The 139,888-nt window shown below is 51.5% G+C and overlaps 2 protein-coding genes and 1 long non-coding RNA gene across 15 annotated transcripts; 2 read left to right on the forward strand and 1 right to left on the reverse strand.

Annotated features, from left to right (window-relative positions):
• The first annotated feature begins 7,669 nt into the window (after positions 1 to 7,669).
• Positions 7,670 to 54,331, forward strand: PLEKHM1 (pleckstrin homology and RUN domain containing M1). 4 transcript variants are annotated; one of them, XM_070227134.1, is made up of 13 exons: positions 7,711 to 7,819; positions 13,997 to 14,144; positions 14,540 to 14,628; positions 16,635 to 16,882; positions 18,433 to 19,059; positions 26,113 to 26,509; positions 36,045 to 36,315; positions 39,227 to 40,147; positions 42,596 to 42,741; positions 45,812 to 46,005; positions 50,645 to 50,708; positions 51,235 to 51,392; positions 52,254 to 54,331. In XM_070227134.1, the coding sequence occupies exons 3-13, from the start codon at positions 14,581 to 14,583 to the stop codon at positions 52,363 to 52,365; spliced, it is 3,186 nt and encodes a 1,061-aa protein (XP_070083235.1). In that variant the 5' UTR covers positions 7,711 to 7,819; positions 13,997 to 14,144; positions 14,540 to 14,580; the 3' UTR covers positions 52,366 to 54,331. The 4 variants fall into 4 exon arrangements, 3 of the variants coding, with proteins under 3 accessions (XP_014595099.1, XP_070083235.1, XP_070083236.1); XM_070227135.1 differs by having other exon boundaries at positions 7,734 to 7,819; positions 14,088 to 14,144; XM_014739613.3 differs by lacking the exon at positions 13,997 to 14,144 and having other exon boundaries at positions 7,670 to 7,819.
• A 1,035-nt stretch (positions 54,332 to 55,366) lies between these two features.
• On the reverse strand, positions 55,367 to 56,714 carry LOC138916227 (uncharacterized). Its single transcript, XR_011423165.1, has 2 exons — positions 56,200 to 56,714; positions 55,367 to 55,876 (listed from the first exon to the last, which is right to left on the reverse strand). It is a non-coding gene; the product is annotated as an uncharacterized lncRNA (long non-coding RNA).
• On the forward strand, positions 55,791 to 87,255 carry ARHGAP27 (Rho GTPase activating protein 27). 10 transcript variants are annotated; one of them, XM_023652353.2, is made up of 18 exons: positions 55,818 to 55,921; positions 56,866 to 56,995; positions 58,313 to 58,990; positions 77,136 to 77,543; positions 77,718 to 77,900; positions 78,107 to 78,187; positions 78,260 to 78,343; positions 78,666 to 78,733; positions 79,065 to 79,155; positions 79,672 to 79,776; positions 82,877 to 82,975; positions 84,103 to 84,208; positions 84,354 to 84,476; positions 84,563 to 84,661; positions 84,836 to 84,913; positions 85,002 to 85,136; positions 85,299 to 85,404; positions 85,507 to 87,255. In XM_023652353.2, exons 3-18 carry the CDS (start codon positions 58,334 to 58,336, stop codon positions 85,682 to 85,684), a joined length of 2,601 nt encoding a protein of 866 aa, XP_023508121.1. In that variant the 5' UTR covers positions 55,818 to 55,921; positions 56,866 to 56,995; positions 58,313 to 58,333; the 3' UTR covers positions 85,685 to 87,255. The 10 variants fall into 10 exon arrangements, with proteins under 10 accessions (XP_023508122.1, XP_070083239.1, XP_023508121.1 ...); XM_070227137.1 differs by having other exon boundaries at positions 55,832 to 55,965; XM_023652354.2 differs by lacking the exon at positions 84,836 to 84,913 and having other exon boundaries at positions 55,791 to 55,921.
• The last annotated feature ends 52,633 nt before the right edge of the window (positions 87,256 to 139,888 follow it).

Consider the following 139,888-nt stretch of genomic DNA (forward strand, 5'->3'; position numbering starts at 1 on the left):
GTAGCTCTCTCCCACATGTGTTTATTCTGGGGCCCAGGTGAAGAAGCAACAGCTACCCAAGAGAAGCATAAACGGATAAGCAGAAACCCATCAGGCCTCTTCAAGCCTAGCGCAGAACTGGCACACTTTCATTTCTGCCCATTCCAAGGGCCAAAGCAAATCAACACGGTCAAGCCCCAAGCCAGGGGCTGGGAAAGTACAACCCACCACAGTGAGACACAGCAAGAGTGTGGATGCAGGGAGGGGTGAGGAATGGGGGCCAGTAATTCTGTCTATCCCAGGATGTGACTGAGCACTCGTTTGGAGATAACACACCCCAGCTCCACTCTTCTAGATGTCGCCTATGAGTGGAGCATAGTGAAAGACAGTGTCCATCAATGTGAAGACCCAACCACAGTTCTCTCTTAGGTCAGGAACCCTGACAAGGCAAGAATCACATCTTCTTCTCTCCAATGCCTAGTACCAGGCCCTGCCCTCAGTGATGACTCAGGAATATTACTGAGTAAATTTCACTGAGTGAAGACCATTTCTTCATTCTCCCCATATGATTTCTTATGAAACATAGACTGACCTCCTAAAGGTCAGCGCATAGTCTTATTTATTCATCCCATAAGCTGCAAAGGGACTGTGCCATTTGGAAGTAGGATTTGTACCCAGATCTGTGTGATACCGAATCCTGTACCTACTGCCTTCCATAGGGACCTCCAGAAGAAAGGGCTTAGACAAGGTAAACCTCAAAACAGGTTAGTGACATTTCTTTCTCTAGAGGCCATTTAAAACTGGAAAGAGTGTCATTGCTTGAAATATCTTAAGAGGAAGGCTGTCTAAAGGCACAGCCCTACCTAGTCAGGGGTCCACATGGACTTAAGGACAATTTTAAGGACAGTGAGACTCACTATCAGAGCCGCATGGCTCCACAAAGCCCCTTGGTCCCTGTCATCGTCTCTTCTGCCCCCTCGTCAGGGCAAAAGCAAAATCGGCCCCAGATGCTCTTAATTGCTGCATTTCCCAGCAGACTTTGCAGCCTAGAGGAGAGCCACTGAAAGAGAGCCATGATTAACCCTGAAGAATGCCACCATCACCACTGAATTCCAGGCACAGGGCACAGGGCGGAAAGTGTATCTTAGGGCAGTAACTCATGGTAAGTTGTTTCCTCCCGTCCCTAAAAGGGGCTATTCAATGTCAAGCTATCTCAGGCTCAGGCTGATAACAGTGGAGGGTTGGAGAAGCGAGCGTTGTTGCAAGGTGTGTTAGTTATGATATATGTATAAGATTTTAGAGCTTGTTATTAAAAGTGATAGGCCATGGCTGTCTGGGGTGCGTAAGGGATTGCCTTAGTGGATTACAAAAGGCTATTATGTAGCAGCTTTTAAAAATAAGGCAGACTGGAATAATCTATCTCCAAGATAAATAAGTGTTGTTAAGTGAACCAAGCAAGATGTGGTACACAGTGTATAGTATGCTACTATACACTGTACATTACATGTATAGAACTGCACATCCAGTCCAGCAGCCACTGGCTGCTATATTGGGCAGCACAGATAGACTGACTGTTTTCATCATTACGATTCTATCGGATGATGCTGGTATGGAATATCTCTGGAAGGACACACAAGAAACGGGTAGTGGTGGTTGCTTTCAGGGAAGAGAACTGGGAGGCTGCAGTGCCATATTCCCTTTTGTACCTTTTGAATTTTATATGATATATTTGTATTAGGTATTTAAAAGACAAATTGAGAGTTAGGAAACCCAAGTATAGGGTCACTGTACCAGGACAGTGATTACCAGGAGATTATTTTGCAATCTAGCTAAAACAAAATAAAGTAGTAGATCTTGTGATTTCACATTTAATTTTTTTCACAGCTTAAATTAACGTTAGCTCCTGCCACCATCTCTCTGCTCTCGTGAGCTTGCAGGCAACAAAGTGAAGTAATAAGTAGCAAGGGGACGTTAAAGGTAAAACTCAAGCTCCTGTCAAGCACTAGTTGACAGCTTTTTTTTTTTCTGAGAAATGTGAGCAGAATATTGTGATTTTATTCTGCATGAATAAACAGCAGCCATGGTACCTGTTGGTAAGGTTATTCCTAGTTCTGTAACAAAAATAAGTGTTCTGCAGAGTGCACAACTTCCAAGAGCTCTGCCTCCTGGGCAAGTTTGAGAATTGGTGTAATAGGGGATGGGGATCTTGCTTAAAATCTGTATCCAGACCAGGGGTAGGAGGAGCTATGAACACAGACCCAAAGGGCACAGGAGAATATTCATTGCTCTGCTCAAATGGCAACCCCTGGAGCAGTGGTTTCCAAGTGGTGGCCACAGGTCCTTGGAAGGCTAGTTACCGTGGGGGGGGGGGGGGGGGGGCTCTCAACACATGCATGCACCCAGCACTGTTTGCAGAGCAAACAAATGCTGTGTCTGCCACAAATATAGTTATTATATCACTAATAGAGATCATATATTAAGCGTGTATGCCTGTTATTTCCTTGGAATCTCCGGATCTACCTGAGGTAAATCTTATTCTCCCCGACTAACAGGTGAGGAAACAGACTTGGGGGCGGGGGTATAAATAACTTGCCCAAGTTCATAAAGATAATATATTAGTCATGGCTCTTTATGTTCCAAGTGAAAGAAATCCAACTGAAATATGCTTAAACCAAAAATGGCATACATTATATCCGCTCTTATAACCGGGAAGCCTAAGGGCTTAAAGCTGGCTGCATCCAGGGCTCCAACAAGTCATCCTCTCCCCGTCTGTCCGTCGGCTCTGCTTTCCTCTGTGACGCCTTCAGCCTCGGGAAGACTCATGTCCTCTGACGGTCCTTAGTAATTCCAACTCTACATCGCCGATGAGCCGAGATCTCAGAGAAAAGACCATCCTCTGATTGGCTTGCTTGGACCATGTGTCTGGGAGGAGGAGACCCTGATTGGCCAGCCATGGTCACGAGCACACGCTGGGTGGGACCTTAAGCCGGAAGTACTTCAGTCCCCTCTAAAGCACAAGAAGTAGCTCTCCTCCAAGTCAAGAGGGAGGTTCTATTATCAGAAGAAAGGGGTAGGTGGCCAATGAAGGATCAAAGATTGAAGCTAGATGGAACTAACCCTTAAGCCTAAACTCGTAACAGGTTTTCAAATGTTTATAGATGATGTTGTGGTAAGTAAAACACAAATTCACATAAAAGCAGTAGTGCCGTCATGGTAATTTTTAGTCCTTATGTATTTTTTCCCCAATCGCGGGATACTAAAAGTGTAACTAGTATCATGAGGAGGTCCAAAGACCATCCTGTTTTTTAATATTAGGTAGGGATCTTTAACTGAGGATGTGCTCCAGCAAAGACACAGTAAGGAAAGCAAGAAGAGAAGGGAGCCAGGAAAAGGCTCAACCCGGGGAAGAGGTGGGGGGAAGGTCCAGGGGGGCAGCCGGAGAGGTAAGTAGAACACACTGGAGGACAGACCCGGAGAGAGGGCTGTGAGGGAAACCGGCGCCAACTGCTACAGCAGAGCACTGGAGAAGTGAGGCTGTGATAGTGGCAGATAGTACAGAAAGGGAGAGGAAATTAAACACCTGGATCGGAGGAGGGGCAACGGCTGTAATCCGAGTATATTATTAAGCTCTGCGGTGAACAATATTTACATAGTCACAATTCTTTAAACTATTATTTGAAAATAGTGACATAACTAAAGCCCAAGAATGGAGTGGGGGTGGGGGTGTAAAAGAACGAACTCCTTGCCTATGTCACTAGGAAGTCAACAGACAGGGTCTAAAGTGGATAAATCAAGAACCAGAAGTCAAGAGACATGGAAATAAGCACCAGAAGATTCAGCTAAAACCTGCTCTCCAGAAGCAACCCAGCCCAGGGAGCCGGCTCGGGAGGGTGCAGATGGTCAGGGCAAGGAACTGCTGCGGGTCATTATGTTTAATGGCCATTTCATTTAGTGCTGTTTCAACTGTAAACTAGGTGTATAACAGAATCTTTTGCAATTTTTTTAGTTAATTATTTTGTGATTTTTCCAGCTTTATTGAGGCATAATTGACAAATAAATAATAAAAAATTTTAAATCCATTTTTTAAAACAGAGTTGGGGGGCCAGCCCAGTGGTACAGCGGTTAAGTTCACTCGTTCCACTTCAGCAGCCCAGGGTTCACCGGTTCGGATCCCAGGTGCAGACATGGCACCGTGTGGCAAGCCATGCTGTGGTAGGCGTCCCATGTATCAAGTAGAGGAAGATGGGCACAGATGTTAGCTCAGGGCCAGTCTTCCTCAGCAAAACGAGGAGGATTGGCAGATATTAGCTCAGGGCTAATCTTCCTCAGGGGGGGTGGGAAAAACAGTGGGAAGAACCAGCTTCCTACAACAGAACCCTTGTGAAGAGAGATGGTTGCTTTACTACTCATTTGATGGTTTCAATCAGATGCCAAGTAAGGATATATCTGGGGATCCAACAAGAAGGGCTCTCACTCCAGTGCTCAGAAGTGCAGTTAAAGGCAGGGACCCAACTGGATTGGGAAGGTGAGAATTAGCCTGAACCGTCATAATTATAGCTAGTCATCTTTGGGTGCTTACTACAGAACAGAAACTGTCCTAAGGATGTCGTCTTCCTTAATCCTCACATCAACTGATATTTTCTCCAATTTACAGATGAGGAACTGAGGCTCAGAGAGTTTGGGGAACTTCCCTGAAGTCACACACTCTGGCCTCTCTGTCTGAGGCTAAGGGGCCATAGGGTGTTGTAACTTACTTCTCTTTTCTGAACATCAATAAAATTCAATTTAGAACTTTCTATCTTCAATGCTATCTCAAGGGGCCTACAAAAAATACTGAATGTGTGGCAATTGCCTTGGACCCACACTTGTTGGGTTGCTCTAGGCCCTGCACTGTCTTGGGAGGGCCCAGCAAATGGTATGGGGCAGAGCTGGGACTCAAACCTAAGCATTCCTGACTCCAAAGCCCAGTTGCTCTGTCAGTGAACTGTGCTACCTCTCCAACTAGAATCAGAAAGAGCTGGGTGAGAATGCTGCTTCTATCATTTATTAGTTGTATGGCATTGGGCCCCCAGGTTACTTAACTTCTCTTAAACCTGTTATCTGTATCGTGGGGATAACAATGGCACCTACCTTCCCAGTGGGTGGTAAGGACAGATCACAGTTCCTACCTGGCAAACAGTAGGAGCTTCTACTTTCCACAAAGGTTAAATCCCTTATCCCTCATCTTCTAGGTTAGGGAAGAGATTCTCACATTTTATTATGCTTTAGATCCATCGGTGGTGAGAGCAGGGGACACAAGGGGTGGGCAGACCCAAATTCTTGGACCTCATCCTAGAGTGACGCTTTAGGGCTGGGGTGGGGTTCAGGAATCTGCATGTTGGACCTGTCCCCAAGGAATTTGGATCCTGCAGTTCTGCTGCCTGGCTTTTAAATTTTTTTTTTTTAATATTGGCACCTGAGCTAACAACTGTTGCCAATCTTTTAAAAAAAATTTTCTGCTTTTCCTCCCCAAATCCCCCCAGTACATAGTTGTATATATTTTAGTTGTGGGTCCTTCTAGTTGTGGCACATGGGACGCCGCCTCAATATGGCCTGACGAGTGGTGCCATGTCTGTGCCCAGGATCCAAACCAGCAAAACCCTGGGTTGCCAAAGTGGAGCGCGCGAACTTAACCACTCGACCACGGGGCTGGCCCCTGCTGTCTGGCTTTTAATAACTCTGGATAGTAATTGAAATCTAAGCTGATAGACCAGTGGGATGTGAAGTGCCTTTGCAAAAGTTCTGCATCCTTCCTGCACTGGCCTCCAACTGTGTCTATGCAAACCCCTTTGCCCCTTGCCCAATCTAACTTTATTTCCCCTTCCATTCTGACCCCTTCCCCATAGTCTTTCCTTTTCTTACTTCCTAGCTTCCTCTCTACCTCTTGGTGCACCCTCCCCTCAGCTCAGCCGGCATTCCTATGCACAGGCCATTTCTCTGCCAGTCCCTTTATCTGCAATGCCCTTTCCTCTAGTCATCTGGAAGCCTCAGATCAAAAGTTGCTTCCTCCAGGATACCTTTCAAGCTCTTAAGTTCCATAGCACTTTGCAGGTGCCTTTATTATTGTTCAAATCACAAGGTAATGTGAGATTTTTTTCTCTGGCTGGGGTCTACCTGGTGGATTCATGGTCCATATATGAAATCTTTTGTGGAAATGTGCACCATGTGTGTGCGTTTCCCTCTCCTTCACAGCACCCCCCACCCCCGACCCCAGCCCCAGATCCATAGCTTTATTTAGCCTCACAAAGGGATGTAGAGGAAGACAAGCCTGCAGACTTTGCAGAGAGGTGGAGAGGCCTGGGAAGTAAGAGAAGATCAGGATATGGGGGCTCCTGAAAAGGCAGACAAGAGATTACACTGCTGGATTCCCACAGCTTTTGCAGCCAGCAGCTGCCCCAAAACTCAGTGGAATAACTGAGGGATGTTGCATGCTTGTGCAATGTTTGAGGGTCACACTTGTGCCAAGTCACTGATACTCTTGCTGTGCCAATTATGACCAGAAACACTATCCTTTTGCAAGTAACCAGATTTCCCTAGTATATCCCTTACTTTCTACCTTGTTAAAAATGAGTTTAACAACCAAGAGAATATTTAGCCTCTATGTCCTTACTTCTAATCTTCCTGCTCAACCACTAACTGTAGTGAACACACTCAGCACTCAGACTCATCTAGCCTAACACCCAGGAGGGGCAGTTCTCACTCCTGGAGAGAGAATTACTGAAGGGGCAGCCCCCACACCGTGGGGGGCGACGCTCCCAACAGCCGGTTTTATCCATGGAGACAGGCACTGGGATCTCGACCTTCCCAGAGAAATGAGGGACACCTTCCTTCTCGGATGGGCTGTTGGAGCACAGGACCCCGGGCCGAGATCAGCGGAGCTTGCTTCTAAGAACTGGCCTATTCCCCAGCCAGCCCTGTAGCCATCCCCAAGGACCCCCAGACCTGAATGTAACCGCACCTCTCCGTGCGCCGCCAAAACCCAGGCACTGGGCTCCCAATTGACTCAAAGCCTGCATGTGTGAAGTGTCTGGAGCACCGCAGCGCACCCTCTGCTACTTTTGACTTTTTGTTCTGAGTCAATTTGAAAGAAAAACGTCACTTCTACGATGGAAAGCAAACTACATGGCTGGATGAGAATAAGCGGACCCTTGAGCTTCATGCTGCACGGAGCTGATGGGGGGGCTGAATGCCCAGGGGACCTCAGGCGATCCCTTGGTATAAGGTATGGTCAAAACATGTATGTTTTTCCTGAGAGCCGCCAGGCGGGAGGCTCCAACTTGGGCCTGCGCTCTGCTCGCTGGGCTGCGCTGACGCCCTCGGGGAGGCAAAAATAGGGTAGGCATTATTGGTCGCATTTTACAAGTGGGCAATCTTCGTGGAAGGCGGCCAAGTGACGGCCCCAATGATACGCAGATAATGCTGAGGCCAGGCGAGGTCAGGAACCCAGAAGCCAGGATCTTGCCCAACGCAAGCCCTGCTGGAAGCTGGCAGTGAGGGCGCGTTCCGCCTGGCAGCGGAGGCATCGCCTCTCCGTGCCGCGCTGGTCCGAGCCTCCCAAGACCCCGCACCCACGCTGAGGTTGGGAACCCTCGGGACTCCGAGAGCGCTGGCCCCGCCCCGCGGCTCCTCCGGGCCCCGCGATTGGTTCCGCGGCCGGGGGAGGGGCCGGAGCCTACGTGATGGCGTCAGGCGCCTCCGGCGTCGCTTCCTGTTGTCAGTGGCCGGGAGGCCGCAGCGTCGGGTCTGAGGCTTAGGGGCAGCCGCGGCCGGGAGTACCCCCGCCCCCTCCCCGCTCCCTTTGGTGAGTTCGGGGTCGGGGGCGAGGAGGGCCGCGGAGGGGCGGCGGGGCTGAGACGCGAACGGACGATGGGCCAGCAGTTCTCTCCGTGATCCCAAACCCCTGGTTGCCTCGCGACGGTCCTGCTTCAGAGCCCTCACCCTTCCCAGCCCGCGCCCCGCGCCCCACCCTACTCCGACCCTAGCCTTCGGCCCGCACTGCCCTTGCTGGCCTGTCCCCTCCATCTTCTCCCACCCGTGGCGTGACCCCATCCCTAACCCCGTCCCCTCACCACCGGTCTTACGTAAAGGCAGCCTCCTCCTTGACCCCAGTCTAGCCCAGTTCCAACCCCGATCTCCATCTCTCCGCCTCCCTCTAACACATCACGTCCTCACCCCTCAACCCCTTTGGCAATCCTAATGCTCCACGCAAACGTCCTAGAGACCCACCATTCTAGTTTGCCCTTTTCTGGCTCAGCTTTCTTATCCCAATCTCCCACAACCCTCTGCTCAGCTCCTCAAGGTCTCCTCAACCTAAACACTCTATCTTTGTCCCACTCTCATTTAAGACCCACCACCAAGGTAGATGCCGTTTTGACTCACCCCTTTCTTCGTGATAACTCTGATCACAGTCCTGTTCTAAGTCTTGTATGTATCTTCTTGTCCTCCCAGACTCAACCCGTAACTTCCTAGCCCATCGTATCCTTCCTTACTATCTCCAACCATCCTGAGGACACTTCATCTCTAAGTCTTTTCTAGACTGCCACCAACTCTTGCTGCCCCAGTTCTTACCACCCTCACCCCATCTTATTAACAATGAGGTCTCCATGTCCCTTCACCTCTGCTGTCCCCACCTCAACTCTTCACTCCCACTCTGCACCCATTCTTTCCTTGACCCAGACCCTTTCAGTATGAGAACTTAGTGCAGGGTCCCCTGCCAACCCCACCAGCTGCCACTCAACAACCAAATCTAGGTGCTTGCTCAGAGCTGGGCTGTTAAGAGACTGGGCAGCTTGATTGGTGCGTGGGCCCCAGAGGGTAAATAAGTGTGGAGGAGTAGAGATCCCCCTCTTGGGTTAGGGGTTTTTCCTGGGTGTCTGATTCCCTGTACCTGTTCTTAGGGACTGTGTTGTCAGCATTCACGTTAAATTACTTTGGCTGGCATCTGGAATGGTAGGTATCATCCAAATACCTGGAAGGTGAAGAATGGCCACACACCTAGCTCACTCATCCGGGGGCAGCAGCCATCACTTCCTTTTGGCTGGTGTTCTGGCCCTGGGGAAACTCAGCAAATACCACTGTGTAGGGTTGGCTGTGGTCACAGAACCACATCCCTGTGGATTGTCCTGGTACTTGTAAAGGAGCCTCACCTAGTGCTCCTCCTGGCTAGAGCTGATAGCGGATCAGTCCCAACACTGAACACAGGGAGCACAGTGGATGCGAGAGGTGATGTTATGTGTTGTGAAGAGTAGAGGTGTGTGGATTCTGGGGAGGCTGAGGCATAGATGGATACAGAGGCTGTTGAATCACTTCCTCTTTTTGCAGGTGCTGGATCATTGAGTTTTGGCCATTTTGATTACCCATGAACACAGGGAGCTGTGTTATCTCAGAGTAGCCAAGGCAGAGGGACATTCCTGAGTCACTCAGGCCCTGTGCTCAGCATTTATAATCTCCTGGGCTTTGTGGGTGCACATTCTCTCCAAATTCTGGTGACCTAGCTTCAGAGGGTTGGCTATTTGACAGCAATTTAAAGAGCTACAGACAGGACCCATTTTCTTTGCTTGCTGTTTACAGTCTTGTTCCTCTGAAAATTAAATGCCCTTCTACCTTCAATATTCCCCCCTTAAGGTGCGATATATCTGAATGGTTTTCAGCTTGGTTTAAAGGAAGGAGTTCCACAGTGACCCCCCACCCCCCCACTGGAGAGTCGTAGACCTCAGCTTCCCACAATCTGTGAAATGGAGATACCTGCCCTGAGCCTTATTTTATTTTGTTCATCAGTTGATTCAGCAAGTATTTTTTGGGTACCACTGGGTGCCCTGCACTGTTCTAGGTATTAGAAATGCAATGGTGAATGAATCGGGGGAAGTTCCTGTTTTTATTCATTCAAAGTTTGGTCCTTGCTAGAATCCTAAGAATACGGAGGAGATGGGTGTTATTGGAGGGAAGAAAGACAGATAGCCAGTGTCCACTGACTTCACATTTCTGGCCTCACCTTTAGTCCTTGGTCTAGGAATCACAAGCTCGAAGTTTCTCTCCCTCCAGCTGGTATTCATTGCTTCGAAGGCCTAGTTCCCCCAGCACACCCCCTCTGTCCCACCCCTCACAGGACACTTGTCCCGAAATCCAACTTTCTTCAGGTGGAAGGAGGTGCTATTTACTCATTCAGCACTCATGTGTCTGAAAGATCAGCTGCTTTTCTGAATCAGAAGATAACTTTGTCATTCTTTTCCAACTGATAACTTTGTCATTCTTTGCCATCTGAAAAACATGACTCATCAGTTGGTACAGCAGCTGGATGGCTTAAACGGCAGGCTGTTGTTCTGAACAGCCAGCTACAGGACTGGATTCAGGCCAGTGAGAGGAGGCTGTGGGGAATGGCTGAGAAGTCTCTAAGGGGAAGAGGTTGCTGTTTACTGATGGATGGAGTGTTTCAAAAGCAGTGACACCAAGTCATCCATTTCTTCTTTTAATGTAAGTTTCATTGAAGCCATTCTTCTCTTTTCTTTCTTGGCCTCTGGAGGAAGTGAAATTGGATGTTTATAGAAGGCCAGGCAGTATAATGAAGAAAAACAACCAGAACAACTCCTTTCTAACTGTATGTTGGAATTTTTAAGAGAAGACAGCTCTGAAACTTGAGTACCAGGGAGAGGACCTGGGCTCAGCTGGTTAGGGCGACAGATCTGATGGGCAAGATTGTTTCTTATTGATTTTAAGCCTTATTTGATAAAATAGAGCTTCTGAGCGCCTCTTAAGAGTCTATAAGTGGGTCGGCCCGGTGGTGCAGCGGTTAAGTTTGCACATTCTGCTTTGGCGGCCTGGTGTTCGGCGGTTCGGATCCCGGGTGCGGACATGGCACCGCTTGGCAAGCCATGCTGTGGTAGGCATCCCACGTATAAAGTAGAGGAAGATGGGCATGGATGTTAGCTCAGGGCCAGTCTTCCTCAGCAAAAAGAGGAGGATTGGCAGCAGGTGTCAGCTCAGGGCTAATCTTCCTCAAAAAAAAAAAAAGTCTATAAGTAATAAGTTTACCTGAAACTCTTCGAACCAAAGGCCTGATACAGTTTGATCTGGTGAAAGGCACAGGACTTGGAATGAGGAAACCAGAGAATTCTGTCCCTTGTCTGGGGCCCGTTTCTACTAAGCCTCCGTTTTCTCCTGTTAAACAGAATTAAATGAGATTAGAGTGAGATCAGAGAAGCTTCAAGCGCTGTGTCTGGGTGAATCAATGCTTAGGGGGAAAGGCAGACTTAACGTGGTTTGGAGTTTCCTAAAGGACAGACAGAAGTCAGCTTTTCTGCTAAATACCACCAGTGATGTTGGAAGAGCCGTTTGGGAGCGTTGCCCAAGTTCTCTCCTTACTTTCTTCAGCCTAGGTCTCCTTGAAGTCACCCCTTTCTTTGGTTTGGTTCTTGGTGTCAATGAAGAGTGTTCTGAGGACAGAAAGTGAAATCAGTCCCATAGGATGGTAGACTGGGGGTCTGGGCCATCCAGGAGAGTGATGGAGCGCCGACCCAGCAATCAGGAGACCCAAAACCCCGTTCTGGTTCCATCAGCGAGTTCTGGGGTCATAGGCTGTCAGATCCCTGCCTCTGCGCCGGTTTCCTGCCTCCCTGAGGCACCGTGGAACAGACACGCAGAGGTGGGGCGCCTTGGCTTCCTACAAAGAAAGCCATGGGCTCAACCCCGGAGTCTCAGTCCTATTTTGTAAGTTGTTAAGTGGCTGTTCTCCTGGATTCCTCTGCACTGTTGTCAGTTGTTTTGTGGCTTTTCTGACACTGTTTTTTGGGAGTCTTTTCTGTTTTTTCACCCCAAATCTTCCCAGTGCATAGTTGTATATTTTAGATGTGGGTCCTTCTAGTTGTGGCATGTGGGACACCACCTCAGCATGGCCTGACTGTGGTGCCATGTCCGCGCCCAGGATCTGAACCAGCGAAACCCCTGGCCGCTGAAGCAGAGCACGTGAACTTAACCACTCGGCCACGGGGCCGGCCCCTGACGCTTTGTTTTATCTGATAGTTATGGTCTCTTGTCTGGCCTTGCTCTGACCTCTCAGCATCGGTTTACTTTGGTCTTTTAGCAGACCGTTACTTGACACACACTTACTGATAACCTCCCTCCTTCCAAAGAATACGCTGTTATTTTCAGTTAATTAGTTAATGAGGCCTTGATGGACCCAGGCTATCCCTTTAGACTGTTGAGGTCTGAGCCCTTCCGGGCCTGGGCCTGGCCTTGTGACTGGCTGAAGGCAGGGCAATTTTGGGACTTGAGGCTCCAGCTAGCAGGGCAGGCCTGAGGGGAGGCCTTAGGCCTCTGGAATTGCTGAAAGGGATTGGACCCAGGGTCCTGGAGCCAGGGCACGTGGATTGGCCTGCTGGGCTGCTGAAGGTAGCCCTGAAGGAACGCAGCCCCCAGGATCACGCATGTTTCCGGGAGGGACTCATACACACTGTACACCCCTTTTCCTGTTGCCCTGGTGGCCAGAGTGTGGAGCTGGTAACCGGAGGAGGGCCGTGAGAATCCCGGGCGGGTGGGGAACATGGTGAAGGGTGAGGCCGTCAGCCAGTGGCTGTGGCCTGGGGCAGTGTCTTCCTGGCGGTCTATCACACCCTGCTCGAGCTGGCTCTGCAGAGGCCATCTTCCACACACACCTGCCTCCCTCTGCGTGTCCGCACTTAGGGAGGTTGGCTCTGGGTCCTTTTACCCTCTGCCAACACCAGAGGTCTGCGATGAATCAGAGCATCTTCCACCATTTAGGGCCACCCTGCTTCTCTCATTTCCAAACCTCATGCCCCACCATTCTCCCGTACACCTTTTGCACCAGACTGGTCCTAATGTTCCCTTGCATCACCTTGCCTGGGCCCAGCGGAAGAGTCCTCCTCCCAGCCCCCTCCCCAAACCCTCCCCCTACACCCTAGCCCTAGCTCACACCCCGTCTTCTGGAAGGGAGGTGAGTGCACTCATTCAGGAGACTGGGGCTGTACCTTGAGCTGGGGTTGCCATCGTCCTGGCCGCTGGTGGTGGAGTCGGCCACTTGTCAGCCCTGGGATCTTGGGGAGTTCCTTGACCTGGGGCAGCTTCTATTTCTTATCTGTCAGGTTGAGATAATAAACAGCACTCCTAAGGTGCTTGTGTGGGAGTTACGGAGGCAATATATGTAAAGGGTACAAAACCCATTTAGCATGCGTTGGGGTTTTTTTGTTGTTTTTTTTTTGTGAGGAAGATTGTCACTGAGCTAACATCTGTTGCCAATCTTTCTTTTTTTGCTTGAGAAAGATTGTTGCCAAGCTAACATCTGTGCCAATCTTCCTCTAGTTTTTTTTTATACGGGATACCGTCACAGCATGGCTTGACGAGCAGTGCTAGGTCTGTGCCCAGAATCTGAACCTGTGAACCCTGGGCCGCTGAAGCAGAGCACATGAACTTAACTACTGTGCCACTGGACTGGCCCCATGCCTTGGTTTTATTAATTTCTTTGAGCCATAAGTTTTTGAGAGCAGAGACACCAATAACCTTTTTGGGAGGGTCTCATGCTCAGCTGTGTGGTCACTAGAGATTTGTCTAGATGTGAATGTGCTTGCCTGGTCCCAGTCTGTCCAAGTTACTGGGGTGGGACCAGGCCAGCCAACAGCTGCCCTCGAGCTCAGGCTGAGGCCTGCACCCCCACTCCCTCCTCACCCTCAGACACCCCCAGGAGAAAGCCAGCTGCCCTGAGGGATTTACCTGTGTACTGACTTCAGCGACTTGTGCATATTCATTTAGGCAGTGGCATTCTTTGTCTGTAAATTTGGGTGGCCACCTCCCCTGGGGTTATAGATACCATTAATCCTTGAGACACATCAGGCCCTGTGCTAGGTGTTTTCCACATTCATAAGTTCCATTTGAGAGGTCTGGTACAGCACCCCAGTGTGCCGAGCTGGTTAGTGGCAAATTTGAGATTAAAATCTCTGCTGTTCCCCTTGAGACACAACCCTTTGCTCAGGCTAGGCCCTCGTAGCCCGAAGGAGAAGCAGATGTGCAGCGAGGGTGCCTTCCTCTCTGAAGCTGTTTCCTCTGTCCTTTCCATCACTGAGGTGGCAGACGCTGGACTGGGACAGGAGCAGGGCAGTTGCAGGGCCCAGGCCCTGAATGTGAGTGAGCCCTGCTTCCTGCTCCCTGTGGGTTCTTGGCACCTTCCACTGCAGCTTCCCTTGCATGCTCAGCTCTGTGTCTGAATGGGCCTCTCATTCCCTGCTTTCTGTGCCAGCGTTCAGTGTGGAGGAAAGAGCCTTTCCACGCACTCCTCGGGGCTGACCCACCCCCAGCACACAGGGCTCCTCAGCGACCAAGGTCCAGCCCTCAGACTCTGTTTCCTTCCTTATTTCCTTCCCTAAACTCCACTCTCAGTTTTTACTTTTGTATTCAAAGTCCTTTCGGTTGCAGTTTGAGTCGGATTGGCTGACCTCCTGTTGCCTGCTAGGGGTTGGGGGTGGCTGAGGGTGGTGACTTGGGAGCTTTCTCATCTGACTGCCATCTGTGTCTGCAGGTGTCATGTGATTCTCCGCAGGAGCTGCTGCATGAGTGGAAATGCTCTCAGTGGTGGAGAATGGACTGGACCCCCGGGCTGCCATCCCGGTAGGTGGCCAGGGAGGATCAAGGGTGGAGAAGTGGGGCACAGGACAGCCATGTCATCAGTTTTTCTCACTTTGAAATGAGCCACTGTCCAGAAAGAGAGCCCTCAGGTTGAGAAAAAGTTATAGCAGAAGCAGGCTCTGAGGAGATCCTACCCTTTCTAGATCATGTTATTGGTGACAAAATAAGGATTTACAGAAAACAATGGGGATTTAGTATAGGTTACCTGAAGACCAAGGATCTCTCCAAAGAAAATATACAAATGACCTATAAGTACATGAAAGGACGCTCAACATCATTAGACATTAGACAAATGCAAATCAAAACCACAGTGAGATACTCCTTCACACCCACTAGGATGGCTGTAATCTAAGTGGCAGACAAACTAAGTGTTGGTGGGGTTGTGGAGAAAGTAGAACCCTCGTACATTGCTGATGGGAATGTAAAATGGTGCAGCTGTTGTGGAAAACAGTCTGATAGTTGCTCAAAGAAGTTAAACATAGAGTTACATATGACCCAGCAGTTCCATTCCTAGGTATGTACCCAAGAGAATTGAAAACATATGTCTACACAAAAACTTGTGCATGAATATTCATAGCAACATTGTAGGGAAAAAGTGGGAACAACCCAAGTGTCCATTAGTTGATGAATGGATAAATAAAATGTGGTATATCCATGCCGTGGAGTATTATTTGGCAATAAAAAGGAATGAAGTACTGATAGGGACTGCAACATAGACGAACTTTGAAAATATGCTGAGAGAAGCCAGACACAAAAGGCTGCATATTGAATGATTCCATTTATGTGAAATGTCCAGAGTAGGCAAATCCATAGAGACAGAAAGTAGATTAGTGGCTGCCAAAAGTTGAGGGAGAGGGGAATAGGGAGTGACTGCTAATGGGTACACTTTATTTTGGGGGCAATCAAAATGCTCTAAAATTAGATAGTGGCAGTAGTTGCACAGTTCTGTGAATATACTAAAAACCACTGAACTGCGTACTTTAAATGAATGAATTTTATGCCGGGAAATTATGTCTCATTCAAGCTGTTATAAAAAAGAACATTTAACTTTTCAAAGAACATTAACACGAACAGCTTTGGCTAAAATAAAAATAAAACAGTAAAATATTTATCCATAATCACCTAACAATTCAAACCAATTTTTCTGCAATCCTTCTAGTCCTTTTCCCAACACTTAAGTAATTTTGACCTTCTTATATTATGATAGAACCATCTTTACTCTGTATTTCCAAAGAACTTTGTGTATATTTTATAATTTATTCGTTTAACAAACATTTATTGAGTACTTCTACGTGCCAGAACCATGCCAGGTGGTGAGGACACAAGGATGAATGAAAAACTAATCCTGCCCTCAAGGAGTGACCCCCCCGGTGCATAGATCAGGAAGTAATATTTCCGTTTAACAGGTGAGGGAATTGAGGCTCCGAGAGGGTGAGTGAAATGTCTGAGGTGACCCAGCTGGTGACTGACAGAGCTGAAACTGAACCTAGGCCTCTGACCGCCAGGTGTAGGATCCTTCTTGTTGTAGACCACCCTCTGTTTTCTTGGTGGTGTTATTGTTGTAAAGCAACACTTTTTGCCTCTTAGCTTATTGACTCTGTGGAGTCTTGGTCATGTAAATAAGGTGGAAGGCCTCACCCCTGTCCTAGAGGAACTCCTCAAGCTCCCATAGCTGTAACTGTGATGGAGCCAATATTTAAACGTAAGATTTACATGGCTCTCTGGTCACTGAAGTTTAGTATGAAAAACGAAAAAATAAATACCTTTGCCAAAAAATAAGAGCATCTCTGGGTGGTGTAAGTATGTGATTTTCTTTTCTTCTCTATGCTTTATTTTCTATAGTTAGCATGTGCTGGTTTTGCTGTGTAGACACATACATACGAGTGTGCACACACGTGGTTGAGCATGTATTTGGCGACGGCAGAGTTACGTTCCTGGGGTCGCCGTAGGATCTTCTACAGGCTAGTGTTATGTCTGGCCCTGCCTAGGTCATCAAGAAGAAGCTAGTGGGATCCGTGAAGGCGTTGCAGAAGCAGTACGTGTCCTCGGACACAGTGGTCACCAGTGAAGACGGAGATGCCAACACCATGTGCAGCGCCCTGGAGGCCGTATTTATCCACGGCCTGCACGCCAAGCACATCCGAGCCGAGGCGGGAGGAAAGAGGAAGAAGAGTCCCCACCAGAAGCCTCTGCCTCAGCCTGTCTTCTGGCCCCTCCTGAAAGCTGTCACCCACAAGTGAGATCAGCTGGGGAGGTTTTGCTTTGGGGAGGAGCTTCAGGGTGTGGGACCCTGGGCTCTTTGTCTCCAGCTCTGCTGGAAAGCAGGGGATGCTCTATGTTCTAGAGTAGAGACGGGTGAGGTGGACCAAGCTTGATGGAGCCCCTCAGCTCAGGCAATGGCCTAGGGCTGCCTTGAGCCCCTGGGCTGGTGGCCTTTAGCAGGAGGTGCCTTTGGACTACACCTGGCACGATTAGGTAGTTGCAACAGAGGTCGTGTGGCCTGCAAAGCCTAAAGTATTTGCTGTCTGGCTTTTTACAGAAGTTTGCTGGCTCTGCCTTAGAATATTTGAATATCTTTGTGCTAAATGTTATACTTATAACGAGGTGGGATTTTTTTAAAGAGTGGAATCCCAGTAGAGCATCTGAATGTGCACCTGAGACACTTGTCTCTGTGGCCCTGGCCCTAACTGCCTGGATTTTGGAGCAAGCAGCTGGTACTACGTCTCTAAGGGCGATTAAATGCCACATTCAGCCAAAGGTGCCTTGTCAGTCTCTAATCTTCCTTTCTGTGCCTACTGCCACTGCCCTATCTCAGGTTCTTACCTCACGCCTGGGTGACAGTGGCTTTCTAATTGTCCCTCTTATCTCATTCTGTCTTTCCTTAGGTCAGTCAGCTGGGCGGAGTTGGGGGGGTGTCTGATCTTATCCAGAACAGCCCCCCTGAATTCTGCATAGCTGTGGTCAGGTCACTTTCCTGTGCAAAACCTGTAGCCTGCGGCTTCCAAATGCCAGCCCGGAGTCTGATTTACTAGGTTGGGGCCTCAGAATCTGTATCCTGACCAAGTTCCTCAGGTGGTTCGGATGCACAGCCAGGGGTGGCGACCGTTGCCCCACTTTGCCTCGCTAGTTTGATACACAAGACCCTGCGTTACCTGGCTTTGCAACCAAATCACCCACTCTTCCACCCCATGTTGTAATTGGAGTGTCCCCGCTCTTGTTACAGGTCTGATGCTTTCCTACCCTTTATGCCTTTTTTCTGTCAGTCCCTTGTGCCTAGAAGGTTCTCCTTCCATCTTTGCCTCTTGAAATCCCGTAAGGCCTGGCTCAGATACTGCTCTTTCTGTGGCATTTTTCTACTCCAGTCTGGAAATGACTGCCCAGACCCCCACCCCAACTCTGCCAACAACAGGGCTCACCCCAGTGTGCCCTTGAAAGGCAGTTACCTGGACAGGTCAGGGCCCTTGTCTTTACCCTGGGTCTTCACAGCTCCAAGGACCTCGCACTTAGGGGCTCAGCAGACATGTCTTGCATGAGCAGATGATGTCAGGAGCCCAAGGGGTAGTTGTAACAAAAAATAGCAATTATCCTTCGTGACACCTACCTCAAAAAGTTGGGGGTTATAGCTTAGTATTTCTAAATTCCCCTTAGAACCCTATTATCCAAGAATTTTTCAGGCCTATATGTATTTGTGGTCGGTGTTATTGGCTCTTGCTAACCAGTGGATAAAACGACCTCTCAGTGATTTGAGGTCATTTTTTGAAACAAGTCTCTTCCCCGCCTTCTCAGACACATTATCTCGGAACTGGAGCACCTGATCTTTGTCAGCACGGATGTGGGCCGCTGCCGGGCCTGGCTGCGCCTGGCCCTCAACGACGGCCTGATGGAGTGCTACCTGAAACTGCTGCTCCAGGAGCAGGCCCGACTGTGCGAGTACTATCAGCCCACAGCCCTGCTTCGAGACGCCGAGGAGGGCGAGTTCCTGCTCAGCTTCCTGCAGGGACTAACGTCCTTATCCTTCGAACTCTCCTACAAGTCCGCCATCCTCAACGAGTGGACGCTTACCCCACTGGCCCTCTCTGGGCTGTGCCCACTCTCTGAGCTCGACCCTCTCACTACCTCCGGTACAGAACTACAGCGGAAGGAGTCTCTGGATTCCATTTCCCATTCCTCAGGCTCGGAGGACATCGAAGTCCAGCACTCGGGCCATAAGATCCGGCGGAACAGGAAGCTCACCGCCTCCTCCCTCAGCCTGGACACGGCCAGTTCATCCCAGCTGTCTTGCAGCCTGAACTCTGATAGCTGTCTACTCCAAGAGAATGGCTTCAAGAGTCCAGACCGTTCTGAGGAGCCCATGTCCTTCGACTCAGACCCGGGAACAGCAAATGCCGATGATTCAGACCCGTCTCTGCAAGAGTGAGTGCCCCTCTGCCACTCCTTCCTCCTCTCTTTGTCCTTCCTTCTTTCTTCTCTTCCTCTTTCCCTGCCTCCCTTCCTTCCTTTAGCACGTGATTGCCTGTCACTCAGCACGGAACTCTGTTAGGGCGTAAAGAAAGACACAGGGGACATCATCTCTCTTCCTCAGGGTCTGGAGTGGCTGGGAGCTGTAACCGGAGGCAGATGGGGGCCGTGAGGAGAAGGGGTGTAGACCAGGCTCAGACGGTTCAAGCTCTCACTGTCCTGGGCGACCTTACAAGTTATTTAATCTCTCTGAGACTCCATGTAAAATATTAGTGTCTTCATCTAGAGAGAGGGAAACTAATAGTTCAGAGCTGTATTTACAACTTCCAAAAAGCATAAGGCATAAGGGTGGTCTTCTGTGCCCTCAGAAGATCTCCTGGAGGACACGATCCTGAATGATCCCTGGAGGAGGTGTAGACAACGGGGGACAAGCAAGTGTGTGCAGGAGGACGAATGGGGTGACAAACTTGACTAAAGAAGGGAGCCTGGGCAGAGTCGTCTTCATTCAGGCTTTTTAACATTAATTTTTGAATAGATAATCTATTTTTATGCTTAAAAAAAATCTCAGATGTATACAGTGAAAAGTCTTTTCCACCCAGTAAGCATAATTATTAAGTTCTTGCAAATTCTTCCAATGTTTCTAAATGCATCTATAACAAATATGAATATACAGATTTAAAAATTTTTGTTTGTTATTTCTTATTCCCCCACCTCTTTCCACAAAAGTTAGTATAACTGCACTATTCTTCACCTTGTTTTGGAGAAGATCCTTTCATCATTTCTGTAAATAAGCTGGTGTACGTGGTCTTTTAGTTCTGTGCAAGTGTCTCTGTTCAGTAAGTTCCCAGAAGCAAAATTGCTGAGCCAAAGGGGAAGTGAATTTGTAATGTTCCCAGACATTGCCTGTTTATATTCCAGCAGGAATGTACCTGTGTCCTCTCAGCCTTGTCAACAGAGGGTGTTATCACACTTTTGGATATTTGCTCATCTAAGAGGTAAAAAACGACAGCCTTTGATTAAGCACCTCTTCCTTGGACCCATGTTTCGTCAGTCTGTGTTTAGGGCCTTCTTTTCCATTCCTGCTGCTCTCTGCCCCCCTTGGTTCAGGCCTTTACGGCGGGGGGTTGGGGGGTCCTGCCTGGTGTGGGGAGAACAGCGGGATTGGCTGCGATGGGCTGGACTGGGAGCAGATCTAGTTTCAAGCCCTGTTCCACCACTTACGCGTCTGGTGATGTCGGGCAAACTGCTGACTCTTTTTGAGGTTTTATTTCTTCATCTTTAAAATGGAGATTTCCTCATAGGGCTGTTTGAGAATTAAATCAGATGCCTCTTAGTGAGTTGCACACACGAGAACATCTGGCAGGCCCCAGAAATGGCTTCTGAGCACTGAGCACACTGGAGAGGATTTTCAAATGTCAAACAGAAGGATTTAGGTATAACGTGTTGGGGAGGAGCAGTCCCCACACGAGAGATGGCTGGGCCGTGGTATGACATAGGCTCATTCACCTGAGTCCCTCGTTGTCTCTTCCTCCTCCCACAGACCAGCCAGCCTTCCCTCTGTCATGTGTCCTGCCTTTATCTCTCATGAGTCTTGTGATTGGAAAATTCCAGCTTCAGGCCGTTGAATCAGCAACCATCCACCCTGTGTGGGAAGTGTTGTCCTGGGTGTTATTTGGGAACTCAAGGAAGAGGGTCAGGATGTACAGACCAACACTGGGCAGCGATGTGAGGAACCAGCAAGCACTGAACACACAGATGCGCGGACACATCCGGCACCATCATTCTGAGAGCTGGGCTTGAAGTTAGTCAAGAGCCAGAGACCAGCATCTCTTGGAGTGTGTGTTTTAATGGTAAAGATTCTCACCAACACTTCAGAGTTCACTTAAGTTACTTTTATTATATTACTTACATGTTTATAACTCAAAATTAGGCATAAATACCTTGTGCTTATAACTCTTAACAGCTATAAAATCAAAACATCTACAAATTAAACATAAAGAAAAGTACAAAACACTTAACATTCCAAATGAAGTGTATTAATTTAATGTTTTGTGGAAACCAAATTGCAGTTTGCTGTGTGAATAGAGGATTGACAACCCTGAATAGCTTCTTTTGTGTTCGTTGGGTGTGAATTATAATTATCCCTGAGAAGCGTAGGTGCAGTCTAGTGGTTAAGAATGTGGACTCAGGAGGCAGACTGCCCGAGTCTTCCATTAACCAGCTTTGTGACCTTAGGCAAGTTACTCAACCTTTCTGACCTTGATGTTCTCATCCGTGAAATAAAGGTGATAATGCTTCAAAGGAACGCTGGGAAGATTAAATGAGTTAAGAGACATAAAGTGTTTAGAGAGTGCCTGACACATGGTCAGTGCTCAAAAGGTGGTGGTGGTGTCATTTTACTGCTGGGTACCTGTAACATCACTTCTCTCACTGCTTATCTTTATGTACACTGCTGCAAAACCTTGGTGAGTAAGAATTGTCAGATGTCGTTGTCATGAGGCCTTCCCTTGGGGGAAGTGATTCTTAGCATGTGCAGCTCACCTCTAATTTTATTAGTGGCCTTGGACTGCCCAGTAGTACCAGGTACCACCAACATGATGGTCCGCATCTTCAGGAACGCCGCAGGCTCGGGGATACTTTACAAGGTGGCCACCCAGATTCTCCAGGGAAGGCTTTTCATTTATTTCACAAGTATACACGCATGTACCCATATGTACATGAGTATATAATACATATACTTTTTTCAGATTGTTTTCTAAGTGAAAGCACAAAGTTTTAAAATTTTGGAATAGAAAGTTTTTGAAAAACACTGCCCTGAGCCAGACAGACGTGGAAGGACTATAGCAATTTCGCTGTTTTATTTCTATGTTGCATTTTCTTCGGAATTTTGGAAAATTTTCTTTCTTCTGCCTTTCCTTCAAAATCTCATCTCTAGCACTTTTTCCCACTTGATGTCCGTGTCTCTCTTATTCTCACAGGGTCCTGAAGACTAGTGCTGACTCTGGTGAAGCTTGTGAACTTGGTTTCACCTTGACCTTTGGTTTGATTTGGTGGGAGCTCTAGTTTATCATACAAGCTTCTTGCTGTTTGGTGGCATTTCTTTAGCTGTTAAGTCATTCATGTATTCTGACTCCCAGTCTACTCTGTCATTAAAATCTTTCTTATGGATTAAGATTCATTTGTGACTGATAACCATTTTGGTAATGCTAGTATTTCCAGAATTCTCCTTTTCTTATATTTTTATATTTGTATATGTGGAGGCTAAGCAGTCTTATCACTGATGATAAAAACAGCTACAATAACAAATTGAGGTTAATGTTTGTTGAGTACTTATTTTGTGCTAGACACTCTACTAAGCGTTTTACCTATATTATCTCATTTAATCTGTGTTACAGTCATATGGCAGTGCTGTGACCATGCCTGTTTTACAGATAAGGGGAGGAAGTCCATGAACCCTGGAAGCCTGTTGTGGGGCACACAGTAGTGTGCTAACCAAGGCCAGCTGGACTCTGGAGCCCTGCTCTTAATCACTCACTACGCTCCCTCGCAGGAGCTCATGAGGAGCTGGGACCTCACAGGAGACATTTATCAAGAATCTGCCTCCCTAGTTCACTTCAGAAGGTGGCCCCATTCTGTCACAATGGTTTGGACACGTACAATTGGTTAGCAAATGTGTCTTCCTTCTTTGTCTGTGGAAACTACCCCTTCGTTTCCAGAACTCATCATGGCCTACTCCCTGCCAGTTGCACCCTTGGATTTTCATCCATTTGTTGTTAAAGATTGGCACCTGAGCTAACATCTGTTGCCAATCTTTGCCAATCTTTTTTGTTTCTTCTCCCCAAATCCCCCTAGTACATAGTTGTATATTTTAGTTGTGGATCCCTCTAGTTGTGACATGTGGGACGCTGCTTCAGCATGGCCTGATGAGTGATGCCAGGTCCATGCCCAGGATCCGAACTGGCGAAATCCTGGGCCGCCGAGGCAGAGTGCGCAAACTTAACCACTCGGCCACAGGGCCAGCCCACATCTGTTTGTTTTTAGAGTGAGGCCTTAGAGCAAGAACCAGTACCCACTTGCCTTCCTAGAACTGTTCCACGCACACATTACACCTTTTCTTGTTAGTCAGCCATTTGTTTATTGAGATATGATTCACATCCCACAAAATTCACCATTTTAAAGTGTACAGTTCGGTGGTTTTCAGTACACTCACAAGGTTGTACAACATCACTGCTATCTAATTCAAGAACGCTTTCATCACCCTGTAAGGAAACCTTTACCCATTAGCTATGGATCATCAATTCTGGACATTTAATATCAATGGAATCACACAATATGTGGCCTTTTGTGACTGGCTTCTTTCACTTACTATGTTTTCAAAGTTCATCCCTGTTGTAGCATGTACCATGGCTGAATCGTATTCCATTGTAGGATACAGCACAATTTGTTTATTCATCAGTTAATGGATGTATATTTTTTTCCTACTTTTTGGCTATTATGAATAATGTTGCTAGGAACATTCATGTACAAGTTTTTGTGTGAACATGTGTTAATTCTCTTTGGTATATACCCATGAGTAGAATTGCCGAGTCATATGATGACTCTGTGTTAAACTTTTTGAGGAACTATGAAACTGTTTCCCACAGTGGCTGCACCATTTTGCGTTCCCACCAGCAGTGTATGAGGATTCCAGTTTCTCCGCATCTTTGCTGACACTTGCTATTCTCTGTCTTTTTTATTCTAGCCATCCTAGGGGAGGAAGAGTAATATCTCATTGTGGTTTTGATTTATATTTCTCTGCTGTCTCATGATATTGAGCATCTTTTCATGACTTATTGGCCATTGTGTATCTTCTTTGGAGAAATGTCTTTTCCAATCCTTTATGCATTTTTATATTAGGTTGTCTTTTTATTATCAAGTTGTGAGAGCTCTATATATTCTGGATACTAGACCCTTATCAGATATATGATAATATTTGCATAAAAGATATGCGTATCTTTTTCCTGTTCTGTGGGTTATCTTTTCACTTTCTTGATAGTGTCCTTTTGAAGCACAAAAGTTTTAAATTTTGATAAAGTCCAACTTATCTATTTTTTATTGTTGCTTATACATTAGATGCCATATCTATGAAACCATTGCCTGATCCAAAGACGTGAAGATTTACACCTGTTTCCTTCTAAGAGTTGTATAGTTTTAGCTCTTACTTTTAGATCTTTGATCTACTTTGAGTTAGTGTTTTTGGATGGTGTGAGATAGGGGTCCAACCTCATTCTCATGCATGGGACTGTTCACTTATCCCAGCACCATTTGTTGAAAAGACTATTCTTTCCCCATTGAAATGTCTTGGTGCCCATGTTGAAAATCAGTTGCCTGTAAATGTATGGATTGGTCACCTCTTGTTGACTAGAATGTCTTGAAATGTTGTTTGGTGTAGATGAAATGATGGTGTAGATAAGAGCAGAGCTCAACCAGAAGACAATCAGGTAAAAACTTGAATTCTAAAATCCTTATTTCCGGGGCCAGCCTGGTGGCATAGTGGTTAAGTTCATGTGCTCTGCGTCAGTGGCCCGGGGTTCACAGGTTCAGATCTTGGGCGTGGACATACATACCGCTCATTAAGCCATGCTGTGGTAGTGTCCCACAGATGTTAGCTCAGGGCCAATCTTCCTCACCAGAAAAATAAATAAATAAAATAAAATCCTCATTTCCATAAGCCCACATTAAGGGGAGTTTGATGTGTCTTCTGGACCCAGTCTAAGCCGTCAGGGCAGATATGTGCAATCTCTTGGGCTCCAGACAGCTTTGTTGCCATGTGAACCTGCATTTGTCCCTGATGTACTCCATTGGGTTCATAAACAGAGGCGGAAACAGCAAATAGGTTTACTTCAGAAACAAACCTTGGATTCTCAGAAGCCTCAGGAGAGGGAGGAGCAGCCACTACCCAGTGCACATTCTGGAAGGCCCAGACATGTTTCATGCATTCTTGTCTGTGTGCATGTACACAAAGGCAGGAACACTGGCTCCTGTGGCCCCAGAAGCACCACTGAGTGGCAGGGAGAGCCCGTCCCATCCAGAGGAGTGAGTAGGTACATACCCCACGTATCCTTGTATACATACGTGCACACCTCTGTGCACAGTGGTCTCCAGCAGCAGTTTCAGGGAACATGAGGCTTCTCTGACTTCACCCCCAGTGCAGCTCTGAGGTGGACCAGCTTTTTTTTTTTGAGGAAGATGAGCCCTGAGCTAACTGCTGCCAATCCTCCTCTTTTTGCTGGGGAAGACTGGCCCTGAGCTAACATCCGTGCCCATCTTCCTCTAGTTTATATGTGGGACGCCTACCACAGCATGGCTTGCCAAGCGGTGCCATGTCTGCACCTGGGATCCGAACCGGCGAACCCCAGGCCGGTGAAGCAGAACGTGCGCACTTAACCGCTGCGCCCCCGGGCCGGCCCCTGGACCAGCTCTTGTACCTCACCCCAACCCTGCTGCCCAGTGACTGTTCCGGGAACAAAGTGGGTCCTCACTTCACCTAAGTGCATGTCGCAGGGAGCGAAGTCTTGGTGCCTCAGCTGCTTGTGCCGTTGGGGAGCCCAGCTCTGAGACACGGTTCACCGAGGCTCTCCATGGACAGCCGGCAGAAATGATTGCCCACATAACCGTTTGTTTGGCTAGCAAACTCTCCAGGCCCACAGTTAGCCTGTTCAGTAGGTCAAAGGCAATCAGTTCTCATTCACATCGAGTCCTTTTTCGCTGCTCTGTGAGCTTTTTCACCTGAGCTCCTGGGCTCCGTGACTCCCCTGCCCGCCCAGCCTGCCTGGGTCCCAGCTCGGGAGAAGCTTCCGTGAGGAGTGTCAGCAGAGGAGGGCCTGTGGGAGGAGGAGTGCGGTGGATGAGGAAGAGAGGTTTTTAAATCACAAAACACCATTTTTCCATTCTTACCACTGCCCCAGTAGCCTTGGGCATTCTGGCTGACAACTTGTCACACAGGTTTCTTTGTTTAAAAACTTCTAGGGTGTTGTCGGAATTCAGCAAAGCCCAGGTCAACTCTGCGCCAACCAACGGACTGAGCCGGGAAACGGAGATTCCCACGCTGCAGGCCTCACTCTCCCTCCACGGCCTCGACACCAGCGCACGCCTGCACTTTGATGTGCCTGCACAGCGCCGCCCTGCCCAAGCGTCCTCTGGGACTTGCGATGGTGGCCACAAGCAGGAGCCACTTTCCCAGGCACCCGGGACCCTGGGCTTGCCGCAGCTGGGCACTGCCCAAGCTGCCTCTTCAGGGAGCACTTCCAGCCAGCAGCCTCTTAGTCCTGTGAGAGAGAGGACCAGAGCAGGCAGTGGCCAGCAGAAGCCCCCGGAGGATGACGGAGCTGGACTGAGCCTTGCGGTTTCCTCACCCACCAGTCCGGTGAGTGGTACGAGTTGTTGGCGGGAGGTCTTGGTGAAATGTCCCAGAGCTGGTGTGGGGTTTCCCCAACTCGTGACACCGAGTGGTCTCTGCCTTCTCCCCCTCAGCCCCCTCTCCCTGCATGACGTTAGTGTTACTAGCATCGTGATGACAGAGCTGATGCTTCTTGGTGTGTGAGTAGTGGATATGAGCCAGGCACCATGCCCAGCACTTCCCATGCGTATCTCCTGTTGTCTTCACACCCACCCTGTGGAGAAGGTGATGCTCGTCTGACCACAGACTCTGCTCTTAGCCACTGTCGGTTGCTGGTGCTTAAGGCCTTGGGCAGGGCACATCGCCTCACGGAGCTTTGGTTTCCTCCTCAGTACTTGTTATTATTAAATTAATATTTTTATAAAATATCAGGTTTTAAAAATACTCATTCTGCAATGTGAACCGGATTTAGAATTGCACTGTCCAGCATGGCTGCTAATAGCCACACATAGCTATTGAGCACTTAAAATGTGGCCAGTCCAAGTTGAGATAAGCTGTGTAAAAAGAGCACTGGGTTTTGAAGGCTTAGTATGAAAAAAAAAGAAAAATATCTCATTAATAATTTTTTACTGATTGCATGTTAAAATGAAAATATTTTAGATATATTGGGTTAAACTATATTATTCAAATTAATTTTACCTATTTCTATTTACATTTTTTAAATGTGACTACTGGAACATTTAAAATGATATATGTGGCTTGCATTGTATTTCTGCTGGACAGCGCTGTTCTGGAATAAGATAATCCAGTTTGTTGATAACCCGAGAGGAGCCAGCACTGGGAATGTCCTGGAGAGAGCCATGGGTGGAGAGGCTTGAGGACAGTTGACCTGGGGAAGCAGCAGTCAAAGCTGAGAACCCACGCTCTTTTGCCCTTTCACATTTGTTCTTGGGTCATGAAAAGCAGAGGTAGGAATTTGCAGGCACCTGTGCACACACGAAGCCTGGAGTTTATCCCAGCTGAGGTCTGGGGCTGATATTGGGTTACAGTCTTGCTTTTTCAGCTCCATCCAAGCACATCTCTCCTTTGGCCTGTAGCTTCCAGATCCTATAACTCAAGATGAGGCCAGGGCCATGAAATAGACTAGAAGAGACACACACCCCCTCTTTTTCTTTAATAGCTTTATTGAGCTATAATGCACATACCTTGCAAGTCACCAAACTATGTAGTTCAATTTTTTTCATATTTTCAACCATCACCACAATCTAATTTTAAATCATTTTCATCCTCCATGAAAGAAACCACTTACCCATTAGCAGTCACTCCCCATCCCTCTCTCCTCCCCCTACCTTTCTCCTCTCAACCCCTGGAAACTACTACTTTATCTACAGATTTGTTATTTTGGACATTTCACATAAATGGAATCATAGTAACCTTTTGTGACTGGCTTATTTCAATTAACATGATATTTTTAAGATTCATCCATATTGGCACATGCATCTGTACTTCATTCCTTTTTATTGCAGAGTAATATTGCATTGTAGCTTCCGTCATATGGACGTATCACATTTTTTTTATCCTTTCATCAGTTGATAGACTCTAGGGCTTTTTTCCACTTTTTGGCAATTATGAACAATGCTGCTATGAATATTCATTTTCAAGTTTTTGTGTGGACATGCGTTCTTAATTCTCTTGGATGCATACCTAGGAGTAGAACTCTTGGATCATATCTCCACTCTATATTCAACCTTTTGAGGAGCTGCCAGACTGTTTCCAAAGCAGCTGCCCCACTGTATGTTCCTCCCAGCAGTGTATGCCCGTGCTCCTTTCCAACACTTCTTACTGTCTTTTTAAAAATCATTATTATTATTGCTGTCCTAGTGGGTGAGAAGTGGTATCTCATTATGGTTTTGATTTGCATTTCCCTGATGGCTAATGATGTTGAGCATCTTTTCATGTGCTTATTTGCCATTTGTGTTTCTTCTTTGGAGAAATGTCTATTCAGAACTTTCGCACTTTTTAAATTAGATTGGCTTTTTATTGTTGAGTTATAATAGTTCTTTATATATTCTGGATTCTAGACCCTTATTAGGTGTGTGATTCGTAAATATTTTATCCCATTCTATGAATTCTTTTCACTTTCTTTTTTTTTTTTTGAGGAAGATTAGCCCTGAGCTAACTACTGCCAGTCCTCCTCTTTTTCGCTGAGGAAGCCTGGCCCTGAGCTAACATCCATGCCCATCTTCCTCTACTTTATATGTGGGACGCCTACCACAGCATGATATGCCAAGCGGTGCCATGTCCGCACCTGGGATCCAAACCTGGGAACCCTGGGCCGCCAAGGAACATGCGCACTTACTGCTGTGCCACCAGGCCAGCCCCGTAAGAAGCTATCTTTTTTTTTTGTTTTTTTTGAGGAAGATTAGCCCTGAGCTAACATCTTCCGCCAATCCTCCTCTTTTTGCTGAGGAAGACTGGCCCTGAGCTAACATCCGTGCCCACCTTCCTCTACTTTATATGTGGGACGCCTGCCACAGCATGGCATGGTGCCATGTCCACACCCAGGATCCAAATCGGTGAACCCCAGGCCGCCGAGAAGCAGAACGTGTGCACCTAACCGCTGCGCAACTGGGCCAGCCCCTTCACTTTCTTGATGGTATCATTAGCAACATAAAAGTTAAATTTTGGTATCGTCTAACATATCTATTTTTTCTTTTGTCATTTGTGCTTTTGGTGTTGTGTCTAAGTATGCATTTCCTAATCCAAGGTCATGAAGATTTACTCCTGTGTGTTCTTCTAAAACTTTTATAGTTTTATTTCTTACATTTAGATCTATGATCGATTTTGAGTTAATTTTTATATATGGTATAAGGATGAGGTCCACCTTCATTCTTTTGCATATGGATATACAGTTGTACCAGCACTATTTATTGAAAAGACTATTTCCCTGTTTTAAAAATTTTTGAGGAATGCTGTATTTAAAGCACCCAGATCCTCAGTATACATCTCCGTGAGTAATTATATATGATGTACACTCAGTAACCACCATCCAGGTCAAAATATAGAACACTGCCAGCCGCAGAATCTCCCTCATGCCTTCTCCCAGTAATTATCCCCTCCAAAGGAAAGCACCATTCTGACCTCAGGTACCATAGATTCATTTGTGCTGTCATGGAACTTCATATAAATGTAATCATACAATATGTGCTCTTTTTGCTTCTTTCACTGAACGTTATGTCTGTGAGATTCATCTGTACGTACAACATGAGGCTATAGTTTGTTCTTTTCCATTGTTCTACAGTATTCCATTTTGAGAATATGTCACAATGTATTTGTCCATTCTCCTGCTAACAGACGTTTGAATTGTTTCCAGGTTTTGGCTAGTATGAAGAAAGCTGCTGTGAACATTCTCGTACTTGCCTTTGGTGACCCTGTGCACTCGTTTCTGTGGTGTACACCTAGGGATGGAGTTGCTGGGTCATTGTTAGGCATATGTTCAGTAGATACGGCCAAACAGTTTTCTAACGGTGCTTGTACTAGCTTATACTCACGTTAGCAGTATATGAGCATTTTCATTGCTCTTCATCCTAGCCAATGGTGTCATCGATCTTTTTAATTTTAGCTACTCTAGGAGATGTGTAGTGGTATCTCACTTTGGTTTTAATTTGCATTTCCCCGATGACTAATGATATTGATACCTTTTCATTTGCTTATTGGCCATTTGATCCTCTTTTGGAAGTGTCTTTTTTTTTTGAGGGAGATTAGCCCTGAGCTAACTACTGCCAATCCTCCTCTTTTTGCTGCGGAAGACTGGCCCTGAGCTAACATCCATGCCCATCTTCCTCTACTTTATATGTGGGACACCTACCACAGCATGGCTTTTTGCCAAGCGGTGCCATGTCCGTACCCGGGATCCAAACTGGTGAACCCTGGGCTGCCGAGAATCGGAACGTGTGGACATAACCACTGTGCCACCGGGCTGGCCCCCTGGAAGTGTCTAAGTCATTGTCTCATTCTTAAATTGAGTTTGTGCATATTTTCCTTACTGATTTGTAAGGGCTCTTTATATATTATGGATATGTCTTTTACTAGAGAAAAAATATGTGTATAGTTGTATATAGCAAGTGTCTTCTTCCAGTCTATGATGTGCCTTTTAAATCTCTTCATGGTGTCTTTTGTTGGACAGAAGTTCTTGATTTAAATGATCTTCAATTTATCAGTCTTTCTGTTTATGGCTAATGTGTTTTGTGTCTTAAAAATCTTTGTCTACCCTAAGGTTGTGAAGGCTATGAAAACCCCTGTATTTTCTTCTAGAAGCTTTAATATTTTACCTTTTGCAATTAGGTTTATCATCCATCTGGGATTAATTTTTGTATATAGTGTGAGGTAGGAGTCAAAGCTCGTGTTTTTCCATATGGATATCTGATGGACTAGAACCGTTTACTGAAGATGACTTCATGAATCACGTAGCTGTGTAAGTGAGGGTCAGACTCTCCGTTTTTGCTGTCTTGAAGAGTGCTTCAGAGCCCAGAATGTCATGGAACCCTGAAGGCTGTGACCAGGCAACTGCCAAGCACACTGAAGGTTGGAGAGGAAAGGCTCTGCCGCCCCCGGCTCGAGCTGGAGGAGGAGGGATGTCCCCCGAGGCACGGTGGCCATGCCCCAGCCAGGTTCCACAGAGTGGCAGTGACCATGTTGAGTTCACCCCCGCCTGGGGTCCAGCCTCTGCTTTGCAGGCTCAGACAGCCTGTCTTGCCCTGGCCCCAGAGCTGATGGGGCAGGCAGCTTCCCTCGTCAGCAAGGCTCCTCCTTTGCTCGCCAAGTTTTAACCCTCTGGCCTCTTTGCGGTCCCGACACAGTGAGCTTCTTCCAGCCCGGGCTTTTCCTCTACCCGGACCCTTTCCCAACTCTCTGCTTTTCCTCCCTGTTGTCTCAGCCATGCCTGACCACCTGTCTCAAGAGCACCATGCCCAGTGACTCTCTTTCCCATTTCCCTGCTCCGCTTTGCTTATAACATTCATCACTATGTGCAATTGTGTTATCTGCTTGTCTGCTTGCTTATTTTCTGTCTTCTGGACTAGAATATTAGCTCCATGATACGAAGGACCATGTCTGTTCACTTCTGTGTCAGCTGCAAGCCCTGTACCTGGGAGAGAGTAGGCATCAATTCACAGTCCTGGAGCTCTCCAGAGACTCAAGATGCTGACTTGTAATTTACAATGGAGAGAAGCGCTCTGTCAAGTGCATAGAGTGGGCAGGGCAGGGTGGTCTGACCAGGGCAGGCTCCACCTCCTTGCAGGCCTCACGGTAGTCTGGTTGCTTGGGGAACAGAGAGTCAAACCTGCTGCTGAGTCCACCGTGAGAGCCACAGATGCTCACCCCTTCCTGCATCTGTCTCCACAGCGGAGCTGTGGATCTGTTCATTCCTCCACTCAGTATAGTCGCCGGGCTCCACTGTGAGGCCTGCACACTTGCCCTGGTCTGGTGGGCTCCCTCCCTTTGCACGGAGTGGGGCTATGCCCTGCATGCCGCCTCTGTGGTTCTCATCTTTCTGTGCTTCTGTCGTCACTCAGCCACTGCTATTTATTTGACATTTTGGTGGCAGAGGGCGGGGATCACTGTCAAGTTTTATAACCCTGAGAGCCATTTAGCCTTTCTTTAAGAAAAATTTTTTTTTGATTCATTTAATACAAAGTCCCTGCTGTGGGCCAAGCACCGTGCTGGGTACAGTGCTGGGACAGCACAGACGAGGCCCTGCTCTTCGGGGACAGACACCAGATTAGACAAGTGATTATCTGCCTCGTAATTACACTTGTGATGCGTGCTGGGGAGGAAGGTACAGGGAGCGAGGGAGCTGGGGGGACTTTGTACTCGTGGCATCAGGGGGTGTGAACTGGGTTCTCAGTTTAACTCCCATAGGACAGTCTGAATTCTAAGACTTGGCCCTAATTGCTGCCCTCGTGGATCACCTGCCATGGCATGTGGTCCCCTCCCCCAGGAGGGGTACAGGCAGTCCCTTTGCCTGACATAGTGAGGACAGACTGGACGAAAAGTGCTTTTCTGAAAGTGTCTGGAAACCTGGTCTCTCCCTCGGCAGCCAGACTCCTCTCTGGATTTAGCAGTTGTATCCAGCGCCCGGACGCCTTAGTGACTCGAGGTGGCATTCCTCTGCCTTGGGTTCCTAGTGGCCGGTGCTGCTCTCGCTTAGATCCTTGGTCAGTGGTGATTTTCCCTCACTGTTAACAGGGCAGGTAACTGGCCAGATGTGGGGCCCTGGGTGAGCAGGAGTAGGAAGACGAGAGGAAAGGGGAGGGAAAAGGAAAACACTGGTGTGCCCTACCCCCTGCTTTCTGACTGGGGCCCCTGGTAGGGGGCACAGCCCACAGCCCAGTCCAGGACTATGCAGAAGCTCCAAGGACCCAGTATTCCCACTGTTTTTCTGTTACTTAAGAGAACAAAAGGTTTTCCCTAGAGTATCATTTCCTGGTGGCTGATCCGTGGGCAGTGGGCCGCGTCTGAACGTTTCGGAGTAGTCTCCCTCTCCTCCGTGGAGAGGGAAGCCCTCGCCAGTGAACATACATCGTCTCAAAATGCACATTTGTCTCCTTCCTTCCAGTTCCCTCGCCCCACCCTTGTCATTGTATGTTGAAGATGTTTGGATAGTCAAGGTTTACTCACTCATCTTTTATAACTGTGTGCCAAGCACAAATAAAAATGACCATTCCAAACAGCTTTGTGGATGCAAGGATGAGGGCAGGCACAGAATGCTGTGGGAGCCCAGGAGGGGTCCCAAACCCAGCTGAGGGGTGAGAGGGGTATAGGCTGGGGAATAGTAAGGCAGGCTTCCAGGAAGAGGTGAGGGATGACCCCTGACTGAATCTCAAGGGATAGTGGTCTTTCCAGTTGGGACCATTAGCAGGGGCTGGTGCCAAGTCGGGGCGGGGGGGTGGTCACAGGATCCCAGGTCTGTGTGCCAGGCTCCATGGGGCTGCCTGTACAGCCTTGGGGTACTCCTCCTGCCCATTTTCCTCAAGGAGTTCCCTGCGGTCTCAGTGACCTAGGCAGAAATTGTTCAGAATCCTGTGTTGAAATGGTCCCCAATAGCCCGCTGATGACACATTGTCCTGTCACTGGCAGAAGGAAGCACCTGCCAATTCTGAGGGCTTTCTGAGGAAGCCCTGGAGGCCCAGCTCTGTGAGAGCCGGACTCAGAACTCTCCACCCTTGGCTTAAGGAGTCTTAGAGCCTCTGCATGGACTAAACTGTGCAAATCAGCCCTTCGGGGGCAGCCTCAGCCTGCTCCACTCCCCTGTCTACAGCAGCAGGGAGGGCAGTCTCAATTTAGGGGTTGGAAACAGCAGCGTCAGGGTGAGGTTGGTGGCACTTAACAAAACAGCTGGGCTGGTCCCCCCCCACCCCCCACCGGTGTGACTCATTTCCTCTGTGTAGACAGCCACTTAAGGCAGCCCAACCTGCTTCCTTGCCTCCGCTCCTCCACACTTCGACACAGAAAGGCAGGGAGCGCTAGAAATAATGACAAAGAGGAGCTGGAATTCATTCCCACAAGCGCCCTCACCCCAGACCTGCCCCTCTTCTCCCAGCTAGTGAGCAGCTTCAGACTCAGAGAGACAGCCTCAGAAGAGAAGGGGCAGGGCCTGGCTGCCTGGGGCCTCAGGGACCTGCTCAGAAGTGGGGAGCCGAGGCAGACGCAGCCACTGAGGACTCTGGGTCCTGTCGCTCATGCTTCCCTCATCTCACCCTAGAAGCAGAGCTGAAAACTCTACATCCCTTCAAGAAATGGTGCCGGGACACCTGGATATCCACACACAAAAGAATATGGGTGGACCCCTTCCTCACTCCATACACAAAAATTAGCTCAAAATAGATCATAGACCTAAATGTAAGAGCTAAAACTATAAAGTTCTTAGCAGAAAACACAGGAGCAGACCTTTGTGACCTGGCCTTAGGCAATGGTTTCTTAGATACACCAAAAGCACAGAGACAAAAGAAAATGTAAATTGGACTGCGTCAAAATTGAAAGACTTTATGCCTCAAAGAGAACCATGAAGAAAGTGAAAAGACAACCCACAGAAATGGAGAAATTACTTGCAAATCATGTATCTGGTAAGGACCTGGTATCCAGAATGTATAAAGACCCCTTACAAATTTGTTTCCTAGGGTTTCTGTAACAAAGTACCGTAAACCGGATGACGTAAAACAATAGAAATGCATTCTCTGATAGTTCCGAAGGCTAGAAGTCCGAAGTCCAGATGTTGGCAGGGTTGATTCCTTCTGGAGTTTCTGAGGAAGAGTCTGTTCCCTGCCCTCCTCTTAGCTTCTGGTGTCGCCAGCAAGCCTTGGCGTTCATCGGTTTGTAGACGCATCACTCCAGTCCCTCCGTCATCGCATGGCGTTCTCCCTCTGTGTCTCTCTTCACTTGGCATTCTCCTCTCTGTATGTGTCTTTTCTCCTCTTATAAGGACACCAATCACTTTGGATGAAGGGCCCACCCTCCCCCAGTATGACCTCATCTTAACTAATTACATCTACAACGACCCTGTTTCCAAATAAGGTCTCATTCTGAGGTCGTGGGGGTTAGGATTTCAACATGTCTTTTAGGCAGACACAGTTCAACCCACAACACAACACAAGAACAAAAAGACAAATAAACCAGTTTAAAAATGGGCTAAGAATGTGAATAGACAGATGTCCAAAGAAGATAGACAAATGACCAATATGCACATGAAAAGATGCGCAGGGTCATTAGACATAAGAGAAATGCAAATCAAAACCACAAGATTGCGCTTCACACCCCTCAAGATGGCTATCATCAAAAAGACAGATAATGACAAATGTTGGAGAGGATGCGGAGAAGTTGGAACCCTCATGCATGGCTGGTGGGAATGTAAAATGGGGCAGCCACTTAGGAAAACAAGTTTGGAAGTTCCTCAGAAAGTCAGACATCTTTACCATATGACCATCAATTCCACTCCTAGGCCTACACCCAAGAGAATAGAAAACATATGTCCACACAGAAACTTGTATGTGAACGTTCACAGCAGCATTGTTCGTAATTACCAAAAAAGCGGAAACAACCCAATGTCCGTCACCTGATGATGGATAAATAAGGTGTGGGACATCCATCCACTGGAATGTTATTTGGTAATAAAGAGTAATGGAGTACCAACACGTGCTACAACGTGGATGAACCTTAGAAACATGCTAAGGGGAAGAAGCCAGTTGCAGAAGACCACATGTTGTAAGATTCCATTTATATAAACTGTCCAAAATGGGCAGATGTATGGAAACAGAAAGTCGATTATTGGTGCCTAGAACTGGAGGGCTTGAGAGGAAGTAGGGAGTGACCGCCAACGCTTACACAGTTTCTTCATGGAGTGATGGAGGTGTTCTAAACTTAGACTGTGGTGATGCTTGCACAACTCTTTGAGTATTGAATTGTACACTTTAAATGGGTTAATCTTATGGTATGTGAATCCTGTCTCCATAAAGATGTTTTTAAAGAAGTTAAAAAGCAACTTATGCCTTTTCTTCTTTCCCACTAGAAAAACAAGAGCTGGATCTCAGAAGATGACTTCTACCGGCCTCCCCCAGAACAAGCTGCCGAGGGTCCCTCAGATCGCTCTGCAGCCTCGTCCACGGGGTCTCCAGAGGCAAGGCCTGGTCTCCTAAGGCATTTTTCTCAAGGACCAAGAAAAAGCTACTCCACGGGGGCCTTAGACAAAGCTTGCGTGCCTTCCCCAGGAAGCAGAGAGAGCAAGGCGGCCGCGGCGCAGGAGCACAAGAACTTCAGGGTGGTGCACCGCCGGCAGATGGGTAGGTGGCTGCGGGCCCAGGGCCGCCTCACTGTGCAGAGACAGCGCCTTGCAGAAAGCAGCTCGAAAACCCTGCTTTCCATTACCAATTGGGTGGTGTCTTCTCACAAGAAAAACTTCATCCCAAAATGTCATAATAAGGAGCACCCTTGCTGAGTAATGCAGGAAAGCATTTCAGGAAAAGTACTGTGTTTTCTCATAAAATCTTCATAGAATAATGCTCAAAACTGCCTACACAGTGCAAAAATACTGTTTCCTATATTGAAATGGAAAATATTTTTCCTGAAACTACCCTATAACTCTTAAGATTATACAGAACTCTTGATTCAAGCGTAGCCCAGAGAGAACCCGTCTCTTGAAGGCCCAGGTGTTTCAACTGCTCCTTCCCAAGGCCTTTCTCTGAGATGGCTGATTTAACACTGCTGGTGGGGTTATCAGGTCTGCTGTTTGCTCAGCATCCTCTACGTGCTGTTCACAGTGAGGCCAGCTTGATCTCTACCCCTGGTGAAATTCCAGAAACCATAACCTGTACCCCTCATAAACGAGTTCCCTCTTTCAAGTAAACAAGCAAGCAGAGTGTGCCCTAGAGTCAGTCTTGTTCGCTCCTCATTTTCTGTTTGCAAAGACCCTGCAGAGAATTCTGGCCAGGGTCCTGCGGCCCTGGTTGGGGATTATGGGTGGCGCCCTAGTCTCTATGCTGGCTTCTTTTAGGTTTTTCTGTCTGTCACCCATGTGATGGTTATAACCATGCCAGAGAAAGGTGGGCTCCGTTCCTAGGCCATCAGGCTCCCTGAGGGGTAGGAAGATCCTAAACAGTGGTTTGAAATCTCTAAGGCTAGTCCAGGCTGGGAGAGAGAGAACTGTGTGTCCTCTGGAACCCCTGAGTGGTGGCAGACCCCCTGGGAGCAGGGAGCATTGAGGAGTGTGTGGTACATAGGCACACACTCACCCACTTATTCAGCAAATACTTACTGAGCCTCTGTGATGTGCCAGGCACCATTCTAGGTGCTAGGAACGCAGCAGGAAGCAAAGCAAAGTCCCTGTCTTCATGAGACTTATATTCTAGTGTGAGAGACAGGAAATAAGAAAATTAATCCGTAAACGTGTGGTATGAGCAGGTGACAGTAATTGCTATGGAGAACAATAAATCAGGACACGCCAGGGTGGGGAGTGTACTATTTCCTATAGGATCGCCAAGGAAGCCCTCATGAATAAGCTGACCTTGGAGGAGATGTGGCAGGAGGGAGGAAGGCACGAGGCAATCTTTGTGTGTCAAGCAGGGAGAACAAGTGCAGAGACCTGTGATGAAAACATACCTGAGGTGTCCGAGGAACCACAGAGACCAGAGTGACTAGAGCAGAGGAGATGGGGAAGGAGGTGGTTCGAGATGAGGTCAGAGTGGTGGAGGGCCTTGTGGGCTGCAGAAAGGACAGTGGCTTTTGCTCTGAGGGAGACAGCAGCCTTTGCAGGGTTTGGGGCAGAGGGACATGATCTGACTTATCTTTTAAATGGTAGTGTCATCCTGGCTTGTATGCTGAAGGACGGCCAGGGCAGAGAGACCAGTTAGCACACCATTGCCATGACCCAGGCGAGGGATGACGCTGGGCTGAACTTGTGAGGTAGTGGTGGAGGTGGTGAGACGTGGAAGATTCTGGATATGCCAACAGGATTTGCTGATGGATTGGATGCAGGGTGTGAACGAAAGAAAATCAGAGATAACTCTAAGGTTTTAGCCCAATCAACTGGAAGAATGAAGTTTGCCATTTTATGAGACAAAGAACATTAGGAGAGAGCAGGTTTGGAGTGGGAGAATCAAGAATTCATTTTAGGATGTGTCAAGTTTGAGAAACCTATTAGACATACATGGAGCAGATGGAGATCTGAATCTGAAGTTCAAGGGCAAGGTCCAGGCTGGAGATAAAAATTGGGGCATTGTTGGCATAAAGCCCTGAGTGTGTAAGATCAGCTAGGAAGTGGGTGTTGATAGAGAAGAGCAGAGGACCCAGGACTGAGCTCTGGGGCACTCCAACAGTGAGGGGTCAGCGGAGGAGGAGGAGTGAGTCTAGGTCTGAAGCATGGCCAGTCAGGATGGAGGAGAACCAAGGGCAGTGTCTCGGCAGCCAAGAGAGGGAAGTGCTTCAGGAGGGAAGGAGGGCTCAGCTGTGTCCAGTGATGCTATGGGTCAGGCCAGATGGGGACTGAGGATTGGCCTTTGGATCTGGTGACATGGGGAGGCCTGGTGGCCTTCCCAAGTGTAGTTTCTGTGGAATGAGGGGCCAAAAGCCTGATTGGAGCAGGTTCAAGAAGGCCTGGGAGCAGAGGAACTAGAGACAGTTCCAATACTCCTCGGGGGTTTTCTATAAAGGGGACAGAGAAACAGGGTGATAATTAGAGATGTGAGCGGAGTCACGAGAGGTATTTTTAAAGATGGGAGAAATAGCAGCATGTTGTGTGCTGTTGGGAAGGATCTGGGAAAGAAAGGAGAAAACAGCAGCACAGGAGAGGGAGGGAGGCTGCTGGAGAGCCATCCTTGTCCTTGAGTAGGCGGTGGGGGGGACCCCTGCACAAGTGGAGGCTTGGCCTCAGACAGCAGCACAGTCGGTTCAGCCCTGGCGACAGGAGGGAAGTCATGTGTGGGGACAGATGCCGGAAGCAGGGAGTGCAGTGAGGGGCATGTGGAGGTCATCTTTTGAGCGCTTTTATTTTCTCAGTGACATTCAGGAACAAGGTCAGCTGCTGAGGGTGAGGGTGGGATGGAGGCACTCAAAAGATGTTCCCATCCAGCCCACGGCTGGCTTGTATTCTCGTAGCAGTCACTCGTCCACACCCACTACAAGACCTCGGGCTCCGGAGGTTTTCTTGGGTGGTAAAGGGACAGGCCCCTTGTCTAAAGTGCTTCTTTTTGCCTCCAGGGCTGTCCAACCCATTCCGGGGTCTCATGAAACTGGGCACCGTGGAGCGGCGGGGGGCGATGGGCATCTGGAAGGAACTCTTCTGCGAGCTCTCCCCGCTGGAGTTCCGCCTCTACCTGAGCGACGAGGAGCGCACCTGCATGGAGAGCTGTTCCCTGCTGCGCTGTGAGTCTGTGGGGCCGGCCCACAGCGACGGCCGCTTCGAGCTGGTCTTCTCCGGCAAGAGGCTGACCCTGCGTGCCTCTTCCCAGGATGAAGCCGAGGACTGGCTCGACCGAGTGCGCGAGGCCCTGCAGAAGTACCGGCCCCAGCAGGAGGACGAGTGGGTGAACGTCCAGTACCCAGACGAGCCTGAGGACCCCGCAGAGGCCCCCCAGGGTGGCTTCCCTGCCCACTCGGACCTGCTCACAGAGCCTGAAACGCTCCAGAGCTCGCAGTTCAACTGGTCCTCTGCCCAAGTTCCCGAGCCAGACGCCATTAAAGAATCCCTTCTGTACCTCTACGCGGACAGGACCTGGGTGCCCTATATTTTTTCCCTGTCCTTGGAGGCTCTGAAATGCTTCCGCCTGAGAAACAACGAGAAGATGTTAACTGACAGCCATGGAATTGAGACCATCCGAGATATCCTGCCAGACACGAGCCTCGGGGGCCCATCCTTCTTCAAAATCATCACAGCCAAGGCCGTCCTGAAGCTGCAGGCCGGGAATGCTGAGGAGGCTGCCCTGTGGAGGGATCTGGTGCGCAAGGTCCTGGCGTCCTACCTGGAGACGGCCGAGGAGGCAGTGACACTTGGTGGCAGTCTGGATGAAAATTGTCAGGAGGTGCTGAAGTTCGCCACACGGGAGAATGGCTTCCTGCTGCAGTACCTGGTGGCCATCCCCACGGAGAAAGGCCTCGACTCCCAGGGCTGCTTCTGCGCAGGTGCTGACTTGCTGTCCTGCCACCCCCAGCCTGCCAGCCTCTCTCTGCCTCCAGTGGGGTTCCTGGTTTAGCCTTTGCACTCATCCTGGCCTTCCACCATTGCCCCATCCCACCCCTGGGATGTTGCAGCAAATACAGCTTTTCTGCACGTCTGCAGCTCCCCAGCACCCACTGGGGCCAGTGCCCCTGCTTGTGGGAGCCCCTGTCGCCTCCCCCTCCTGCCACCTCCTGCTGAGGGCTGTGGGTGGCAGCTCCGCTGTGTGCTGCTCTCTGCTCAGGGAGTTCCAGGGAGCTCAGCGCCCTACCTCCTTTATTGTCATATTCTTTTGGAGCAGGAGCATAGTACCCTTCCAAGTACGCTTGCATGCTTTTGCAGGTGCACTCAATTTTTTAAAATTACAAAAATTGGTTTGTACTACTCAGCACTGTCCAATAGAACTTTCTGTGTTAATGAAGATGTTCTAGATCTGTGCTTTCCATGGTAGCTACAAGCCACACGTGGCTACTAGGTACTTAAAGTGTAGCTATTGTGACTAAGGAACTGAATTTTCAGGGGTTTTTAAAATTTAAATGTATTTAAATGAGCACACATGGCTCATGCCACCATATTGGACAGCACAGCTATATATATTGTTCTGCAACTTGGGTTTTTTCTACTTAATAATACATTATGGGTATTACTGCAAGTCAGTACATTGCTAGATCATTATCATCAAATCTAATTCTTCTGTGCTGGGCACTGGGCCAGATGCTTGATTTGGATTATCTCATTTAATCCTCACAACAAGCCTGTAGGGATCTCTGTTTATAGCCAAGGAAACTGGGTCGCAGGGCTGGTGACTACCTTGTCGCAGGTTCACATAGCTAGTAAGTGGCAGAGCCAGGAGGAGGACCTTGAAGGTCCCAGACCTGTGCTCTCAGCCAGGTCCCCACAGGGCCTCTCCACTCCCCTGTTTTTCAAGGCTGCGTGATGTTCCACTGCTCATGTTCCACTTTTAGCCCTTCTCTCAGTCCAGACACACATCTGCATCACCCTGGGCCCTCTAGGTGAGCTGTGAGGAGGTTGCTCCGCTGCAGAGTGCCAAAGCAAGAGATGTGGCACAAGCTGAGCCGCACTTTAGGAGCTGTCCCTTCGAGGTGGAGCCTGTGGGACAGGTGGGGAAAGCCTGCTTCAGGCGTCTGGAAGGAAGTGGTCTGCGGTTGGTGCCCTGGGAGGATGGAGAAGCTAGGCAGTGCAGAGCTTCCTGCAGAAAACATCTTCAAGCCCCCATTCACCCTCACCCCCCACCAGCCCCTAACACTCACTTTGCCCTTCAGCCTATGGATGCTGGGCTCAGGGAGGAGGCCAGCCCCCAGGGCTTGTGGGGAGGGTCTCCCCGCCATGGGTGGGAATGCTGGTGGGGGCAGCTCTCATCGTGCCTGCCACCCGCCAGCCTGCCGGCTGAGCCTGAAACTGGGGAGCCCAGGCTTCCTTTCCGCCCGCAAGCACAGCTCAGTGGGCAGGCAGACGCCGACCACTGACATCTGGCTCGCATTCATAGTTTGCAGGGCCCTTTCAAAACCTTGTCTCATTTAAACTTTGTAATAACCCCACAAAATAGCAAGTGGTAGCTGAATTTTACAGATACTGAAATAGAACCTCGTAAAAATTTGGTGCAGGTCGGGATAGGCAGCCGGTAAGCAGAAGAGCCAGCCCTTCTGGTCCCGAGGCCAGAGGCACTCTTTCCCCTGGCCCTGTGGGAGGCAGGGCGTGTGCTCAGGATTTGAGCCAGGCCTTTGCTTTGCCCTGGGCACACCCCACTCCCACTGCCACTGCCCACAACTGTGGAGGGTGCACCAGCAGAGGCTCTGAAGCTGGGCCCTGCACCACTGTCCTGAGGTGTCAGGCAGCTCTGGCTTCGAGCTGGCACCGGGCAATAATGTCCCAACTTCCCTGGCTTCCCCCCAACTCCCGGTGGCCGGCCCCGTGTCCCTAGCACCTTCCTTGCTTGCTGAGGCCTAGACTTAGTTGCTTCCATTTCTGGGCCCCAGTGGAGGGGTGGGCCTAGAGGAGGCTGGCTTTGGTGAGCAACAGTGGGAACACTGAACAAAGGCAGCCGGGTGTAAGAGAATGCGGGCTCTAGAACCAAGCCAACCCTAACTGGAATCCCAGCTATGCTGCTTAATCACTGGGGGACCAGGCAGGTTTCCTGACCTCTCTGTGCATCAGTTTTTTCAGCTGTAAAATGGTGATGATAATTCTTGCAGTGTTTTGTGGTACAGATTAATCAATGGGCTTGTTTCCAAGTGGTGGACATATGAGTGATGGTTGTTTTGATCTTGTATCCTCCTTTTTTATCTTTATACTTTGCTTAAATAGCAGGCCATCACGTCTTAGTAGCTTCTCTGTTATTCAGGAGCTGACTGTGGCCCCACTGCTGCTCACTCTCCCTCCATCCTTCTCCCCAGGCTGCTCCCGGCAGATCGGCTTCTCATTTGTACGACCCAAGCTCTGTGCCTTCTCTGGCCTCTATTACTGTGACATCTGCCACCAAGACGATGCCTCAGTGATTCCCGCCAGGGTCATCCACAACTGGGACCTCACCAAGCGCCCGGTAAGTCTTGACCCCAGCCAGTGGTAGCCACATAGGACTGCTGAGTGACAGAGGAATGGCCACTCCTCTTTGTTGCTGCTCATCTGTTTGGAGGAGTTTGGCTCCAGGGAAGCCAGGTCACTGGTTCAGGTCCCATGATGTAGGGGAGCTGGCCAAGAAAAAACTGGGTGCTGATCTACTGCCCCTGGGCAGAGCTCTGTTAATGCCTGCCTTGGTCCTCAGGTGGGTTTCTGAGGATGGTTTTCTGCAGCTCCCCATGACTACAGACAAAACTGTTTAAGGCACCAGCATATAGATAGATAGGAAGGATAAATCACATATATAGATGGGTGGATGACTTGGGTGGGTAGATGCATGAGTAGGTGGATGTGCATGGCTGGATGGACGGATGGATGTGTATTGATGGATGGGTGGATGGGGGGTACGTGGATGGATAGATAGATGAATGACTGGATGGATAGATGGGTGGATGGATGGACGGATGGATGGGCTGCGTGGCTGGCTGCACTTCCCCTTGGAGCAGTCAGCTTTTTCTGTGCGTTTTTTTACATACACATCTACTTTTTAAAAATTGGTATCATACTGGACTCATATTGCTTTATCATGCTTTGTTCACTTAGTCTTATATCTTGGGTATTTTTTATGTTCACTAAATGTTTTTGAATAAGAATTATTCTAGGATCTTTTAGATTTTCCTCTTCTTCCACTGGGCTTAGCCACTTTTCTAGCTGAGTACCATGAGCAAATTACTTAACTCCCATTTCCTTGTTTCTAAAGGGGCGTTAACAACAGTACGAGTCTCAGGGTTGTGTGAGGACTGAATGAGACGGTACCGCAGTCCCTTCGATGGTCCTTACGTTAGTGCCCTTGCCCTTTCCTGAGGCCTGTCACCTTCTGCCCCTAATTCACTTGGTCAGGGTCTGCCTTAAAGGGCACAAACTTGGCTTTCTGCTAAGACAGACCCAGAAACACAAGGAAGAAGTTGTTTGCTTCTCTCAAGACCCAGGTCTGCCGGCCGTGCAGCCTTAACACGTGGACATGTCCTCATCAGAGCACAGAGGGTGTGATTCTCAGAATCTCTGCCACCCCAGCCTCCACCCCCTGGGGACAGGAACCCCAAAGATGGCAGCTGCACTTTGACTTTTTTGTTGGCTCCCTTGTCCCCACTCCTGCCCTCAGCGTTAAGTGTTTAACTAACTACGTAGAGAAAATTAGGTTTCAAGATCAGTACAAATGCAAAGAACCCTCTGCCCATAAAACACACTCATGATTTACAACACCCGGATACTTCTGTTGAGCCATCTCCTTGTTCATTACTGTCATCCTTGTGCCACTTCCTTTCTCCAACTAGGAAATTACAATACTTCTCTCGGCGTATTTGAGATCAGGAAATGTCCAGCTCTCTCTCAAAGATCCTGGCCTGGTAAAGACAGGGCATTCAGACTAGGAAGTGGCTGCCTCACAGGGTAGGGCCTTACTGCTCACTCTTACCACTCTGGCTAAGCCACTTGAGCGAGGCCTATCTGGCACTTGGCAGGGTGTCAGCCCAGGACTGGGCTTCTTTCTTTGTCCATCCGCTCCATGCCCACAGGGTAGGAGCAGTCCCTGGGGAGCAGGAATCCCCTGCCTGTCTGCAGTGTTTGGCAGTTTGACCCGAGTCACCGGGGCTTTGCCACTGTAGGCTGTAGGGCTGGTACCTCAGGGCTCTGAGAAATGGGAAAAGGGAGAGTTGTCCGTGGGGAGGCGGGAGATGACAGTGGAGCTGGGAGACAGGAGGCCAGAGGCCTCCCCACCCCCACAGTGTCACAGTCTCCCGAGGGCCCTGTTCTATTCCCAACCCTCTAGGGGACAGCTGGGCCACAACAGGCACTCACAGAGTCTGATGGCAACTCCCATTTACTGAGGATATGCTACATGCCAGGAGCTCACATGGATTATCTCTTTCAATCTAAACTCAAAATAATCCCATGAAGTAGGTGCTTTTATTCTCCCCATTTTACAGATGAGGAAACTGAGTCACAGAGAGGTTAAGTAAGTTTCACAAGGTCATACAGCTGGAAGTAGTGGAGCCAGGATTCAAATCCAGCTCTGACTTGAAAGCCTGGCTCCCAGCCACTGTGTGGTGATTGGTAGTGGAGAACATCTCGGCTCCTCCGTCCTTCTCACCTCAGCAAGGAGGAGACCATGAGGGAGAGGGCTTTCTCCTTGCCTAGTGAGGTGGCCAAGTGTGTGGAGACAGCACCTCAGTTTAGACCTGGGCTCTGCTTTCCACAGGTGGATTGGATAAGCCACTTTAGCTTCTCGGAGCCTCAGTTTCCTCATCTATAAAATGGGGTGATGACATCTTCCCCATTGGGTTGTACTGAGGATGAAGAATGGATGTGGTTGAGGTCCTTAGCCCAGTGTGTGGCAAACAGCAGGTGCTCAATAATTGGCTTTGGCCGTAGGGTCAGGACTGAGGGTAGCGCCTTCGACCCAAGCATCATTCTTGAGAGGCTGAGATTGCGCACTCACCTCCTCACGAGACTTGGGGAGCCACAGCTGGTGCTGCTGCAGAGCTCCCTCGGGAAAGCTCTCGTGGAGCTGTGTCTAGTCTGTAGCTTCCTGTGGTGGGAGCCTGACTCAGAGCAGTCACCTGGTTCCTGAGTCGCCGCGCCGCCGGGGCCCGGTGGGGGTAGGGCAGTGCCTGTTTCCTTTGGGCAGGAAAATGGGGGCTGGGAGGACAGGAAATAGTGGGGAGAGTTAGGCCAGGAGGAGAGGGGCGGTAACCAGAGCAGCCCCCCCTCCCTCCCAGCAGTCGCAGAGGGGCAGCAGCTGTGCCATGGAGGCAGCGTGGGTTTGGGAGTCAGATTAACTGGGTTCAGATCTTGACTTTTATGAGCTGTGGACCTAGGCCAAGTCACTCCATCTCTCTGAACCTCACTTTCCTCATCTATAAAACGAAGATGGCACCACTTCCCTTGGAGGGTGGTTGCAGGGTAAGGAATGAGTAAATAATACAGTGCCTGGCCCTGAGCTGCTCACCCAATGGCCACTCTGTCCCACCCCTGCTGCCTGGTGGTGTCCCCAGATCTGCCGGCAGGCCCTGAAGTTCCTGACGCAGATCCGGGCCCAGCCCCTCATCAACCTGCAGCTGGTGAACGCGTCCCTCTACGAGCACGTGGAGCGGATGCGCCTCATTGGAAGGAGCCGGGAGCAGCTGAAGCTTCTGGGGGATTACCTGGGCCTGTGCCGAAGTGGAGCCCTGAAGGAGCTAAGCAAGAGGTGAGCACCCTGGACGCAGACGCGCAGGCACACACACATGGGCCAGTGCCCACGCAAGGTGTCCTCTTGGGAGAAATGCCAGGACTGGACGGAGATCCTCCCATCTCGTTTAGAAAATTATCACATGCTTTCAGAGTGGCTTTTGTTTACATATTCATTCATTCATCTGACAAATAGTTATTAAGAACATACTGTGTGCCCAGCACTGGGCTAGGCGTGTGGGATACAACACTGAGCAAGGTAGACCCGGGCCCACCCTCTTGAAGGAAGGCAGGGGAGTAAGCCAGCACTACACCCTGGGGAGAGGCCGGGAGGGAGGTGGGATGGCTAACCTGGACTGGAGGAGGGCCGAGAGGGGAAGACCTCCCAGAGGAACTGACATCTAAAGTGAGGCCTGAAGGATGAGTAAGAGTGAGAAAGTGGAGGAGAAGCAGGAAAGAGTGTTCCAGATGGAAAGAAAGACACACACAGGCCATGAACAAAGACCCCAATCCTAGAAGGAACCGGGAGAACTTCGGGGGATGGGGGGGGAAGTGGACGGGAGAGCGGTGAGGGGAAGGCTGGAGAGGCAAGCGAGGGCTGTGTCGCCCTGGCTCCTCCCTTCCCTGGCCAGTCCTCCCTCCCATCGCTGCTTTGCTGCTGTCCATGGCAGCATCCCTCCCAAATCCTCGGAAGAGGGTGAGGTTGGGGTGGGACCCACAGGATGCCCTTCAAGAAGCTTCTCAGTACCCAGGCCAGGGGGTCTGCTCAGAGTTGGGAGATGACGCTGGACTTCAGCATGGACTTAGAGGGTCTTTCTGTGCCGTCATAAACCCCTCCAAGCCCCAGGTCGTGGCCCAGGCTGCCGCCTTCTACGGGGCTGTGCTGGCCTGGGGCCCTCAGGAGCGCAGACCTCAGGCGGAGGAGGTGGTGCCTCCGCCCAGGGGGACTTCGTTGCTGGGTCCTGGAGACCTGGATCAGCTCACAAGTGCCTCCATATTCCCCCTCCAGCCACTCCTCACCACACGGCTGGCAGAGACCACCTGTCTGACGGCTGTGCCTCCTCAGTCCTGGCTCCCGTTCTCCCAGAGCCGCTCCTGCACGGCTCCTCAGGGCCAAGGCGGTGCCCAGTGCAGGTCCACGGAGCTCAAGGAGGGGGCTGCTGCCGGGAGCTCTCTTAGCAAGGGAGAGAGGCTGGCCCTCAGGCTTCCAGGGCAGCCGGCTGCGCCCTCGTCCCCTCCGCAGGGCCTGGAAGAACAGAAAGCCCTCTGGGGCCACCATGAGGGGCCCTCGAAGGCTGCTTCCCAGGGAGGCTCTGTCCATCTCAATCATCAGCTGGCACCTGGGTCTTCACTCGCTCCCAGCCTTTCTGAGATTCCGGGACCCGGGGCTCCAGAGAGTGCCCTCCCGCCCCCTGGCCAGGGTGGTGAAATTTTGGGTCAGGTGGGACCTCATCACCCTGCCCAGTCGAGGGGTCTCTGCAGACCTGAGTAGGCCAGGTGCCTGCAGGGTGGGTCCTAGGTGACGGCCTCACTCCCTGTCCCCATCCTGCTGAGATTGTTTGGTCACCAGCCTTACCAACCTGTCTGAGCTGACCTGTGCTGGGCACTGAGGGCAGTCCTGCCTTTTTCCTCTGGCCCTGCTGTTCCCATCCTTGGGTGCAGTTCTGCACACCTACTGCGCACCTAGCCTTCAGGAGAGCAGGGCCCACCTTTGGCAGTACCTGCTTAGAAGCAGCGTGGGGCAGGGGAGAGAGCTCAGGGGCAGCCCCTGCCCAGCCCCAGACCTGCTGGGTGACTCAGGGAAGTTTCTTCACTTCTCTGAGCCTCAGCTTTCTTGCCTATAAAATAGGCCAATGATCCCTGTGTTCATGTGGCCTTTTAGAGTTGTGGTGAGGGCCACATGAGGGCTCAGAGTCCCTGAGAAGGGACACAGACACATACACTCAGATGGCCCTGGGTCAGCATGGCATGTGCTCTGAGGGATGGCACCTGACCCAGCCTTGTCAGGACCCAGAGGGCCAGGGAAGCTCCCAGAGGAGATGACATCTGAGCGGAGGGTTTGCAGAGTTCTTTTTTCCGCTTAAAAAAATGTGTTTCTTCTTTACAAAGAGAGTCAATATTCAAACAGTATGTGGGGCTGGCCCCGTGGCCGAGCGGTTAAGTTCGCGCGCTCCGCTGCAGGTGGCCCAGTGTTTCATTGGTTCGAATCCTGGGCGCGGACATGACACTCCTCATCAAACCACGCTGAGGCAGCGTCCCACATGCCACAACTAGAAGGACCCACAACAAAGAATATACAACTATGTACCGGGGGGCTTTGGGGAGAAAAAGGAAAAAATAAAATCTTTAAAAAAAAAAAAATATTCAAACAGTATGAAAGAATCAAGAGAAAGCTCAGATGGACCCTCCTGCAGCTGGCCCCCATCAGTGCTGCTGGAGCCCAGACCCCGCTCTGTCTGCACATGGGATGACAGGCGTCTCCACACGGCGGCAGCACGGATGGAGTGAACTGGAATTTCCGAAAAGAGCTGAAGAGAAGAGAGGGGAAGGGAAAGCGCTGCTTTCCTGGCCAAGGGGACCATGGCGTGGAGGGGCGGGATGTGGCTCCCAGGACCGTGAGGGGCTCAGTGCTCTGGACTGCGGGTGTGGGGCCAGACTTCGATGGCCATGCGTGCTGCACCAAAGACATTTGGATTTTATTCTGCCAGCTGTGCGGAGCCGCTGAAGGGTTTTGAGCACAGGACCGTCTGATCAGAGGCTTAGAAAAGACCAGTGGGCAGCAGTGGGGCCCAGGGGCCGTGGTCATAATTAGCCCAGGAGGGGAGGAGGCCAGAGTGGAGGCTGAGAGGGCGAGAAGGGTTGAGAAGGACTGGGCAGGCACCAGCTGTAGGTCCCCTTTCTCTCAGGGGACTCAGCCAGAGGGCTGCCACTGGGAAGGAACTCCTGCCTGCCTTCACCCCACAGCAGGACGTTGGCTGCAGGGAGGGCCCTGGGCCTGGCTGGCCCCCAGGGCTTCCGTGACTGTGGACACAGGGCAGATGACAGAGATGGCTCTCCATCCGCATCAGCCCCACCCTTCCTGCAGCTCAGGGACAGTCTGCACCACCCGCCCCCTGCGTTTTTCTGGTGATAAATGGCAGCTTCCTGTTCCCAGAAAGCTGGACATTTACCGGGGAAACCAGCGTTGTGAACTGAGTGGCCTGTCGGCGGCATCCTCGCCCCGCACAGCACAACGTGGCCTGCCTGGCTGCTTGGTGGAACTCGCCTTTTCTGCCCTGGATCGGGATCCCCTTGGACCATAACTGAGGCCCTGGGATGGGGCATGACCGAGCCCCCATTCCAAATGCCCCAGGGCCTGGCATCATCCTGCCCCCAGACGTCCGGGGCATCCTAGGACAGGTTCCCGAGCTTCCTCAGACACGGAGACTCTCCTCCTGACCCCAGTACCACCCAGACACACAGAGCAACCCAGGCAGGTTTTTGTACCAGGGGAGTTTCTGCAGGTGCTTCCTCTGCTTCCCTCCGGACGTAGCCCTTGGGATCTCTGCTGCTGGGGAGGCGGAAACTAGAGCCGGGTTGGCGGTTGAGCCCTCGTCCTCTGCCTCTCACCGCTGCCCCCGCCCTCCACCCGCCTCTGAAACGGGATCTGCTGTGCTTAGGACATGTCTCAGTTCCTCCCACATGGCACCAAAACTGGAGGCTTGAATGTGTGTCCCTCAGCTAGGCCGGGGGCTGCAGGAGGGCAAAGGCCATGTCCTGTGCATCTCTGTCCCCAGCACTGTCCCTGGTATGTAACAGTGGAAGTAATAACAGCTAACATCTGTAGGCATTCATCGGGTGGATAAGGATGCAGGCTCTGGAATCAGACTCCTGCATTCAATTCCAGCTCTGCCACTTACTAGCTAGCTGTGTGACCACAAGCAAGTTGTTTAACCTCTCTGTGCCTCCATTTCCTCTTCTCAAAATTCGGATTATAATAGTGCCAACCTCTTAGGATTATTGTGAGAATTAAATGAGTGAATATATGTAAAGCTCTTAGTCCAGTTCCTGGTACCAAGTGTTAACTTTCATCATCATCCTCATCATTTGTTTTATAGATAGTTTATTTTTTATACCTTTAAATTTAAAAAGTTTTTTCCTGCTTTATTGACGTATAAGTGACAAAATTGTAAAACTGAAAAGTGTACATCGTGATGATTTGATATATGGATAGATTGTGAAAGGGCTCCTCCCATCTGGTTAATTAACACATCCATCACCTCACTTTACTTATTTACACATATAGGAACATTTAAGTTCTACTCTTAGGAAATGTCAGTTATATAATACGATGTTATTAACTATAGTGGATAATTTTTAATTGTTTACTATGTGCTAGGCACTGTGCCAAATGCTTTAGATAAATTATTTAATCCTGAGAACAGCTCTGTTTCTCAGGTGAGGAAACCTGAGGTTCAGAAAGGTTAAGTAACTTGCCCAATGTGCCATCAGCTAGTCACTTGGAAGCCCAGGTGCCGAGCCCCAAGCCCCGGCTGCTGACCGCTGACTGCCGTTGGGAGGGAGGTGTTTGTGGCTGGTTAGCAGCTGACAGAGTGAGAACACAGCTTGGCCCAGGTCTTGGCAACCCTTCCAGGGAATCTCTTGTGTTTTCTCTGAAGGCTCAACCACAGGAACTATCTCTTGGAGTCTCCCCACAAGTACAGTGTCGCTGACCTGCAGCAGGTGAGAATGTTCCCCCGCCCGGACCTCCAGAGGGCCCTCATTCCTAGAGGAACCAGAAGTGAGCTGGGGGCTGCAGTTTGCTGAGGCAGGACAGCAGTCTCAGGCTCTCAGCACCTCAGACCGGGGTCCCCCGTCCCACACTTCCTGGGGGAGTGCTGAGCCCTGGCCCCCCGGGAATAAGCCCAGGGGTTCTTCCCTCAGCTGGACTCGTCCCTGGCCTGGAGGGCAGAGGGAGGAAAGGCCACCGGAGTGAGAGTTTGGGACATTTCTTTCCTCGAGGGAGACTGCGGTGGATTGGGGTCTCATCTGTCAACCCCGTTATCCCCGGTGACCTCCGTCCAGGGGCTGGGCGCCCGCCTTGCTCAGCTTGCTTCGGGCCGTGTACTTGCCCTGTGGGAAGGAGCTTCTCCCCAGCAGGAGGCCTTGAGGCAGGGTGCCGGGAGCGGGGCAGGCCACGCACTACCCGCAGCCTGAGCCTCGGGACGGCTGCCTAACAAGCCTGGCGGCCTGCGCTCGCCCTCCACAGATCGCCGAGGGGACATATGAAGGATTTCTCAAGGCCCTCATCGAATTCGCCTCCCAGCACGTTTACCACTGCGACCTGTGCACTCAGCGCGGCTTCATCTGCCAGATCTGCCACCACCATGACATTATCTTCCCCTTTGAGTTTGACACCACAGTCAGGTATGTGGGACACCCAGGCAGCCGCTCCACCCCCAACCCCAGTTGGCCCCGATGTCCCAGGGAGGCAGGCCCAGCGCCATTGTGTGGGAACATATTGAACATCCTCTCTGTGCCAGTGCCACTGGCTGGTGAGGTTGTCCAGGGCAGCTGACGCCTGGACAGTCATGGCCAGTTCCATTCCAGCTCAGGGGACAACCTCCTGCCTCTACTAAGCATCCGTCTTCCAAGAGAAGAGGCAGCTGCTGGCTCTTTGAGTCGGGGCCTCAGTCTTGTCATCTACAAATGGGTTGAGGAGGGAGGAAGGGAGTTACTGCCCTGGAGTGCTGGCGCAAGGCCCAGCACAGGTGGGCCCCTGGGGGCTGCTGCCTGCCGCTGCCTCTGCTCCTATAATGATCGTTCTTGTCCCCGGTCATCGCATGTTATCAGAAGCCTCTAAATGGAAAAAGGCATCCACCAAGCTGCCGCGCCAACCCGTGTGGGAGCAGAAAACTGAACTGGCGGGGGTGTTAATTCATTTTCAGTAGGTGTCCCCTAGCCTGGATTCAGCCCCCGAACAGATCTGGGACTGAGTTTTTTAAACTCCTGAGTGTCTTAAACACAGGCAAGAAACCATTCCATGAGTTTCAAGCAGCATTTATAGAGAATGAACAGAGCACAGAGTATGAGCGTGCAGTGTGGGACTTAGGGGTAAGTGTCGGTGCAGGAACCTTTGGTCCCAGAGTGGAGAGGTAGTGCCTGCGTGCCTCGGGCTGCAGGTAGGACACAGCTTTGCAGTGGGCTCTAGTCAGGAGCACTGGCCGGACTCAGGCCAGGGGTGGCCCCAGCCCACTGGCACCAGCAGCCCTTGCCACTCTCTCCCAGGTGTGGCGAATGCAAGACCGTCTTCCACCAGAGCTGCCAGGCCGTGGTGAAGAAGGGCTGCCCCCGCTGTGCCCGCCGGCGCAAGTACCAAGAGCGGAACACTCTCACCTAAGCCAACCTGTCCCCACCCGGGCTGCAGGAGCATCCGCCCAGGCTGCCCTCTCAGGTGTCACAGCCATCTCCCTTGTCAGGAAGACTCTCGGGTGTGACCAGAGCATGAGTCTGCCAGAGGAAGCCCCAGAGGTCCTTGGTGACATCCCCCAGTGCCCACCCCCACCCGTCTGTCCCAGGGCGGAGGGGGAGCAGAGAGGGGAGCTTTGCACTAGTCAAGCCCCGCTCACCTCCCTGACGGGCACCTCCTCCATTAGGGCTGCTCAGACACTGTGGAGACAAGACCGGGGCGCATTTGCAATCCCACATTCCTGATTAAAAGGTCTAGTTTTTTAAGGTGGGTTCTTTCCCTTCATATTACAACAGAAAATATTTTTTTATTCTTGACCCTACACAAGTCACCCAAGACGTCCAGGCGTCCTCACCCTGAGTAGACATGCAGGAAGGGCTTGGGCCTGGCCTGCAGGGGGCAGGGGCCCAGGCAGCCAGGCCTCTGTGGGGACAGAGCCCACAGCTGGTCCAGGTGCCTTTCCTCCCCCTCACTGGGTACCCACTGCTGACAGCTCAAGTGCAATGTGCCAAACCACCCGTGGGGCCGGCGGGCTCAGGCCTGAGGACCACTGTCCACCCCTCCCCCTCCTCCTCACCCCCTGCCCCGTGCTCCTCACCTGAAGAGCCCATCCCCCTTCTCCGTGTCACAGCCCCACCTCTGCTGGAGCCTGGGCTCTAGGTCCCCGCAGGAGAAGGGCAATGACTCAGACCAGCACTGTCAGCACTTTGAGCCTTCCTTGGTCCAGGGAAGGGTCGTCATCTTGCCCAGCCCTCAGCCCCTCGCCCTCCTCACTCCCACCACAGGCAGGCAGGCAGGACGCTGCTGCCTGACCAAGCCCTGCTGGGGCAGAGGGAGGCTGGGCCCACAGAGGGCGGAGAGCCCCACACGGTCCTTCCACGAAGAGTGCTGGCCCCACTGCTGAGCCACACAGGGACATGCGTGAGGAGCCGCCCTCACAGAAGGATGCTCCGCCTTGTTTACAAAGCCATGAATTCACCGTTTCAGTGGACTGGCCCAGGAGGGGCGCCGCCAGAGACTGGGAAGTTTCATTGGAGCAGGATTGCCTTTTGAAGGGGTCTTGGGATGGGGCAGGAGCCTGGAATTGTTTTCAAAGTGATAGTTAGACCTTTGGGGGTTGAGAGGAATCTGGGTGTGATTTCTCTGTTGCCTTCCGCCACCTCTCCTGGATCCTGCAGACCCAGCTCAGCCCTGGGGTCCTCTGGCCCTCCTGTCTGCTCTCAGCTTGGATTGGGGGCCCCAGGTGGAGACTGCCTGTCCCTCCTCTCTCTCGGGGTGATCTGGCTGCTGAGTCACCTGCCCAGCCCTGTGGAGCTGGATAAGTTGTGCAATAGAAAGAGAAGGAGTAGGAAGGCGGAGGGGGCAAGGGGGCTGCCACAGCTTCGCTGTGCCCATCACAGAAGATGGTGCGCACCTGTGCCCAGCACGTCAACGCCTCCTAAACCAGAAGGTGGATCCTTATGCCCATCCCACCCACCCCATAGCCAGCATTAATGCCTCGCCACAAACGTGGCCTGATTAGAGCCGCAGTTGCCCCGCACCTGCGTTCTTGGGCCTGTGAGTATATTCCGTATTCCAGAGGGTGCCCTAGGGGGCAGCAGGAGTGAGCCCCAGAGGAGCTTGCCCCCCACCCTGGGGTTGGTAGCATTAGAGTTGACCCTCTCCCCATACCAAAAGCTGCTAATGCTTTCAGATGAGTTGATTTTTACCCCCTCACCTCCAATGGAAAGCTGATGAGAACCTCAGTAGTGCCCACACTATTTTTAAAATGTCATTTTATGCAATAAACTGTTTCTTGTGAGGGGCCCTGGCCCTGAGAAGTGCTTTGCAATGTATTGAAGGAACTGCTGCCGGGTGATTTTTGAATGATTTTGCAGTAAAGACCTGATCTTTCTAATCTCTGGTCTCGCTTCTGAATCCTAATGCTGCTGCTGACTGGGCGCCCATGGGCCATCCATTACCGTCTGAGAGGCCACCACTCCCTTGTCAGTCAACTCCTGGGCACAGGGGTAGTGGGGGAGTGGCTAGTGGTAAACACTTGCAGGCAGGGGGCTTGTGTGCCAGGATTGCACAGGGAGAAGAGGGGAGGTGGGGAGGGAACAATGCTTAGGCTCTATCCCATCCTTGCACTCCTCAGAGTCGTTGGGATAGGATTCGGGGCCTGTGGGGAGGGTTACTCACACACACTCGTACAGAACAACTGAAGCTGATGCCTGAAATTCCACCATGGTGGCTTTTTTCCTGTGCCTTAAATGTCGAAGCACAGTCCCCTGACACTGGAACGCGTGAGACCTCAGGACTGTATTTTCCACTGTGTTATCCAGGGCAAGAGAAGGGGCTCAGCAGGGCCAGGCTGTTTGAGAAGACCTAGTCAGGGATCATGGTTTTAGGGCTCAAAGTGGACTCTACTTTGCGGCCAGCCTTCCTCTCAAGTTCTAGGAGAAGCCCAGGAGGCCACAGGGGGAAGGCGATCACTGCCCACTGTAAGGACAGAAGAAGGAAACAGACTAATTCTCAGGAAAATGGGACTGAAAGACATTCAGGTGTGCAGTTTCCTGTCCTTGAAGATGCCTTTCAGCCCACAAGGGAGCATCCAGTTTCCCTCAAGGGCCTCACCTCCGGGGGGGGGGGGGGGGCAGTCAGTGGCGGGCTCCAGGAAGATGAGGGGAACCCAGTTGGAGTGTTGGGGAGAGACAAGCCCAGGGGAGGGCCCGGGCGCATGACCTGGGTGCTGCCCTGCCTCTGGAATTGGTGCCTCCATCCTCAGCAAGGTGCCTGAGGACACAAGTCCCCGCCCCCTCCTGCCTAAAGGAGGGGGGAGACCTCAATCCAGCCCCAAACAGGAGGACCGCTCATGTCATAAGAAAAGGAGAGATAATAATAACTAATCTAATGTATGTCCTTATAACAATAACGTGGTAATAACAATATATTGTGCTTAGTGCATCTCATTTAATCTCAACAATCAACAGTGAAGTAGGTGTTACTGTCCCCTTTACAGGAAAAAAAACTGAGATACCCAGATAACGTGAGGATCTTGAGTCCAGCCAGGATGTTGAGGTGGGCAGGGGGCACAGAACCAAGCAGTGGGAGGGATGTCTGGCCAGAGGTTGGTGAGGAGGCTCCCTCCCCCCTCCCCCCACCATCCTGGCCCTGCTGCCTCCACCTCCGGGAGACAACCAGGTGTGGCCCAGGATCCCGGGAGGTGCTGGGGGAGAGGGTGGCGTCTCTGCTCCTGGGGCGCTGGCCCGGCCCAGAGGGGACAGGAAGCCAGGACACCGGGGATTGTCTCTCGCAGCCGCAGCCCAGCCCCAGCCCGGGAGGAAGTTCTGACGGGCGCTCTCGGCTGGTGCCTCCCTCGCTATATTGTTGAACAGGAAACAAGGCAGCGCGGGAGCTGGGCGGTGGAGGAGGGAGCGCCGGACGCCAAGCCCACGCGCGCCTGTCGGGACAAGTGGAGGCGAGATCAGCGAGCAGACACCCAGAGGTGCCGGGGCCGGGCCGGACAGAGAGGAGGGTGCTGAGCTGGGGGTGAGGGTGCCGCAGGTGGCGGGTCCTCACCAGGGAGCACCGCGCGCCTGCTCCCCTTCGCACCGCGCTGGGGCGGGAGCTGCGCGGGCCCGATCCCCCGCCCCGGGAGGAGGGTGGAGGCGAAGGGCTGCCCTCCGTCTGGGGGCGGGAAGGGCCCAGGCCCAGGCCCCCCATGCCGACCCAAGCGTTGGAGCCGCTGTGGCTTGCGTCGCCCGGGCAGTGGACCCAGGGTACCTCCTGGCGACCGGTCCGTCCCAGCGCTCCAGGGATCCTCCCCGCTCCTCCCATCTCTCCTCTTCTCTTCGCTCCGCCAGGGTCGGGGAAGGAGCCGAGGCGCGGGTCCCCGCCCCACCGAGCCCGAGACTCTGCGCTCCGGTGGGCGTCCCTACCGTGGGAACCCCGCTCCGAGTTTTTCCAGGCCCTCCGTGCTACGCCCGGAAAGGGCCTTGGGAGGGCGGAGGTGGGCCCGGAGCGGGTAGCGCCTGCAATCCGGCTGGAAAGGGCTCGTAGCTGGTGATTCAGGGTGCAAACGGCCTCGCTCGGATTGGGAACGCCCGGACGAGACACGGCGCCCGGCTCGAGCAGTCCCAGAGCAGCGCATCCGGGGGGCGCAGAGGCTCGCGGACGACAAATCCCGCGTGGTGGGGGCGGGGCGGGCGGGGGCGGGACCCTACCCTCTCCCGACTCTGCTCGCAACCTGCCTGCGCCCCTTCAGTCGCAGCCCTCCTTGCCCCTGCCCCCTCCCTCATGCCTTCTCTCTCTCCCGGCTCCGCCCCCAATGTCCCCAACGGCCCAGGCCGACTCTTTTAGGCTCCTCCTCACCCCTCCCAGACACAGCTACTTTGGGGGTTGGGGACAGCCCTCCTGAGTGTCTCCTTCTCTCTTTTCTCCCCTTGCCAGCTCCCGCTCCACGGGGTTTCTCCAGCCCAGCCCTTGGAAGCCCCGCCCAAGGAGATGGCAGGGACCTAACTCGCATCCATCCACCGGCTCCGCCCAGCCAGCCCATGGGCTCCGAGGCCGCCCAGCCAACGTGAGTGCGCCGCTGGGGTCCAGAGGAAGGCGGAGAGGAGGGGTGTCCTCCCTGGGGCTTGTTGGCTTAGCTCCAAGCAGCTCGCCGACCCCGCCTCCAGGGCCCAGGGTGCTCAGTAACTCAGTTTACGTCCCTTCCCCCGTCGAGGAAAGACAGCTTGAGAAAGTAGAGAGAGCGCTGTGCGCCCGCGGCTGGACCCTGCTCCTCGCGTCCCTCAGTGTCAGCAAGCGGCCGAGCTCCCAGTGCTGGCCCCGGGCCACCGTTGTGGGGCAGGAGGTGTGGAGGGACCAGCCACTTCCAGAGGAGGCCACCAATTCCTGGCTTTGATGAGGGACACAGGCAGATTTAGTTAGGCTCTGACCCTCCCCCGACACACCAGGAGCCAGGCTAAGCCGGCAGGGAGGAGGGTGAGAGGTGGTAACCACTCCAGGAGAGCTTTGGGGGGCCCTGAGGACACCGCACGGGTAGTCGCTGTGAACGTGCATTCTCTACGGGCCACTTTCATGGGGCAATGTGGAGATCACAGAGCAGGTGGACAGGCCCGAGATCCGAGCCTCTCTCGGGAGGTGGGGGTGGGAGCTGGAGAGCAGGGGGCGGTGCGGGCCGGTCTGGGCGGGCCAGGCTCCGGGTTCATGCCTGTGGTGAAGCCGCTGGGGAAGGAAAGAGAAACCAAGAGAACCGGTTCCCCGGCCTTGGCAGTCGTGGGCCCTTACGCCAAGGCCCTTGGACTAATCGGGACAGGGGCACTCCCAGGGTAGAGCGGCGCGGGGGCCCCTCCCAGAGCCTGCACACCCCAACCCCTGACCCCGCGGGCCCGGGCGCAAACGCCTGGAGGGAAGAGGCGCTGTGGACGCGGATTCCCTGAGGGCTGGAGGCATGGGGCGGAGGCGGGGCGGCGGAATGGGCTGTTCTTCCCACTTCACAGACAGGGAAACTGAGGTTCCATTTAGGCAAATGTGGTGTCGACTTTTTCGAGGGCAATCACTCCAGATCTTTGAGCCAAGGCTTCTCTCGCTGTAAAGTTGGACCAGTATTACCCACAATCTCCCCACTAAGGCGTTGAAGCAAGGCTCAAATCTTATCATCAGTGCCACAGAATGAAAAGGTTGTCATAATTCCATCACTGAGCGTAAGAATGGGAACCTTCGAGATTATTTTATCCAAGTCCTCCGTTTTAAAGATAGGAAAACTGAGGCCGGAACGCACTGGACGAGTGCAGCATCGAGACTCGAACCCAGCTTGTCCATCCCCCTCGCGCGATACGCTTCCCGGCCTCCGCTGCCCTGACATCCTTGCCCCTCCTCCTGTTGCCCACAGGGAAACGCCGCGGCGGCCGCGATGGCGGCGGACGTCGAGGGAGACGTGTACGTGCTGGTGGAGCATCCCTTCGAGTACACGGGCAAGGACGGGCGCCGCATCGCCATCCAGCCCAACGAGCGCTACCGGCTGCTGCGCCGCAGCACGGAGCACTGGTGGCATGTTCGGCGCGAGCCGGGCGGCCGCCCCTTCTACCTGCCCGCGCAGTACGTGCGCGAGCTGCCGGCGCTCGGCGACCCTGCCGCCGCCCCGCCGCCCACGCCCCAGCCGGGCCTCTCAGCCCCGGAGCCGCTCTCCTACGACTACCGCTTCGTGAGCGCCTCTGCGCCCGCGGGCCCCGACGGCGCGCCCGCCGAGCCCCGGGGCCGAGTGAGCTCCCTGTGCGGCCCTGCGCGGCGCGGCGCCGCGACCCAGCGCAGCAGCCTGACGCCCGGCCTGCCCGCCTGCCTGTACACGCGGCCCGCGGCGCCCGTGCGGCCCGCGCAGTCCCTGGACGACCTGGCGCGCGCCGCCGCCGCGCCACCCGCGGGCCTGCTCGGGAGCGCGGGCAGCTTCAAGGCCTGCAGCGTGGCGGGCTCCTGGGTGTGCCCGCGGCCCCTGGCGCGCAGCGACTCGGAGAACGTCTACGAGGCCATCCAGGACGTGCGCGGCCCGCCGCGGCACGAGCGTCCGGAGCAGGTACGCCGCGGGGAGCGGGGAGACCGGGGGGCCTGTGCGCGCTCCGAACCGGGGCGCTCCGAGCCCCCCTGGGCTTAGAGGCCGGCTCGACGCGGAGCAGCGTGTCCGCCGACTTGGGACGAGCGCCCCTCACGCCGAGCCTCCCTTTCCTCAAGCTCGGCGCGCGAGTGGTACAGGCTCACAATTTCTTATCTGCGCTTCCGAAATGCCAAAGCTCCCTGGAGCTCAAGGGTTTTTCGTAACGCAGTTGGCGGCAGAATTTGTCAGGAACCAATGTGAGGCCGTGGACGGCCTTCATTTATCCCATTTAGTGTGAATAGTCATGGTTTGCTGCAGAAGTGCCAATAAACCTGCCTACAGTGTGCTGCCGCGGCCCTGGCGAGGGGCGTCGCGTCTCCTGGGGCAGGTGTTGCGTCTAAAATCAGAACCATGCCGAAACGCGCCTGGTGTGCAGTGGCGGATCGTGGCCCCGCGGCCGGCTCTCCCTGCCTCCCTTTCTCACGGGAGTTTGGAGAGTCAGATGAGATAATGGATGTGAAAGTCGGGAGTCTGCTTCCCTTTTAGCTGCTTCCAACATTTCAGTTCCTTTCTAAACTTTTGAGGGGTTTCTTTCAGAAAGAAGTCCAGTTCGAGGGAGGGCGTTCCTTTTGCGTCAGAACCCTGTACGTAAATTTGGGAAATCGAAACAGAGCACGTTTTTAAAACATCCTCAGAATCCTTCGGGCGGCCCTGACGTCTTCAACTTTAGGAACTTTTCAGGGAGAGGCAGCCGGTTGGGGAGGCAGTGGGGGCGCACAGACCCCCTTCTGACATCTGCCTCCGGCTGTGTAATTGTGGGCAATTCACTTCCTCTCTCAGGGTCTCAGTTTGTCGTTTAGCCCGAAGGGGAGAGTGGATGGATGGCCCCTGAAGCTCGCGAATCTCTGATTTCTCTTTTTGTACTTAATGTAATTGACAATAATCGTTGATGCCTGAGACGTGCCAGGACTGCGTCTGGGATGCCCAGAGGAAGGAGGCTGTCCGTCCGCGAGCTCAGGGGTCTCCGCACCGTTATGGTGCAGAGAGTTCAGGATTTGAGGCTACAGAGACTCGAATTTGATTCTGCTGGGTCACCTGCCAGCTGCTGACGAGCCACTTAATTCCCCCAGCCCCGATGACCTCGTGTATAAACTCAAGATAATACCTCAGGATTAGGGTTGCTGCGCACCTTCAACGAGGCGAGGCGTGGAAGCGCCTGGGTCGTAGTGGGCGGTGCACCTAGACTGGCTGGGGTCCCAACTGGGTGTCCTTCGCTCCAAGTCTGCGCCGCCTTCGCTCCGCCTTTTGCAGGGGGCAGTCGCCCCCCTGTGGCCATGGCGGAGAACAGCATTCGGCGAGCAGGCACGGGGACGGAGACCCGGACCCATCCGAGCGGGCGAAGGTGGGGAAGTCCTTGTGCTCTGCGCGCCTGCCAGCCGGTCAGACAGCTTCTCCCGGTTGGACGGCTGGATGCCAGCGCTCCTCCCCGCGGCGCCCCTCCGTTTCCTGGGCAGCCTCCCGGCGCGCACTCCGGGGTCCCTCCACATTTTCTGTCCTGGTGATGGTGGGAGTGTGTGTCTGCGCCTTGGAGGTGCGCTCCTCGCTCCTCGAAGTGGGGAACTAGCCTTGCCCTCTGAACCCCCGCGCCCAGCACAGGGTCTGACCCAGAGCGTGTGCAAAGTGTGTATTGAAGAGGGATGGGGAGCCACAGCCCGCTTACTCATGAGCCGCGGCTCTGCAGGTCTACCCAAGGGCCTCCACCCCAGAGCCCAGGGCCGAGGTGAAAAAAGAAGGGAGAAAAGAACCCCAGATCCGGGTACCTCGTGAGAAGAGAAATCACCTCAGCAGCCAGGTCACTGCCAGGTGGTGTCTTTGCCCCTCCTCCCTCCAGCTCCCAGCAGTGACCATAGTGTGGGATGGGGGGACACAGGTGATAGTGGGGATGGTGCTTGCACAGGGAGGACCTGGGGCATCTGCCAGAGGCCTGGGTATTGGCCGAGGGGCTCTGCCTGGTCCCACTTCTGGCCCTAATTCACTGTGTGACCTAATGTCACTGTGTGACAAGTGGCTTAGCCTCTCTGGTCCTGTCTCCTCCCCTGTGTAATGGGTATAATGGCACCCTCCCCATGAAGTGCTTTATTCAAGTGTCAGCTGTGGGTCCCTCTGACATCCCAGCCCCACAAACTCCAGGGGTGGGGAGTTGGTTCCCTCCTGGGAAGGAAACCCCACTGTGCTCTCAGTTGTCCAAGGTGGTGGCGATTAGAGAAGGAATTTCCTGAAAGGTGAGCCCCCTCCTTAGAGGCGGCAGGAGGAGCAGGTCCCAGCAGCCCCTCTGCTCACTCGTCACTAAGCAGGAACTGACTGAAGACCTGCCAAGTGCCGGGTGAACCTTCAGATGTAAAGGTGACTGAGGCACAGCCCCAGCCCTGGGGGCTCACTGTCTGGGACAGGAAGCTGGCAGGAGGGGACAGCATAGCACATGCCACCGTCTGTGATGGAGCTGCACTTGGGGGCCGGGGGCCGTGGTGCATGGGCAGAGGTGGAGGTGTGAGAAGATGTGGCACCTTTGGGGCCTTGCAGCCCCACGCTCACCCTGTGCAGCTACGGCTCAGGAATGGGGGCTCGGGGGTGGGAGCAGGTGGGGCCAGGCCCAGTGGGGCCTCCTGGGCTCTGGCCCACGGGCTTCATCCTGCAGCCGTTGGAAGGCACTCAGCAGAGAAGGGAGTGGGGTTGAGAAAAGGCCCCTGTGGCTGAGGCTTCGAGAATGGCCAAGGACCTTGTTGGCCTCCCAGGCATGTGCTGATGATGGGAGATTTGGGAGGCAGACTCATGGGGACCTGGTGGCTGATGGGCTGAGGGGGGTGGGAGGGAAATCAGGAGGCACTCCAGGCTCCCAGTTTGCACACCTGGGCGGATAGCGTGCTGTTTACCACGGGCATGCCTGGGGAGGGGAGGCAAGGAAGGAGGCCGAGCCTGCTGTGGCCAACCTGGGTCTGCCACCCAGGAGAACGCCCGCAGTGTGTGACGGTGGGGCCGTGGGTGTGGAGAGAGTGTGGATGTGGGAACAGGAGCGCCTGAGACAGGCTGGGGGCCACCACATGGAGGTGACAGGCAAAGGGAGGAGAGAGGAGCCGAGAGGAAGGAACAGTCAGGGAACAAGGAGGAAAAGCAGGAGAGTGCTAGCCCAGAAGCTGAGGAGAAGTATCCAGAAGAAAGGGGAAGTGAGATAGAGACCATCAAACATTTATCAGAAGGGGCCACCAGAAGGTCAGCGTCCACCTTATCAGAAGCTGGTCGAGGAGGCTGCTGCAGGCGGAGGGCAGGAGGTCAGAGGAGCGAAGGCGAGGATGTGGCTGAGAGTGTAGACAACTTCCAGAAGCTTGGCAGGGAAGGGAGAGACGCTGTGTGGCCAGAGGCCAGTGCGGGGCCAAGGGCGAACCCCAAATCTAAGGGGATGGGCAGGAGCGGAGGAGGCTGAGGATGGTGAGGAAGTGGGGGATGAGATGGGGTCCAGGGAGAGGGAGGGAGGGAGGGGCCCACGCAGAGGGTGAGGGACCGGCATCCTCTGCGGGAGGGCGAGGAGGTGAGGATAGAGGTGACATGGGGTCGTCAGGGAGGGTGGGGACAGTGTTCAGTTGATGGGCCACTGGACAAGGGAAAAGGACAGCAGGTTGGCACGGAGGGCAGGACAATCGGCAGACGCAGGAACCCTCCCTTCCCAATCCAGAAAAGAGGAGCCTCTACGCATTTTACCCTATAAAATGATGAGGCAGTTTACAGCCTTGTCATCCACCAGTCACTCAGCTAGCAAGTAATGAGCACCTGGTGTGTGCTGGTCACCATGCTGGACACTGGGGACACAAAGCATGTAAGATACAACATGATCCCTTTCCCCAAGGGGCTAATGGTCCTGTCGGTTCTCACTCCGAGCCCATCCTCCCAGCAGCTCAGAAGTCACGAATAGGTACCCCCATTTGCCCTGGGTACAAAGAAAGGTTCAGAGAGATTTAGTGACTGGCCAAAGGTCACACAGCCAGGAGGCAGCTCTGTCCAGGTCAGTTCCTGACCTCCTGACCACAAACCCCATCCTGGCCACCAGGCTCAGAAGTCTCACCTGAGTGTCCTTCAGGCTTGGCCACCCTGTGCCCCTCAGCAAGGACAGACAAACCCAGGGTAAACAAGTGTTCACTTTCCTGAGTTCCCTGTATGTGCCCAGGCCTGGGCATGGTGACAGGGAAGGAGGCGTGGGTTCCGACCCCTCCCCTTGCCACCTGCCACTGACGGAGCAGGAGAATGAGAAGTCCCAGCAGAGGGCAGAAGCTCAGGCTTCAGAGGAGGGAGGGGTGGGGTGAGCCAGGGCCCCTCCTTCCCCTCCCCCTACCTGAGGAGGTGCTCCACGGCCCAGGGAAGCCTCTGAGACTCCTCCCCAGTGGCTGCGGGGCCCAGCCCCAGGCGAGGGGCCGTCCTGCCCAGGGATTTCAGGGTGTGGTCACTAGGCCGGCCATCTGGACTGGAGCCCGCCCCACTGCCGGGTAGTGGCCACCGAGAGGGGAGAGCTGCAGCCTGCTCCGCTGCGTCTTATGCAAACAGCCCGGGAGGCACCCACCTGAGCAGCCGCCTGCCGGCAAGGAGCCCCGGGACCTCATTCCTCCCTCCTCCGCCCTCCCGAACTGTGAGTGCCTTGCCAGGGAGTGGAGCTGGGACCCTGGGGAGAGGGGGCGTGCCAGCAGTTTACCACAGTCCCCTCCCTCCCCGCCCCCACCCGCCTCTCCCTGCACCCCTGCTAAAAGGCCCTGTGAGGCACCTCGCCCTCCTCTCTGGATCCCAGGCCTGGCACCCACTCTCTGGGACAAACTCCAAGGGCAGCCGCAGGTGGCTGTGACTGAGATCAAGGAACTGGCCTTGGACGGACCCATTGGATCCCCCTTTGGGGCCAGCCAGAGGGCCATCTGGAAAATGGGGCTGGTAAGAGCTGGGGAGCTGAGGCCAATGGGGGATCCAGTGAGTCCCCTTGCCCGGACTCCCTGCTCTCAACAACTCCCCCTACCCTCCGCAGAGGGCAGCCGCCCTGGGGAGGCCCAGCTGGTTCCTTCACACCTGGCCTGATTGTTTCCTCCCTGTGACTCACCTGCAGCCCCAGGCTGACCCCAGAGCCCCACTGCCCAGCCTATGACCTGGCTCAACCCACATTCCTCATCCTCACCTACATTCCCACCCGAGAGCCCTTCCCACCCACCGCTCTCAAGGCAGAAAGGAGCAACCTCTTAGGTGCAATCCCCTGGGCAGTCTCCCCTGAGCCTGGGCCTCATTCCACCTCTCAGTCTCTGGTTCTCTTTGCCCCCAGCCTCCTGAGACAAGCCTGCCTGCCTCCCTCCTTCCTTCCCGAGCCCCAGCAGCTGGCCTCACTCTAGGTCTATTTTCTCTGCCCCTCCTGGAGCTGTCTGTGTCCGGTGGTGGGAGGGGACGGCAGTCGGTACTGAATGCCAGCCCCTGATGGCTGGTCAGTGCCGGGTCCTGGGCAGGACAAGTCCATCATCACGACTGGGGAGCTGATGAGCAGATGTGGTCAGGGTCCCAGGCCAGAGTGTCGGGGGGAGGGGAACAGTCGATGTTGGTTGGTGTCAAGGAAAACTGGGCTCCCAGGGCTGGGTCCCGGCGGGTAGGTGTTCTCTCTAAAATTCAGGGGCCTGTTTCCAGGTCGAGGAAGGAGGTGGTGGTGAGGGGATTCCCAGAGCTGCTGCCTAGGCAGAGTGAGGCCTGCAGGACCCTTCTGCCCAGGCCGGGCTCTGGCCCTGCATCCTCTCCTTTCCCAGCATGCAGTGGGCCGGGCAGTGAGCCCGGTCAAGGCCTCCATGTCATCGTGGGGGCCCAGGGACTCAGGCCCAGAGAGGAAGCCGAGGTGCCAGAAGGGGCCTGCCTCCAGATGCTCCCAGCCGTCTTCCTTCCTGGTCCACACAACCGGAATCCTTGCCTTGTCAGAATTTGTAAATTACTATTCCCCACATAGGAATTCTTTAACCCCACTACCCCACTACAAACATTTGGCTAATGGGGGGAGTTTCCATCTGATGACTGAGCATTTTGGTTTCTTTCCATCCGTTGCGGTGTGTTGGGGAGTTTTACAGACAGAGGGGCATCATGGTGTGTTGACCACCATGCTGTGATTCTTTGCTTAGCGTGCTCACTGATGCAGGCAACAGCAGGGGCTGTGCTGGGCGCTGGGAGGCAATGAAAACTGAGGTGCGGTCCCTGCCCTCAGGTAGCTTATTGTCCAGGAGGAGAGATTGGCGGGCAAACCGATGGTTATGGTGAGGTGTGGCGAATGCATCTGCAGGGTGCTGTGGGGGCACTTGGAGGAGCCCCTCTGCTGGGGTCTCACCAGCCAGAGGGAAATCTAGGCTGGCCTCCTCACCAGGAAGGTGATGTTAGAGGTGAATCCTAAAGGTTTCTACAATTCTGTGTCCTCCGTGAAGCCCTCTGGACCTGGTGCCTTTTCAGTGGCAGACTTTTTTTCCCATCAATGGTAATTGGTCTTTGCAAGTTTCCCACTAGATCTCCGGTTAATTTGGGCCACTTTATATTTTACTTTTTCTAGATTTGTAAAATCTCCACTTTTCAATTTATTTGTGGATTTCTTTGTGACCAAGTAAATGATTTTCCTAAGTTTTTCATAGACATAGAAAAAATGTGCACTTTCTATTTAAGGGATGTAAGTTTCCATATGTATCAAATCAAGTTTATTTATTATATTCTTCAAACTTGCACTTCTTTGTATATTTCTTTTTTCTCTTTTTTATTTTTGTCTTTCATTCTGATTGAGATTTATTAACTCTTCCACTCAAATTTTCTCTATAAAGTTCTTGTATTTTTAATAGTTTGTCTTTTTATATTTGACTACTATAGGGAACACACAGATTGTGTTGTTCTGTCATCACAAACTGTGCTTTGTGTCATTACATGGTGTCCCCTTTTATCCTGCTTAGTGCTTTTAATCTGAAATCCCATCTTTCTGTTATTAATATGGCCACTCTTACTTTTCATCTCATTTTATTTTATTTTTTTGCTTTTCCCTGGTATCTCTCAGGATCCTTTTATTTTCAACCGTTATCATTTTTTTTAATAAGTGTATTTCTTGAATGTATCATATCACTGTATTTTTAAACCCAAGCTGACTCTGTCTTTTAATGGGATAATTGAATCAGTTCACATTTGGTTTAACAACTGATACACTGGACTTGATCTTACTACTGATGGGTTATTTTACATTTATGGGTTTACCTTGTGGTTTTCTTTTTCCCTTCAAGCAGGTTGCTATGGATCCCTTTTTCTCCCTCCTACTCTGTTGTCCTCCTACACTATCCATTTCATTCCTGGATTCTCCTTTTCCCTGGGGTTCCTAATCAAACCTATTCTACAGGGTGTGCCGTGGTGAGGACTCCTTTCTCCACACTCCCCTTGGGAACTCACAGAACCCCCTCAGGCTGTGGACTCTGGACTTTCATCAGCTTAGAGAAATCTATCTGCTGTGCCATTATCGTTTCTTTCACTTTTTCTTTCATTTGCAAGTTAGCTCTCCTGATGGATTTCCCAATTTCTTATCTTTTCCCTCTTTATTTCTGTCTCTATGTGCTTTTCTTCTGAGGTTTGAGGTATTTCTTCTGCTTGACCTTCCAGACCACAAATTTGAATCTCTAGAGTGACTATCTTCTTCAGTTAGTAGTACAATGATATCTTTTCAGTTCTAAAGCAGTCCTTATGTTTTTCTTTTGTGCTTTACTTGAATTGCCTTGTTACTTTTTGTTCAAGTTGTAGCTGTATTTCCCTGCTCCTCTAGGGATAAGAACTTTGAATTTTTTAAACTAGGTTCATACTTACGTGGTTTTTAAAAATCAAAGCAATATTTAAAAGTGTGTCGTAAAGAATCTCTCACACCCCCACTTCCATGCTGTTCTCCATCAGCTCAGAAGTCACCACTTTTATGAATTCTTTCTCTGTTCTTCCAGAGTTGCTTTGTACAAATACAAACTGGTATGATATACAATTGATTACTTGGTTTTCTGTCTCTCTTACACAAAGGTAGTATGCGGGGACCCATGGTCCTACATCTTGTTTCTGTTTTGCCTTTTTGGTTTAACAATGTATCTTAGAGAACATCTTGTTTCTTTTTTGCCTTGTGATTTAACAATGCATCTTGGAGAACATCTTGTTTCTTTTTTGCCTTGTGATTTAACAATGTATCTTGGAGATTGTGCATAGTCTCCTTCCTTATAGCTGTGCGGTTTTCCATTGTGGAGATGTATCATAATTCATTTAACCAGTCCACTGTTGATCGACATTTGGATCGTTTCCCATCTTTTGCTGTTACGAACAATGCTTTAATAAATCATCTTCCACCTATGTGCAGGTAAACTGAGGATAACTCCCAGAAGTAGGATTGCGGGGTCAAAGAGTAAATGATAGATACTTGTTAGACATCGCCGAATTGCTGTCCATGGGGTTTATGCCAATTTGCTCTCCCACCAACACAAATGAGAGGGCTTATTTCCCCACAGCCTTGCCAACTGAGTGTTGTCAAAGTTTTGTTTTCTGCCAATCTGATAGTAAAATATGTTATCTTAAATTAGCTTGAATTTGCATTTCTCTTTCCAGTGAGAGCGAGCATCTTTCCCTGTATTTAAGGACCATTTTTCTGTGAATGGTCTGTTCATATCTTTTGCCCATTTTTCTATTGAGTTATTGATCTTTTTCTTATCGATTTCTACAAGGTTTTTCTATAATAGGAAAATAGCCCTTTGTCCATTACATGAATTGTAATCTCCCTGCCAAGTGTGTCTTTTGACTTTGCTAATTGAATTTTTTGGCCACACAAGAATTCTTAAAATACATTTATGTTGTCAAATGTATAAATCACTTATTTTATCCTTTTAGATTTTAAATCTTTGTTACAAAGGCCTTTTTTTAAAAATGTAGAATTTTGCTCATATTTTCCTCTTTGAGTATTTTTATGGCTTCACTTTTTACATCTAAACCTTTGATCCTTTGGGGGTGTATCGGAGTGGACAGAGTGAGATGTAGACCTACATTTGAGTATTTTTTTCTGGACGACCACCCAGTTGTCCAGTCACCTCTTCCTAACAAGCTCCTCTTCCCACCATGATGTGTGATGGCGCCTTCAGTGTGTCCTGGTCCCACTATACTGGGGTCTGATAGCAGTAGTTAGTTTGGTCATTCTGTTTGTTCCCTCTCTCCAGACACGGGGCTGTCAGAGGAGTGCAGTTGATGTCTTTGCAAACCAGGGCTGGGGTTGAGCTGTTGGTGTTCCCCAGTTGGTGGGGGCCCTAGAGCAGAGGAGAGGTGGTCTCTGCCAGTGGGCCTGTGGGGCCGGCCAGCCTCTGCTGTCTAAGACACCAGCAGGCATTCTCCCTGCTTCCACCTCCTTGGCACTTCCAGCCTAACATCAGAGAGGGCTTAGCCCACTTGCTCAGCTCCCATGAGCTCCCAAGGGAAAAGGATTTCATGTGCGGGTCACCCTACCTTCCCCGTAGGGTCCTGTGACAGGCCCAGTCTGCCCCCTGGGTTTCCGAAGTTCTAGCCTCTGTCTCAGGCACCCTCACCTGTGCCAGCCAGTCCTGCTCCTCCCCACACCCCCACCCCCCACCCCCTGGCTTGGCTTGGGCAGTAGAAGGTAGCAATTGGGAGAAGAGGAGAAGCTGGGTGGGTTTAAGCTGCTGTGTTTCCAGAATCCCTGGCCTTAGAGCTGCATCTTCAAGAGAGAGAAATTACTTTGTCTCAGATGCATTGGGAGTAGGGAAGAGCTGGAAGGGCCCATCTGTGTCCAGGTAAGAAATAATGAATGCCTTGTAGAGGAGCGACACTGAGGATGCGGAACAAGGAAAGAGCGTGTGGGAGATATTTTTCTTATTTTTTTGTTATGAAATTTTTCAAACATACAAAAAAGGAAAGAGAATATTAAAATGAATATGATTATACCTACTACCTAGATTTAACAATTACTATTTGTCATGTTTGTTCTATCTTCTTTTTTTTTTTTGCCAAAAAAAATAAATTCTAGACTTCATCATATTTTACCCCTAAAAACTTCAGCATGAATCTCTTAAAAATGATGTTTTTCTCCATAACCATGATACCGTTGTTATATCTAACAAAATTAACATTGATTCCTTAACATCATCTAAGACCCGGGCCTCGTCAAATTTCCCCACTGTCCTAAAACAAGCCTCTCAGAGCCAGTTTTTTGAACAGGAAGGATCCAGTCAAGGCCGTGCATTGCGGCTAATTGTCTCTTAAATCTCTCTTGACAAGCCCCTCCCTTTCCTTCTGCCCTGACCAGGCCAGTTGCCCCAAGGAACGTCTATTTCAGATGTGCAGGTTTGCTCTCCTGCGGTGGTGTCCCCGTGTTCCTCTGACCCCTGTGTCCCTGGGGGACTGATAGGTCTGAAAGGCTTGGGTGGGTCTGGTCACCTGGGCTTCGTGACGGTGATGCAGGGGAAGCCGGAATCAGGGATGACTCCATGTCTCTGCTTGAGTAACAGAGGTGACACTGAGATGGGGGGAAGGAGGAGAATGGAGATGAACTGGGTGTGAGACACGCAGCTGTTGAGGTGTCCCGAGGACGTCCAGGTGGGCAGCTGGATTCATGCTCCTGGAGTTGGAGTTGTGAGGTGTCAACCTAATAAAGCCGGTTGAGCTTCCCCAGGACCGTAGAGTGAGGAGCAAAGATGAGACCTCAAGCATGGAGGAGTTGAGCAGAGGAAGAGGAGTGTGGGCCCAAAGAGCTGAGAGGGAGCAGCCAGAGGAAGAGGAGGCAGACCAAGAGGCTCCGGGCAGAGGCCGCCCAGGACGGAGAGGATTGTAAGGACTAAGCACAGGAGAGGAGTCAGGCCAGACAAAGACCGAATCTGTCACCAGGGAAGTTGTGGGAGACCTGAGCTGGGCTGGGTGTCCGACTGAGTGGACAGCGAGATGGTGGGTACACAGATGCCTCAAGCAGTTGGATCTGAAAACAAGAAAGGGGGAGCTGGGTCCAGGGGCGCACACACTTACTTTTGAGATGAAGAGACCTTGAGCTTGTTGAAAAGCCAGAGGGACAGAGGCGGTTGCGTGGGGTTGGGGGCCAGGGGGCTGACACTTGGAGATTTGAGGTAAGCAAGTGAGAGGTAAGAGGGTCCCCCGGGCCCAGGATGGGGAGGTTGGCTTGGACTAGGGACCCTGGGCCCTCCACTGGGGGAGGGAGTGGTGGGTGCAGGTGCGGATACGTTTGAGAGGGTGGGCAGAAGGTAATGACCCTGTCACATTTTCCCACCTCCCCAGGTTGGCTCGTAACCACGGCCTTTGCTGGCCGGCAGGTCCCTTGACAGACCATCCCCTTTCTCCTGGCCCAGCAGCAGACTCCTGGGTGTCTGCCAGTCTTACTCACAGCACAGGGGACGTGAGTGGTGAAGGGGCTCCACCCCCGGCTCCACCCCACCCTGCACCCTGGAGGAGCAGGCCAAGCAGGCAGCTGCATGAGGTCACCAGGAGGCTGGGGGCAGAGTCCGGAGCCAGGGGCACTCAAGTGAAACTCAGAGCCAGAAAAGCAGAAGTGTGGCCCGGCTCTCTTCCCCAGGTCCTGGTGGCTGTGGGAACTCAGGTGTCTGCTCAGCTTTTTCTCAGAAACCAACTGGTTTCACAGGAACCAGTTTAGGAGGAGAGAATGGACAGCCCATTCTATGGATAAAGAAACTGAGGCCCAGAGATTCAAGGGGTCGCTCAGAGAGAAGTCTGCACAATAAACCAGGTCTCTGGACTCCTGCTTCAGGCTTTTTCCTTTGAATCCAGTGAAGCTTCTGCCCCAAACCCGAGAAGGGCCTCACTTTAGGCCGTTGGGTCTGGCATCTCTCGCTCCTTGCATGGGATAAAATTGCACTGAGCCCCCTTGGCCTTAGCACAGCATGCCTCAGCCAGGCCCCAGCCCAAACCAGTCTCATCCGACTCTGCAGGGTGACCCCAGCTTCCCCGCTGCGCGTAGGTGGGCATAGCACTCGGGGCTAGGGGTGGATATGGAGTGAGTGAGGCCCGGACTCTGTCCGGGAGAAGGCGTGCTCAGGGGAGGGACGGATGCCAGGACAGCGGAGGCAGCAGAGGTTCTGTACACACGGCTGAGCCCTGGAGGCAAAGATCACAGTTCACTCCCACTCTCCCTCCGCCCTACCCAGGTGGCATGGAGCAGGCTCAGAGTCAGCCCGGCGGTCCTGTCCCCTCCCCAGCCCCCTGAGCTGGCCCCTGGGCTCTAGCAGCTGGTGTGCAGGCATTTCTTTGCCTCTGGCCCCAGAGGGCGGATAGGAGGTTCCTGTCGCACCTGCTCCTGCCCCGATACCCCTCCCAGGGTTTTGGAGAGATGGGTGATGTGCAGCTGGCTGCTTCTGTCACCTCCCTCTCATGTGCCTCTTGAGGAGTGAGGGTGTGGTTGAGGGAGGAGGACCCCACTGGGGAGCTGCTGTGGTCACCACCTCCTCTCGCCGGGGGAGGGGAGGCCCAGACAGGAGGCCTGAGGAGCCCACCTCTGTGACCACGAGCAGGCCATTGCTGTGTGAGGTTTGTCGGTCCCTAAAGTGTGGGGCCAGAGCCCGCTGGGGGACCCCAGGCTTGGGGCCAGGCTCTTACTGGGGAAGAGCAGCAAGTAGGGTGCTGGCTGCCTTTTTTGTGCTCCCAGACCCCCACACTGTCACTCCTGGTCCCTGCCACAGGGAGACCTGCCCCTCGATTCCACCTAGAGGGCAGTGCTGGGCCTGGGTTCCCACACTTCTCCCCTCTCCCTTCCCCAACCCAGTTCCTCCCTGGTGGCTCAGAGTTTCCTGCTGCTCTGGAATTTATAGAGGCTGTTGCCATCTCCTGGGCCTGGCTCCATCTCTCTTAGGGACTTGTGTGTGTGTGTGGTCCCTGGCCCTCAGGGTGGGGGCAGTGTCATATATCATGTGTGTGACAAGTGTGAGGACTCCAGGCCTCTCTGGGGGATTAGTCTGTCCCTGGGGTTCTGGGCTTCTGAGTCAGGGCCCAGGGGATGGTAGGGGAGTGATGGTAGAGCTTTTGAGGGCAGAGTGGGGCATAGGGCCTGGACTTGCTCTGGATGTGGTCTCCCCAAGTGTCCCACACCCCAAATCCACACCATGCCTGGCACTACGTGGGTGTCTGTGTCCTATGCCCACAGTGGGTACAGGGGAGGAGAGGTCAGGGGACATGGCCAGGGGAGAAAGCAGAGCCAGGGCTAGAGCAGAGAGATTACTGATATGGAAGAATGGGAGATGAGGGGCTGGATCTAGGGTGGAAAGGTGGGGTCAGAGCCTCAACTGGGAGCCAAGCAGCCATTGTGGGAGAGCCTTCAGGCGGGTGGGTGGGTGGGCCGGGTGCTGCCTCGCACCTGGGGGCTGGGAGGAAGCACCTTTGAGGGGGTTAGTGAGACAAAGTATTCCCCCAGGCCTTGGAGGAGGGGCTGCAGTGTCTTACCCAGGACACGTGGTGTCTGTTGTGCATGGCCAGGGTCTGAAGACCCACCTGGTGAGGGGCTGAAGAGAGGAGAGGCCAGGAGGAAGCACTTAGGGTACAGTTGGGGGAGCTAGTTCCTGTCCCCCTTCTCTGGGTCCTTGGAGGGGAGGAGAGGGGCACGGGCATCCTTGTGTATGTATGTGGACTCACAGGCGGGGTAGGCGCACGCGTCTTGGTGACTGGGGCTGGAGGAGGCAGACTCAGGTGGTCAGGCGGGTAGATGGTGGTGTGGTCAGAATCCCTCCTGTCCTCCACGTGGCCAGAGGGATCCAGACACTGGCTCCCTCTGATACCACATCTGCCCAGCCCCCTTCCTCTTTCAGGCACCCCCCACATACAAGCTTCCTCTTTCCCATCACATTGTCCCTGGGCCTTGGGGGAGCTGATGGCCACTCATGGTCCTGTCTATGCCAGCTCAGGCCCCAACACCCAGCTGCCCCCTCTGCCTGCCCTCTGTCTGTGCAGCCTACCCCTCCCCCACCCACGGCCCTGCGCCATCCTCTGTGGAGTCTGCTCCGTGGCTGTGTCTGGGCCTGGGATTCAGAACTCTTCAATAATCAGAGCACTGAGTAGGGTGGCCAGTGGTGTGCCTGGACACATAAAAAAACGCCTGACCTGAGGCACCCCCCACCCCACCCCACCCCACCCCACTCTGTCTCAGGCAGCACTTCCGCAGCCCTGACAGGAAATGGGCTGGAGGCTCAGCCTCCCGCCATCTCGAGGCAACTTCTTGTTTCCCCGTTGCCCTGTGCCAGCCCTGGGGTTGTGCCCCTTGGCTCCACCCCCAAAACTTTCCCAGGGCTCTGTCCGAGCAGCCCTGAGGGGACAGGATGGTAGACATGATTGCCAAGCTGACCAGGAGGCAGAGTCGGGCCCTGCGGGTACAGGTAGGGGACCCTGGCATTGGGAGGAGGGAGTTCAGCCTCTCGTGGGGTGGCAGAGGGACCTGTGGCATCACGGGGCCACCAGTGGCCTCCCTCCTCTGGCCTCGGTAGGAGCTAGGTGAGCTGAGAGTCAGAGCAGGGGGTCTCACAGCCGGGGGCTCCTCCCTTCTTTCCTCTTCCCTTCTCTGAGGCCCTGCCCGTGTGAGAGGGCCTGCAAAGGGATGCTAAGAGGCGGTGATCAGCCGGGGGAAAGAGAGGCAGGCCTGCCACCTGCTTGTGGGCAAGGGGAGGGACTTGGCGACAAGAGGAGCGCCCGGCAGCTGGGTGTGGTGAGAGCCGGGGCCCTCTTGGCTCTGTCCTCTGGCCTGAGGGAAGGAGACCACTTCCTCTTTTCCTCTCCATGTACCCTGTGTCTCTGTCATGACTGGGATCTGGGTCCTGAGAGCACTTGGTACCCTACTCAGGTCCCTGTTGATGTCCCACATCTGTGCCTTGCCCAGGCCTCCAGGATTTGGGGGCCAGGGTGGCAGGCTCTGCTCAACCTGGGCGAGCTCCCCCTTGGAGGCCAAGGGCTTGGAGGGACTGGCCCCACCTGGCCTCAGGAACTGATCTGAGCCTGACTGAGGCTCTGCCAGGAGAGGAAAGTGCCTCTATCTTAGCACTGTGGGGGCTTGACAGAGAGTTCTAGACCCCTCCACAGGGCTGCAGCATCCCTCCCAGGGAGCTGGACTTGGCTTGCTCACCTCCAGTGAAGGCCCCTCACTATCTCCTGAGGCAGCCCATGTCTCTGGGGCAGCCCCCATCCTTCGAATGTGCTCCCTTCAAAGGGGCACTGCCCTGCCCCCATTCAGCTCTGATCCACAGTCTGGAGCCCACAGTGTGATTCTGCATCTCCTCTTCCTCGTGACAGCCCTGTCACATGGGGCGCCTAAACTACCTTCCAAATCTCCTCTGTCCCTGCTGGGCATGTTCCTTGTGTGAGATCCCCATCAGCCCCACCAGCCTGGGACGCCCTGTGGACTCAGAGCCAAGGCCAGCAGCCGGGTAGCCTTTTTATGGCTTAACCAACCGTGGATGCAAAAGGTGCCCCAAAGGAGAGCGTGAAGGATGTAGCTCTCCCAAGAGCCAAAAAGTTCACTCCCAGAGTTAGTCTAAGAACTATGAGGAGGGTAGTTTTGCATAAATAAGGTGGAAATCCTCACTCCAAAGAGCCTGGCTCCTTCCTTGGCTTGTCCACATCTGTGGGCCCTTCCAACCCATGTCCCAGTGATGGACAAGGCCTCTGCCTCAGTGGGTCCAGCTAGGGTGGGGAGGAGGTGCGTCTGGTCATCACCTTCCTCTCCCCTCTGCTCCGTCCTGTCCTCCCAAGGAGTCTCCTGGTCCCTGTGCTTGAACCCTTATTCTCAGGAAGTTCTTGCTCAAAGCTACCTCCAGTCTCTCCTGTAGTGTCAGCTGTGTTTGCTTTTTGTTTGTGGCTGAAGTTTGGCATGGATTGACTTGGGTACTCAAGCAGTAGATGTTTTTGGTGGATCAGCTGTGTGCATCAGGGCATTGGACCACCTCCTGGGGGGAAGTGGGGTCAGTTACCTCATCCTGGGTCCTGCTCTCAAGAAACTCCTGCCTTTCGGGGCCGAGAAGGTAGGCAGACGGGTGGACAAGGAACTAACCAGAATGCCATCGGGCCCTGACAGTGACGAGTAGACTGCCAGTGGGTCAGACTTCTCTCTGGAGGTAGAAGGCCTCTCCCAGGTGAGGCTTGTGAGCCCAGCTCAAGTGGAGGAACAGGATTCAGGCAGGCAGGGAATGAGAGCAGGGAGTTCTGGGCCGAGGGAACGGCTGGAGCAAAGGCACGGAGGTAGGAAGATGCCTTTTGTGTTTGGGGAAGGGTCAGCGGCCTGAAGTGGTTGGAATACAGGATGGCGCAGGAGGGCTGTAAAGGACAGAGAGAAAGGAGAAGTGGGGTGGAGGGTCCTATCTCGGCCACACAGGAGCTTGTGGGGTGAGAAACTGGTGGACTTGTGCACCCAGCTCTTCCTGCCCGCTATGTGCCCGGGCCCTGCCACCTTGTCTAAGCCTGCAACACCCCCGTCTCTGGCTGTGTTTGTTTTCTTGTTAGCAGCGATCATCATTGACATGCTGTGCATTTCACTCCCCGCCCTGCTTGTCTCCCTACTCCTCCCACCTTTTACACTCCTGCGCACTGGTGTGCCACCACGCCAGGGCGGGGATCGTGTCCATTTGTTCACTGCTGCATTCCCAGAGCCTAGAACGGTGCCTGGCCCAGAGCAGACGAGTCTTTGTTGGACACACGAATGTTTTCTCAGGTGCCTGCCTAAGGCCTAGGAGAGGCCACCTTGAGCAGGCCTTGCTTCCCCTCTTGAGGAGTTTACAGCTTAGTGAAGATGTCACAGCAATAGAGGAACTTGTGTGATTTAGAAAAAAAGGTTTATTGTACAAAATTTAGAGGCTGCAGAAAAGTTTAAAGAAAAAAGTAAACTGAAACAAATCCAGTCTCTTTGATTATACTGCCCAGAGAGGACCTCTGTTAGCATTTTGGAGGGTTTCTAAAAACGCAAAATTGAAATTATGCTAAGTTTGCCATTTTGAAATCTGCTTTTCCCTTGTACCATCACACATTCTCAGAAAACAGCGATAATCTCCGTGTGCTATTCTGCTGCCTTGGGTTGGACAGTATAGTTATCTGCCGGGCTGAGGGTGCTGGGCTGGGTGTGGTGGGCGCACAGGAGAAATCTCGCGAAAGGTCTTGCACCTGACGCCTAAGCTGAGTCCTGAAGTAGGAATAGGAGTCAGCCAGGTGCGAAAGGGGTGGGTTTGGGCCTGGGAAGCCGGCAAATGAGCTGAGGCCTGGTGGACACACAGCAGAGAGGGTGGGGGCCTGCAGCAACTCGCTGCTACTGGGACTTAAAGTTCAAAGCAAGGGGGAAGGCGTGGCCGGAAATAAGGTGGAAGACAGCAGGTGATGGGCTGTCTCAGGCCCTGTTAAGGGCTTAGACTTTGCCCCACGGGCAGCAGAGGGCTGTGAGGGTGTTAAGCACCACCATTCCATGTGGCTGAACCTCCAGCCTGCCCCACTTTCCTTTGGCTGGGAAGGGGGCTCACCTCTCCCCGCCCCTCCTTTCTCCCTCCCTTCTGGCTCTCCTCTCTTATCCTCTTGTCTGAGGCCTGCAAACCGCACACGGAGGAAGTTCCAGCCCCAAATCCAGAGGCAGCACGGAATCCAGTCCAGAGCTTTCCCGGTCAGGAAGGAAGGAGGGGTGGGGGCTCTTGGTGGGGGCTGTAGAATGCAGCAGGGCCCTGCCCCCATGGGACCTGAATGGGGCCAGAGGAGGGATGGGTCCCTAGGCTATTTCTCTGTTTCTGCCCAACCTTTGATTGGCCCCTATGAGTGCACAGCTGGGAGAACTCCGTTATCGAAATTTTATTGTTGTTAATAAATTATTAATGTAATTGTCCCACGCATCTGGGGCACTCCATACTTTACAAAAGCACTTTCAAGAACATTTCCTCATTCTCTCTTCACTACAATTTCCGGAATGGGCAGGGCAGACATTTTGCAGCCGGGGGAACTGAGGCAGAGGGGTGCTGTGACTTGCTGAAGGTCGTTCGGGCGGCAAGTGGCCGAGTGGGGACTGTGACCCCGGAGCTGCGCTGAAGGTCACCTCCCCGTCCTCCTCGCGCAGGTGGACGAGCCCCCGGAGCCCGTGTACGCGAACGTAGAGAGGCAGCCTTCAGTCACCTCGCCGGGCCCCGCCGCGGCCCCCCGCCCCGGCCCGGTGTGGGAGACGCACACGGACGCGGACACCGGGCGCCCCTACTACTACAACCCGGACACGGGCGTCACCACCTGGGAGTCGCCCTTCGAGGCTGCCGAGGGCGCCGCCAGCCCGGCCACCTCCCCGGCCTCGGTGGGCAGCGGCGAGAGCGTCGAGACCGAGTGGGGCCAGTACTGGGATGAGGAGAGCCGCAGAGTGTTCTTCTACAACCCGCTGACGGGCGAGACGGCCTGGGAGGACGAGGCCGAGGACGAGCCGGAGGACGAGCAGGACATGCAGCCCGGCCTGAGCCCCGGCAGCCCGGGGGACCAGAGGGTGAGGGCGGGGCCTGCGCGGGTGGGCGGGGCTGGTTCGGAGGCTCTGACCCCGCCTCCTGCTGCCCACCGCCCCGGGACGGCCGGTGAGGGGGCTTGGCCTGGTCCGAAAGGGCGGGGCCGGGGGTCTATACTGGCTCCGAGACCCTCTGACTCAGGCCTCTGCTCTCTACAGCCCCCCACCCCCGAGACTGACTACCCTGAGTTGCTGACCAGTTACCCCGAGGAGGACTATTCCCCCGTGGGCTCCTTCAGCGAGCCCGGGCCCACCTCTCCCTTGGCCACGCCCCCCGGCTGGTCCTGCCACGTGGACTCGGATGGGCAGACGCTCTACACGAACCACTTCACCCAAGAGAAGGTAGGGGCAGCGGGCAGATGGGCCCAGACAGCTCCGGGGTCGCTCCTCCAACCCTTTCTCACTAGTAGCTCCTCAGCTGCAGCTCCTGCACAGGCTCCAAGCCAGCCTTCCAAACCCTCGGGGCTGTGTTGGGCTCTGCTGTAGGGAGACGTTTTCCTCCCCTCTCACGAGGCGGGCTGGAGCCCTGACCATCCCTCTCTCCACAGTGGGTGAGGCTGGAGGACCAACATGGGAAGCCCTACTTCTACAACCCAGAGGATGCCTCCGTTCAGTGGGAGCTGCCCCAGGTAGCCAGCAGGGGAAGGGGGAGTGCCAGGGAGGGAGGAGGGGGTTATATACGACAGTGTCTTTCTCCCCAGGTCCCTGTCCCTGCCCCTCGAACCATCCGCAAATCCAGCCAGGACAGTGAGACCCCAGCCCAGGCCAGCCCCCCTGAGGAGAGGGTAAGGGAAGAGGCCTGTAGGCCCTGGCAGGACCCCCACAGAAGCAATAGGGGATTTCTGGAGGTCCTGGGGGCTGCGACTGGGTCAGGCTCATCTCCCCATAGCCCCAGCACCTGCCTGGGCTGAAGGAACCTGGGTCTGGGTCATCCCAGGCCCAGAGTGAGCTGAGGTTGGAAACTGGGGAGAAATCTCTCTGGCTGCTGCTGGTTCAGTGGAGACTCAGGCCCAGCCTGTGGGGAGCTGCTGGCTGAGGGGGAGACTAACCTCTGCCCGCCGTGGCTCAGCCCCTAAACTGCTTCCTCTTTCCCCTTCTCTCTCTCAGATCAAGACCTTGGACAAGGCAGGTGTGCTCCATCGCACCAAGACGGTGGACAAGGGGAAGCGGCTCCGGTGAGTGCCCGTCTGCACCCAGACCAGGGAGCTGGGCCTTACTGAGGGTGTTCACAGTGTGCTCCTGGATGCTAGGCTCTTGTCAGTCCTCAAGGTGACTTTCTAAGAGGTCCTGTAAGGACACTGAGGCACAGAGATAAAGTGACTTGCCCAAGGTCCCTTGGCTACCAGGTATTAGAGATGGGAGTACACCCCTCACAGGTGGGTGCCCCGAGCTGTGTTCTTAAGCTCTGTGTCCTGCTCCTGAGGGTGGGAGAGGGGCCTCAGCCCAGGGCCAAAGCCAAGCCCTGCCACCTCCCACCTCCCCACCCCCACTCCCACCCCCACCTAGGAAGAAGCACTGGAGTGCCTCCTGGACAGTGCTGGAGGGCGGCGTCCTGACGTTCTTCAAGGACTCAAAGGCCTCGGCTGCAGGCGGCCTGGTGAGGCCCAGGCCCCCAGGGCAGGGACCACCCCATCTGCTCCTGACTTCTGAGGGTCTTGACCTGATCTGGCTTGTCAGACGCTGGGTCTGAGACAGTGGAACATCCGCGTCAAGAGAGCTGGGCTTTGGCAGGGGGTGGCGACAGCAGATTCACTCCGGGACAAGCACTTTCAGCCACCCTGGGCCTGGGGAGCGGTCCTTGAGGGTGGATAGCTCCAGCCTGGTGGGCAGGGAGGCTGGGGGCTGGGCATCTCTGCTCTCAGGAGAGGGGGCTGCACTCCTTTCTCCTTTCCTCTCCTGGGTGGGCAGGCAGCAAAGGACCAGTCAGCCCTCAGGCTCTGTGATTAAAAAGTATGGGGATTTCTGGGTTCCAGGAGCCCCTGGGCCCCCTGCCCCAGAGCTGTGACCCCAACCTGTCCCTGGAGCTGAGGGCGCCTGGTGGATCAGAGCCAGGGCACCATGGCAGGCCTGTCTGAGCTGACGGCTCCCCCAACCCTTCCTCCCTCTCCCACAGAGACAGCCTTACAAGCTCTCCACCCCCGAGTACACGGTGGAGCTGAAGGGGGCCTCTCTCGCCTGGGCTCCCAAGGACAAATCCAGCAAGAAGCATGTGCTGGAGGTGAGTGGTGGGGGTGGGGAGAAGGAGAAGGGGCTTACTGCTGGCTTGGAACTGTCTCGAGGCAAGCCCCCACAAGAGGGACCTGGGGACAGTTGGGGCTGCAATTCTCAGGGCTCAAAGCTGCAGCCACACCCACCTCAGGGACCCCTCCGCAGTGGTTCTGGCATCGTGGATTCTGCAGTTCCTTCTCCAGGAGCTGAGCCCACCAGTCCTTGGCCCTGGAGGGAGGGGAGGGGTAGAGGTCTCTGAGGGACAAAACTCTGTCATGCCTAGGACAGCTCTCATCTCTGCTGCTCTGGCCTGAGATGGACAGGAGACTCCCGTGCCTGGCTGCTCACTCTGACAGCCTGGGAAACCCACTCTGGATGGTCAGAGCCCAGCTTCCAACTGGACTGGGTCCCCAGTGAATCCACCAGGGCAGTGGACACGTTTCCCAGGTTCCCCCAGCAGGAAGAGAGAGGCCAGGTGGGGCCCAGGCCAGGACCATCACAGCGCCATACCCTCCACTGTCCACGCGTTGTCTTGTTTTTAAACTACTTTTACCCTCACCTCAGTCCCCGGAAGTTTTGAGGCAACTCACGAGAAAAGCACATGGTGAGCTGGCCAAATCCACTGACAAGCCAGGATCAGGCACAAGAAGGTGGAGATGTGGAGCGGGATGGGGGGCAGATGATGGACAGGGGTAAGGTGGTTGTTGCTGAAGAAAGATACCTCCAGCTTTCCCGGCAGCCAAAGCGAAGAAACGAGGGTGATCAGCGACATGGCTCTTATTAAGAGGACAGGGAGGCCTTCCCAGATTTTGAGGGAAATCAAAGCTTTGTCCTAACCCTTAGCTCTTGAAGAAGTCCTTAGCGTGGAGCCCCATTCTAGTTTAGTAAGGGATTCTTGGGGCTGCTTCAGGGAACGTGATAACAGCCAAAAGCACGACCTCATCTCTCAGCTCAGGAAAAGCAGTTCCGCAAGGAGCTGGAGTGTGCAGTCGTCTGATGACTCACCAAGCTTCATTCAGTCCTAGAACCAGAGGATCCACAGAGCAGGGTTGGAAAACCGGTTTCATTTCATGAGCTACTCGGATCAGTGGGTCTGGAGCCTTCTCCAGGCTTAGCAGCATGGAGTTCTGTGATCAACTAGCAATGTCTGCCACAGGCATCAAACTGAAGAGGGACATCACTTTTGCTAGGCATGTTCCTTCCCTGACCTAGAGAGGACACCCTCCAGCCAGTGCTCCATAAGCGTCACCTCTCTGCCTGGGCTTTTGATGAAAGTTTCAGAGTAAACTCTTCTGAGGTGTCTTTTCCGGCAAGCGCTGGAAGGCAGAGGGTTCTCCTGGAAGCTACTCAAGCTGACGGATGCTGAGAGTCGAGTGGAAGTCAGGAGCCCCCGCTTCTTGGCCGGCAGGTGGCCATCCTCCCTCCACTCAGGGGTGGCCTGCAGGCAACTCAAGGATTTTTCGCAAGGGACAGCCACAAATTCTATATCGTGGCCAGGCTGGTTGGGCCTGGCAGATTTCACAACAGGTCTTCCTAGTTGCCCCAGAGCCACAGAAAACTTCAGGAACAGTCCTCCAAAAACAGCTGGTTTGGGGCAGCTCAGCTTGCCTGTGCATTGAACAGGATGAATGTTTGTGAGTTATTTTGCTCTGTAACTATCCAGCTTTGCCTTCTGTGTGAAACTTTCCAGTAGGAACTGAGTATGTTTTGAGAAAGCTGCCAAAAATCATGGTGGTGGTTTTAGAAGCTGTCGGGCTGTTCTCTGGGGTGACAGAGGCAGGGCTCTCGTCAGCTGAGACGGGGGTGGGCTGTGCTAGCTGCCTGATGAGGAAGGTTCTCCAGTCTGTAGGGAGCGAGTGGGGTGGAACATGCAGTTTTTCTTATTCTCTTTTTTAATTTTTAAAGGCAGTTTAAATAGCTCTCAAGTCGAAGTTTAAAAGGTGGGCAGCCACGAGACAGCCCTTGCTGCTTCTGGAAGTTGCACCCTGTTGTCTGAGACAGTTTCCACTGACTGACTCACCCGGCCCAAACGGCAGGGCTGCTGTCAGCTGCTGCACCAAACACTCGCATCAACCTTGAGCGCCCAGTCCTCAGAGCCGGGGCGCTGAGTCTGTCCAAGTTGCTGACCGCCTCCCCCTGTCCTTTGGAGCCTTTGTCAGGGAACAAGGACACTCAGCAGCTGTCAGTCCGAAGAACCGCCTGGGCGATTGATATCTGCCTGCTCCTTAATAGTATAAATAGTGGGTTTGGAAACCCAGACTTTGGGGCCTCTTAAAGAAGAGTATGGCCTGTGGTCTGGATGGAGCATCCAGCAGACTGACCGGGCAGTGCTTCCTCAGCTCACAGACCTCTCCAAACCGTGTGCGTAGTTCCTTGGAGAGAATAAGAGAAGGTGGGTTGGTACCCTCCAGCCTGTTCATCAGACCAGGCTTTGAGTAGTCAGAAAGTGGGAGAGTTTCCCTCTGGAGTTTTGTTTCATTTACGCTTCCGATGAAGTTGGCTGTAAGAGGACGCATTGCCCCGGCTGGAGTGTGGGAGAGGGCGGGGACTCGTGGCTGCAGAAGCGGGATGACACTCCTAGGTCCTCAGTATGCATATGGAGGAGGGAGTCGCTTGCTTTCTCTGCATCAGCTATGATCTGCTTTCAGATCCTCTCTCCCAGCATTTTCTTCACTGTTCGGTCCAGCAGCCAGAGGCCTCCCACAGGGAGTTTCTTTCGTTGACCTTTTTCCTGGCCCTGCTCTGGGTGAGGCCCACCATGTTCTGTGGCTCGTGGGAGGCGGGATGGGGCAGGGGGACGTGTACCAGACAGTTGAGCCGTGTGGATCTGCTGCACTCAGATCCTTGTTCCATCACTCACTAGCTGTGTGTCAACAAGGGAGTTGCATAAACTGCTGAGCCTCAGTTTGCCCATCTGTAACACAGGCATGCTGTCACCTACTGCTTTTAATGAGGCAGAATACCTTGGCCTGAGTGAGGCTGTTTCTGCATTAGACTCTGAGTCCCCAGGGACAGGAACAGATCACTTCCCTGTCTGTATCTCCCCTGGGGCCTAGCCCTGGGGCCAACCCAGGGAACCAGAGATGACTCAGCGACTTGTGTCTCTTCAGCTGCGGAGCCGAGATGGCTCAGAGTACCTGATCCAGCACGACTCAGAGGCCATCATCAGCACCTGGCACAAGGCCATCGCCCAGGCCATCCAGGAGCTGGTAGGCAGAGCCTGGAGCCTCCAGGGCTGGGAGGGAGGGGATGGCAAACCATTATGCAAGGCAGCTGTGCCCACTGTGGTGGGAGGGACCCTCCACTCAGGCCCCAGGAGCTCCATGGCACCAGTGGGTGAGTACCACTCCCAGCAGATGCAGTCCCCCCCTTATGGCCGGATGGCAGATGGGCTGCTGAAAAAACAGCCTTTCTTCAGTATGTGAATCCAGCCTCTGGGGTTGGCCCTGCAGGAGGGCTCTTCAGGTGGGGATAGGGGCAGATCCTAGAGGAGTGTCTCATTTCAAGGAAAGCAGCAGGAAAAGTAAATACTCTCAGAAACAGCCTCAGGTTGGCATGACAGGCTGACACTAAAAGATATCATTTAAAAGGATTGAATTGAAGGTTTTTAGGTTCAAATATCAATTGCATAAGTAAACAACTTAGGGCTTTTTTTTTTTTTTTTTTTTTTTGGTGAGGAAGATTGGCCCTGAGCTAACATCCATGCCATTCGTCCTCTATTTTATATGTGCAATGCCTCCACAGCAAGGCTTGATGGGCAGTGTGTAGGTCCGTGTCTGGGATCTAAAACCAGAACCCCTGGCTGCCAAAATGGAGAGAGCAAACTTAACCACTGCCACTGCTGGCCCAGCTTGGGGCTTTTTGGTCCTTAGTTCCCTATGAGCCAACACTGGGTGCCATGTTTGGCTATATTAATAGAGGTAGGAATCCAGATCCAGGGAAGTGAAGTCGTTGGCAGTGCTCTGGCCCCAGTTGGAACTGCAAGGTTGAGCTGGGAGCCACATATTGAGGAATGCTGACGTAGTGGAGTGTGTAGTAAGGAAAATTATAGGGAAAGGGGGCCAGGAGCTGGAAGGTGAGTAGGTCCGCCAAGATAAAGGCTGGGGGAGAACAGGATGACTGTCTCTAACACCTGAAGGGCTCCATGCAGCGAAGGGAGGTGAATGTTCTGAGATTCCCTGGTGGAGGTGAGGCGAGTTAACCTGCTTAAGGGAAAAGTGAACTCTGCCTGGGGGTCGCCAGGCCTGCTGGGAGGGCACTTCCGGTCTCTCACCGCATCCCCAAAGGCCCCCCGCCTGGCCCTAGGCTCTGCCTCTCTGAGGCTGTGTGATTCTAGTCCGCAGACCTGCCCCCGGAGGAGGAAAATGAGAACAGCAGTGTGGACTTCGGGTCCAGCGAGCGCCTGGGAAGCTGGCGGGAGGACGAGGCGCGGCCGGGCGCAGGTGTGTGCGGGGTAGGGGTGTGGGAGGCGGGGGGGGGGGGGGGGGGGATGGAGGGCATCTTTGGGGAATGGTGATGACCCGGCTGGGGCCTGCCGGGCCACCTCCGGCGCCACCGACTGATCATCCCTGCATCCCCGTGCGGCAGCCGCGCCCGCGCTGTATCCCGGGGGCCTGGAGAGCGACCTGAGCAAGGTCCGGCACAAGCTGCGCAAGTTCCTCCTGAAGCGGCCCACGCTGCAGTCGCTGCGGGAGAAGGGCTACATCAAAGGTAGCGGGGCGGGCGGGCGCGGGGCGGGGGGGGGGGGGGGGGGCGGGCGCGGCCGGGCGGCGCTGACGACCCTCGCCCTCCCCCAGACCAGGTGTTCGGCTGCGCGCTGGCCGCGCTGTGTGAGCGCGAGCGGAGCCCGGTGCCGCGCTTCGTGCAGCAGTGCATCCGCGCCGTCGAGGCCCGGGGTACGTGTCCGCGCTCGGGCGCCGCGTGGCCTCCTCCCAGGGCCCCGTGCCAGAGACCCCTGGGTGGGCCCAGGGTTGTGGCGGACAGAATGGGAGCCCCTGAGTAGGAATCATAGCAGGGGGCTTTAGCCCCATCCCACCAAACGCGGGGTCAAGCGCCTCCCTCTGCTCCAGGGCTGGACATCGACGGGCTGTACCGCATCAGTGGGAACCTGGCCACCATCCAGAAGCTGCGCTATAAGGTGGACCACGGTGAGGCCCGTCCCGGTGCCTGCCCCAGGGCCTGAAGGCGCGAGGGGCTACTGACCTCCTTTCCCCCCTGCTCTCCCCATTGCCGCAGATGAGCGCCTGGACCTGGACGACGGGCGCTGGGAGGATGTCCACGTTATCACTGGCGCCCTGAAGCTCTTCTTTCGGGAGCTGCCCGAGCCCCTCTTCCCCTTCTCGCACTTCCGCCAGTTCATCGCGGCCATCAGTGAGCGCCAGGGGCGGTGGGGCGGAGGGGGTCGGGGTGGAGCTGGCCTGCCTCGTGCACGTCCTTGGCCAGGAACCCCCCACATGCTGGGAGTCAGTCCCCTGCGTTCCCCTCGCTGAGCTGACCCTCCCTCTTGCTCTGTCTGACCCTTCCCTTCCCCAGAGCTGCAGGACCAGGCCCAGCGAAGCCGCTGCGTGCGGGACCTGGTGCGCTCGCTGCCTGCCCCCAACCACGATACGCTGCGCCTGCTCTTCCAGCACCTGTGCAGGTGAGCGGGCGAGCCGGCGGGGATGGGGAGGCGGGACCCCCTATGTTTCCCCACTACCCCGGCTCTGGGCCCTGACTTCACGCCACCCGCACCCCGCCGCAGGGTGATCGAGCACGGCGAACAGAACCGCATGTCAGTGCAGAGCGTGGCCATAGTGTTCGGGCCCACGCTCCTGCGGCCCGAGAAGGAGGAAACCAGCATGCCCATGACCATGGTGTTCCAGAACCAGGTGGTGGAGCTCATCCTGCAGCAGTGCTCAGACATCTTCCGGCCTCACTGACCGCGGGCCTCCACCCTGCCCCCGCTGCTAGCACTGCGGCCCTGCGACTGGGAGTGACGGTGGTCCGGCCACAGAAGCTGGGCGGCTGGAGGCCACGTGGCCGGACTCTATCTCGGAGCCGCTCCGCCTGCTACCGGCCCGCAGGCGGGTGTGAATTCTGCACCCCTCGGTGCAGGATGGTGACCCCTGGTGGGAAGTTCGCAAAATGTGATTTTTTTTCCCCTGGCCTGTTCTGCTAGAGGTTAATTGGGTTCTGTTCTTTATTACAGCGCCACCTACTGTGCGTGTGTGAGAATGTGGGGGCAGTGAGGATGGTTTTCTGGGACCGCCCGGGCTGGGAGGAATTTGGGTGAGGGGCTTCCTAGCCTCTTCTGGCCCGGACCCCGTCGAGGCCTGCACGGAGCCCCTTAGGGCCCCAGCCCTGTGCGTGGCACCGTTCGGGTCATGAAGCGGCCACCGACAACTTGCCTGCTGCCGAAACAGGACTGACCCGGCCTCCGGCGTGGGCGGCTGCCTGCCTTTCCCCGGGCCTCAGGGATGATGCTCCTGCCCGGCTCTCTCACTGGCTCGTGGTGGACCATTTTCGTCTGCTTTGCTGTCTGGGGTTCCCGGCCTCTGCGCTCCCTGATCCACTTGTGTTGTGTGTGAGGGTTCTTCCTCTTGGACAGCGTGTACCCTGCTCCTGCCACTTGACATGCACCGTTTCCACACACAGTCCCATTTTACAGATGAGGAAACAGGCTTACAGAGGCCAAGTGACTTGTTCAGGGGCCAGCGGGGGATCTGACTCCTGGCCCAGGCTCCTCTCACACCAGAGCATGGTCTCCGATAAGGGAGAAATCCACCCTGTGAGCTAGCCCCCGACCCAGCATGGGCTTATGGGTACAGCAAAAGGAACTAAGCTGGATGGGTTCTGTGTGGGCCTTGGGAGGTCCCTGAAAGCAAGGGCCAGGAAACCTGCTGTTATTCTTGCCCCCAGGGTTGAGGGGGCGCTGGCAGGAGCCCCCAGCCCCTCCCAGTGCCCTGGCTGAGTATGCCCACCCGTGCCCGCCTTGCCATGAAGAGCTGGGAGAGGCCTGCAGGGTGGGGGGAGGGGGGCACAACCTCAGGAAAGGAAGTGTGAACCCTGGGGCCGGCAGCCCCCCTTCCCTCCTTGTACACAAACCACCTCGGTTTATGGGTCTCAGCCCCGTGCCCCACCCACCCATCATTTATTCCACGAGCAATAATAGCTAATATTTATTGCACTGTGCCAAGCATCTAACTTGGACTGTCTCCTGTGTTTCTCACAGCCAATATTTATTATCTGCTCTTCTGTGCCAGGCACTGTGCCCCAGGGCGGGGGTAGTGTGCACCCTCCCTGGTGGAGCGCGTGGTCCGCATATGAGGCTGAGCCAAGCCCACCCCTAGTGCCGGCGGGGCTGGGGAAGAGTACAGTGGAGGCCTCATACCGTGTGTCGAAGTGTTGTAAAGTTATAGATCGAGCTAACAATGTTCAATGAAATACGTTCTATTCTCCTACCTTGGTAAATAAACCTTCACACTGACCTGGAGGCCAGGTTCCACTGTAACCTTCTTTGACTCTTGTATTCCATGCCCAAATGTGATGGCGTGGGAAGAGCTGACCAAGCTGGCCCCCGGTATCTCCCCACCCCAGCCATCCTGCCCCGAGGGGAGGGTCATGTGCACACACGCGGATGCTCTGGTCCACAAGCCCAAGCCGCCAGACCCGCTGCTGCCCCTTGGCCACACCACCAGGTCCACTTGAGGGAATGGGCCTGGGGCTGTTCAGGGAGGGAATTCTGGGGTCCCGCATATCAGGAGCATGGTCTAAAGGGAAGAGCAGACATCTTTCCAGGGTACAGCTAATCTCCTCTTGTTTTGGGAAGTATCCACCATCACTGGCTGCTTGTCTCTCTTACTCATCTGACTGCTCTCTCGGGTCGAATTCCTCAGGAAATGGTGCAAAGCGAGTAGGAAGTTTTCAGGGGCTGCTCTCAGGACCCACACCTGAGGGGGACGGGGGCCACAGGACTGGGCCGAGTGAGAAAGGGCGATGCTGGCCCATCCCAGGCCTCAGCCGAGCCCACGGGAAACTCTGGGCTGGGAGGGCCTCAGCGCTGTCCCACATTGTGGATAGGGGACCAGGCCTTTAAACTGCCTTATCCACCAGATGAGGCCTGTCTACACGTCATCCACTGGATGAGGGCCGCCTTGGGCGGGTGGCCGGGGTGCAGAAGAATTCAGGCAAAGAGGCTCTCTTCAGCCCAGGGGTGGGGGTGGGGGGAGCGTGTCCTGGAGGGAGGCTCTGATGAGAGCTGTCAGCTGCCGACCCTTCTGCAGCTGGGAAATTCACGCTTCAGTCCTGGAAGGAGGGAGGTCTGAATGGTGCCCAGGGCACCACTGCGACATCCAGCGAGCTCCTTCCTCTGGCCCTTTGCTGCCCTTCTCACTCCTCGACCCCCACACGCCATCTCACCCCTGAATTTCCCCCCTAAACTCACCAGTGATCCCATATCAACAACTACGGGAAGTTTTGGGGTCCTAATATCATTTGTCCTCTTGAGAGCATCCTGTCCTCCGCTGACGTTCCCTCCCTGGAAACATTCTCTTCCTCTTGGCTTGCACATCACCACGGTCTCCTGGTTGTCCTCCCACTCTGGCCACAACACCTCATTCTCTTCTGCCCAGCTGGAAAGGCCAGAGTCCTGGGGGCCAGCCCCTCCCCTCCCTCTGTGCCCCATCCTGGATCATACTGTCCACACCCACAGCATCAATAGCACCGGGCCTGACTGCTCCTTGGAGCTCCAGGCCACATGTCCCCTGACAATCTGAGATCTGCCTGCAGCAGTCCCTAAGTTAGATTCATGGTCTTCCCCAAACTTGGCCCCCTCCAGGGGTTTACCTGTCTCAGGCAATAACTCATCATCCCCGCAGTGGGCAAGCCAGAAACCCGGGAGTATGGCCTTCTCCCTCCATCTCCCCATCTGTCTCCACCCTCCACCCTCAATCTATATCCAAGTCTTGGCAGGTCTACCTCTCTGATCCACCCACTTCTCTCCATCACCAGGGCCCCACTCAGCCTACGGGGCTGACGTCTCCTGCCTGGACCACTGCAGCAGCCTCTCAGCCCCTCCCCTTCCCACAGTCTCTCTGCACCCCCTCCATCCATCTCCATTTTAAAACACAAACCTGATTATATTATTGCCCTACTTAAAAATCTTCCCTCTCACCTTAGGAAAAGACCACAAGCTTTAACACGGCCTCCAGTGCCCTGCCCCTTTTGGCCCTGCCCACCCCTCAGCCTCCTCTCTGAAGCAGCACAGCTCAGGGGTTCAGAGCCCGCGCTCTGCAGCCAGACTGCCTGGATTCAAATTCCAGCTCCAGAGCACCCCTGCTAGGTGATTCTGGGTCATTGACTCATCCTTCTGTGTCCTGGGTTCCTCGTCTGGAAAACGGGGATGCTGATAGCAGCACCAGCCTCATAGGGTGGTTGTGAAGATTATGTGAGATAATACTTTCGAGGTTCTGAGAACAGGCTGGCTACAGTAAACACTTGCTGGGCCTTGTGCCTTCCTTGCTCTCCTGGTTCCTGCACTGCAGCTACACTGACCCCCCCATTGGTTTCACAAATGTTTCGTGTTCCCACCTGCCCCAGTACCTTCACATGTGCGGTGCCCTCCCTGCAGTTCTCTTTTCCCTTTGCTTAGTCACCTTTTAACATTCTGTTCAAGCAACTTTTCCTCACGCAGCTCCTCTGAATACCCAGCTAGGTCAGCTTTCTTTATTACATACCATCAGAGACCCATACGCTTCTCTTATGTCACCTTGTCATTTTACAACCGTATACCATGATTATTTATTGCTGTCTGCCCCCCACGAGCCCTGGGAGAGTGGGGACTCTGTTGTTGCTCACCTTTGTATGCCCAGCACCTAGCATAGTGCCTGGCATATAACGGCTGTTCAGTAAATACTTGTTGATGAGCCAATACATGGAAAGGCAGACATCCAGAGTTCAAACCCCAGCCCTGCCATTTGCTATCAAGCGGCCCTGGCCAAGTGGCTCCCCTGGGCATGCTCATCTGTAAAGCTAGCACTTTGCCACTCTCACCTCAGAGCCTCCCTACGATTATAAATGAGACGTGTGCAACACGCGTGGCCCAGCACCTGGTGCGGGAACATTTGAGAAGTCACACTATCCCTCATTCCTCAGGCCCAAGGACAGTCCTGGGTCCTGGGTGAGACAGCCTCCACAGGGCCAGAGGGAGCCAGAGGCAGAAGTGTCCTGGAGGAGCCCTCAGGGTGCAGCTGGAATGCCTGGTGGGCGGCCAGCACACTGGGCTGTTAGCCTTTTGTTTCCCAGGCTCCAGGGCAGTCTTTTTTCAAGACTTCAGCTGGAGTCCCTGCAGTGCGAAGGGAAGGGCACTGTGTCCGGTTGGGGGCCAAGCATCAGAGGTGGAAGAGCGCCCCCCTCAGGCCAGTAGAGGAGGGGACCCAACAGGATTAACGAGTGAGGTAACCTGCCAGGCAGAATCCAGGCTGTGAGGTGAGCCCCTTGTGCCCTCCAAGATGAGACAGCCTTCCCTCGCCAGCCTTAGAGGGCGCCGTTCATTAAGTTGACAGAATTTCTTTCAGGCACTTCATCCTCCACGGCCCACTGGGAGCCGCTAGGTAGAGGTGAGCAGGTGGATGATACGGCCAGGTATGCTTTTTTCTTTTCATAAACTTTTTATTTTGAAAGAATTATTGACGCACAAGAAGTCACATAAATAGTCCAGAGAGGTCCCACGTGTCCATCACCAACTTCCGCCAGTGGTGACAACTTACACAGCTGTAGTGCATTATGAAAACCAGGGAAGTGGACACCAGACAGCTAACTAGACTGCAGACCTTACGGGATTTCACCATTTCCGGCATGCACTCCTTTTTTGTATGTCTTTGTGTATAATTCCATGACATTTTATCACCTGTACTGATTCATATAACCACCAGCACAATCAAGATTCAGAATTGTTCCACCACCTTAAAGAAATCCCTTTTTGCTGCCCCTTTATGGCCACACTCTCCCTCCCCTTCCCTACCCTGGCAGCCTTGTCTCTTCTCCATCTATGCAATTGTGTCATTTTGAGAATGTTATATGGATGGAATCATAAAGTATGTAACCTTTTGAGATCCGCTTTTTGCACTCAGCATAATGCCCTTAAGATCCATTCAAGTCGTTGTGGGTATTAACAGTCGTTACTTGCTATTGCTGAGTTGTATTCCATAGACACGCTTTGAAATAGATTCTCTTGGCTGTGGGTGGAGAAGGGAGAGAGGGAGACCGGTTAGGGAGCTGCTGGAATCTCGGTAAATATCTCAACGCAGACCTCTTCCTGGCTGGGCTCTGCACCACCTCCCAGCCCCCGCTGAAAGGGCCCCAGACGTGTTCAGGCCCTGTGGGCGGGGGTGGGCTGCAGAGGAGGGATCCGGACTGTTCGCGCAGAGCTGCCAGTAGGGGGCGCCAGAGGTCTTTTGCCCAAGAGGTGATTCTCAACCTGGGAGAGTTCCGGGCGCTTTGGGCTGCTCTGCCAGAAGGTCAAGAAAACCCTGAGGTCTTGTCCCCCTCCAAACCCTAGACCCCACGTACCAGTCCAGCCCTGAGCTCCAAGGCTGGGGATGAGGCTGTTGTCATGTAGTGGAGGAGGAGGCAAGGTGAAGCCTTGAACAGGAGGAGACGGGCTGGCCTTGTGAAGAGGGAGAGGACTCTGGCCCTCCATCAGCCCAGGGCCCCTCTCAGAGGGTGGCTCTGAGCTCAGGCCGCTGGGCTGAGCCTTGGCACCTCTGCCCGGTCCACTCTTCTCCATCCTCGACAGTTGCCCTCAGTTCCCCGCCCACTTCTCCCAACAGAACTCTCCCAAGACCCTAGAACCTGTGCTAACCCCTCCGTCCCTGTACTCTGTCTCCTTCTCTCACATGCCTCCCTGCAAGGTGCCCTCGCGCACGCGCCCAGCCCCGCGCTCAGCGCCTTATCCCGCGGGAGCTGGGCTGCGCGGAGCCCGCGTTAGCGAAGCACGCAGAGCGGACATCTGCTAACTGCGGGGGGCCAGGAAGAGAAGGCCGCTGCAGGGTTGCCAGGGGCTCCTGTCTGCTTGGTGGAACATTGCGGAGCAGCAGGCACACTCCTCGAAGTCTGCACTGGCCCCATCGCCTGCTAACTTCAGCCCACGCTCTTAGCATGATCCTAACCCCGTCCCGGGCTCCTTGTCCTCTGGCTGGCTCCACCCCTCAGTGCTTGTGCATGCCTGGCTGCCAGAGCACGCCAAGCAGCTTCCCACCTCCACACCCTTGTTCAGCCATTGCTCTCTGTCAGCGGCCCCTGCCCCAGGCTCTAGCTCCATGCCCACTCCTCCAGGGAGCCTTCCCCAGTGCCTAGCACACAGTAGGTTCAAAAAGTGTGAGTTTCCATCCTCTGTGCTCCCACAACACATGTCGTGTGTTATTTCCATAATAGAATCCTTCTGATATGGCTTTGTCTGATAATTTGTCGTTTACACATCTGCCTCCCTGAGAGACTTCTCGTTCCTCTCTGATTCCCCAGAGCCTGGCAATAGGAAGGGGCCAAGTAAAGTTTTATTGAATACATGAATGAATGCATCATTGACAGATCTTTGAAACCCTCTTCCTGTGACCTGTCTCTGCCCTCCACCCCCTCTGATTACTCCTCAGTGGTTTTCTTTGCAGGTGTTCCTTCTCCTGTTACCTCTAAATGCTGGCATTCCGCCCTCCCCTCTGCTCCATTTACCTGCCCCTCTCCACCCTCCCCTCTGCTCTGTTCACTTTCCATAGGCAAGCTCACCTACGCTGACAGCTTTAACGGCTGTCCTTACACTGACAGGCCCCCAATCAACCCCACAGCCCAGCCCCCTGAGCCCTGTGCCAAACTTGCTTGTCCTTATCTGTCTTTCCCACTGTCTATCTTTCCATGAACGTTAAGCTCCATCGAGCAGGAATCTTGTCTGTCTGATCGACTGCTGCACCCTTGGCACCCGTACATACTCAGTAAATATTTGTGGAATGAATGGGAACCTCTCCCTCTGAGGCCCCGCAAGCCCTTCAAATTCAACATATCCCAAACTGATTCCATCATCTCCTACCTCCTCACAATTCCCTTCTCCAGTCTCTGCTACCTCTCTCATCCCAGGCCCCCAACTTAGAAATCCCAGAGGCACCCCAGACCTCTCCTTTTACTGTCTTAGCGCAGCGGTCAGCCGCTACGTTGCTCAGATTGTACCTCCTATCTTTCCAGTCCCCACGCCCTCCCAGCCCCTGGCACACCCCCAGTTAGAGCCTCACACTTACCCCCTGGACCTCCTCAGCTGCTCCTAACTTGGGTTCTGCCTCTCTGTTTTCGCTTTTATCCAAATTGCCACCTGAACAACTTTTCTAAAGCATCAATCTCATTAGATCAACGCTCAGTTAAAACCTTCATTGCATCCACATCCCTTCTGGTTGTGTTTCCCAAAGTGTAGAGCGCACTCGGTGGGTGGCAGATGCCACAATTATAGGAGGTTCAAGGGCCAAGGGTACATAGGGGTGATAATTAACATGGAGTTCCAAAATGAGAAAATTATTTCTTTTCTAATTCTTTCCAGCCTTCCAAAGACATCAAGGAGGCAGTCTCCATGGGGCGCTAGACTGTCTTCAACACCGCTGTTTCACTTGCTAATCTCTCCTTTTAGCATGGGTGAGGCCTCTAGCCATGCTGCCAGCCACAAGATATCCGGCTGGAATGTGATAACACTGTCTTATTTTTATTTTACTTATTTTACAGTTACCTACTATCTATGACATGTGATAGTGTTTTTTAGTTATGGTAATAATGGCCCATAAATTACATTTATTGGGAAAAGATATTACAAATCATATATCCATTAAAGGACTAACATCCAGAATATATAAAGAAGACTTATCAATGAGAAAAATCAATAGAAATTTAAAAATCAAATAGAAAAATGGGCAAAAGACTTAAACACTTGGTAAAAAGAGGAGACGTAATGGCCAATAAACAGATGGAAAGTGCTCAACTGCATTAGTCATCAGAGAAATGTGAATTAAAACCACAATCTGATATCCCTGTACACCCACCAGGACTAAAATAAAAGAGACTTTCAGTATCAAACTTTGGCAGGGATGTGGAACAATTGGAACTCTCTGTCACTGGCAGCGAGGACGGACATGAACTGCTTTCGGAAGCTGGCCGTTTCTACGGAGCTGAGCAGGCCAGTACTAGTCTCTGGCCCAGGAATTCAAATCCTGGGTGTAATTCCGACAGAAACGAGTACACGCTTCACCAAGAGTCATGCACAAGAATGTTCGTAGCAGCTTTATCTGTAATAGCCAAAAATTGAAAACAATCTATATGTCAGCAGCAGAATGGATAAATACATTCTGGTATGTTCATATAATGGAATACTGTATAAAAGTGGGAATGACTAAATTAAACTACACAAATTTAGCCAGACACACACAAAAAGAACAGTCTTTATGATTCCATTTATAGGAAGTTGAAAAGCAGCCCAAACTAATCTATGCTCTTACAGCTGGGAGCGTGGTTACCTGGGGGGCCATGCCTGGGGGTGGCCCAAGGCTGGCTTCTTGAGGGGCTCATAATAATCTGTTGTTGACCTGGGTGAAAAATTACTGTTTTTTACACAAGTGAAAAGTAATTGATGTGTGTTTGATTCTTCATATGTATGTTATACATGAAGAAAAAATTACTTAAATTTCAGTTTTTAAAAAGCAAAACATTTTAAGACAAGCATTAAGAAAATGAAAGTCTGAGGACATGGCAGGTCTCTTGAAGGTTGAATGCAAATAGCAGGCGTTCAGGGAACTCTGCCTTCTGGAATCAAGTCCAAATGGCCACCTCTGGCTCCTCGGGGTCAGCATCACGTCACGGGTCAGTTCAGCATGGTGGTTAGGAGCACAGATTTGGGAATCTGACAAACCCAAGTTTGAACCTGAGCTCTGCCACTGGCTGTGGGACTTTAGACAAGTTACCTGACCTCTCAAGATGCCTAGCATCTTCATCCATAACTCAGCTTAGAGGGTGACAGAATCACCTCTGACCCGTGGAATGATGTGGCCCAGGACTGGGCGCGTAAGGTAGACTTGATAAATGGAGCCACGCCCAACTGCCGCTGCTCCCTGAACAAGCCCTGATGTTTCCCACCTTCTTGTACCCCCAAGTGTCGGTGCATGCTGCTCTCCTGGAACGCCCTCCTCCAGATCACACTGCCCATCCTTCAATGCCCAGCACCTCCTCCTCGGTGATGCCACACCCCCCACGAGGCTAGCTCTCCCCTTCACACCATGTGTTCGCCCGTGAACACACACAGTTTATATGGTTGAGTATTCCTTTAGTGGTTGGCACCTGTCTATAGAAGGAAGGTCGATCAAGAGCTCTTGGAAAGATTCTATTTCTCTGCAGTTTCCTGGGGTGACTTGGTTCCTCTCATGTGCTCATAAGAACATCAGACACGCAGCCCTGAGTTAGCGACCTCATGCACCTCTACAGAGAACTGGCACCACGAGCTGTGTTGTGGGAGAGTGGTTATCACCATGACGTCAGCCTCAAAGGTTAGGGATGTCCCCAAGTCATCCCAGTTCCCTTTACTGCCCTATATGGATAGGTCACCCATGAGAGTGCCTCCAACTTCTACTTAACCTCTTGGTAGCCTAACCGGCTCCCTAAGCCAGGCACTTGCTGTGTGGGACAGGGACACTTTGTTTTAAACTGTTACAAGTTGTTGGCAGGGTAGAGGGAGAGTGGGGCAACTTGTTGGGATGTGATTTCACAAGCGACCCAGTCCCGTGGTTCCCTTGGTGGTTTGGTAAATCGGGACATATTCTCTCAGCAAGACAAGGGCTATAGAGCTCTGTTTGAAACCTGCGCAGCCCTCCAAGATCTGGTGGCAACTAGCACGCCCCTTCACCCCACCCCCCTGCGCCCCGTGCTCTCTCCAAATACGCAGGCTCTCACACAGCACCACCGCTCTGCCCCTGCCGCCTCTCAGCCCAACATCATGCCTCATTTTTGCAGCCTGTGGAATTCAGCCCAAGGAAACAGTTACGACCAAGTGTCAGCCCCATGCTGGTGGGGATAAGAGAAGGCAGAAACAGGAATCCTGGCCTTCCTATCTCCGAAGTGGAGACAGATTCAGACGGAAATTCACAGTGCAGGGTGGTGAGTGTAGTGGGGGAGGGACACGGGGCCAGAGAAGAGGCACCAGATCTGGGGGCGGGGGAGGCTAGGGAAGGCTTCCTGGGGGAGGTTAATGGTCTGACTGCTGACCAGTTCGTGCTCTGTCACACCCACTGGAATGTAAGCTCCATGAGGGCAGTGACCTCACGCCTTGTCCTCAGCTGTTTTCCCAAAGCCTGAGTGTCTGGGACAGTGACGGGCATAGAGTAAGGTGTCCAATTAACATCCGTGTGGGAATCGGGTAACAGCTGAACGGGTTGTGTTTGATGAGCAAGAGTTGGCCTTTCTGAAGGCTTTCGAGGAGGCAGGTACTTTGTGGACAAAGGGCTGGAGGTGTGAAACAGCAGGACATGGGAGGGGAATGAGATGCAGCTGGCATGGGATGGACAGGGACTGGCGAGGGACCAGGCAGGAGAGGCAGGCCAGCCAGACCCTCCCTCTTCCCCATCCCTCCCTCTAATGAGGCCCCACTGTCCTCTTGCACTTTGTCTACACCTCCTTCACACCCTGAACCCTGCCTTGTGTGGCATGAGTTCACTCATCAGCCCTTACTGAAGTGCCAATGTAGTGCTGGAGTATAACCCCTACCGTGTATAGCACAGCCAGTGTCCAGAGTGATCTGACACCCAGTATCGCAGCTCGTCCTCACAGCAACCCTAGAGACAGGAAGCCCCCATCCATCCATGCACCCATGCATGCATCCATCCATTCATTCACTCATACATTTAACAAATACATCCTGAGTGCTTAGCACGTACCAGGTGCCAGGAAGGCCCCTCATGAGAGGGGTGGTAGTGAAGGCTCTCTGAGAAGGTGACATCTAAAGTCGCCAGCCGAGGAAAGACCACGGCAGGCCGAGGGCACAGCACGTGTGAAGGTGCTGGGTGGGCCTGTGCCCAGGGCGTTGGAGAAGCAGAAGGAAGGAGCTTCTCGTAGCTGGAGAACTGGAATGTTCGGTGAGGGTGAAGCGGGGAGTGGAAGGGACGAGGCAGAAGAGGAAGCCAGCAGGCAGACTGTGAAAGGCTTGCAGACATTTGGATTAATTCTGCAGTGAGACATGAATCCCTTGCGAGATTTGAAGGCATGAGCTGATGCATTCTGATTGACGTTTTAACAAGACCACCCGGTGAAGCTGGAGGCAGAGGAGGTGGGACATCTGCGTCCGCTTAAGATCTGCGGGGGAGGCAAAACCGTCAGAACCGACTGCAGGCAGCCTTGGCTTCTCTTCCAAACCTGATTCTCCCCATTTTTCCCATCTCAGAAAATGGCACCACCGCACACCCTATTGCTCCAGCCAGAAATTTCTAAGTCCTTCTTGGGTATCCTTTCTTCCTTTCACCCCTCACACCTGATCAGTTCTGTCTGTGTTCGCACCAGGAAAATGGAACAGTGTCCACGCAGGGCCGAGTGCCCCTTTGAGGTTAAGGTGCTGCCTGCACCAGGGCAACCTGGCTGTGGGATGGTCTCAGCAGCTCCCTGCTTCTCTGGTGCAGGTGAGGGCAAAGTGAAGGGTTGGCTTCTGCCAGGTGGGGATGACAGAGGGAGCAGGGACCAAGTGTTGGAGGTGTTGGAAGAGAGTAATCAGAATGGTAGACAGTGGACTCCAAGGCAGGAAGGAGTGAAGGAAAAGGGGAGGGGTGATGGCCAGGGAGAAACTAGGAGAGTTATTGGGAGGAGCCTGTCCGAGAGAAAATGAGTGGGAAGGATAAGAGGTGTGGTCAGTGGAGAAATGCGGGGATGTACTATCAGTAAGGAGGAGAGGGTCTAGCATGCGGCCCTCGGCGTGGGCAGGTGGGCAGAGTGGAGGAAGTGACGTCTGGAGGCCAGGAGGTCCAGGAGCTGACGGTATCCATGTGGATGCTGGAGTCATCGAGAGTGAGGCCGGGGTAGGCAGGCAGTGAGCCCCCCAGCCTGGGGCCCGAGGCTGTGCAGACCCAGGTGCAAGTAGCTGGAGGGCACAGGGAGGGCAGGCCCCCATCTCGTCACCCCTGCTCCTTTGCAGATAATCTCCGTGGGCACAAGAGAGGCACCGCCTAATGGCACAGAAATGCTTTGCTGGCGAGCCAGGGGCGCCGGATTAGCTGCAGGCTTGCCTGTGTCTCCCTTGCCGTCTTCACTGTGGAGAAAGCAGGTGCCCCCAGAGGGCCAAGGCCCCCTTGTCCGTGTGTGCAGGCGGGACCCCTTAACACCACCACTGCCTTCATCGTGATAGGCTCACGTGGACTCCTGCTCTTGGAGGAAAATGAGAAGAAACTGGCCCTGGGATCACCATCTTGGCTGTTTGGGAACAGTAATCCTTATGATGTGATGAAGGGAGGCTGTGGCGTTCCGGGTCAGTCCAAAGATGGGAGGGTATCGAGTGATCTCAGAGGAAGCTCTGATCAACTCAACCCCCTCAGTGTCCATTCCCCAGCGCTGGGCAGGAGTGGAGCTGGACCTGGATATGGGGGGTGAGGCCAGGTCCCCAAACCCAGGGATTTCACAGACCAGCAAGTGATCCGTGTGCCAGAGCTGGGACTGGGGTACACAGAGGGGGCTATGGGAGCCCCAAGGAGGTGCCTCATCTGCTTGGGGGGTCAGAAGCCCAAATATGCTCACAGGTTGGGAGTCTTCACGGAGCCTGAGCCAAAGGGTGTCAGGAAGCCTGAATTTGTCTTTCCAGTCAGAGGGGACTCAACTAGCGGCCTGGTGACAACTGATAATCATGACAATCCCTGTAATCCTCATTTGAGTACTAGCAACACACTAGGCTCAAGCACGGTCCATTCTCTCAAGTCATCCACTAACACCTACAGTGGGGGAGGGTGCTAGCTTAAGAGTGGGAGGCAGCCCCCAGAGCCAGTGTCTCTCATTGTTGTGAGCCCAGGTAGTGAGGGAGTCTGGCCTCCTGCGCCCATTCATCACAGGAGACCCTGACAACATTGAGTTTCTGGGTCTGAGACCAGATTTCGGGCCAGCCAAGGTTCCATCTATTAGTAGGGCCTGACTGAGAAGTTCCCAGCACCCCTGGCAGGCATTTGGCTCATCCTCTGGCTCATCCATTTCTCTCTAAGTACGCCCCCATCACTGTCTGTCCTTGATGCTGGCTGTTGGCATAGACCTTGGCTGGGAGTGTTGGCCAGATGCCGACTTGTGGTCTTGGCTTCCTCACAACATGGCAGCCTTGCACTCTTTACATAGCAGCTCAGGGCTCCAAAGATGAGTGTCCATGGACAACTTGAAGGAAGCTGAATTGTCCTTAAGGCTTAGCCTTGGAAGTCCCATCACATCTCCTCTGCCACATCCTATTGTCACCATACTCCATAAGGTTGGCTCAGCCTCAAGAAGAGAAGACATAGACCCCGCTTCTCGATGGGCAGAGTGCCAAGGAATTTGTGGACATGTTTTAGACCACCACGCCCACCTAGGAGTGGTGGCATCAGAAGGTGAACTTGGGATGTCTAATGACAGATGTCTATGGCACATTAGGCCATAGGACTTCACACGACACCAGGCTGCAAGGAAAGAGGGAAGCTTCTTCACAAGGCAGCGGGCATGGAGAAGGGACAGAGAGGAGCGACTCTAAGAAGGTAAAAGCTTTGTCCTGTCCACCAAGTACATCCCGGCCCAGAGGACTAGGGGCTGCTGGGCTGGAGGGATGGTTCTGGGGGCTCAGGGAGCCCCTTATCCAGGGTAGGGTCCTGAATCAGTACCTAGTATGGGGGAGAAGGGAGTTGGAGGTCCTGCATTCTATGAGCTTGGATGGGTCACAGGCCAAACTCCTCAGGGTTTTTGCAAGGAGCTGGCGAGAGAGGGACGTCAGATTGTAGCCACCACAGTGAAACTTGGGAAGTGAAACTTTTTCAAGGCCAACTTTCTCATATGTTGTTTGAAGTCAGCTTTCAGTGGCTCCCCTGCTCAGAGCTGCAGGCAGTTCTGAGCTGCAGGCCCTGACCCAGGGCCAAAACGCACCGAAACTAGCCTGGGGGATGTGGGAAAATGGGGGCTGTGGGTTCCCAGGTGACCCCTGCGGGGATTCCCAGTTGGGGGAAGGGCAGTGAACTCACAGGGCGCTTCTCCTTCAACACCACAGCCACAGGGCTGGGGGCGGGGGAGGGCAGGGACTCTGGCCTAGGAGTCAGCCTGGGTTTTGGTGGCAGCTCCACCAGGAAAGATCTGTGTGACCTTCAGAAGTCACTTCCCTCTCCAGTGCTCAGTTTCCTCATCCATCAAATGTCACATCAGTTGATCTTTAAGGCGCTCTGCTCCCCTGACATCACCAGCTGATCGCCCAGCCCCGAGAGACATCGTTCCCCCAAACCTGTACTCTTAGCCCCCACCCAGAGCCTGCTGACTGGACAAACACGCAGGAAGGAGATGTTCTTAAAGATGAGGGCATGGATTCACCCCAGACCCACCTTGATCTCAGGCTGAGTCCTCAGCTAGACCTGCCATGTCCCAACTCGCTCCATTCACACGGAGGATGGGGATAGTGTGGACAGCTTGGGGTGGGCCAGCACCACTGTGGGGGGACCACTGGACACATCGACCCGCCTTTCCCAGGGACCAGGAGCATCCTCATCAAGCCCTTCCCCACCAGGAGGGACACTGAGGAGTGTGAGGGAGGAGATGGAAAGATACAAGGCTTGGCACCCATCCCAGACCAGTTCAGGCCCCCATCACAGACTGTCCTTGAGGCTGGGACTTCTCAGGACTTGTCACAATAGGTATTCATCATTTGGGGTAATTGGTGTTTAATATTCATCTTCCATGCCAGGCTGCTCCGTGAGGGCATAGACCAGGTCAGTTTCACTGCCTGATCCCCAAAGCTTGGAACTGTGACTTGCATACAGGAGGTGCCCAATACATAATTGTTAAGTGAGTGAATGAATGAATACTTTTGAAGCACTTTTAATCTAGTGGGGAAGATTAGGCACGTACAAATACTGTGATAAAAAGCCTTCCACATCATTCAACACTTATTATTGGCACACCGGCTAAGATATACTGGAGACTAACCCTGTGCCAAGCTAAAGTTTCCAGATTTAGGAAATAAAAATACAGACACCCAGTTAAATTTGCATTTCAGGTAAATAACAAATAATTTCTTAGCATAAGCATGTCCCATGCAACATGGGCATCCTGCATTTTATTTCTAATCTTCCCACCAACCCTAAAGGAGGGGCATTATTATTATGAACCTTTACGGAGGAGGGAACTGAGGCATGGAAGGAATAAGTAATCTGCCCAAAGTTACACAGCTGAAAAGTGGCCAAACCAAGGCGGGATCTTGAGTAGCTGGAGCCCCAGGTCAGCCTGCAGCCACCACGCTCTCCTGCCTCCAGCACTGTCCATATGTGGTGGGCACTGGGCTGGGCTCTGGGACCCAACAGGGAAAGGTCATTTGCCAGGAAGGGCAATAGCTTGGGCTGGGGTGGACATGAAAACCTTCCCAGAGGAGGGACAGGAGAGGGAGTGGGGCAGAGAGGTGGGGGAGTCTCTCGGGAGGCAGCTCAGGGAGAGAGACCAACCGGCTTAGACCATCAGCCCACTCCCAGCTGAGACTGACCTCTCTGTCAAATGGGCAGAGCACAGATCCACAGTCTTATCGAAAACTCTGGGGACCAGATGGGCTTTGGAATTCAGAGTTTTTCAGAGTTTAGAAAGCAAATTCAGCACGTGCACTGTACATTATACAGCACCTCCATCGGTCTGGCACAGCATGCTGTAATCAGACAAGTATGTCTCTGCAGCAAAACGTATGAGCATCCACATTCAGCAGGGTGAAGACTATAACTTAGTTTCATGTCAGCGCACATCAGGTTTTGCCACGTTGTAACTTTGGTTTCCAGGCATTTGGGCATTCTGGAATTTGGGATAAGAGAGCGTGGATCATTCCCTCTAAGCCCTGGGGGTCGCTGCACAGAGAAGGCGCTTGTCTCGAGGCTTCCCTGCCCTCCTTCCCCCGCCTGCTGGGGACCAGGGAAGAGACGGGCTGGTTGGAGCGGAGGCGGCTAAGGAGTTTCCAAATAGGAAAACCAGCGGCTGTGGGCCCCCAAACGAGGCCGGGCGTTCCCGGGCTGCCTGGGCCGTGAGTCACCGGGGCCGCAGCAGGCAGCGCGCAGGAATGCGGCCCGGCCAATCGCCCGGAAGGCGGTGGGCGGCGGGCAGGCGAGGGCACGGCGGCGCTGAGCCGCTGCCCGTGACTAAGCAAGACCCTCCCTGCGGGCCCCCAGCGGGCCCCTGCCGGGCCCCCCGCGTCTGGCTGCTGCCCTGAGCGGGCGGGGAGGACGCACCCCCTTGTCCCCTGCTCTGCGCCCCCTTGGAGGTTCAAGGGCTGCGCAGGGGCCTCAGAAGAAGATGTGGAAAGAAATAGTACAACTTCCATTTCTATTTACTTGTATATCATCCTTTTAAATTTTAATTTAATTTCTTTTCTTCAAGTAAGTAGTACATTTATATGCTTTAAAAATGTAAAGAGGGCCAGCCTCGGTGGCCTAGTGGCTAAGTTCAGTGCACTCCGCTTTGGGAGCTGGGGTTCGGTTCTGGGCACAGACCTACACCACTCTGTTAGGCGGCCCACATACTGAAAAATAGAGGAAGATTGGCACGGATGTTAGCTCAGGGCGAATCTTCGTCAGCACACGCACACAAAAAGTGAAGATACAAGGATCTCCAAGAGATATTTGTACTCTCATATTCATAGCAACCTTATTCACAACAGCCAAAAAGTGGAAACAGGGGCATCCATGGAGGGACCAATGGAAAAGCAAAACATCCATACATACCATGGAATGTTATTCCACCTTAAAAAGGAAGGAGATTCCGACACAGTGCTGCAACGTGGAGGAACCTGGAAGACGTTGTGCTAAGTGAAGAAGCCAATGACAAAAAGGCACATACTGGATGATTCCACTTATGGAAGGCACCTAGAGTGGTCAAATTCACAGAGATGGGAAGTAGAATGGTGGTTGCCAGGGGCGGGTGAGGCGGCAAGGAGAGTGTGTGTTTAATGGGGACAGAGTTTCAGTTTGGGAAGATGAAAAGAGTTCTGGAGATGGATGGTGGTGATGGTTGCTCAACAGTGCGAATGTACTTAATACCACGGAACTGTACACTGAAAAACAGTGAAGATGGTCGATTTTATGTTATGTGTTTTTTACCACAATTAAAAAGAAAACAAAAAGAAGAAAAATGCAAGGGTGCAAGTCACCTGCCCATTCTTGTCCAGCAGCCAATTCCTTCACCCAAGACACCTAACGTCTCCAGTTTCTTTGGATCCTTCCAGAGAGAGTCTATGCATATATAGTCATGCTTTGCTTAATGACAGGGACACATTCTGAAAAATGCATTGTTAGGCAATTTCATCATCGTGTGAACGTCATAGACTGTATTTAAACCTAGGTGGTATAGCTTATTCGACACCTAGTCTACGCGGTTCTAATCTTGTGGGGCCGCCATGGTACATGCTGTCTGTCATTGACTGAAACGTCGTTATGTGGCGCATGACTGTAGTAAAAGCAAATCCACATAATCATGTATATGTATAAATGTATAAATTTAAATATGTAGGAAAGTATATATAGTCAAACCTTTTCTTTTTTTAAAAAAATGCAAACAGCAGCATACTCTGCAGCTTGTTTTTTCCATTTAACAATACATCTTGGAGACTTTTCTATACCAATGCCCAAAGAGCTTCCTCACTTTGTTTTGTTAAAAACAGTCTTATTGAGATATAATTTACTTAAAATTTATCTATTGTAAGTGTACCGTAAAATGATTTTTAGTAAATTTATAGAGTTGTGCAACTCTGGCCACAATTCAGTTTTAGAATATTTCCGTCATACCAAAAGTTCCTTCGGGTCTGCGTCCTGTTTAATCCCCAGTCCCACGCCCAGCCCAGCCGACTGCCGATCCGCTGCCTGTCTGTGCATTTCCCTTCGCTGGAAATTTCACGTGAATGGAATCATGCAATATGTAGTCTTTTGTGTCGAGCTTCTCTCACTGAGCATAAAGTCTTTGGCATTCATCCGTGTTGTAGCGTGTTGAATTAGTTTGCTTCTGGATAGTATTCCATTGTATGGATGTTTCACATTTTCTTTATCCTTTCATAAGCTGAGTGATACTAGAATGTTTCCAGGTTTTTCTATCATGAGTAATGTTGCTATGAACAATCGAGTTCAAGTCTTTGGGTAGGCATATGTTTTTATTTTCTCCTGGGTAGGTACTTAGGCGAATTGCTGGGTTGGGTGGTAGGTTTATGTTTAACATTTTAAGAAACTGCCAGACTGTTTTCGAATGCGGCTGCACCATTTCACGTTCTCACCTGCGGTGTAGGAGGGTTCCAATCGCTCCACATCCTCCACAACACTTCTTGATTACAGCCATGCTAGAGGGGGTGTGGAGACATCCCATGTGGTTTTCATTTGCATTTCCCTAATGATGAATGAAATTGACTATTTTTATCTTCTAATTAGCCATTCGTATATCTTCTTTGATAAAACGTCTATTCAAATTTTTTGTCCATTTTCAAATTTAGTTGTCTTCTTATTGAGTTACAAGACCTCATTCTTTTTTATAGCTCAGTAGTAGTCCATTGTATGGATGGGACGTAATTTGTTTCCCATTGATATCTCTAAAGTTTTTCATTTTATAAACATTTTATAGTGAACATAATTTATTAGTGCAATAGTTTATGTTCCAGGCATAAGCAGATAAGTGAATTCGTTTTTTGGGAAACATCCTCAAATTATTTTGCTGAGAGGGGATTAGTAAAACTCGCTGACCCCTAGCTTGAGCCTTCATCCCCATGCCACTCCTCCCCGCCAGCCCCACCACATCCTTCAGACCTGTTCCAGCCATCATGAGCTTTGTAAAAACCCTGTTAAAAGCTTGCTCTTCTGGCAGCCCGGCCCCCATAGAGCCTGACCAGAATCCCTTAACCGATGGGGAACCTGAGGTTCGGAGGGGATCTACTAAGGGCAGCATTGGCACAGTCTCACTTTCTGGGGCCCTCTGGCATGACCCAGAGCCCCAGCCTCCCTTATTGTGGGTAGCTTCAGTATGGATGACGGGATGACGTGTTCGTTTGGGGTTCCCTGAGCCCACTGGGGCCAGGAGAGCTCAAGTCCACGCTGATGGGGCTGATGTTGCCCTTGGCCTCTGCACTCCATCCTGGCCTCCCCTTGCCTGCATCTGCCCAGCCTGAGCACACGGCCCCATGCACAGGCCAAGCCCAGAGGGCCCTAAGGAACAGGACTCGGCTGGTCATTTGCTCCCCTGTAACTGGTTCTTTCTTCTCCTTCATCATCATCATTGTCACCGTTTGTTGCAGGTGTGCCCTGTGCCTGTATATGACATACAGGAGTCCACTGGATCCTCCCACCAATCCCGAGAGGTAGAGCTGATTCGTTCTGTCTGCAGAAGAGGAAACAGAGGCTCAGGGAGGCTCGAGGACTGGCCCTTGAGGGACAGAGAGGGAATCCAAACACAGCTTTGACCAACTCCAAAGCCCACATCTTTGACTGGTCCCGGACCCCACACCAGTGCTCACTCAGCTCTCAGCTGATTTTCCTCTGATTCTTGGCAGACATTTTAGAGATGCTGGCAGGGGACACAATGAAGGTGACATGACAGAAGCAGTGTGGCTCCAGGGTCATAGAGGAGTCTAGCGGGTGAGAATTGAGGGTGCCCCCCTTGCCCTGAGCCAGCGCGGCTGCAGAACAGGTACGATTCAGGGCAGGACAGCGTAAGGGCGGGAACCGCTGCTGGAGAGCCTGAGGGTCCCGCGGAGCGGGCACCGCCGCCCATCCCCCACCCCAGCCTCAGGCTCAGCCAACAGGGTTGGGGAGGGGAGGTCCAGCTCAGAGGAGGGCGCGTCAGAGGCACCCGAGCTTTCTATCCCCCGCAGGAGAAAGCTAAGCTCTGTAATCACACTCTTGCTTTCACTTTCCCTCTTTCTCAGTACGCATTTCTATTGGAAAACTCCAGACTTGTCTGAGCTGAACCAAAGAAAGAGGGGTTAGTGGGCACCCAGGGCAGCCCGGGGTGGAGGGGGGAAGCAGAGGGTCAGGGCTCCTGTGGCAGATAGTATCAGCTCCCAGGAGCTTAGATCTGATGACCCCATCCTTGGCTCTAGAACCATCCACAAATGCCTCCCAAATTCAATCCATGCCCCTTAGTCTGGCATTCAAGGCCTTTCCCTGGCCAGGCTTCAGCCCTCATTCCTCCATACGCTTACTTCAAGTTTTTTGCTCTCATTGTTCCCTCTGCCCAGAATGCCCTTTCCTTCCCATTCCCTCAGATGCAATGCTCAAACTTCAGTTATCCTTCAAGACCCAGACCAGATGCATCCTCCTCCAGGAAGCCTTCCTTGATTCCCTTAACAGGAAATGACATCTCCCTCTTCTGAATCCCCACAGCCCTTGGTTCATACCTTTCTTTTTTTTTTTTTTTTTTAAAGATTTTTTATTTTTTCCTTTTTCTCCCCAACGCCCCCCGGTACATAGTTGTGTATTCTTCGTTGTGGGTTCTTCTAGTTGTGGCATGTGGGACGCTGCCTCAGCGTGGTCTGATGAGCAGTGCCATGTCCGCGCCCAGGATTCGAACTAACGAAACACTGGGCCGCCAGCAGCGGAGCGCGCGAACTTAACCACTCGGCCACGGGGCCAGCCCCCGGTTCATACCTTTCTGAGGTCACATTCCATTATCTCACCAGCAGTAGGCATTGATTGTTACCCTACCCACCTCCCATCTCCCTTCTGATGATAACACCCAATCTTCCTTGAGAAACCGTCTGTCACCCACTTCAGTTGTGTGGTCCAGAAGAAGCTGACTGCACCCTAGGATCCAGAGAAGGGCATGTGACCCAGGCCTGGCAGTCAGAGCATCACATCTTCTCTCCAACAACCCCATCCCCACCCCCAACCACTACAGATCTTGGTTCAGAGTCGGGCCTGTGACCCAGTCAGAGTCAGTTAAATCAGGGCTTCTCTGGTGTGACCAGGAGATGGGCCCATTCTGTCTGGTGGGACTGATGAGCACAGGATGTGGTCCTAGGAGTACAAATGTCTCCAAGAACAAAACCAAAACAGAAAAGCAGAATGAGGTAGATTTTATATAATATGTTATAAGGACCTGGATCCAGCCAAGCCTGAAGCTGTAATCTTTTCAGACATGGGGACAAAATATTCCCTTTTGAGAGTAGTTCAGTGTTGGGTAACTCAAAGCGTAAACTTAGGGCAACAGCTAACTTAGGGGACCACCAGAGAAAGAAAAGAAAAGAATTCAGCTTTGATAAACTTATTTAGAATTTTGCAATCAGAAAATCTAAAAAAGTCAATGTTAATTTTGGTGTACGCGCACACCACACATATTTCAAAAACTAACGTTTCAGAAATTAACATTTGAATCTGAATTACTTTCAGAAGTGAAAAGCACACAATCTTCTCTCTCTAGACATCCTATTACTTGCAACTGAAAAATCCATGACTGATATACTCCCCCGTGCTCTGTTTTTCTGTAGCTAATTTCCTACTTGATCCTACAGGATGGAAGCTCCTGGAAGGCAGGACCTCTTGCCTTTGTGCTCCCACAGCACCAAGCCCAGGGTCAGGCCCACAGAGAAGCTCAGAGATGAGTGTTTGAGAACTGTCTGGATGAGGCGTGAACACTCGCTGCTCTGGCCTTCCCGTCCCAGCTGGGAGCCAGCCCGGGGCCCTGGGACCCCCACCTTCTCCCCAGGCCTGACCTGACAGTGGGCAGCCCTGCCCTGGGCTTCCTGCCTGCCACACCCAGCCAGTGGCTCCCCAGCCAGCAGGGCCTGAAAGCGGTGATTGCCCCGATTGCGAGAGCTCTGGTCTCCAGGGATCCATCGGAAAGACAACATGAGACTCAGAGAGACTTCCAGGCACTTTGGCCGGCATCTGGAGAGGAGCCAGTGGCATCTGGGCCTTGGCTTCTGGAAGCCGTCTGCTGGGGGTGGAGACAAAGGCGAGCAGCTTTGGAAACCAGCAACAGGGAGAAGCCTGACGGCAGGAGGAGAGGAACGGGAGCAAGAGGCCAGGCCAGGGGCTCAGGAAGGCCCTCAGTATTCTCCCATCTGCTCTGGCAGCTTGTCTGTGGGCAGTCACCTCAGCCCCATTGGTACCCTGCTGTTCACAACACAAGGTGTCTGAAGGACACTACATTGTCACTAGCCGACGGGTGGGACAGCGATGCATTTGGCGCCCTGCTCCTGTGTATTAGACAGGAGGGGCTGCAGTAACAAGTTAATCTTCAGATCTCAGCGGCTTAACACCACAGAGGTGTAGTTCTCATTCTCATTCTCAGAGTGTATATTTCTCGTTCACACAAAGCTGCTGCAGGTGGGCAATCTGCAGGTCAGCCGTCCTTTGTACAATGACCCAGTGATCCAGGCTGCTTCCTTCTACCAGCTCCTCCGTCTCAAACCACGGCCTGTATAGTCAGCACTCAAGGAGAAGAGAGCCCAGGAGGGTCGGATGCCCGCACTTAAATGCTTTGGTCCCGAAGTGACACATGTTACTTCCATTCACAGCCCATTGATCAGAGTTAGTCACACGGCCCCAACCTGGCTGCAAGGAAGGCTGGGAAGTGAGGAGGAGCACACGGCTATCCAGTGAGCCTCGAGTGCCTCTGCCACACTGGGCGTCCCAGGGAACAGGGAGACAGAGGCACAGAGGGATTGGCAGACTTTGAAGCGGGATAACTGGGTTCAAACCCAAGCTCTTCTACTCATCGGCTGTGTGACCTTGGGAAAGTTCATCTCTCTGAGCCTTGCTTTCCTCAACTGCAAAATGGGAGTTAAGGAAAAGTCCCTGTCTCATGAGACTGTTGGGAAGATTAATCAGATAATGCTCACAAAAAGTGCTTAACAATGCCCAGCACATGGTAAGCACTAATAAATGGACACTATTTGTAGTCTCAGCTTGTTTAGAAAAAGTTGAAGATGCTCACCATGATTGAAAAATGTAGCTGAGACACCAGCAGAGCTTGCATCAGGCTCACAGCCTCACTTTCTACCACTGGCCCCTTTCTCTGCTCACCCCAGTGTCCCCTTACTCTACTTCTCTCCCCTCTAGAAGGACATATAAAGACCCACAGTATGTGAGAATCCTGCCCTCTCTCCCAGGGCGCATGTATCTGAAGCCTCAGTGTTGGTTGTGGAGAGAAAGTCTTGGCCCTCAATTGAAGGGGTTCCAAACCTTATGAGCAGATGAGAAAGGGGAGCTCTGCCCCTAAACGTTGCTCCTGCTCATGTTTATGGCAAACAGGATGCCCACAGAATGGAAGACTTCAATGTGGATATTAAAGTCCCAATCTTCCTCACCAAAATAAAATAAAATAAAATAAAAATAAAGTCCCTGAAAACCCTCTTGGAGGAGGTCATATTTCAGCAAGTGTCTAGACACTTGCTGAGGGAGACAGAGAGCAAATTCAGAGACAGAGGAAACCGTGAGAAACCCATTTTGGGGATGGGGTGGGGGACAATCCCTGATATACAAACAGCCCTCTACGGTTTACAAAGCAAAGTTACAAGACTGGTTAAAACTCAGCAGGGCTCAGTGGCAGAGACAGCAAAATCCAGGCTCTCCTTTCCAGTGTCAAGTTGTCACTGGGAGACAGCTGCTGAGCCAAGGACCACATTTCCCAGGCTCCCTCACATCTAAGTGTGGCCCCATGATGATAAGTACACCTTTCTTTGAAGGGGTTTTGGGAGCACTGTGAGGGGGTACAGAGGGGTGACAACCCCCTTGGCACCACCACTGCCCCACCCCCCACAGCCCCTTGGCCTAGCAACAGGGCAGCTCCCATGCCTTCCTCCTCCCCCTCCCCTCGCACACCCTTCCTGATGAAGCAGGGATAGGACCCAGGATGGGTGGAGTTTGAGCTCATCCAGTTTTCTGCTTCTTGAGAATTCTTCCTCAGAGCATGCACTGGAAGTTGTGGTCCTTCTGAGAGGTGTGGGGAGCTGACTCTATAACTGGGTGGGGCAACACGGAGAAATGAGACTGGAGAAACCACTGAGGGTGGCAGTCGGTGGGGGAGAGCTGCAAGCCAGCCCAGGAGCTGGGCTGTAATATTCTGAGCAGAGTAAGTCCCAGGTGTTTCGGCCTCCATCCCCTCCCTGCAGGCTGGGCCAGCTAAGGACCAGAGGCCGAGGCAGCTTCTCGCAGAGCGGGCAGAACATGCCACCCAGGCCAGCTCACCTGTTCACAGAGGGCCATGCTCATCCCACGCCACGGTGGCAGCAGCTCTGCCAGCAGGCTGGTTGAGTGACACAGTTCTGAAGGTCAGAGGGCAGGGAGAGGCCCCTTGGCACTGGCCTGCCTTCCTTCCCTAGGAAAGGTTTGAGGAAGGACTTGCCTTCTTAGGAACAGGACAGAGAAAGGAAGCCAGTCTGCCACACTGTATTGTGCATCTAACTTCCCTCCCATCACAGGGCCACACTTTTTTTGACCCTCTCAGACCCTCTAGAATTGCCTGTAGTTAAATGGCCCTTCCCCACACCTCGGATCTCCTGAGGGACTGTCTCTTCTGTCGCTGCTCTGGCATTCAGCTCTGCTGCCAATGATAGAAAACGAAATTTGAAAAACTTCCATTTACAATAGCATCAAAAAACCCATCAAACACTTAGGAATAAATTTCACAAAGATGGGTAGGAGCTTTGCACTAACGACTACAAACTATGGCTGAGAGGAATTCAAGACTAAAGAACTGTGTTTACGGATCGGAAGACTCGATAGTGCCCAGAGGTCAGTTCTCTCTGAAATGATCTTCAGATGCAACTCAACTTCGATCATAATTCCAGTACATTCTTTTGTAGAAATTGACATGTTGATTCTAAAATTCTTACAGATGTGCAAAGGACCTAGAGTACCCAAAGCTTCTGGAAAAAGAACAAAATTGGAGAATTTACCCTAATTGACTTCATAACTTATCATGAGGCTACAGTAATTGAGACATTGTGGCCCACACAAGGATAAACAAATACATCAATGGAATGGAACACAGAACCCAGAAACAGACGACAATTAAATAGTCATTTGATTTTTTTATACAATCACCAAAGCATTTCAATGGGCAAACAACTGAATATCCACATGGGAAAAAAATAAACTTCAGTCCCTCCCTCACACCAGCCAAACAATTGATTTTAGATGAATAATAGAGCTCAATCAGGAGCTAAAACCATAAAGCTTCTAGAAGGAAACGTGGGAGAACATCTTTGGGATTTAGAGGTAGGCAAAGGTATTTTAAAATAGATCACACAGAAAGCAATAACTTTTTAAAAGGTTGATACGTTAGACTTCATCAAAACAAAAAACTTGTACTCATCAAAACACACCGTTAAGAAAACGATAGCAAGCCTCAGACTGGCAGAAAAGATTTGGAAAATATACCTGACAAAGGACGTGTACACAGAATATATAAAGAGCTCCTACAACTCCACAATAAAAAGATAAAGAGCCCAATTTTTTAAATAGACAAAAATTTGAATAAAAACTTCACAAAGGAAGATATATAGATGGGCAATAAGCACATGAAAGTGCTTAATATCATTATTCGTTAGGAAAACGCAAAATAAAGTCACAGTGAGACAGCAACATACACCTAACAGAATAGCTAAAATTAAAGACGGACAACATCAAAGGCTGATAGGGATGTGGAATAACCAGAACTCTCACACATTGTTGGCAAGAATGTAAAATGAAACAACCACTTTGGATAAAGATCTGGTAGTTTCTTAAAACAAAACCTACCTGATCCAGCAACTTCACTTCAGGTATTCACCTAAGAGAAATGAAAGCGTGTGTCCACAAAAAAGACTCACACAAGAATGCTCACAGCCGCTATTCCTAATCACTAAAAATCAGAAACAGCTCTGGTGACTATAACAGAAGGATAAATAATTCTTCTGCTATAATCGTAAAGCGGGATGGTACTTAGCAATAAAAAGGAATTAACTACCAATACATGTGCCATCCTGAATGAATCTCCCATTATGCTGAGAGAAAGGAGCTAGACACAAAAGGGTGCATACAATATGATTTGATTTATATGAAGTCCAAGAAAAGGCAAAACAAATCGACGGTGAAAAAATTAGCATAGTGGTTACCTGGGGAGGGGAGGAAGGGACTGACTAGGAAGAAGCTTGGAGAACTTCCTGGGGTGATGGTTTTGTACTATCTTGAGAGGGCCTTGAGTTATACAGGTACAAGCATTTGTCAAATTTCACCCATAATTAAGAAATAAGTATAATTAAGATCTGTGCATCTGTTGTATATAAATTTTACCTAAAAAAACTAAACAAATATTGAACTCTAGTTAATTATATACATCCTGAAGTGTTTAGGGTAAAAAATATTGATGTCTGCAACTTTCTTTGAAATGGTTCAAAAACATAAAGAGATGGAAGGATAGGTGGATGGGTGGGTGAGTGGGCTGGCAGATGAACAGATGGATGGGGAGAAGGATGTACAGACACACGATTAAGCCAATAAAGCAACATGTTAACTGTAGACTCCAGTTGGTAGGTATATGAGGGCTTATGTACAATTCTTTCAAATTTTCTGTAGGTTTGAAATTTTTCATAGTAAAAAGTTTTCGGAAAAAAACAAAACAGACAAATAAACAAATCTTCATCAGCTGAGTCTGGACCATTTCCCTTCCTTCTAAGAGACCGTGGAGACTCTCTCATCAGGCCCCGAGTTCTTGCTCACTTTGTTCACTGAAAGAAGTCACTGCCGATCCGTCATCACTCAGACACTCACCCCAAGCAGCCTGATCCCTCTCCTCACCCTTTAAACCCGGCCCCTGGGCTCTCTGGAACGCCCACTCTTCCCCTGTCTCTCTCGGAAATTTCTCCCTCCCTCCTAGCCCTCATAGAAACCAACCTAGCCCTTGAGACACTGCCTCCAGCTCATAAGAAGCTATTTTTTTCTCTCATATTCCAAGTACCTCAGAGGCAGGAGGTGGGGGTGGGCGGATGTTTTCCTTGCTCCCCACTGTTTCTTCCCAATAATTTCTCTTCCTTCCTCCCTCAAAAATCCCAGCTCCTTCGAAGTTCACACCAACTGGCTAAACCTCCCTGCCTCTCTCCAGTGCCTCCACCTACCTCCTGACCAGCCTCCTAGTTCATTGCAAGCTTTAGCTCTGGGCACCATCTCCGCTCCACCCCCCCGACCCTGTCAATATGCCTGTGACCTCACCATCCACATGCACGGCCCTTCAATACTCTGGCCTCTCAGTCGCTTGACCTCCTCACCTGCAAAGTTCTTTTCCTCCCCACCATCTCAGCTGCCCATTCCCCACAGCACATTCTAGACCCTGTCCCACCTCTGACGTCCTGATTCAGGTATCCCACACCTGCACGCCCTCACCCTTCCCTCCAGCTCGGAGTCCCTCTCCCGCTGCGCCCGCGCTCCGGACATCTCCAATCCAGTCTCCTCTCTTATTCCCTTCCTTCCTTCCCACCCAAATCCCCTACCTCCTTTCCTGCTTCAGTTTTCTCTGTAGCACTTATCATCTTCTAACATCAATAAAACTTACTTATTCATTTTATGAGTTGACTCCCTCCACCCAGGAGAATGTAGGCTCCGTGAGGAGAGGTGTTTTTGTCTGTCTTATTCACTCCTGTAACCTCAGCACCGAGAACAGTACCACGGCATGCAGTGGGTGCTCAATAAACTCTTGTAGAAAGAAAGTAGGGGGCGGCGCCAACTTCAGTTAGAAGATAGAAGCAATCTGTCAGGAGTACCCTCACCTTCTCACCCGCTCCACCCTCTGTATTATGTTCTCCTTCTCCTGTGACAACTGGAAGAGCGTCCTGCTTCCCTCCAACCCCGTTTGCTCCACGTGGGCTGTAGATGCATCTCCTCTCATCTCGAGAACCAGACTCCTGAGATGTCTTACCCCCTCTGCCATCACCAATTTCTCCATCTGAATCAGGTCATTTCACTTGCCTCTACTATCTCCCATATTTTCAAATTCTTCTTTTGACTCCAAATGCACATCCAACTACTGTGCCATGACTTTGCTCTCTCTGCCTCAATTCCCATTCATTCTCAACCTACCCACAGCCGTCTTGGCCCGGGAAGTGACTTTTAGGATGGGAAATCATGTGCCAGAATGAAATGGAAAGCACAAAGAGTCTGGGTTCCCAGTGATCCCAAGGAATGATAGTACCAGCCGTGGACTACCTGCCTTCAGGCTTCTATTTGGTGTTAGAGAAATAAGTTCTATCTTGTTTAAGCCGTTGGTATTTTGAGTTTTTCCCTTATTTTAACTGAGTGAATCCTAAATGATAGATCTATCTTCCTAAGAGGCTGAGAGCCATGAGGGCAATGGCTATATTTCTTTTCTTCAAAGTGCTTTGCAAACATAGATTCTAAATAAATGTTTCTTGGGATAAATGAGATCTTGAAAATTAGGCAGAGGCATCAAAACAGAGGACCACCTTGGGCACCGGCCTAGGGTTTGCAGCCAGGGTTTCTTTGCTACGTCAGGAGGTGTGGTCATGGGTGGGATGAGCGAGGCCAGGGAAGACATAGTGAGGAAGTAAGAGGAAGCGAGAGGCTGTAGGTAATGATTCATGTTTGGTTTCGTTCTGTTTGTGTCTAGGCTGATAACTTTATCAGTCAGAGGGTGCAACCGGAGTTCCATCTCTAGGTTTCTTTTCTTTTTTGTGACAGCTTTATTAAGCCATAATTTGCATACCATATACTTCACCCATTTACCATGTACAATTCAATGGTTTTTAGTATATTCACAGAGTTGTGCAACCATCACCACAGTCAATTTTAGAACATCTTCATCACCTCAAAAAGAAACCCCGTACCCTTTAGCAGTTGTCCCCATTCCTCCACCCCCACTTCAGCCCTAAGCAAGCACTAATCTACTTTCTATCTGTATAGATTTACTTACTCTGGACATTTCACATAAATGAGATCATACAATACATGGCCTTTTGCGTCTGGCTCCTTTCACTTAGCATAATGCTTTCAAGATTCACCCATGTTGTAGCATGAATCAGTACATCATTCCTTTTTATTGTTGAATCATATTCTACTGTAAATTCCACTGTATGGACAGGTGCATTGATTTCTCCATTCACCTGTTGATGGACCTTTGGCTTGTTTCCACTTTTGGGCTATTATGAATACTGCCATGAACATTTATGTACAAGTTTTTGTGTGTATCTGTGTTTTTAATTCTCTTGGGTCCATACCTAGGAGTGGAATTGCTGGATCATGCGGTACCTCTGTGTTTAACCTGTTGAGGAATTCACCCCTCTGGCCTGCAGCTGCTTAGGTGTGCATTGCCATCAGTCAGAGGTTGGTCTTGGCCTTGATTAGGGTTAGCTGAGTTTTTAACTGTTTTCCAAAGCAGCTGTACCATTTATATTCCCACCAGCAGTGTATTTCTCCACATCCTCACCAACAGTTGTTATTGTCTGTTTGTTGTTGTTGTTGTGTTGTTATTATTATTATTATTATGGCTATCCTAGCAAGTGAGAAGTGGTAACTCATCATGGTTTTGATTTGCATTTCCTTCTTGACTAATGATACTGAGCATCTTTGCATATGTTCATTGGCCATCCATATATCTTTTGAGGGGAATGTCTATTCAGATCTTTTGCCTGTTTTTAAAATAGGTGGTCTGTCTTTTTATTATTGAATTGTAAGCATTCTTTATATATTCTGGATACCAGGCCCTTATCAGATACATGATGTGCAAGTATTTTCTCCCATTCTATGGGCTGTCTTTCACTTTCTTAATGATGTCCTTTAGAGCAAAAACATTTTTCATTTTGATGAAGTCCAATTTATTTATTTTTTATTTTGTTGCTTGTGCTTTCAGTGTCACATTTAAAAAACCATTCCCTAATCCAAAGTCATGAAGATTTACCCCTATACTATGTTTTCTTCTAAGAGGTTTACAGTTTTAGCTCTTATATTTAGGTCTTTGATCCATTTTTAATTAATTTTTGTATATAGTGTGAGGTAGGGACTCCAATTTCGCTCTTTCGTATGTGGATATCCAGTTGTCCCAGCTTCATTTGTTGAAATTCTTTCCCCATTGAATTGTTTTGGCATCCATGCCAAAAATTTATTGACCATAAATGTGAGGTTTATTTCTGGACTGTCAACTCTATTCCATTGATCTCTATGTCTATCCTTATGCCGGTACCACATTGTCTCGATGACTGTAGTTTTGTAGTAAGTTTTGAAACTGGGAAGCGTGAGTCCTCCAACTTTGTTCTTCTTTTTCAAGACAGTTTTGGCTCTTCTGGATCTCTTGAATCTTCATATGAATTTTAGAATCAGCTTATCAATTTCTGGAAATGACAGACTCCAATAGGGATTGCATTGAATCTATAGATAAAGTTGTCATCTTAACAACACTAAGCCTTCTAATCCACAAGTACAGGATGTCTTTCCATTTATTAAAGAACATCTTCTTTAACATCTTTCAGCAACGTTTTGTAGTTTTCAAGAGTATAAAGTTTGCGCTTATTTTGTAAAATTTATTCCTAAGTATTTTATACTTTTTGATGCTATTGTAAATGGAATTATTTTCTTTATTTTATTTTTGGATTGTTCGTTGCAAGTGTATAGAAGTGCAGCTGATTTTTGTATCCTGCAAACTTGCTGTACTTGCTCATTAGTTCTAATAGTTTTTTAGTAGTTTCCTTAGGATTTTCTATATAAAAGATCATGTCATCTGAGAGTATAGATAGTTTCACTCCTTCCTTTCCAATCTGGACGACTTTTATTTCATTTTCTTCCCTAATTGCCCAGGGTAGAACCTCCAATTCTATGGGGTTTTTTAAACAGCTTTATTGAGGTATAATTGACATACAAAAAATTGCAGATATTTAATGAATATAATTTGATATATTTGGACATATGCATACATCTATGAAATCATCACCACAATCAAGGTAATAAACATATCCATCACCTCCAAAAAGCTTCTTCATGTCTTTTTGTTTTGTTTCGTTTTTGGTAGTAAGAACATTTAACATGAGATCTACCCTCTTAACAAAATGTTTTTAATTTTTTTTTTTAAAGATTGACAATGAGCTAACAACTGTTGCCAATCTTTTTTATTTTCTTCTCCCCAAAGCCCCCCAAGTACATAGTTGTATATTCTAGTTGTGAGTGTCTCTAGTTGTGGCATGTGGGACGCCACCTCAACATGGCCTGACGAGCGGGGCCGTGTCCGCGCCCCTGGATCCGAACCGGCAAAACCTGGGCCTGCCGAAGTGGAGCGTGCGAACTTAACCACTTGGCCACAGGGCTGGCCCCTTAACAAAAATTTTAAGCACACAATACAGTATTATTAACTATAGGTACTATGTTGTACAGCAGATCTCTAGAACTCACTTATTTTGCATAACTGAAACTTTATACCCATTGAACAATAACTCTCCATTTTCCCTTCCCTCAGCCCCTGGCAACCACCATTCTACTTTTTGCTCAGTACACTGTTGAACAGCAGTGTCAAGAGTGGACATACTTGTTTTGTTCTAGATCTTAGAGAGAAACTATTCAGTCTTTCACCATTAAAATGTTAACTGTGGGGTTTTTGTATGTGCCCTTTCAAGTTGAGGAAGTTCTTTACTATTCCTAGTTTGAGTGTTTTTATCATGAAGGGGTGTTGGATTTTGTCAAATTCTTTCTCTGTGTGTATTTAGATAATCATATGGCTTTTGTCTTTTATTCTGTTGATATGCTATATTACCTCAGTTGATTTTTGGATGTTAAACCAACCTTGCATTTCTGGGATAAATCCCACGTGGTCATGGTGTATAATTTTTTTTGATATGTTGCTGGATTTGGTTTGCTAGTATTTTGTTGAGGATTTTTGCATCTATATTCATCATATATATTGGTCTGTAGCTTTCTCTTCTTGTGATGTCTTTGCTTGGTTTTGTTATCAGGGTAATACTGGCCTTATAGCATGAGTTGGGAGGTGTCTAAGTTTCTTTTTGACTAATCTTTTGGTCAAGCTTATCTCTTGATCTTTACAACATTCTGAGAAAAAGCCAAGGCCTGGGAAGGTTTCTCAGGGGTTCTCAACTTGAGAATGCATCGCAATCAACTGGGAGATTGTTCAAAGCAGATTCCTGAGTCCTGGCTCAAGAGACTGACTCAGAAAGTCTGCAACAAGGCTGAGGACTCTATTTCTAACAAGTACCCCCAAGAGATTCTGAAATTAGCACCCTTTCATTTCACTTTAAGAAACACTGATAGCGTTGCCCAAGATGACCCAGCTAAGTAGCCACAGAGGATGGGCTAGAAAAGTAATGTTTCTTTATACAGGAGTCTCATAGCCTTCAGTGTTTTCATGTCCATTTTGAACATCTAAGGGGGAAGCTGGAGTCTGCACCATTTCCCAAACTTATTTGTCCACAAAATATTTTATTTTGGACGAGCATCTCACAAGATTGATGTTCCACAGAGCACACTTTGCCCCCAAAATTACTCAAATGTCCCTCTGAACTCTCATGGGGCTTTGTTTTAAGCACTCACCCCACTGGCCTGCAGCTGCCTGTGTATGTGTGGCCATCAGTCAGAGGTCTGTTCAGGCCTAGATTAGCGTTGGATGAGTTAGGCATTTGTCTCACGAGCAAAATTTCAGGAAGTGCCAAAAAACTCACTAATCAAGATAAATTATTATTGGGAGGCTGGGTCGACCAGAGAGCCCATCAGGCAGCCAGTGGGATAAGGGAGGGTATAACAATATAGAGGGAACTTAATAACGATCACTGTGAGTGGGACCAAGAGAAAAGGTTTACCCAGCTGGGCTCCAGCCCTGGGGCAGCAGGATAGTCAAGCCAGGCCTGTTGTCTGTCTCCTCCATGGACTGTGACCCCCTCCAGAGTAGGGGAGTAGAGGCAGGTCTTCTTCGTTCTGAACCTTCAGTCTGAATCCACAATGCCCGGAACACAGAATTCTTTAACTCCCTCCTGGGGAGAGCACAAGGATAAAGCCAGGTTTACTTACCTCCCAGCTCTCATTTGAGCATCGAACCCCATGGAGGCACAAGGAGACTCAGCCAATGCACATTTTGAGGTAACTGAATAGATTTCATTTAGAAAGCTTCCCAGGGTATCTAAGCAGTTTTTGTTATGGTGCCTCCTTTGGATGTGCTCCCAAATCTGAATTGGGGGGAGGGGGCTGGGTGCCAAAGAGTTTCTGGAAAAAGTCTATCCTTTCCCAAATACCCTTCCTCTCTGTGTCCAACAGAGCTTGACCTCAAATGTGCAAGCTCTAACCTTCAAAAGAGTTGGGCTTGGGCCTGATTGGGCTGGCGCTGGATATTTGTGATTTGTGCAATCATTGTGGCCTGATCGGGCTCTGTAGCTGGGAGGCCCTCAGCCCTGACCTTGGGAAAAAGTCTGAAAGCCAAGAGTAGTTGCCCAGGGACACCTTCCTGGGCCCACCCTTCAGGCTGGTCCCAGGACATTCACCTATTTCAACCCTACTTATTCCTGTGTCTCATTAAAAGTGTGTTATAGGACTCCTGTCTCTTCCTTGGAATTTCCATTTCTTTTTTATTCCAAGAACTATAAAACCTCGTCAATTAATTGGTGACCACAGGAACAGAACAGTGTTCCCTTTAAATGATTTGTGTAAAAAAGTTCTTACAGTGACTCCGCAGTGACCTGCTCAAGAGAGGAAACGTTTTACTCTCTTAGGCAACATCCAACTGCAGATAAGCCTCCAGCTGATTAGAGAAGATTCTCCTCTAAGCAACAAAGAACTGATTCCCCACGACCTCTACTTGTCAACACGTCATAAATTTACTTTGAGTTGCTTCATAACTTCAAAAGTACAGTGATGTCTTCTGGGAATTAAGCTTTACAATAACTTGATGTGTCAAACAAATAAACTTCAGAAAGCAGGGTCCAGCTAGAGTCCCAGAAAGCTGCCTTGGTGTGCAGGCTTTAGGGTTGCTGGAGGGCTGGTTCTTAGGGACTGTGGAATTGGCCCTAGCTCTAGGATGCTGGCTCTCAAAGGAAGGTCATTCTACAGAGGGGGAACTGAGACCCAGGGCTGGGGAGAGGGGTTACTTGTCCACATTTACACAGCAGCAAAACTGAGGTTAAGACATGGGTCTCCAGATGCCAGATCCTATCTCCCTTTCCCTTCCCACTCCCAGGGCCCAACCCCTCTGCTCTGATCCCCTTTCTCCAGGGAAGGCAGAAAAGAATCCGACAGCTGACTGAGGGAGCGTGTGTAGGAAAGAGATTCAGCCATTTTCTCTTCTCATTTAGTCTGCTGCATTTTAAGTCATTGATTTTTATTGTGCCGTGAATATCCTGTGTCAAATGAATTTCAGGCAGGTGGGAAGAAAGTGGTGAACAGGTAGGAGGCCTCTGAAGTCACATCTGCAGTAAGACAGAAGTTCTCACTCTTGACTGCCTGGTAGAACCACCAGGGGTCATTTTAAAAGTCCTGATATCCAGGCCACACCCCATATCAATTACACCGGAATCTCTGGGGATGGAATTCGGGCATTAAGATTTTTTTTTAGACTCCCCCTTGATTCCAACATACAGCTCAATTTGGGAACCGTGGCAGTAAAACCACTCTAAATCAGACGAAGCCAACCTATTCCACAGGGTGGGATGGCTGTGGCTAGGGTAGAGAAGGTCCACCATTTATGAAAACAAAGCTGTGTGATCTCACAGTCTCGTCGGATGGGCCCTGGGCTGTCCCCCTCACTCAGCCCTGTTGCCAGAGGGAATCCTCATCACAGCAGTGTGCCTTTGTAGCGTGTGTGCGCTGCCCCCCAGGCGTTCTGCTGAGTGCTTTATGTGCATGGCTTCATTTTCCCCACAGCTGCCCGACAAGCCAGGTGCAATTATTATCCTCACTTGGAAGATGACAAACCTGAGAGACCCAGGTTGAGAGACCTGCTGAGACGGAGCATGACCCCACGTCTGTGTGACCCCTAAGCCTGTCTTCCAGGAAGTATTTGCTGAAGCCATTACTATATGGATTAATATTGGGGTTAAATACAACAGAGGCTTCACAAATACTTCCTGGGCACCTCCTGTGGGCTGGGCACTGAGCTGGGTGCTGGGCATAGAGTGCTGAACCGGCCAGGACAAGGCCCTGCCCTTAGGGAGCTTACATCCCAGTGGGCAGACAGACTCTATTTAAAGACTCTACTCAATTACTCACACACATAAACGGGTCACTTCCAGATGCCAAAGGCTGTGAAGGAGGCCGGAACAGGGAGTAACGGCAGGGACTGCTTCTGCCAGCGTGGCAGGAAGTGAGGAAGTGAGACCTGGAGAAGGAGCCAGTCTGGTTCCAGCAGCAGCAGGGCACAGCCCTGATGGGCAGAGGAGGGGCGCAGCAGACTGCCCAACTTCCCCCTCTACTGAGAGAGCCAGAGGAGGCCCCTGAGGGTTCCAGGCAGAGCGGTGACAGGATCAAATTTGGGTCATTAAGAGACCACCCCCAGCAGTGGACTCAGTCTCAGCACCCATCAGCTGGGCGACCTGTCCTCCCCACCTCTACCCTCATCCTCCTCTGGCAAAGGAAGGGCGAGGCCAGTGGCATCTCAGGCCACCAGCCCACCGAGCCCACGGGTCAAGGGCTGAGGAGCACATTTGTCATCCGCTCCAGCTCAGATTCTTAGGAAATACCGAAATAACAAGAGACCAAAGCAGCCTAACCCAGCCAGAGAAACTGTAAGGTTTTAATCAGAAACATCACAAAAATGAAAACCTTAACCCAAACCATCCCTGCCAGCTGGAAATTCAGTCTCTCCTTCAAAGTCTTTAAAAAGAGTCCTCTGTATACTTCATAGCAGTCAGTTTTTGTTCTTAAACAATATTCATGGCCTGAGGCTTCTTCATCCTGGGCCTAAATCTTCTTTACTGAAATCTAATATGAATACCAGCTTTTCACTAATTTTTCTATTTGCAGAGATTATGTATATTTGAAGAGAGCAAATAGTTTTCCAACAAAAAGTTAAAAATTAAAGATGACCCCAGATCTAATATAAAATAGCGGCTGTTCTCTCAAGCCACTTTCTCCCCTGAGTTCTGCACCCAGTAGGTGCCTAACCTATGTTGCCAGTCAGGAAGCAGTGAAGAGGAGCACAGGAAGGAGGGAGGTACGTCCGGGGCAGCATAGCTGAGGACCTGGTTCTGGCCTGGCCCCGAGCAGGGCAAAGACAAAAGTCCAGATCCTTAAGAACACTTGTGGGGGACAGCAAGAGACCTGTCACATCTATGAGCCCCGTGTCGGCACATTCCAGCAAGGTCCTGAGCCCTTCCACAGTCACTCCAATCCTTGCCACCTATCTCGGTGCAAAAGCCAACACAGAAACAAACACACACACACACACACACACACACACACACGTTGGCAGAAACACCATGGGGTGTCAGATTTAACACAGCCAACTGAGGTCAGGATTGACAGATCTAAATGCTTGTCCCAGCACTGTCCCTACCAGCTGTGTGACCTTGGACAAGGTACCTAACCTCTCTGATGATCAGTATGTTCTCTGGTCAAACGGGGTAAATAATCACATAAGATGTTCCTCAGGGGGTTGCTGTGAGGACTGATGAGGTTATGGAGTGACGTGGTTTGTGAGCTGGACCCAAGCAATTCATCGGATTCGTTGTTACCTTGGGTCTGACTCTGAAGCAGGGGTCCAAGAGGGACAGCCAGGAGAGGAGGGGGAAGGAAGGATGTGGGAACCCTGAGAATGTCCTCAAACCCCAAGGCTAGGCACCTTGCAGCTGCTGTGGTCTCCCCCAGTGAGGCTCACAGACACTGTGAAAACAGTGGGGCTTCCTCATGGCAGGTCCTGCGCCAGACATTTTCCGCAGGATCATCTCGTAAGAGCATGAGGAGGCAGATGCTCTCATTCTCCCCTTCTACAGAAGAGGCAACTGAGGCTCGGCAAGCTTCTACTTCTAGGCTGAGCCAGGCATTCCCCTCTAACCTCTGAGAGGTAATCTGTGCTGCGTGGCCTCGTGGCAGTAAGGCAGCTTCTTCGGGACAGGAAAGTGCTAGGAGCTCCCCCACAGGGCCAACTTATCCTTCAGGCACAAGGCCCACAGCACCTTAGGGGCCCAGGAAAGGTTTTCATTTTAACTTCTTTTAAAGTCAGAAGATAAGGTGAATGAAATTACTGAGTATATAATCATGAATCCAGCTTGGATTATATTCACCTTTATACCAGGTTGTATGATATACTTTTTTATATTTTTATGGAGGAAGGGGCCCACGAAGGCACAGTCCGGTCCCGGCACAGGATAGGAAGGCTAGGAACTCTTGCCCTGACCCCTCCTCTCCCCATGTCCTCTTGGCTCCTGCAGGGGCTCAGTGAGGCCTGGTCAGAGCAATCCCAGCCCATCTGTCGAGGCCCAGGACACTGTGGCTTGGCCTGAGGAACCACTCCCCCACGCCCTGTCTCTGTCCTTCCCCTAGGGCCCCCCATCATCGCAGCGTCCTTGCAGGCCAGGGCCAGGAAGGGTGTGTTCCGATTTCTGGCAGAGCCCAGCTTCCTGTTTTTCTCCAAGTGGACAAGGTCAGGCTGCTGCTGGAAGGGGACATGGGGACCAGTTGTGGGCCAACAGATCCCAGTCGCACTGATGGGCTTGGTAGCTGAGGGAGGAGGGGACAGCAGGCAAGCCATGCTGGGCCCCTGGAGCCCCTCCCCTTCCACCCAGAGGGCCTCTCTTCCTGACAACCCGGCAGACCTCCGCTCTCCCAGACCTCCATAAGGCCTCCTCATTGTCTCTGACCTCCTGGGCTTCAATGTGCTCATCTGTGAGACAGACAGGGAGGTTCGGCAGTAGCTGCCCACCTAGGAGGATCCAAGTCAGGCTGAGATGGAGCAGAAAGGGCTCTGTCAGCCATGAAGACCCCATCAGCCACCCATGCATTAGGGCTGGGGACGAGGAGCCATGAAAATAACAGCATCTGTTTCTTGCTTCTCTGCCTGCGCAGGGCTCTGCCCCTGTGCAATTCCATCTTCATGACGACCCTCTGAGGGTGGATTTACTACTCCTATTTTGTGACTGAGGAAAGCGAGGCTACATGCCTAGCGTCTGGTCCCAGGGGTAGGAAATGACCAATGTCAAGCTGTGCCCACCACGGCCACCTCCCTCCTCACACTGCTGAGTTGGGCGGTAACGACCCAGAACAGGTGAACCCCAATCTCCCTCTGGCTGATGCCTTGCAGGCCCTGACCAAAGAAGCTGAGGAATTACTGGGTGGGAAAGTAAGATGCTTCACTAGCTGGAACCCACAGACACCAAGGATTATGGAAAGAGCCAGCCCGCAGCCTTCAGCCCCAACCACCCCTGTGCCACCATCCATTCAACCTTATTCATTGAGTGCCGGCTAGATGCCAGGTGCATGCCTTCCTCAGGATGCCTTTTGGGGACTTTTGAGGGGGTGGAACCAGACTCTTCAAGTTCAAATTCTAGCCCTGACACTTACAAGCCATAGGGCTTTGGGCAAGTTTTATAACCTATCTTTGCCTCAGTCTCCTCCCCTGTAAAATGGGGATAACAATACTACTGACCTTACAGGGCTATTATCCAGATTAAGGCATTAACACATTAATTCATGTCACATGTCATCATCAGCATCCGCCCTCCCTTCTTCTTTTTCAACCCTTCTTGCCTGACTTGGCCTCGCTCCTTTCTTCCACTTGCTCTGCCCCCTGCTCTCTCTGGTTTACCCCTCCCTCATCCCTTCCAGGGCATTTCTTGACATCGGGGGGAACATACAAGGCGAGGAAGCAAGGGCCAAGAGTACACAACACCATGGCCAAGGTAGGAGCCACGTGGAGAATGCAGCCATGTGAGAGAGCAGGGTTCCACACTGCAAAGTGCCCAAGGAAGGCCCTTGGTCTCCTCTCTCACTGAGCCCTCTCAGGTCCAAAGGGAGAACAAGAAGTAGCTGGGCCACACGGAAGCAGACTTTTCATCTGGGTGACCCCGAGCACGAAAAAGAAATGGTGGACAGAGCCTCCCATCTTCAGTAAGAGCCAGCCCAGGGCAGCCCGCCCATTAGCTCAAGGACTTATGGGATGCAGAAAAACAAAATAAGAGTTTAGTGCCTGGTTCCTGGGTAGGCACTCATGAAATATTTGTCAAATGGATAAATAACTCTGTGTGGCAGTAGCATAGAGGGTGTTGGATATACGAGCAGAAGGGAGAAGGGGTACTGACAGCCACATCTGCCATGCTGAATGTGGACCAAGATGGCAGCTCACAGGACAATACCAATAGCTAACGCTGGAGGAGCACTTCCTGCATGCCCCAAGCACTATTCTAAATGTCTTACCCATGTGACTCATTATTTCTCCTAACCACCCTGTAGAATAGTTCTGTTATCATCACCTTTGTTTTACAGACAGGAAACTGAGGCACAGAGAGATCAAGAAGCTGGCCTGAGGATACACAGTCCCAGGCACTCTGGCTTCAGGAGCCTTGCCGTTAACCACCATGCTCTCCTGCTTCGTGATTTATTCTGAAGCAGCAATATCCTCAACTTTCAGATCATGTGCTGATTTTTCAGATCAAATAGCATGTTTTTGGCTTCCCTGAAGTTTTTTTAGTTCGTGTGCTCTACTTGGGGCCCCTTCGGTGGCTTTCTTATTCTTTTGTTCACATCATCTCCTGTCTTTTCAGCAGCTCTGTGCTGTAGGCCGTCTTGGTTCAAAATCAGAACAATGTCAGCAGCTAGGAGAGAGCGGTGGTGGTTTGCACTAGAGTGGAGGTGGTGAAGATGGAGAACGTGAGCGGTTTGGGGCGCTGTTTTGGAGGTAACAGTGGAAGGGCTTCCTGACAGTTTGGATATGGGAGTGAGAATAATCATCACATCCACTTTACTGAAAACTAAATGATGTGATGCATGTGAAGTGAATGATACAATGCGTGTGAAATGATACCGTGCATGCAAAAGCCATGAATGGTCCTCTAAAGCAAAGGATGCAGGTGAGGGAAAGGAGGGGCGCTAGCGATGATAAGTTGCAGACTGAAAAAGCCCTGAACTTGTTCCTATTGCCCGGAGCTGTATGGCCCCCTACAGGGTTCCAGCTGAAACACCCAGCAGTGCTCCTGCTGTAGGCACCTGAGACAGCCTGGTTTATGCCTATCGTTCGGGCATGGTTGTCTTCACTGGCCCTGTGGGGCACCGCCCAAATCCCCAGCAGCTGGGAAGGCTGCCGGAAGATGCCTTCAGCTGTCAGCCGTCTTTGGCGACTGCCTCAGCTGAAGCAAACAGCCTCGCCCAAGGTCACATCTCCTTCACGCGGCAGCCAGTATCCAGTGACTGATCAACGTGATGGTATAAAAGCCAGGCCCCCTTGTCCCAACTGGAGATGAGGCTGAAGGGCCATCTGAGCTCTGGGCAATCTTTGAGGTTGGCTGAGCCCTTCACTGAGTCTGTGTCACCTCTCATCTTCTCCCTCTGCCCAATCTGGCTTCGGTCCCTCCATTTCCACAGGTGTTTCACTCCTAACAAACTTTCTGCACGCAATCACCGTCTCAGAGTCTGCTTCCTGGGGAACTCAACCTGCAACAATCTCTTCTACTCTCAACAGTGTCCCAGTTAGGATACTAAATTACACAGTCACCCCAGCTCTATGAGACCGACCCGGTCACAGCACTTGTCACGGCTCACTGTAATTACTTACTTAGTGACACTCGACTGAGAGCTCCCTGAGGCAGGCAGTGTGTAGATCTCATTCCCAATCATGCAGAACCCAGGACTTGTCATGGCAGGCACTCAAGAAATATTTGTTGAATGGAAGAATACACCACCTTGTCTGAGCATTGACAGACCAGGGCAGCTGCGGGAGTGCATTGTGGGAAGAGGAGGAGGAGGAGGAAGCTGCTCTGAGCCCCTAAAACACAACAAGTAGCAGCTGGACGTGTGCATCCCACCCACCCCCCACCCCCACTCGATGTGCCTTTGCTTTTAGCTCCTCTTGGGTATCTTTCCTCCTCCCAAGGACATCTCATTGCTGACTATGGTTCATGTTTGCGGCTTCATTCACTCATTCACTCCTTTATGTGATACCTATTGAGCCCTCCCTGTGTGCCAGGCCCAGTGCAGGACACTGGGATACAGAAGTGAGTAAAACCCAGCCCTCCGTCCTCTAGGAGCTTACAGGTCAGAGGGAGAGACACACGTGTGAACGACTATTGTGATACAGTGTGAGACGGTGATAGCACACTAAGCCTACCCTTGATTTTTGTTTTAGCAAGATTTTCCCTGCACTAATGTTGGGCAGAGGGAGGAGAAGGGATCCTTGGGTTTGTCTGCAACCTTGGGAATGGCTCTGAGCCCAATGTACCTGTTCCCCCAGAACCTCAATCTACCCCAATCCTGCTGCTGCTCCCGCTCCCTCCTCCGCGCCACTCCTACTGAAATCCATCAGTCCCGTGGTCCAGGCCAGGCTCACGGTGCCTTCCAATATGACAACTACCAAGTCATAAAAATGGCTGTGGGGTCAGGTGTTCCTTCCCAGGTAAGACTCATGTGTTTTTCATTTTTTTATTTTTTTGAGGAAGATTAGCCCTGAGCTAACTACTGCCAATCCTCCTCTTTTTGCTGAGGAAGTCTGGCCCTGAGCTAACATCCATGCCCGTCTTCCTCTAATTTATACGTGGGACACCTACCACAGCATGGCTTTTGCCAAGTGGTACCATGTCCGCACCCAGGATCAGAACCGGCAAGCCCCGGGCCTCCAAGAAGCGGAACATGCACACTTAACTGCTGCGCCACTGGCCAGCCCCAGGTTCATGTTTTAAAGATGGCCTTCTAGAGATAATGGCCTCAGTTTGCCTGCTGTAGACTAGGTGGGCAGAGAGCTTGACTCTGGGTGGGAAGACAACCGGACTTATAGATTTGCCCAGCCTCTTGCACAGCAGGCAGGCAGCTATCCAACTTTGTGGGTGAGGTTCTCGGGGGACCCAGGTCAGCTCCCAGAGGAAACCTGGAGCCAGTCTGCAGAGCTGGCAGTGCCCAGGAGAGCTGTCAGGCCAAACTGCCCTTCCACCCACCCTCTCACTTCCCATTCTCATCTCCTGTTAGTCAGAAGGGGCCTTGGCTGCCTCGGGAAGCTCACACACAAAGCAGAATTCCAGGAACTCCAGACTGAGCAGGCTCCTGGCTGTTTTCTCAGTTCCTTTTTGCTTCTTCTTAAAGGTCTCTAGTGCGGGAGGTCAGCCCCACGACCTTCCAGGCAGAATCCTGGTTGATTGTCTCTGTGCTGTCTCCTGCCCTCCCCCACAGTTACACTTCTCCTCAGCAGCTTCTGAGAATCCTAGAAGGTCACTGCTGGAAAGGACCGTATAGATAGCGAAAGAGGAAGTTGAGAGGCTGCAGCCCAAGGAGATAGCCTCTATCTAATTGTTCCCACCTGCCAGGCTGCGTCTCCTCAGGGTCCCCAGCCTCTGGAAATGCAGCTCTTAACTAGGCGCCAGGTGATGTAGGGCGTTGGAACAAGAACAACTTCGCTCTTGCCTACCTCTTTCTATAGGTGATGAAATAAAAGCTTTAACTGTTCTAGAATAGAGTAGAGGAGTTGCTGATAAAATACAAAGCCCAAGATACAAAGGAAAAGGCAGAGAGCTCCCCATTCCACCTCCAGCAACACAGGCAGAGATGCAGAATTTTCTAGAAGGATGAAGAATATCTGGAGGGACTGCTAAACTGAGTGTCTGAGTGCCAAGTGATAGGAAGATCGGGTAGAGGTGACTCCAGGCAAAAAGGGGGTGATCCAACTTACCTCGGACAATTTAGGAGGGGGCTTTTCTTAGCCTGTGATTATGACGATGCAACAGGCTCGGGCAAGTGTATACAAGTGCATTATAACCGCCCGCCCCTCCCCCATCCCCAGGCCCCTCTCCCTCCTGGGAGCCACAGAGAACTCTGGGTAGGATGGACCATGTCCTGCCTTCACGTGTAGTGTCTATGCATTTGTTTATTCATTTCTTTCTTCAGCAAAGATTTTCGAGCACCTGTTCCAGACCCTGATGAGACAACTGTAAGCAAGGTAGATGCAGTGTCTGCCCTCACAGAGTGTACAGTCCAACGGGGACAATTAAACAATGCCATAATGGGATGGGATAAAGTGCTATGGGGTCGGATAAAAGAGAGAATGCTAAGGAAGCACGGATGAGGGACCTACCAGGAAGACTCAGTAAGACCTGAGTGTGAGGGAGGAAGTCAAGTCTAACCCAACCTAGGTGATGACAATGGGTTATGGACGCATGTTTTAAAAATTTCTCAGTTTTAATTTCAAATACTTTAAATATTGGTATATTCCAGCTGTGTGCTGGAGGCAGCTTGCACCGGCTTGGGATAGTTGATTGTACCCAGCTCTTCCAACTTCACATTCAGTTATGTCACGGAATCTTGAAATTGACCACAATGAAAGTATTTACACCATGGAAATTGGCAAATGCTACAAATCCAGGATTCTTCCCCAAGAGAACCAGTTGTTAAACATTTATCATCACACCCCCAGAGATAATCCACATAAACAAAAGCTCTTTGGGAGGTCCTCAAAAATTTTTAAGAGTGAGCCAAAATGTTTGAGAACCACTGTCAGTAGGTATAAAATGCTTAAATCAGTGCCTGGTACATAGTAGGTCCTCAGTAATTAATTATCAGTGGTTAGTCTCTACCAGATTTCAAAGCTCAAGGATTTGACTGCTAATAGATGGCCTTACTTTTTGCTGTTTCTCATTTTCCAAGCTCCCAGATGCTCCTTAGGTGCCTACAGCTCTGCTTGCCCTCACCCCCCACCTCATCCCTCCATTGGACCCTCTTGTCTCCCACCACCCAGGTTCTCTGCCCCAGGGCCTTGAGGCACCACCCACCCTCTACCCACAGGGAAAGCTCACTACCACTGCTACAGACCTGCTATTACCTACTTGGCATAAAGAGCATGTCTGTGAAATGCCCTCTTGTTTACAGTTGCAACCATCAAACTAATTGCTTGTGCCTTTAGCTAACAAGCTCTGGGTGATTACAGGCCCACTGGTGGTTGTGGGGACTGTTCAGAAGATTCTGGCTTTGAGATCTCCTCGAAGGCCTACTTGGGTTTGGTTGTTTCATCACATTATATTTTAAGAGAATTATTGAGCAAGCCTCAGCCAGATGATGAAAATCTGGCTAAGGATGCCACACGAACACTCCTGGCAGAGGCGTCTCCCAGTATTTCCAGAGCCAGAAATGACAAGGAGGCCTGGGCATCTGGGGAATTCAAGTGAAAGAGATTTTCTGAGAGAATGCAAATTGATAACAGTTCATTAAAACAAAACAAACTTTCATAACCAGAAGATCAGTGGAATCTAAGCATAAGAATCACCAAGTAAATAATAAATGACAAATAAAGAAGCTGCCTAGGAAGAAATATGGAACCATTGCACACCAAAGATGAGTGAGGAGACAAAAATAAACATCAAATACAGTATGAAGAGCCTCATCTTTTCTCCTTGCTTTGTTTACATCAGTGATTTCCTAACCTCAGTTATTTGAATATCACCTTCGTGGGTTTTTCCACCTATGAATTCCACCTATGTTATTATTTACTTAACATTCTTCTCTAAATTGACTCATCTTTTTTTTTTAACTTAAATTATTTTGAAAGGAACCTTTATACCTTGATAGGAACCTTCATATTCTGACAGTAGACGGAAAATCAGTATCATTTGCTATGGAAAAATAAATCCAATAAAAACAAAACATTGTTATTAAATTCTAGCTAGACTCTATGGCCTGGCAATGACTCTAATCCTAAAACCAGCACTCTCTGTCTAAAAGAGATTAGCAAGCGTTCCAGAGAGGTATTAAAGACTTACCGGCACCAAAGGAAGACTTTCTCACCAACGTAAAACTTTCTTCATTAGAAGGATTGAAAGAAAGTGTGACCCACGTCTTGGGATTTATCCTACAGCTCTTCTCTGCTATAGAACCGCAGCTCCATGATGCAAGGCCCGGGTCCGTTGCGGTCACTGCTCTACCTCCAGTGCCTAGAGTTGGCCTGGTGCACGGTAGCTGCTCAAAAAATATTTGTTGAATGTATGGATTAATTAATATGCAAAATGAAATACGTACAAGGATATTTACTACAACAATTCTTATAAGAGGAAATGGTTGGAAACAGGTAAGTCCATCAATAGGTGATCAGGTAAATTACTTACCAGCCACATGATGGACTAGGACGAGGCAGCTCTATATGTACTATATGGAACCCACTGATGCATAGAGTGAAATAAGCAAGGTAGAGAGCAGTTGTGTATAGTGTGCTTCCTGTAATTGTTTTTAAAAGAGGCTATATGTGTTTACGTGTTTGTAGATGCATAAAACATATTTGGAAAAATACACAAGGGACTGGTAAGAATGGTTACTTCAAAAGAGGGGAACCTGGGGTGTGAAGTAGAAAAGGCACACTCTTGAAATTTGTACAAAGCACACATGTCAACTATTCAAGGAATAGACAAATCTAAAAAAAGAATTGGAAAGAGAACAACTTTCTCAGCATGAGAGCCAATGTCACTCAGCGCTGTGGACCACCACACATCATCTACCGCACCCCTAGGGGAAGCCGGGGTTTATAGGAAAGCTCTGTCAGGATGGCAGATTTTGTGAAAGCATTCTCCTCTCCACAGACTCACACCCATTCTAATCTCTGAATCTTAACACCTGGGTTTTCTCTCCATCTAATCAGAGCACCTTTTATCTTAACTGGATAAAGCATATCTTGGTCCTGATCAGCCCATCAGCACTGCAGTCACTGGTCCTGACTGACATTTCCTGTATCCTCTTCATTAAGTCACTCGTCTCCTTCCTAGCTTTTCCCAGATGAGGTTCCCTTGCTCAGAAAATAGGAGTGGCGCTCTCAACTGACCTGGGCTACAGACCTGTCTTTCTTTACTGGTAACACGTGTTATGCAATCCCTATAAGCATAAGCTTATTACATATTAAGGCTTTGGATACAGTGTGATTTCATCCTGGAGTCATTTTTCTCTGTTGGGAGTTCTCAAGTTGGAGAAATTTTACAAATCTCACCATACTGGTCAGGATTGCATGTAACAGAAACTCAATTGCAGTGGCTTCATCATGTAGCTGGAAGCTGGAGGGTGGCAGTCCCTGGGAGGAGGGAAGTCCCCGGTTGCATGATGGTTCCATGAGGCCACTGGGAACTCTGAGCCATCTAGCTTTCTACTCTGCCATCAGAGAATGAGAATTTCATTCTTATGCTCAAACACTGGCTGCTACACCTCCTGGCAGTGGGTCTGCATTCGAGACTGAAGAAGGATGATAAGGCAAAGGACAAAAGATAAAAGTACATGTGCCAGCTGGGTTGACCCTCTTTAGCAAGTTTTCCCAGAAGCCCCACCCAGAGACTTCCATGTACATCTCACTGGCCAGAATTTTGTCACAGGGCCACCCTAGCTGCAAGGGAGTCTGGGAAAGCATTTAGAACTGAGTAGGTCACCACTATGAACAAAATTAGAATTCCAATTTTAAAGAAGAGTAGGCAGGATAACCCATGAGCAAAAGATACTATTTTAACCTATCATTATATTAACTATCAGTATGCATTGCTTATCCACTCTGGTAGATAAGGGAAGAGAAGACAGGGAAGACATATTTTATTCATTCTGACATCTTTCACACTTCTGGCATAGAGCTCAAATTGAACATGGAACATATTTGGGGGAACATTGAGGGGAGTAAGGGTAGATACCTAAGATGAAACCTGGGAAGCCACTAGGAACAAGCTTCTGAAGTGGTCGACAACAAGGAGCCACAGCAGGTTCTTGACCTGAGGAATGGTTTTGAGCCAATTCAGTTTAACACACATTTACTGAAAAGCAACTCACCACATGGTGATTAGAAACTGCCCTCAAGGTGCTTACTCTCTGTTAAGAGAGATAAGGCAGGTGATTAACTGGGAAATGTGATGCTTGGAGAGGAAGGATTTCCCCGGGGCCGTGAGGGATGGGTGTGATCCGACAGGTGAGGCAGAGGGTGCATTTCAGTCTGTAGAACAGCCTGTGGTCTGGACACACAACACGCGGGGTGGTTTGGGCAATGGTAAGGAGTACAGAGGGGCGTCTGCAGGGAAACTGTGAAAAGTAAGAGCAAAAAAGGTAAGTTGGGGCTGGACTGTGAGGACCCTGAGAGCCAGATAACAAGCCTGTATGTTATCAATAGGCAATGGGGAGCCACTGAAAGCGTTGAGCAAGGGAGACGGAACAGAGAGTAGGAAGGATTGGAATGGAAATAACAGGAAACAAGAGGAAACAGTAGGACATCATGACGGCACTGGCAGAAAGGGGAGACAAAGGGAGAGCCACCAGCACAAAGGTGATTATGGCGAGAGAATCGACACGGCACGGGATGATACAGCAAGAGAAGGCAATGGAGACTCCTGGGGTTAGTGGTGACGTCACTAACAGAGAGAGGTGGGCGAGGAGCAGGCTTGGGGGATTCTGTAGAGCTGGAGAAGCCAAGTAGCTAGAAGTGGAAATGCCTTATGGGCCCCTGGGTGTTCCGGTTTGGAGCTCAAGATAGAGGGCAGAGCTGAAGGTGTTAATTTGGAAGTCAACAGCCAAGAAGGACAACTGAGGGGGCCAGAGGCACCTCAGATACATTATCTCCAAAGCCGACATTCCTCTGCTTCCCAGAACCTCCCTCTTCCTATGGCTCCTGACCTCAGCAGCAGCATCCTGGACTTGCTCCCCACCCCATCAACCATCCACACTCTATCAACCCACGTCTTTTCTCGACTCTGAATCTCTCTGTATTTTGCTAATCTACCCTGGTTCCCCATCCCCTTGCACTGCCCTAGTCTAGCCCCCATCATCTCTCACCTGGTTTACTGCAAAGCCCTCCCAACTGGTCTCCTAGTCTGTAGCCTGCACTCCCCCCCGAAGCTTTCATGCTGCAGACAGGGAAATGTCTCTCAAATTCCGTTCTAGAAATGTTATTTGTCTTTTCCCCAGCCAAACCTACTAAGTATAACCTACAAGGCCCTCCACAATCCAGATCACAGCCTTCAGGGCCAGCCTGATGATCTCTGTCTCTGATCACCCCTTCAGCCCACACCCAGTTCCCTAAATGTGCCTTGACATGACCCTTGACTCCATGTCTTTGCACATCTTATGCCTTCTGCCAGTCTGCTCTTCCCACCTCATTCACTGGCTTACTGCTAGTCTACCCAGCAGCAATTAGCTCAAGCATCACCTCCTCCAGGAAGCCTTCTTTGATCTCTTCTCTGTGTTTTCACCTCACCCAAGGCTTCCTTCTGCCTCCTACATTGTATTGCAACCTTGTCTGTCTCCTCCATGAAGGCAGGCTTCATAACTCATTCATCTCTCTCTTTCACCAGGGCCTAGTTAAGGACCTGGCACATAGTAGGTGCTCAATTCATGTTTGTTGAATGAGTAAATGAAGTCAGGAGTGGATAAGAACTCCAAGGGAGAAAGTGTAGAGAAGGGAGGAGCTTAGGACTGAAACCTGGGGAGTGCCTCAATCTTTAAGAATAGGAGAAGGAAACAGAGACAGAAAGTATAGTATCTCTGAAGCCTCAGGAAGAGAATGGGCAAAAACTGCCAGTGATCTTTTTCCTGTCTCCCTAGTTTTGCCTCTTCTAGAATGTCTTATGGCTGGAATCATACAGTGTGTAGCCTTTTCAGATTGGCTTCTTTCACTTAGTTATATGCATTTAAGTTTCCTCCACGTCTTTTCATGGCCTGATAACTCATTTCTTTTTAACTCTGAATAATATTGCATTGTCTTGGATGTATCACAATTTATTTATTTGTTACTATGGAGATGGCAAAAAGATCAGTGATTGCCAGGGATTGAGTGGGGAGGAAGGAATGAACAGGCACAGCACAGAGGACTTTGAGAGCAGAGAAAATACTCTGTATGATGCCACAATGGTAGATACATGTCATTATACATTTGTCCAAACCCATAGAAAGTACATCACCAAGAGCAAGCTCTAATGTAAACTAGGGACTTCGGGTGATTGTAATGTGTCAGTGTAGGTTCATCAGTCATAACACAGGTACCACTCTGGTGGGGGATGTTGAAAATGGAGGAGGCCATGCATGCTTGAGGGCCGGAGGCATATAGGAAATCTCTGTGCTTTGTGCTCAATTTTGAACCTAAAACGGCTCTAAAAAAATAAAGTCTTTTTTAAAAATGCCAGTGACTGCTGGGAATATTTTCCCTTCTAACTCCCCTTCCCTATTCGGGTCTCAGCTTAGTTCCTTCTCTGAGTCCCCTCCATTAAGTTAGTCCCCAATTATCCTCGCCCATCCCATATCTGCGCTGGTCCTGGGCTCTGTGCCCTCCCATCTGGTCCTTATCTTCTCTGCTCTGCACCGCAGGTGACTGACCCCTGCAGGCCTCTAGGCCAGTGAGAGGCTCTGGCAGGAGACCAGCGGGGGGGAAGCGGGGGGAAAGGAGACTCTTCATCCCTCTTGGTCTTAAGTGGTGTCTGTGAAAGTGGTTGTGTCTCTCCTGTGGTTCCAACTCCTTCCAAGTGAGCCTGGCCCCCAGCCACTGACTACACTGCTTCCCACTCAAGTCCCTCCAGCCCAGGGGTAGTAGTGGATTCCTGGTTACCTTGCCCTCTCCTACTGGGCTTCTCAGCTCTTCCATCCTCCATGTAACCAATTCCTTGCATTAAATTCCAGGTTTAAAAACTCAGAGTGAGTTCTGCTTCCCTGGTTGGGCCCTGCCTGATACAGTAACTCTATCCATCCTCTCATCACCTTCATCACTTTGAATGACATACGTCCTCATCTGTAATCATTTGTTCAAGGTCTGCCCATCCACTAGACTGGAAGCTCCCTAAGGGCAGGGACTGGTCTGGAGGTTCTGTCCTCACTCCCCAGGACCTGACCCAGCAGGTGCTCAGAACATCACATTTGTGCCTGGCCATAGATGAGAGCTGAGATGAAGTCACTTGAGTAGGAGGCAATTAGTGGGTGTCCATGGAGAGAAGGGGTGATGGGCAGAAACCAGACTGCAGGGAGTACACATAAGTGGGAAATGAAGCAGACAGCAGGAATATCAAGTTCAGGAGTTGAGAGGAGAAAGAAGGTTGGGTCAACAGTGTAGGGGAAAGCCAGGACAGGGGAAGGGTTTTTGGTTTTTTTCTTAATTTGTCTGTTTTTAGGCTGGGGAGATGATCACGTTTGGAGGTTGAAAGGAAGAAGCTAAAGGGGAGGAGGTGAAGGGCAGGAGATGCGGGGACATCAGGGGTGGAACATGTGACCTAAGTGGTTTCTGGGGAGGATTACATCCACCAGAAGGGTTGAGGATGGTAGGGCGAGGAGACTGGAGGCAGGGAGGCGAGTTAGGAGGGGATCACCAATCAGGAAGTGAGAATTTGAATCAAGCCTTAACCCAGGGCTCCATAAGAAGGCTCCAAAGTTGGGAGGGGGTTCAGAAGGTATGTCTGCAACCTGCTCTTGGTAAGGTCATTTTTGCCCAGTGCCCAACAGAGACCCCCACCCAGGCAGCTCCATCCTTTGTGGAAGTCGGCACCTCTTCTACTCCTCGCCCACATCACCATGGCACCACCTCTTCTCCAAGAGCCCCGTGGTTCCCCCTGCCCCGTTCTGTCTCCCCATGTGGGGCAGAATTGGTTGGGGGCAATCAGGGTCCAGAATTGGCATGCAGTGATGTGCTGGTAAATGCTTAACAACAAGCTCAGGGCTGGGAAGCCCTCGGGCATTCTGTTTGCCAATTTCCATGGTATAAATACTCCCATCATATCCAATTTCAAGCTATCAACATGGGGTCACCAATGGCAGAGTAGGAAGAGAGCTCCAGCACCCCACTGCCTGCAACTATTCCCTCCTCTGCCTCCATGGCCCCTCCATCGACTTCAGGACTGGGTGGCAGCAATGGGGCAGGTCCAAGCCGGGGAGGGCAGCAACAGCATCACGCCTGCAGCCCCAGGTTGGCCCCTGAAAGGGAAAGTAAAACTGCCTCTCCTCCAGGAACATCCACGCGCAGCCCCCAGTCATCTCTGATCTCAGCCTCACATCTGAGTTCTTCTCAAGTGTAACTTCAGGATCTCATAGAAATTTGGGCCTGAGATCCAAAGACACTCAGATGATTCACTAGTCATTTTCTCACTAGACACGGCTGGACATCATGAACTGGGCTGACTAAGGCAATAAAAACCAGAATATACGTTTCTTTCTTCCAAAGCAAACAGAAAAGAAAAAAATGATCCAAGGATAGCATTCTCTCAGTGATGCACAGAATTCACTCTTCATCACACTTCTACAGAACTGATGGGCAATTGGCTCCTTACAGCCCAAAGTCTCTTTTTTTTTTTTCTTAATTTTTATTTATTTTTTTTTTTAAAGATTTTATTTTTTTCCTTTTTCTCCCCAAAGCCCCCCAGTACATAGTTGTATATTCTTCGTTGTGGGTCCTTCTAGTTGTAGCATGTGGGACGCTGCCTCAGCGTGGTTTGATGAGCAGTGCCATGTCCGCACCCAGGATTCGAACCAACGAAACACTGGGCCACCTGCAGCAGAGCGCGCGAACTTAACCACTCGGCCACGGGGCCAGCCCCCAGCCCAAAGTCTCTTTGCAGAGTCTTGCATGCAGGAGGGCAGGGGCCCTGGGGTCACATCTGTTTTGAATCTGGTTTGCTGTCTTTTGTTACAGAAAAGTGACTTCAAGCAAGTTACTTCTCTCTGAGCCTCAGTTTGCTCATCTGTGAAATGGGGATAATAACAACCCTACTCTATGCGTTTAAGCTGCAAGGGTTCTCAACTGGGGGCAATTTTAGAGACATTTGGCCATATCTGGAGACATTTTTTGTTGTCACAACTGGGTGCAGGGGAGTGGTTACTGGCACCTAGTGAGCAGAGGCCAGGAATGCTCTTAAACATTCTACAATGCATATGACAGCCCCCCCACAATGAAGAAATTATCCAACCCAAAATGTCAATAATGCCAAGTTGAAAAACCCTGAACTAAAGGGAATATTCAGTGAGGTTCCACACATGAAGCACTCAGAAGTGTCTGGTTTACTTTTGTAAGCTCTCAAAACACAGAAGCTGCCATCTTTTCAGAAGAGCACAGTCTAACCCTTCTCCTTCCAGACTTGAACCATTGGGGTGGGATGTGGAAATCCTTGAGTGCTAAGAGCCCAGCTCACTGCTCTAGGTGTGAGTCACCCGGTAAATGTCAATTTATTTTATTTAAAACAGAGCTGAGGCTGCACAAATGACTCAGGGCTAGAAGCTTTCCCAGGTTGTCGTGACTTAACTGGCTCGGTTGGGAGGAAGTAATTTTGTCCTGAAGGTCTCCTTCCAGAAGGTGCAAGCATTTTAAGGCTCAGAGACACCTCACCCTACACATGGTGGAGCTTGTGGTGGAGCTTGGAAAGGCCTGAGAAAAGTAGCTGAAACTTCGAGGCCCTGCTTGTCCTAAATACCTTCCTGAGTAGTCTGTGGGGGTTTGTTCCTCTCCTGCAAACTGATGTGAAATTCCTTCCTGGGAGTCACAGCTTTGGGTCAACACAGCTCATTCTCTCCCACTAATACACATCAGTGTTAGTGGATAGATTTAAAGACAATCTTGATGGGGTGGGTGGGGGCATGGAGGGCACCCAGGACAAAGAAGTGTCAAGGGAAGCTGGGTAAAGGATGTGGGCCTTGGGCGTGCTAAAGAAGGAATGGTGAAACAGAGAGAAGGCAAAAGCAAGCCAGGGAGTGTCTGCAGACTCTCGGCCCTGTGCCCACGACTTTCCTGAGAAGTGGTGAGCCCTGAGGCAAACAGGTGGTGGGAGAGGTGGCAGGCTTGCTGCTGATACCAACCTGGAGCCCATTGGGCCAAGCTCCACCTCTCCCTGAGTCACTGAAATGAAAAACCCTGGGGTTGGAAGGAGCTTTAGGGGCCACCAGCTTCTTTCCTGCCCACCATCTCCCAAGCCAGTCAGTGGCAGGGCCAGTTTATGCAGAGATGTCCAGCTCCAAGCATGGGCTCTATGGGGGCCACAACCTCAAATGCTTCAGGGGCCAGAAGGTTAAGACGTTGGGTGTAAGACAACAGGGGCAGGGGCTGTCAGGGACTGCAGTCTCTGCTCTAAGGCACTCAAATGCAAATTTAAAACAACCTTGAGCCAGCCAAACAAAACATACCTATGACCTAAGTGAGTGGGTGAGGCCCTTAGGCTGTGAGTTTTCCACCTCTGCCTAAATAAATGCTCTTCCCTGTCCCCCAACAACGGAGATGTCTGTTGGGTGCAGATCTCCAGAAATAGGACCTGAGTTACCAAGGACTGTCTGAAAAGTAGTCCTGAGCAGGTGGCCTGGCCTTTGTTCAAACACTTCCAGAGATGGGATGATCCTTATTTCTCAAGACAGCCTGGGACGGGACCTGCCTACCCCACCACTGAAGCCAGTCACCACACCTGCATGCCGTGGACCACTGATGGAGGTGGGGTGCCCAGGTAAGGACATATCTTTTATTCGGCCAACTTTTACAGTTTGGAATTTTTTGTTTATTACAAATCAAATACAAGCTCACTGTAGAAACAATGGAAAATACAGATAAAGAGAAGTCAGAAAAGAAAAAATGTCCATAGCTCCCCTAACCGCCTCCATTCAGAAAGAAGCACTGTTGACACCTTGGTGCATATTCAGACTCCGAGGCCTTTTTGTTTTCATAGGTAAAGCTCTAGTTTTTCTGGCTGTGTAACCTGCACGCCCAGAGAGGAGATGCTTCGCACAGCACTCGCACCACGCTTCTTCTCCGGCTGTGGGAAGGGGTTGCACCACGCCATCCGCACGCTCTCATCAGACCTCGGTTTCAACACACAGGTCTTACCTGCGTAGGCCCTTGGCTCCCCAAGCTTCTCGAGGGCAGGCACCAGAACCTGTCTTACTCGT

The sequence above is a fragment of the Equus caballus genome, chromosome 11, assembly GCF_041296265.1.
Source record: "Equus caballus isolate H_3958 breed thoroughbred chromosome 11, TB-T2T, whole genome shotgun sequence".
Taxonomy (NCBI): Eukaryota; Metazoa; Chordata; class Mammalia; order Perissodactyla; family Equidae; genus Equus; species Equus caballus.

Excerpts from the sequence above, each read along its gene's own strand:
- ARHGAP27 (XM_023652353.2), top strand. The coding sequence starts at position 58,334 with ATGGCGGCGGACGTCGAGGGAGACGTGTACGTGCTGGTGGAGCATCCC. Across the intron at positions 82,976-84,102 it reads CCCAGGCCATCCAGGAGCTG|TCCGCAGACCTGCCCCCGGA; the intron begins GTAGGCAGAGCC and ends GTGTGATTCTAG. Across the intron at positions 84,209-84,353 it reads CGAGGCGCGGCCGGGCGCAG|CCGCGCCCGCGCTGTATCCC; the intron begins GTGTGTGCGGGG and ends CCCGTGCGGCAG.
- PLEKHM1 (XM_014739613.3), top strand. The coding sequence starts at position 14,581 with ATGCTCTCAGTGGTGGAGAATGGACTGGACCCCCGGGCTGCCATCCCG. Across the intron at positions 16,883-18,432 it reads CTGAAAGCTGTCACCCACAA|ACACATTATCTCGGAACTGG; the intron begins GTGAGATCAGCT and ends CCGCCTTCTCAG. Across the intron at positions 19,060-26,112 it reads TCAGACCCGTCTCTGCAAGA|GGTGTTGTCGGAATTCAGCA; the intron begins GTGAGTGCCCCT and ends AAAAACTTCTAG.